The sequence below is a fragment of the Coenobita brevimanus genome, chromosome 31, assembly GCF_032717465.1.
Source record: "Coenobita brevimanus isolate Jiangsu-jjx chromosome 31, ASM3271746v2, whole genome shotgun sequence".
Taxonomy (NCBI): Eukaryota; Metazoa; Arthropoda; class Malacostraca; order Decapoda; family Coenobitidae; genus Coenobita; species Coenobita brevimanus.
This window is the reverse complement of record NC_136984.1, coordinates 7,334,755-7,478,933: the sequence shown is the minus strand read 5'-3', so window position 1 is coordinate 7,478,933 and position 144,179 is coordinate 7,334,755.

Here is a 144,179-nt window from a genome sequence, read left to right as displayed (position 1 = left end):
AGGGGTCGACACAAGGGTTGACAACAGAGACCTTAGGTGGTCGGTCCTCTGTCTCAGAGGACTCTGACGAACAACGTTGGCGTTTGCTAGGTACGGATGGAGCCTCGGTCACACTGGGTAAGACAGGAGAAGGAGTTCGGTCGGTGTGGACATCTGCCACTACAACAGAATTGTGTAAGGCATCAGCCACGGAAATGTGAGGAGAAACTGCAAGTTTAGAAGGTGGGCGAGGTTCAGTCTCACAAATAGTACTACCCTTGGGGACATCAATCTGCAAATCACTAGTCGAAGCAGAGGGCACTGGAATGGGTTGAGGCTTCCTCTGAGATACAGGGCGCCGCACCGACACTCCAGAAAGGACAGCAGCGTAAGTAACTCCCGTCTGGAAAAAGCGAGTCTGGGCTCTCTTCTTAGCTTCAGGAAATGAAACCCTCTCAGTTGTTCTAATATACAAAATCTCCTTTTCCAGGCAGTAGCGAGGACAGTTTTTAGAATTTACAGCATGAGGACCCCCACAGTGATAGCATTTAAGGGGTCCTGGACAGTCATTGGTATGACTTAGTCCACCACAGGAGACACATACACCAGGAATGCCAGCCTGTGCAAGGCGGCAAAAGCGGCTGACATGTCCATATCCCTGGCAGTGGAAACAGCGCTTTGGGGTTGGTATGTATGGTTTCACCGGAAGTGATAGCCAAGCCAACTTCACAGAAGCAGGCAAAGTCAACCTGTCAAATGTTAGGAACAAAGTCGGTGTAGGGGTCAAGACACCATCTACCTTCTTCTGCAAGCGCTCTACATTTACCACACCAGCAGATCGCAGCTCCTCCAACAGTCGCACCTCCGAGTACCGGAGGAGGTCATGACAAAATATTACACCCTTACTTCTGTTAAATGTAGCGTGTGGAGTGCACGTAACCTCTGTACCAGAAACTGAGGTCAAAGACATCAGCCGGGAACTCTCTTCCGGTGAGGAGACCTCAATAAGGATGCTTCCATCCCCCTGAGATGAAATTTTTGGCTCTCTCTTACAGGCTGCTAAAATTGCATGGTATAACTCAAAAATATCTATCTCTTTCACTGATCCACCTACAGAGGATTTTAAGACTAGATATTTTGTGAAAGACTGTGGCACCGTGGTTTCTGGGGAGAGCTCCATAGCTAGACCAATCTGTTGGAACTTCCTCCTACTCCCAGCAGAACTCTGGGGTTTTAGAGGAACGTCCCCAGGGGCCTGGAAAGGCTCCAGGGTGGCAATAAGTGAGGAGTCCGAAGAATGTCCGGGGACAGAGCCAGCGTCATCAACAGAGTTATAAATATTCTTTGCCATATTTTGACACAAAATAACTTCATTCCCCCACCCCTCCACCCTCCACGGAGCCCAACAAGGGGAGGTCATATGCCATGGATAACACCACTGGCGACCCCAGAGGTAGCGGGAGAGTATACGTGGGTAACCACTGGGGGACCTGGGCAAGGGTGACACCAGGACGATAGGAGCCACCAGGCCCCCCAGTGCCCACTTGACCCTAGCCAACGCATGACCAGCCGATTGACCTGGTCGGGCCCAACCAGGCCGCCCGTCTAGCCAGAATAAGGGACCAAAGAGGTGTATTGCTAGCTGCAGGGCGCATCGTGCAGCATCGCTCAACCTCCAGGACTCCCGTCTCCTAGCATTACGGGACGCCACGCACGGCAAACACGTGGGGAGGCAGCAGTCCTGCCCTAGATGGCAAGTGGGCAGGAACTAACATCACCAGCAGGCCTCCTCCACCAGTGATGTAGGGGGTGCTTGGTCCACGACACTGACAAATGCCGAACCCTACTAAGGTAGGCATGCCTCCAAAGTAGGTGGCACTGCCAGCCACGCTTCAAGCCCCGCCACCACGTCAAGGTGACCACCCCTCAGCGGGGTACAGTGAGACTGGATGGGGAAGAAATGGACAATGTGAGTGCGTTTAAGTACTTGGGTAGTGTGATGAGTAAGGATGGAAGTTTAGAGGATGAAATGCTTGAAAGGGTTCAGCAGGGAAGAAAGGTTGCTGGTTCCTTGAAAACAGTGACAAGAAACAGAGAAGTGAGCATGGAAGTGAAAAAGCTACTACATGACAGTATTGTGATACCATCTTTAACGTATGGCAGTGAAACTTGAACCTTGTTGGAGGGACAGAAGTCAAGAGTGAGAGCAGTGGAAATGAGTTATTTGAGAGGAGCATGTGAAGTCACATGGAGAGACAGGCTGACAAATGCGGAAGTGAAGGAATGTTGTGATGTGGATATGGATGTAATAGGAAGCGTTAGGAGAAACATATTAAGATGATTTGGCCGTGTGGAGGGGATGGAGAGTAAGAAACTGACGAGAAGAGTGTATGTGAGTGAGGTGGAGAGGGGGAGAGGGAGGGGAAGACCAAGGATGAGATGGAGGGATGGAGTGGAGAGGTATATGAGAGAAGGGTGTGTGAGCTGGAAGCAGGGCAGTGAAATGCCGGGGGACGGAGCGACATGGAGGCAATTTGTTTGTGACCATCCCTTATGGGATTAAGGCGTCTGGCAATACACACACACACACACACACACACACACACATATATATATATATATATATATATATATATATATATATATATATATATATATATATATATATATATATATATACAGTGCTCCCACCTGTAACGTGATATCCTATAACATGGATTTGTACTTACACAGTCACCTACAGCGTGAAAAATATATATACCGGTATATATCGCAGTCACAAACAGATATACAGCGGCAACTTGTCTGGCATCGGAGCTCAGACGGCCCGCCAAAATGTCAAACGTCGCACTTAATGACGTCAGGTGAGCGGTGCACTGTGATTGCTTGCATGACGTCACATCCATATGAACATTGGCTGCTGGGGGTGTCCTCCATTGTTTTTGGGTGGTCTCCCTCCTCATGCCCACGTCTGAGGTTGCTAATACCATGGTACAGAGCACTGTGATCTCAGTCAGAGCCAGTTACCAGATATACAAATACAGAAAAAGAAATACAGGAGGAGTTAAATAAATTAGATGATGGAAAAGCAAATGGTCCTGATGAAATTTCATGTTGGGTGCTACATGAATGTGCAAAGGAGTTAAGTCAACCATTATCTTTAATTTTCAAGGAATCCTTGGGAGAAGGTAAACTACCTGATATTTGGAAGAACGCAAACATTGTTCCCTTATTCAAGAAAGGGCAAAGACAAAATCCACTCAACTACCGACCAGTATCACTAACCAGTGTTGTAAGCAAGGTATTTGACAAGCTTATAAGAAAAGCTTGGGTAAATCATCTAGAAGAACACTATATGATAACAGAAAGATAGTTTGATTTCAGAAAAGGAAAATCATGTGTTACTAATCTGCTGAGCTACTATGACAGAGTAACTGACACATTAGAGAAAAGAGAAGGATGGGTGGACAGTATCTAATAAGATTTCAAGAAAGCATTTGACAGAGTACCGCACCAAAGACTTTTATGGAAACTGTACCATCAAGGAGGAATCCGAGGCAAGCTGTATCGTTGGATGCAAGATATTCTCAGAAAAAAGAGAAATGAGAACAGTACTAAGGGGAAATTACTCATCATGGAGAGAAGTGACTAGTGGAGTTCCACAGGGGGTCAGTGCTGGCACCAATCATGTTCTTACTGTATACAGATGATATAGACAGTAACACTGGAAATGAAAGCTATCTAAATATGTTTGCTGATTATGCAAAAATACAAAGGAGAATTACTAACAGACTCTCGTAAAGAGCTACAAGAAGAATTAAATAAACTTCATGAATGGAGCAATAGATGGCAAATGGAATTCAATGTGGACAAGTGTCATGTAATCAAGTTCGGTAAAAGTGGAAAAAGACCTGATTGGGATTATAAGTTAGGAAATACAACCCTACGCACATCAGAAAGAGAGAAGGACCTAGGTGTGATTATCAATAACAGACTATCTCCGGCTGACCACATCAGTGAGAAGGTACGGAACATGTATACACTGTTTGCAAATATGAGAATAGCTTTCACATACATAAATGAAGACATGATAAGAAAGATAATAACATCGTTCATCAGACCAACCCTGGAGTATGCATCAGTAGTCTGGAGTCCTCATCTCAAAAAACACAGACAAGATTGAAAAAAGTACAAAGGGCTGCTACAAGATGGGTACCAAGCTTAAGGAATCTGAGCTACGAAGAAAGACTAAAAAAACTGAATCTACCAACACTACAGGAGAGAAGGAAAAGAGGTGACATGATTGTGCTATTTAAATGCATATCAGGGAAGGAGAAAATAGACATAAATTATTACATAACCTATGCGGATGCATCAGCAAGAGAACACTGCAAAAAACTGCATAAAAGAGAGGCGATAAAAAACATAAGGAAATTTAGTTTCCCAAATAGACAAATTCATTAGTGGAATGCACTACCGAATGAAATAGTGTGTGCCAAAAAATTCACAAATTTAAGGATATGTACGATAAAAATTGTTTAAGACTCGGGACAGTACGAGTTTGACTCATTCCTGTAAAGATACAATTAGGTAAGAACAATTAGGTAAGAACAGGCTGTGATCGTTCCTCTCCTCCTCTCTGCAACTTCATCTCTTCTCAAGAAACACTAAAACACTGCTAGAGGACGTGAGTAACTAGCTTATTTGTCTAGTTTTTATACTATTGTATTGTAAAGTAAAAATGTGTGTTTACTATATATTTCTCACAGTGAAAATGTGGTGGATTTCATTGCTATTCTCTCAGTCATTATACTTGTAAACTATACTGTAGGTCACATCAAAATTCTGAAGAAAGCATACTCCTTTTGTAAAGCAAAGTAACCTGTGTGTGAAAATAATTGGGGAAAAGATACGAAAGACGAACATAGCATACGGGCCAGAGCGTAGGTGCTGTCACAGCACGCAACCCAACGTAACTTTTCAAAAATCATTTTCTCCATAACAAGGATTATAACACTATGAATTATGTCATGGGCTTCCTTAACCATTAGGCTACAAAACTGGATAGAATTTACATATACGTTTGTTACAGTGTCACTAACAACATACGAAATAATAAATCTGACTTTTTTAGGCGATTTTCATAGTTTTTTTTCGATTTACTCGAAAACTATTGCACGTATCAACTTCAAACTTTCATATATGAAAGATTGTGAAGTTCTGCATATTGGCATGTCCTTTGCACCTGCGTGTCACGGGAAAAATTTTTCACGGTGATGTTGGGAAGTTATGAGAAGCTAGTTTTCACGTAAATAAGGTTTACTCTGGCTTCATTTGTGTACTTTTATTCATCTGGTTTTTTTTTTATTTGATAGTATAAACATCAACGAAGGTGATGGGAAGCGATTTATAACAATATAAGCACTTCCTGGGGGTCAATTGGGCCATAGAATTTTTTTCCTTGCCGCATGAGCAAAGCCTGCCTGAGCGAGGTTTCGGTCCTGTGCATGGAACCAAAACTTATTGAAAACTTATGGTGTGCGAGAGGGTTAATCAGTGTCAAGTACAGTATAAGAGAAACGTGCTCATAAATGTATGGTGCATAACTGTACATGTAATCATGATTGTAATCATGATTACTTCTTATGTAATCATAATGGTATCGATTCCTCTTACTTTTACGTAATCATTATTGGAATCGAAATCTGAAGTTTGCAAAGTAATCGTGATAGTAATCGATTACAATACACCTGTAATCGCTTCATGCCTGCATATATATATATATATAGATAGATAGATAGATAGATAGATATAGATATATATAGATATATACTGTATATATATATATATATATATGTATATATATATATATATATATATATATATATATATATATATATATATATATATATATAGATAGATAGATAGATAGATAGATAGATAGATAGATATACATACATATATACATAGATAGATAGATAGATAGATATACAGTACTGTGGATATATATATATATATATATATATATATATATATATATATATATGTATGTATATATATATATATATATATATATATATATATATATATATATATATATATATATATATGTATATATATATATATATATATATATATATATATATATATATATATATATATATATATATATATATATATATATATATATATAGGGTGTCCCAATTTTTTTTTTTCCAAAAGTTTGTCATGCACACCCCCCTATTTTGTTCCACTCGTCAAAACATGCCACCAAGATGAATTTTACTAATGTTCTTTAATTTTAAGGGTCCCCTCAAACCATGTGTTACTTTTGTTGAACGGCTACTCTCTACCTTATACTAATTATCCAGGACCAATTGGACCGCCGTGTTTTTTTCCTGGCATCCAGGCATCACATGATGGAAAGGGTAATCACCTCAGACTCTGACCTGTTCTTCAGGTCTTCTGGCCCTGAAATGGCGCTGTTCACTCGCTTCAAATCCCAATGGGAGTTCGTCGACCAGAAGCAGACTTCTCCGTTCGATGGCAATGGCCCAAACAACATCGTTTTGGAATGGCTGGCGTTGAAAAAAGAGCAGATTGTCCACATCATTGAAGAACAGCTTGAAATTGGCCACCCAAGAGACGATTACCGGGAGTTCCCGATCCTCACTCTGGTCTTCCTCGATGGTCATGGCAAACGAAATCTCCAGTACAATCATCCTGGAGCATACCACCGGGCCAGGTGGATGGCCAAAAGCATTTACTGTCTTAAGATTTCATCTTCCGAAGCAATTCCACCTGACCACTCACGAGGTATGGTCGCTACGCAGAATAAACGTCTTTGCCATCACCATCTACCTGCAGAGTTGGTTCGAAGCTCCATTGACGTCAATGACCTGGAGCTGTTGGAGGACCTAGAGTGGCACAAGGCGGTGGATCATGATTTAGGTACCGCATCATTGACGAAATTCCGGGGTCACCTCTGGTACCTAAGCGAAGATTTAGCCAGACTCACTATGTTCTCCTCCATAACCACCGAAGCAGAGATGACGGCCATGCTCCAAAACCTGGAGAAGAAGACGAAAACCCAAAAAATCTGCATCGACTGAAGGGAAAGAGAGCCTTGATCATGAGACGGTCGGATATGAGCACCTTGATCACGAAAAGGACTCAGAACCTTTTTCATTGCCTGAAGCTTCCAGTTTCAAAAAACCCCAAAGATCTCGAAGGATGTACACCATTGCTGAAGTCTGTGAATGATGCGGCAGAACGGGTGGTGAAACTGGCAGAAGATTTCAACAAGGGCCTGATAAAAAAGGAGGGGGAACGGCAGCTTGTGTACCAAGTCATCGAATAGAACCGCCAGCAGTTCCCCTCAACAGACAAAAAGGTCCTCTGTCCCTCGAAATTAAATGTGCCATTAGGAAGACTTTCCATTTCATTTAATAAATTTGCTATTAGAAAGAATTTCCACATCCTTTAATTTAATCATTAGAAAAAATTTACATTTCATTCTTTCATTTCAGAATGATTAATGCTGAGCATTTCCGTTTGTTCATATAGGGTCGAATAAATACCTGTAATGTCGATGAGGGGACCCTTCCCCTCCTAATAGGTCAATGAAATTTCGCCCATTTTCTTCTTCCTTCAAGTGTAATTAATAAAGGGGTGTGCGACTTGACTGTTGCAAATTTTTATTTTCACATTGTGAGGCTGGGACACCCTACAACATATATATATATATATATATATATATATATATTTATATATATATATATATATATATATATATATATACACACACACATACACACCAACTAAATTCTCAGTTTTCCAATTTTCTTTTTATGTAACTATATTCGTATGATGATGATGATGGTAAATGATTTCTTCAGAGTGATTTTGTTTCCCCATTGTTTTTATCTGTTTTCCCTTCCTAACAAGGTTATTTTTCCGACATAACGAGACACTTTCTAAGATTTACTTATATCTACCCAAATTCATTTACTTTCACACTTTGGCAGGTTAGGTTAGGCTAGGTTAGATTGTTAACACTGTGTAGATTAGTTTATGTTATACCGTTTCATTTGGTTAGATTAACATACAGGCTATGGTGGGTTGGGTCTGATTAATTTACGTTGTTTGTTTAAGGTAGGTAGGGTCCAGTTATGGTTATATAGGGCTGGGCTACTTACAATAATTTTGATACATCTAAGTAGGTTTTAGTAAGTAGATCCAGTACCTGATAAGTCTCCACCATTGTGTTTCAGAGTACCACAAGTTGGGAAATAGTAACAAACATGGATAAAAACAACAGCAAAATAAAATCAACAGGAAACAAAATTTACCATCATCAAAATAAGTACAGTATTATAGAAAACATCCAAGACGAGGAAGTAAAGTGATAAGTACTTCTTGCTGTTCAGACTAATCTGTTACTTTACCACTATTTTTTGCTCTTCCAACTAAACTCTTACTTTACCAAACACTTTTCAAATTTAAAAGCTAGAACAAATAAGTTTGAATATATTATATTTAGATTTAACTTATGCCTAGTTTAACTAGGTCGAGTTAAGTTTTGCACCGAATCCTGTGTATATGGATGGAAACTTATATAATTAACCTGTAGTATATTTTTAAAAATATTTGCCGTAAGAATTGCAATGAATTTTTTCGGCATATCTACGTTCCTCCAATATATGGAAAGCTACGGTAGGCCAATACCTACTGTTCCAGGGAAAATGTGGGTTCTTTAATGACACAGATTCAATTACATAAACTGTTATGCTGGATGTTTTTAGGTCGATTTCTCGTCCTAGAAACACTAGCTGTTAAATAGTTAAGCTAGTGTATTCTAGTTCCGGTCTTTCGAGATCGAAACTAGAATACACTACGAGAGAAGCAACAGCCTTACATGTGCATTATCTCAAGTTCATGAACGAACAGATACAATGCAACTATGATAAAGACACAATACACTGTCTGGATACAAAGTCAGTCACAGGACAGGACTGTTTATACATTGACAGGGGTACAATACACTGTCCCACAATACACTGTCCTACAATACACTGTCACACAATACACTGTCCCAAAGTACACTGTCACAAGTTAATATCGGGACAGGAGAGTTTACACAGGGCTGCCGAAATCCTGGGCTTTTACAGGTGCCGGACAGGTGTGGGAGGGGTCCCATCAGCTGTGCCCTCTCTCAGAGGGCACAGGACCATCCTGAGGGTGTACTTTGTCAGGAGCGGGCTGCTGGGCGGTGTGGAAAGAGGCCCTTCTCATTAAGGCCTCGGTGGGGCGTTCGGTCTCTAGGGCTTGGACCAAAGAGGAAGACCAGTCGCGCTTGCTGGTGCCTGCCCTGGAGAGCGGGTTGTAGTCCTTTGGGGCTGGGGAGGTCATGCCCTGGGGTTCGAGGGGCATCTCAGGGAGCCTGAGGGCTTCGGTCTCCCTTGGGTTGGGCTGCAATCAGGTGTGGGCTGTGGCCTCCTTGCCTCCGGGAATCCGTCAGTGTGTGGTCTCACCTCAGCATTGGCTGGACTGCTCTCACTCCTGGGGTCATGATGGGACCTTGCCAGACCTCCTCCAGACAGGGTAGTTCCTCCTCGGGGCTGCTACTGTGGGGAGTACAGGAGGGATGTCCCATTCGGCCACAGGAAGGGTGGGCTGAGCAAGGGAGGTCCTCCAAGGGTGAAGTCACAGGATGTGAGAGACGGGTGGTGGGTGATCTCTCCCTGACGCGCCTAGTGGACCTCGTTGAGGTCCCAAGGGCAACAGGGTACGGCAGTTAGTGGCCATCCCTCTCCTGGTGGTGTGGCTAATGGCCATCACCAGGGCCCAACTTCTTGGCAGGACAAGGGCGAGGTGCAGCTAATGGCTGTCATCTGTCCACAGGTGCGGCTAATGCCATCACCGAGGTCCTGTGAGGGGAGGCGCAGCTAGTGGGAGTCGCCTATCCTCCAGCACGGCTAGTAGCTGTCGCCAGGGCACTGTTCTCCTGGTGGTTGACGGTGAACTGAGTGCAGCTTATGGCATTATCTGTTCACGGGTGCAGCTTTTGGCTGTCATGAAGGTCCTGGGAGGAGAGGAGATGGCAGGTGCAGTTGGCTAATGGCTCTCACCTTCCTGCTGGTGCGGCTAATGGCCATCACTGAGGTCTCACTCCCTGTAGCAGCAGGGGGGGGGGATGCAGCTAGCGAGCAGCTAGTGGCCATCTCTACACAGGTGCGGATAATGGCCATCACGTGGGTGCTGTCTGGGACTGAAGAATCAGTCCCATCCCTAACCTGGCGAGGGCTGGTTCGGCTGGAGCGTAATGCCCTCGCTCTGCATACTCCTGGTTGGGCCTATTGCGGGGAATAAGGGCGCAGGTAGTCGAGGACATAGGCCCTTACCTCCTGGGGAGTGTGCGCGCATTCGGAGCCCCTTTGTGGTCCGTATGTTGTTGTGGGTTGTATTTCACCACCGTCTTGGGGGAGGAAATCACGCCCACATGGCTGGAGGTAGTAGGTGTCCGTGGTGGTGGTACTGTGGGCCAGTGTGAGGTGATGGTGGAGAGCAGTCCAGTGGGGGGTGGCTGTGTCTGGATCCCAGTGGTAGGTGTACATGATGTACAAGGTGGAGGTCTGGGCTGTTTCCTGAAGGAGCTGGAGGAGGTGGAACGTCCCATGGATGCACCATTTCTTCCCATGGGCTGGGGCCCAGGTGATTCACTGCACTTCCATAGCTGGTGGTGGTGGGCGATCGGTGCTTCCTAGCTGAATGCTGGCAAGTAGTGAGATGGTCGGGATTTTATGCAGCTCTCCAGGATAGGTGCAGCTTTTCTCCCTAGCGAGTGGGGCTGGTGGGAGTTTCCACTGGATCTGATGTAGAGATAGTGTTATGGGGAATGTGTTGGGTGAGTGGGAGGTAGGAGTAGGTCGTCCTGATGTTGTGGGTGAAATGGGGGAAGTGGGTGAGGGTGTGGTGGAATATCTGGCCATTGGGCATCAGAGGCGGCCAGATCGTGTGATGGTGGTTGTGAGGGTGGGCATAGTTGGTGAGAGGGGAGTGTGGCCTCGTGGTGTGGGGGCGGGGAATGTTGAGGTGGTCCAGGTGCATGGTGGTGGGGTGGCAGGGGTGGTGGTTAGGGGGTGGGGGCTGGTTTGGCATGGGTGGAGGGATGAGGGAGAAGAGAAGGGGGAGAGGGAGCAGGTGGCCATGGGTAGTGTGCGGTGTGGGAGATGCAGTGGGGTGGCCAGGGGTGGGCTGGGAGTCCTGGGGTCTGTTGGGAGAATTTGCGGTGGAGGTGTAGTGGTGGGGTCTGAGGCATGTGGTGTGGTGGGGGAGGTGACTGGAAGGGAGGGAGTGGGAAAGGATGGTAGGGAGGAGGAGGGTGTGAAACAGGAGGGGTATGTGTCCAATGGGGAGCTTGGAGCGGCAGTTGGTGGTGAGGCGGCGTGGCGGGTGGGGGTTGGGGGATGGTGCCTTGGGGAGGTGTTTGTGGGGAAGGAGCAGATGTGGCGGTTCCGGTACATGCGCAGTGTGTTGTGGTAATCAATGGTGACTTGATAGGGGTTGGGGATGTGGGTGATGGTGGGGCGAGACTTGGTTGGGTGTTGGTAGTTTGGCCACTACTACCGAATCACCTGGTTTGTAGGAGTTGGAGGGGGCCATGTCTGGTTGCAGGTCCTAATTCTTCTGCAAGTGATGTAGTCACCTCTTGAGGTGGTGAAGGGGATCGGACATAGGGGATGTGGTAGGGGGCTGTAGGTGTTGTCGCAACTGTAGGAGGAGAGATGCCTCCCCGAATACTCGTTTGTGAGGATAGATACCATCTCTCCCTGCACAATCGTGATGTGGACTGGCCAGTCCTCATTCTTTGTCTCCTCTATCCGAGCCTGCATCTGGTTAAGAAGGGTGTGATGACTCCTTTCACATTTTCCGTTCCCCTGGGGCCAGTTGGGGGAGGAGTGTGAGATGTGGTAGCCGAAGATGGTGGCGATTCTTGCCATATTGTGCCGGTGAACTCGGGGGCGTTGTCTGAGTGCACGGCTTGGGGAATGCCAAAGTATGGGAAGATGTGGCAGACAAGGGAGTCAGCCACGGCGAAGGCATGGTGTTCCTTGGCCGGGCAGATGATGAGGAACTTTGAGTATTTGTCCTCAAAGGTGATGATATATTTATTGCTGGCTTTAGGTGGAAGGGGGCCCACAACGTCCATGGACAATAGTTGCTATGGCTTGTGGGCAATGATGCTTCCCAACGGGCCAGGGGTGCGGGTGATGTCCTTGCCTAGTGCACAGGCTCGGCAGGCTTGGGTGACCTGCTTGGCCAGATTGGATGGGCAGGGGGTCCAATAGGCATCACTGAATACTTGGAGCAGTTTCTTGGTGCCGAGATGGATTCCATTGTGGGAGTGGAAGTGGGTCATCGTGTCAAGGGCGGTTTTGGGGTCGAGCACTACAGTATATGCCCCAACTGGGTGTATAGGTGATCTCCGTGTTGGTGAAACTCGGAGAATACCTGGTGTGGTATCCAGTAAGGGTGATCCTTGTTGTGCCATTGTTGTATGAGGGTGGGGTCTACATGGATGGAGTTAATCGGTAGTCATGACAGGGCACTGGCATTGATGTGTAGCTTGCCGGGGCAGTAGAAGATCTCATAGTTGAACTCCTCGAGGAGTTCTCTCCATCTGATGAGTTGGGTGTTGTGGGTGCTGGACAGATGGTTGGTGATGATGGTAATGTGTGTACCTGAGAGGCAGGCATGAAAATGCTCCACTGCCCATACGATACCTAGGCATTCTAGTTTGGTGGCAGTGTAGTTTTTCTCGGCCTGGTGGAGGGTGCAGCTGGAAAAGGCATTGATATGCTCCCGCCCTTCTTGTACTTGGGTGAGGATGGCGCTGATTGCTATTAGGGCAGGGCTTAGTCGGGGAATGCGATGATTGGGGCGGAGATGAGTTTGGCTTTCAGGTCATGGAATGCCATCCTTCGCTCGTTGGTCCAGGTGGAAGGTTCGCCTTTCTTGGTCATGTTGTGGAGGGGCTTGGCGATGTTTGCAAATCCTTTCACAAAATGCCGGTAGTAACAGTCGAGCCCTAGGAAGGTGCGGACTTTGTGGACATCTTGGGGTATGGGGAGATCTGCAGTGGTGTGCAGCTTGTCAGGGTCAGGTGATATTCCTTACTTTGAGATGATGTCCCTAAGAAAGAGATGGTTTGGGCAGCCAGGATGCATTTTTAGGGTAAGTTTGAGGCCAGCCTGGTGGATGTGCTGGAAGACCCTCTTTAGGTGCTGTAGGTGGTCGGCCCATGTCTGGCTGTAAATAATTATGTTGTCTAAGTATGCCAGACAGATTTCCCAGGTTAGGCCGATGAGGACTGACTCCATTAACCTGGAAAATGTGGTGAGGGCATTACAGAGTCTGAAGGGTAGTACTTTGAACTTATAATGTTTCCCGTTGCTGATGGAGAAGGCCGTCTTACCCCTGTCCTCGGGGTGTATGGGGACTTGTCAGTATACCAATTGGAGGTCCAGGGTGGAGAACCAGGATGCTCCATGCAGGGAGTCAAAGGAGTCGTCTATCCTGGGAAGGGGGGTGGCATCCTTGGTGGTCACATGTTCATTCATCTGTAATTCACACAGGAACACATGGTGCTGTCTTTCTTTTCGACCAGAACGATGGGGGAGGACCACGGGCTGGTGGAATGTGATATGACACCAGCATCAAGCATTTCTTGGACCTGCCGGTCTTCCTCAGCTCATTGTTTGGGGTTCTTCTGCCCTGATGGTTGGCAAATTGAGGGTCCTGTGGTAAGGATTTTGTGCGCCAGGTACGTGCTGTGGCTGATATCAGCGAGTCCTGACGTGAAGAGGTCTTAGAAGTCCAGGAGAAGGCAGTAGAGACTGTCTGCTTGGGGAGATAAGAGGTGTTCAGGTAGTCGGGGTAGGGTAGCGGGCACAATGTTCGGCTTCTTCCATTTCGCCCACCACTAATCCTTTTAGGCAGGGTAAGGGGAGTGGTGGAGATATTTGCGATGCATACTGTCCTGAAGTGGGGGGGGAGGAAGGTGGGGGACAGTAGGCAGGCCGAGAGGGTTCTGGGCAGCAGGTTGGGGGAGAACAGGATGGAGGTCTGGGTGGGCCTGTTCAGGGGTAACCAGGCCTTGTGCTGGGGTGGGGGGGGATTGTCAGCGCAGAGGCAGTCATTGCTGGGAAGGTGAGGTGAGGAGGGGTGGTGGGGGGGGGGCAGAGGACACGAGGGGATGTAGGGAGGGAGAGAAGGGAGGGGGGAGGGGGGTGCGTGCATTTGCAGAGTGACTTGGGGAGAGGGTCCAGTGGCTTCTGGAACTGGAGGAATCATTTGTGACAAACAATGCTTGCTTGTAGCTTCTGCAGGAGGTCCAGCCCCAGATAACCATCATATGCACGGCAGGTAGAATCAAACACAAGGAATTTATGTTAGGCAGAGACTTGCTGGTGGGTGTTGGCACGCAGGGCCCAGGTTTCCCCATGGACAGGCAGGGGGCCATCCCCTGCATCTACGAGGTGAGCTGAAGTAGGGAAAAGTGGGCCAAAAACTGATTTGTGACGGGAGTAAAAATGGCTGTAGAGGCAAGACCTGGCCAGTCCCGTATCGACCAGCAGCCTCGCCTTCACCCCATTCAGTCTCATTTTGTTATAGACTGGGGCGTGGCATTTCTGTTAGGTGGCCTCTGCCACCGTGGGGAGGTGCGGGGGTGGGCCTAAAAAAATCCAGCTGCTGTGGCATTCCATATTCCTCTGGCTCTACTTCCCCGGGGTCAGTGCATTCAGTCGGTGGAGAGTCATCCTCGATGCCCTCGTTGTCCAGGGAGGAGAGTTTTTGGCACCCCTGTGTGGTTGTCCTGCACCAGGCGGCTTTCAGCTGCTCCTGGATGTTGTGGAGGGTACATCTGTGACTGCAGGTGAAGAATTCCCAAGAATTGATTAATATGAGGTTGGTGTTTTCCTTGGAGTTGAGTTGCCTGTTGGTGGGGTGTACCCTGGGTAAGTTGGATGTTGGTATGGAACTTGCATGGGCTGGGGGCAGCCGGGGTTTGTTGGAAGGTGCCATCTTCCGAGTAGGGAATTTACTCATGGTGCTGATGTGCTGTGGGGTGGAGCAGGCGACTAGGAGACGTCACACCAACTGGATGTCTTGGTCCAGGTCTACTGTCGGGTCATGTATTGTGAAGCATTCTCTGATGACACTGGGGAGAATCTTTTGGAGTGTGTTAAACATGTGTTGCTCCTGGGTAGCTGCATCAGTCTTTGGGTATGCGGTGGTGACGAGTCGCCTTGTCTGGATAAGTGTATCATCTAAGTTGCCATCGTAGGTTAGAGCGTCAAGCTGAGACAATGCTACAACTTTTCCCAGGGATGGCGTGATGGCCTTGGTCACTATTTGGGTGAAATTAGCCCAAGTCAGCTCTGGGACAATCTCAGGTGCAATACTGGCCACTGCTTTGCCCAGGTGGGGCAGGGTAACTGCTATTTTCTGTCTGTCATCTTCAAACCCTATGTCCAGGAGTGGTTTGACACTATCACATTGCTAGGGGTCGAATTTGGGTAATTGCACACGAGGTTTTAGTCACCATTTTGTTAGTTTTGTTAATTTACCTGTTCTGATCCCTGTATTCTGCTCAGGTCAAGAACCACCGATGCCCACCAGTGTTATGCTAGGTGTTCTTAGGTCAACTTATCCTAGAAACACTAGCTGTTGAGCTGGGGTTCTCTTTCAAGACCGGGACTAGAATACACTACGAGAGGAGCAGGGCATAAAAACTCTTGGGCAACAACCTCACAAGTGTTTTATCTCAAATTCAGGAATGAACAGATACAATGCAACTATGATAAAGACACAATACACTGTCTGGGTACAAAAGTCAGTCACAGGACAGGACGGTTTATACAGTGACAGGGGCACAATACACTGTCCCACAATACACTGTCCCAAAGTACACTGTCACAAGTTAATATCAGGACAGGAGAGTTTACACAGGGCTGCTGAAATCCTGGGCTCTTACAGGTGCCAGCCAGGTGTGGGAGGGGTCCCATCAGGTGTGCCCTCTCTCAGAGGGGACGGGACCATCCTCAGGGTGTGCGTCATCTGGAGTGGACTGCTGGGCGGCGTAGAGAGTGGCCCTTCTCTAGTAAGGCCCCGGTGGGGTGTTTGGTCCCTAAGGCTGGGACCAAAGAGAGAGAGCAGATGTGCTTGTTGGCGCCTGCCCTAGAGAGCGGATTGTCATCCGTTGGGGCTGGGAAGGTTAGGCCCAGGGGTTCGAGGGGCGTCTCTAGGAGCCTGAAGGCTGCGGTCTCCCCCGGGTCGGGCTGCCATCAGGTGTGGGCTGCGGCCTCCTTGCCTCCGGGAATCCATCAGTGGGTGGTCTCACCTGGGCGCCGGCTGGACTGCTCTCAGTCCCGACGTCAGGATGGGACCTTGCCAGACCTCCTCCAGACAGGGTAGTTCCTCCTGGGGGCTGCTGCTGTGGGGAGAACAGGAGGGGCATCCCACTCGGCCACAGGAAGGGTGGGCAAGGGACATCCTCCAAGGGTAAAGTCACAGGGGGTGAGAGACTGGTGGTGGGTGATCTATCCCTGATGTGGCTAGCGGCTGTTGTTGAGGTCCCAAGGGCAACAGGGGTATGGCAGCTGGTGACTGTCCCTCTCCTGTCGGTGTGGCTAATGGCCGTCACTGGGGCCCAACTTCTTGGCAGGACTGAGGGCGAGGTGTGGCTAATGGCATTGCCGGGGCACTGTTCTCCTGGTGGTGGACAGTGAATTGAGTGCGGCTTATGGCCGTCACCTTTTTATAGGTGCGGCTTATGGCCGTCACCTTTTTATAGGTGCGGCTTATGGCCGTCACCTTTTTATAGGTGCGGCTTATGGCCGTCACCTTTTTATAGGTGCGGCTTATGGCAGTCACCTTTTTATAGGTGCGGCTTATGGCCGTCACCTTTTTATAGGTGCGGCTTATGGCCGTCACCATTTGATAGGTGCGGCTTATGGCCGTCACCTTTTTATAGGTGCGGCTTATGGCCGTCACCTTTTTATAGGTGCGGCTTATGGCCGTCACCTTTTTATAGGTGCGGCTTATGGCCGTCACCTTTTTATAGGTGCGGCTTATGGCCGTCACCTTTTTATAGGTGCGGCTTATGGCCGTCACCTTTTTATAGGTGCGGCTTATGGCCGTCACCTTTTTATAGGTGCGGCTTATGGCCGTCAACTTTTTATAGGTGCGGCTTATGGCCGTCACCGAGGTCCTGGGAGGAGAGGAGATGGCAGGTGCAGTGTGGCTAATGACAGTCACTGAGGTCTCACTCCCTGTAGCAGCTGCAGGAGGGGAGTGGCTAGTGGCCGTCTCTCCACAGGTGCAGCCAGGGGCCATCACTTGTCCCTGCAGAGGGGGGGGGATGCAGCTAGTGAGTGGCTAGTGGCCATCTCTACACAGGTGTGCCCAATGGCCATCACATGGATGCTGTCCAGGACTGAAGAATCAGTCCCACCCGTAACCTGGGGAGGGCTGGTTCTGCTGGAGAGTAATGCCCTCGCACTGTGTACTCCCGGTTGAGCCCATTGTGGGGAATAAGGGTGCAAGGTAGTCGGGGACATAGGCCCATAACTGCCAAGTGTACGCACCTTAAGAGCCACTCCGATGTCTCCCCCTGGAGTGGGGGTCTCGACATTCCGGTGGTATGTTGTCATGGGTGGTGTTTCAAAAACATCTATAAAGGTTTTGGTTGTTTTATGATGCTGGTGCTGCGCCAATAAATGCACCTCTTATTTCACTTAGGAGCACTTCTCATCTTATGCTGTACCAATTTCAAATGCCCAACAGGTATTTGAATAACCCGGTAACAAAGAAGATCACCAACCTTATTTATTTATTGAATGTACTGGTAAAAACTCGATGCTTAAGAGTCACTGTATCATAGGCTGGCTGCCGTCCAACCTAAACAAACTTGTGTATTAATACATGGCGGGAAACCTTCAAACTATGCAGAACTTATTGACCCAAATATGCATAATATTAAAATTTGAGATGAAAATTTTAAAGTTAATATCGTATAGGAGCACCAGATTCCATTGATGCAGTAAGTGGTTGATAACAGCTGACTTTCATAGTGCATGGGCCCGAGAGGAACTAGTTGGTACAGCGGAGAAGGGTGGAGGAATGTAGTTAAGCAGTCAAGCTCATTGAAGGGATTTGACATGCTTTTAGATCACACACTAATAAATCAGTGTTTCTTTGTTAAAGGAAGATGGCTAGTTTATTAGATACATTTATTCGGATTCTGTAGTTAAAATACAGGCATTAATAACTCACGAACTTCAACATGCCTGAAAGAAACATTTGTTGAACATCACAAACGTCCTTGTGCCTTCTACAAACATGGTGCAAATGTTTGCCGAAGGCTCACAAACGTTCGTTTCTGGGGTGGAAGACAGTTACCTCAGACTCCTGTGACGATTCCGGAAGAACCGGAGACTGCACAGGGAATCTGAATTGCCCTGGTGATGTGGCCTGGCATGGGCCTTTGCTGATAGAAATGAAAATTCAAATCCTTTTTGCACAGTGAAAGGGCATGTCAGGAAGAGTCATATAAGAAATACATTGTGAACAAGATGAGTTTGTCATGTCTACTGGAGATTTCCGTGGGACCTGAGCAAGGAATCTGAATTGCTCAAGATTTTTTGTCTTGGTATGGACCATTGCTGATAGAAAAAAATCCAAATCTCTCTAATGGGGTCAAGGTCATTATAAGAAACAGTAGATGGAGACTACTGACTGTCTGCAGGACAGTTACATAGTTCTAGTTATTATTCTGGCCACAGAGTCTTGCAAGAAATTCAGGAGTACCGGAGACTGCAAAAGGAATCTGAAGGGCCCAGGTTATGTATGCTGGCATAGGCCATTTCTCAGAGAAAAAATCCAAATCCTTTATCCTCAGTGGAAGGGCATGGCAGAAAAAGTCATACCAGTATTATGAATGACCAATATAAGTTGGCTGTGTCTAATGGAGATTTCAATCCGACCTGCACAAGGAATCTGAAGGGTGAACTTGGACCAATTTACACAAAATTACTACAGAGTGTACCTTCCCATGACCTATGAACACTACTAAGGTGTCCTGTTCATGCCTTAGTGACCGTTAGTCAAGGACCTCCATCCAGAACAGTAATGAAACCTGGTGGCTGTCCACAGGACGATTACAGAGTTCTAGTCATTATTATTATTAGTCTCCACCTACTACATAGGTGGAGACTATTGTTTCTGCTGGTATTATTAGTCTCCACTTACTACATAGGTGGAGACTTTTGTTTTCACTGGTATTATTATTATTCCCACCTCAGAGTTTCGCAACGAATCCAGAAGACACAAGGAAACTGAAAGGCACAGGTTATGTGTCCTGGCGTTGGCCACTGTTGATAAAAAAGAAATCGAAATCCTTTATGCATAATGGAAGGGCATGCCAGAAAGTGTCATATTAGTACTGTGTTGTAAACAAGATAAGTTGGTAGTGTCTACTGGATATTTCAAGGCAGCCTGTACAAGGAATCTGAAAGGCCCAGGTTATGTGTCCTGATATGGGCCATTGCTGATGGAAAAAATTCCAAATCTCCCCAGTGTGGCCATGGTAACTGTAAGAAACAATAGGTGAACACTAGTGATTGGCCACAGGACAGATAAAGTGTTCTAGTTGTTGTTGTTATTATTATTATTATTATTATTATTATTAATTATTATTATTATTATTATTATTATTATTATTATTATCATCCAGACAATCTTCGTCTCTATTTTTTGTCACCCTTATTGAGTATGTGCAGCATCTTGACCCTATTACACTGAGGAAGTTGCAGTGACCTACACCTACTTTTCTAGGTCACAGCACCAAAAATGTCTCAAAAATCATAAATTTTCATCACCAGTTCACTCCAAAACTATTATACATTCATGAAAATGGAGTTAAATCCAGTGACATTATTTTCCAAATTTTTGAATGGAAAAAACCTGAAGGTCACTCACGAGTGACATTACGATATTTCAGACGTCCCAGTTTTCAGCATTGTTCAGTTTTCAATACAGGAAAAAAAAAAAACATAAATAAGGCGCTTCTTGGCCCTACATGTTATGTCTGGTCTTGGACTGGATCTATATACATTGTGGATGCAGTTTCCCAAACGGTGTTTGAGTTAGGCTATTACAGAAAAACGAATGTCGTGCCCCTCAGTAATATACCCATAGGTGGAAATCAATAAACTTCTCTGACAGTTACAGTCTTCTAGTTACTATTATCGGTAAAGTGCGCTTTGTGAGCGCGTGAGAAGTGAGTGAGCGACAAGTTATCACTCTGTAAATTCCCTTTGATATATATATATATATATATATATATATATATATATATATATATATATATATATATATATATATATATATATATATATATATATTTTCTTCATGATGGTAGCTGAGCACAGAAAATTTTTTTGGGATGAAAGACATTCTCCCACTCTCTCTCTCTCTCTCTCTCTCTCTCTCTCTCTCTCTCTCTCTCACACACACACACACACACACACACACACACACACACACACACACACACACACACACTTTAAAGCTGTCCTTCTACTACAGAAGATGACGGCTGCTATACTCAATGTGTTGGAGTGCTCCTCAGTCTTTGGTGCCATCATGTGTGATTGTGCAGACCATTTCTGGATCCGCATATTTTGCCACACAATTGGCATGTCAAGTCCGGATTTGCTGGTAGAACACTATTTCGGTTATGCCTCCATTGTCTACGCACTTCTCTGGCCTGTTTCTGGGCATCTTCAAGATAAATGGTTCCTTTGCTGCAGAGAGTTCGCCACTGTTTTCTGTCAGAGGCATTGATTTCAAAATCTTTTGGTATGATGTTGCTTTTCTTCAGGGTTGTCCTTAAATGATTTTTATATCTCTTCTGTCCCCCTGGGTTGCGATGTGCTGCAGGGAGTAGCCTATACAGAACCTGGCGGGGAAGGTGGTGCTTAGGTATGCGGAACTCGTGTCCGATCCGTCTGAGCTGCTTTGTAGCAAGAATGGTTCCTATGCTGGTTGACTTTGCCCAGTGAAGAATTTGTGACTGAGGGACTTTATCCTCCCATGCGAGTCCTAGGATACCCTGTAGGCATCGGATGTGAAAAGATTCAAGCTGTTTGATATGATGCTGGTAAGTAGTTAATTATTCAGCACCGTATAAGAGGGTGGAGAGGCATACAGCTGTATAAACTGATACCTTTGTCTCAAAGACTCAGGATCTGACACACCCAGAAGAGGCTGAGGCGTGGCTGATGCGTGCAAGGACTTCTAGATCAATGTTATTTTTGTCAGTGAGCACAGTTCCAAGGTAGGTAAAATCCTCCACCTGTTTTATATTTTCGCCATTTTCTAGAAAGCAAGAGGCTCTGCTGCGTTGTTTCTCTGAGATATTATTTCTGTTTTACTTACATTTATTCGGATCCCCATTGCATGATAAACGTTGGAAATGATAGAGAGACTGTTGTAGGGCTTAATGGGGTATATGCAAGGACTGCACAGTCATCAGCATTTTGCGGCTTTAGGAAATGAGCTATTTCAGTCTTTGTGCTTGAAGACGCCTGAGATTAAGGATTTTGTTTTTTTATTGTGCAAGGAAGAAGGAACCAAAGGCCAGAAGCCCGCAAACCGTTCCTCCCAAGAAAAAAACAACAACACAAAAGAGGGCCAACAGGATGGAACAGGATTTTTATTCCATCATCAGGGTTCATTTCTTGGTGAGTTAACAGGATGACTACTGAGAAATAGATGTTTAAAATGACAAAGGCCAGGACACATCCTTGCTCTACGCCCACATTCACACTGAATGGTTCCGATTTCCTCCCACCTATGGACACAAGAGCATTCATGCTGTCATTCAGGCTCTTTAGGATGGTAAGATTTTTGTTTGGAACTCCAAATTTTAAAAGAGCATTCCATAAAAGTTCTATGTTCACAACGTCAAATGCTTTTGCAATATCAGTGAATGCAATATAGAAGTCAAGGTTCTACTCGTGGTATTTCTTTCACATCTGTTGGGCAACAAAGATTATATCACAGGTACTTCGTTCCTTCCAAAATCCACATTGTGTTTCAAGGAGTCTTGACTCCGTCAAATATTTTGTCAATCTGGATATTATCGTAGCTAGTACTTTACCAGAATTCACAAGGAGGGAGATGCCTCTGCTGTTATTACAATTTGAGTGGTCCCCTTTTTTCTTGTAGATAGTTACACTATCAGAAGGAATTTGTTCTTGGTCCCATATAGTTAGTATGATATTTTGGAGGTGCCGGTGAAGTAACTGGCCACCCTCTTTGATCAGTTCGGATGGTATGCCATCAGGGGTAGGGCTTTTGTTATTTTTAGGGATCGGATGGCCTGAACAGTTTCTGTAAGTGTAGTTGCGATGTCGAGATCTGCCACTTGAGGGGTATTTGGGATGTTATCAAAGATATTGTGCTCCATCAGGTTTCTTTCATTTAGTATGGTGTTGAAACATTGTGCCCATCCTTCTAGGATTGTTTGCTTGTCTTTCAGGAGCTCTCCTTCGGGTGGTAGAACAGAGTTTATGTTGTTTCATTTGCCCATAGATGGTTTTAATGAACTTGTAGAACCCAAGTTGGTGGCTAATAGCAGTCAGTTTTTGCAGCTCTTTTGCTTGTTCAGTCCATTTGTTTTCCATATCACACAGTTTTCTCTGGGTTTCACTTTTGAGAGTCTGGAATTCAGTTTTGGGGTTAAGGAGCAGGGATGAGCCAACAAGTTGTTATGTGCTCTATTCTTCATTGCAAGAAGGCCATGTATACCTTTAGCGTTTTCATCAAGTTAGTCTTTATGGCGGCGAGCAGAGAAGCCTCATGTTTCTTCTGCAGTACCTTGGAGCAATGTCTTAATGTTTAGACACTCCAGATTTAGACCTGATGCATTGTTGTTTGGATCAAGTGGTGGGCATTGACAGAGTTTGTAATTGTGCTGCGGAAGGTGTTACAAGATGCCACATCCTTTAAGCTACAACAATTTTGTTTCCTGATGGATGGTCTGTGTTGCATATGTTGGCATATAACTAACTGAAGTTTGGTGACTATTAGGTTATGGTCTGTTGAGCACTCAGCACCTCTCATGGTCCGGGTTATAGGAACTTCTCTTTGATCTCGCTGCCTTACAATGACATGGTCAGTTAGGTACCAGTGTCTAGATCGTGGGTACATCCATGTGGTCTTGTGTTTATTCTTATGTTGAAAGATGGTGTTGGTGATGACCAGAGTGTGTTCTGAGCATACAGAATGTAGTCTAAGGTCATTGTTGTTCATGTTACCAACACCATGGCAGCCTATAATGCTATGCCAGAGATTATTATCTTTTCCTACTCTGGCAATAAAATCTCCAAGCAGGATCCGTTTGTCATCAGGTAGTACTGTATGAATGGTGGCATCCAAAGAGTCAAAAAAGAAATCTTTGATGGTGCCCTTAGTATCAGATGTTGGGGCATAGGCACTCATGACTGTTGCATATTGGCCTTCAGAGAGTGGTATACACCAAGATATCAGCCACTCTGATATACCTTGTTACATGTTATAGAACCTATATATACATTTTTGTGTATATTGTGCATGTACCGTATGTATAATGTGTGCATGTCACCAGGGAGTGTGTGTGTGTACATGTTGTTGCTTGTTTGGTGTGTACTCATTCATAAAGCCTTACTTAATTATGTTTGCTCTCTCGATGTGGGTGTGACAAAATTGTTTTTAATATCAATGACTTTTGGTGGAGTTTAAACTGGCAACAAAAAGATTTGTATTCACCAGCAATATTTAAAAGTTTGGAGTATGGGAGAGAGATTAATTTGCCTAGCTCTTTTCTGTACATTTCTTGTCTGGCCTCCAGCTGCGTTGACGCGTGCACGCATGCGGAGAGCATGTAAGGAGAATTTTGAATGCAGATTGAGTTTTTATGGCATTGGCGTCGAGAGAGGGTGTGTTTGGACTGGAGATCAGAGAGGGAGGAGAAGCAGTATTTTTGTGTGTTGTACATATTTCTGAACATCTTTTCACTTTGTATTAGCATCCAATTGCAAGTATTATTATTACTGTATTATTATTATTTGTGGCAATTGAGTGCAGTTTAGTTATGTTTTTTTTTTTGTATCATTTTATTTCTCTTGTTCGGCAAGTTTGTTCCCAGACTTGTGTGATTATTCAGGGTATTATAAGGTTACTTACTTTTCTCATTCTTTTGTGTTTCAGTATCTCTTTGTAAATATTGTAAATATTATTAGCTTGTATTATGATAGGTATTTTTCATTGTGTTTATTTTGCACTTGCTAACATCAGCTAATTTTATTTATTTTCAGACCTGTGTTGTGAGATTAGAGTTTGTGTTTTTTTTTATAGTCTTTCACCACTTAACTCTTTGTTCAGTTCCATTTTCACTTTGTTTTTCTCAGTTTTTATGCAGTCAGATTTAATTATCTTGTGATGCCTACTCCCATCTCGTAACATATAAATTGGCGACCTCGCCAGGGTAATACACTGATATTCTGGTTATTGTTGTGTCATTGCGGTTGTCATTATGGCAGGTAAAATTAGTGATGTTACTGTGGTGCCCCTACACATCGTGAGTCAGCAAGATGCAGTTGACTTCATCAACTCAGGACCAACGGAGGATAAGGTTAGGAGGTTGCAGAGGCAGAAGTTAACCTTAGCTGCCCAAGCTCTTGAAATTCGGAGTGAGCCAGATATTGCCTTCCCATTAACTATCTTACTCTGCCACCAACTGTTTGGCACAGACCCATATGAACTCCCAGGATCCTTGCCAGGCCTTGAATTAGTTTCTAGATCAGTTCATTCATCCCATGATAGTTTAGCTAAAGTCAATGTCATCCAGAAGAAACACTCTATTGATGCAGAGCAGGCTAAGCCCGATCATGAGTATAGGATGTCACAGCTTAAGCTACAGGAAGAGAAACTAAAACTGGAGCAGATGAAGCTTAACTATGTAATGCGTATGAATTGCCCAAGTGCCCCAACCAATTTTCCCCATTCTTTTTCAGACTTTAGAGCCGTTGAACCCACTAAATTAGTTCCCCCATTCGATGAGTGCTTAATTCTGGAGTTCTTAGACCAATCTGAGATTATTGCTACAGGTAACAAGTGGCCCAGAGACGGCTGGTCAACTCTAGTTCAGACAGTAATAAAAGGTAAAGCGTTGAAGGCCTATGACAGTCTTAGCCACCAAGAATCACAGGATTACGAGGTACTAAAGAATGCCATACTACGCACATACAAGATGAGACCTGAAGCTTACAGGCAAATATTTAGGAATTGTAGGAAGCGCCTTCATGACACTTTTGTAGATTTCAACAGGCAGATGACTGATGCATTTAATCAATGGATGCGAAGTGAGGATGTCTCAGAGTCTTATGTGAAGCTTAAGGAACTTGTTATCCTCGAGAACTTCCTTGATAAGATTGATACAGATTTAAGGACTTGCCTTGCTGATAAGAAAGTTAAGAATGCTGCTGAAGCTGCAGTTTATGTAGACGATTATTTATTGTTTAAGAATTTGAATAAGGGTAAGGAAGTTCCTAGGAGTGTTCCTCGGAAGTGTTACCCCTCTTGGCTCCCCAAACAACCATCTCAGAAGCCCAACTCCACAAATTATTCCACATGCAAACCTGATACACCTCACATTTCCCTAAAACCTACAGACTGCCTAGTTACTTTGTCATGTTGCAAGAAGCCAGGTCACACTGTAGATAGATGTTGGCAAAAGTCAGGTGTCGTGAAGCCAGTGAGCTTTGTGTCTCATGGAGCTCCCGTGGTTACCCCTTCAGTTGGTTCCCCAGTTGTTAGTCAGGGAAACTCTGATGGTTTACTCCCTTCTAGGGTTGATGTTGTTGCAGAAGGTGGGAAGAAGGAGGCCACAGTTGTGTCGGAGCCTGCTGTTTCAGGAGGTGTGGTACAGGCAGTGATGAGCATTGTTGCCCCTGCCTCTTCATATGCCCCCTACCTGTATTCTGGTTCAGTGAAGGTGAACGGTGTGCAGCATCCTGTTTGCATTCTTCGTGACACTGGTTCTTCAATTTCTTTGTGGGTAAGGCCAAATAATGAAGTTTTTGATGTTGCAGGAGGAGAGTTTTTTGTGATTAGGGGAGTAACAGGTGCAAAGACTGTGCCGCTAGTTTCTTGTGAGGTTAAATGTCAGTTGTTTGATGGATCGGCACGATTGGGTGTTGTAGATTATTTATGAGAGAGTAGTGTAGATTTGATACTTGGCAATGACCTAGTGAGTGGTGAGGAGATTACCACTCCAGTTTTGTCAGAGGTGCCAGTGCCCGAAGTTCCCTCGCAGGTTGACACCAATGATGCAGAGGTATTTCCCAGTTTGTGCAGTGACTAGGTCCATGTCACGTGCAGAGTGGAGTCAACAGGAGAAGGTTACTTGTAGTGTGCCCTGCATTATTGTACCAGAGGCAACAGTTAGTCATATGTCTGAGGACACAAAACAATCGGACAATGAGACATCTTTGGCAGATACGTTTGTGGGTTCTTTGGAAGATATTCCACATGTTCTGTTGGAGAAGGTGAACATTGAGAAGTTATAGGAGTTGCAGTCTGGAGACCAGGAGATTCAGAGGTTGAAGTTGTGTGCAGTGGATGATTTTGTGAAGGAGAAGGGTGGATGTTTTTAAGTGAAAGATGAGATTTTGTGGAGACAGTGGAGACCCCCCACATGTGAATGTAGATGATGGGATGTGGGACTACCATCAGATCATAGTACCTAATGTGTACAGGCAGGAGTTAATTCAACTGGCCCATTCTACTCCAATTGCAGGTCACATGGGTGTAAGGAAGACCATGGAGAGGCTGCATGAGGAATTCTACTGGCCCCACATGGCAGCAGATGTGGCTAAGTTTGTCAAACATTGTCATACCTGTCAAGTAGTGGGTAGGCCTAATCAGTCTGTCCCTAAGGCCCCTCTTGTTCCCATTCCTGCCATTGATCCCCCTTTTTCCAGGTTAATTATTGATGTGGTGGGACCCTTGTCCCAAACTTCTAGTGGTAACTCATATATGCTCACTATCAATGACCCCTCCACGAGAATTCCTTTACGTTCTATCAAAGCTAAGGCAGTGGTTAGAGTTTTGCTAGATCTCTTTACAAAGTTTGGTTTGTCCCGGGAGGTTCAGTCAGATAGAGGGTCTATTTTCCTTTCCAACATCTTCCAGCAGTCATTAGCACAACTTGGCATCACACACATCAAGAGTAGTGCCTACCATCCGGAGACGCAAGGTGCATTGGAGTGTTACTACCAGACTGTCAAGGATATGCTTCGCAAGTACCATCTGGAGCACTCTAAGGACTGGGATCGTGTGTGCCGTTCCTCCTGTTTGCTACGAGAGAAGTACCCCAGGAGAATTTGGGTTTCTCTCCTACTGAGCTCATGTTTGCCCATCGAGTCCGGGGTCCCCTGAGCTTAGTTAAGGAGACTTGGAGCAGTAACCTCGCCGAGAGCAAGAGCTTATTCCGTTATGTGCAGGACTTCAAAACCCATATGAATGAGACTCTGGAACTGGCCACGGAAAATCTCAAGCAGGCACAGGAAAACATGAAAGTGTGGTACGATCAAAAGGCCAGGCTGAGGGAGTTTAAGGTCTGCGACGAGATTTTGGTGTTGCTGCCACTGCAAGGTCAGCCACTGGCTGCTAAGTTTGGTGGTCCTTACCCTGTAGTGCAGCGTATTGGAGACACTACCTGGTGGAGACTTCCGACAGAAGGAAGAAGCACCAACTGTGCCATGTGAACATGCTGAAGCCGTACCATCGTGCACCAGATTCTCCAGCTCTCATACACTTTGTCTCCACCACTGCTGCTGCTGAGGAGGAGGGTGTTGATAGCAACCTGTTTGAGGTGGACTGCGAGTTCCCAGATTGTAGCTGGGTGAGGAATGATGAGGGGGAGTCCACTCTCAACTCCAAGTTAGCACATCTGCCTCAGGATCAAGCATCTCAGTTGATTGCCCTCTTGTCAACTTACAAGGAAGTATTCAGCAGTACCCCTTGGAAGACTAATTGGATTCAGCACGACGTGGATGTGGGTGTTACCGTCCCTGTGAAGTTGCCCCCTTATCGAGTCAGTCCTCAGCACGTTGGTGTGCTGCGCCAGGAGCTCAATTATGCATTGGACCTTGGGGTTATTTCCCCCTGTGTTAGTCCCTGGAGTTCCGTGGTGACATTGCAGCCTAAACCAGATGGCACTGCAAGATTTTGGATAGACTACAGACAGGTGAATGTGGTAAACAAGACTGATACATACCCACTGCTCTGGCTTAAGTATTGCATTGATCGCATCAGCTCGTCTAATTATATCACCAAGTTAGACCTCAAGAAAGGCCTTTGACTGAACGGGCTAAGGAAGTCTCATGTTTTGTGGCAGACGGACAAACATATCAGTGTAATGTGATGCTGTATGGTATGAAAAACGCTCTGGCAAAGTTCCAGCGATTAATGAACATCGTTGTCAGTGGTATGAAGCACTGTGTGGTATACTTGGATGATGTAGTAGTCTTTATTGATGATGAGAAAGCCACTTAAGAGAACTAGGTGTTTTGCTGTCCAGGCTTTCCGATGCTCATCTTGTAGTAAATTTAAAGAAGTGTGAGTTGGTTTGTGCACAAGTTCAATACCTTGGTTATGTGGTTGGTCATGGTTGTGTATGCCCCCCTGAATCTAACAAGTTCAATATCTTGGTTATGTGGTTGGTCATGGTTGTGCACGCTCTCCAGACTCTAAGGTGAAGCCAATAAAGACTTTTCAGGCACCACAAAACAGGTGGAAGCTTCGGAGATTTCTCTGCAGTATTGGTTACTACCATCGTTTTTTGAAGAACTTTGCAACAACAGTGGCCCCTCTCACTGAATTGCTTAAGAAAGATAGAGAATATGTCTGGACTGATGTGTGTCAGAATAGTTTTGATGCAGCCAGGGAGGTCTTATGTAATTATCCAGTTATGGCTGCACCTAACTTTAATAAGACTTTAACTTGCTGTAGATGCTAGTAATGTGGGTGCAGGAGCTGTGTTGATGCAGGACGGCGATCATGGCGTAGAGCATCCTGTTTATTATTTCAGTAAGAAGTTTTCTGTTCCTCAACATAATTATTCTGTTATCGAAAAGGAACTACTGGCCCTGATCCTCGCCCCGTAGCACTGTTCTGTGTATGTCTCTGCATTTGGACCTACTGGCATTGTATATACTGATCATCACCCACTCAAATTTCTGAATAATTTGAAGATGAAGAATCAGCAATTGACACATTGGAGTTTGTTCCTTCAACAGTTTCATTTGGATGTTAGACACATTAAGGGAGTTAACAATATCATCGCTGATTGTTTGTCACGTTCTTAAGACCGAATTTTGCCTTAGCAAAATTCTTTCTTAGATGTAGGCATGTTACATGTGTAAGAATATACATATATTTTTGTGTATATTGTGCATGTATGTATAATGCGTGTGGGTCACCAGGATGTGAATGTGTACATGTTGTTGCCTGTTCAGTGTGTACACATTTAAAAAGTCTTAACCCCTTAAGTCCTAATCGCATCAATTGATGTGATTTGAGTTTTATGCCAAAATGCCTAATTGCATCAATTGAACGCAGCCTGTAAAAAACTGCGGAGTGCTTGCTCCACCCTCTACTCCACTCCCTCACGTCCTTCTTGACCCCCATCATTCTCCCACCCCTCCATGCAACTGCCTCTCTCCTCCCACAACAACCTGCATCCCTTCCCACCCTCTCTTGCCCCTCCTCCCCCCCTGTTAGCCTCGTCCCCCCCCAAACCCCACCCCATCTCTCCCTCCTTGTCCCTCACTACCCTTCCAACCCCCAACAGGCCTCCGAGTGTCAGGCCTGATGTACGGACCTGTTTCATATTATTTCTACTTCTCAAATTTTTACACCTTGCTCTGTTCATTTCTCACTTCGTATCTACCACTTTCTGTACGTACGTAGTTGGAGAATGCAGTATGTTGTACTACATACGACGCATCTTATTATTATTATTATTATTATTATTTTTTCGTTCTCCCTACCTGCCCAGATTAGCACCTCTGAGTAGTGTCCGGCTCTGTTAGTTTTCAAAAGACTATGAGGCTTTGTAGGGCTACTCCCCGCACCTGTTTCATTTCCCCACACATACAAACACATCTGTTTTCATGGCTGGTGTGATAAATTCCAATGAAATGGAGAGTTTCCACAAGAGAATATGGTTATTGCCGAAATTGTAATCAGTGTGATGAAGTATAATGATAATGTGATAATTGAAATGGTGTGATAAATGTGTAACGAGAAGTTGAGATAGTAAAAAGTGAAATCGGAAAGAAATTATTGTTTTTTTTTTTCCATGCATGAATTTATAGCATTATTCAACTTTATTTTGATATCCTTGATGGTTATATATATTTATATGCGTCTGTTAGTTTTGGAATGACTATGAGGCCTTGTAGGGCTACTCCTCACACCTGTTTTACCTCCCCACACCTACATACACACCTGTTTTTATGGCTGGTATGACAAATCCCATTGAAATCGAGGGTTTCCACAAGAGAATTTGGTTGTTGCCAAAATTTTTCTCTCCAATTACCACCACGGCCTTGTAGGCCTACTCCCCGCACTAATTATCTCCCCACACCTACATACACACATATTTTCATGGTAGGTGTTACAGAACACAATGAAGTGCTTTCTTTTCATGCGAAAAGCTGGTTATTTCCACCCCCCGTACCTATAGGCCTACTCTCCAATGCGTACTTTATCTCCCCACAGTCTAGTAATCTCCCCACACCTACATACACCTGTTTTCATGATTGGTGTGACAAAACACATTGAAATGACCTGTTTCAGTAAGAAAAATAGTTATCAAAATTTTCATGTTTTCGATTGTTTTCGAGGGGTAACTATCATAAACTTTGTTTTGGACTTTGATGCGTGATTGTGCGGTAACCATTAGGCCTACGGGGATACGGATTGCGTTGTCAGGTATGTAAATTCTTCCTCTTTAGCCAGAACACAGTCAATTTGCCCTTGGTGAAAGTCACCAACACACCCTCGAATTGCGGTTGTGGGAGGTACCCTGTCTGAAACAATTGCGGTCATAACGGGTTAATTCTGTTTGCTCTCTTGATGCTTGTGTGACTAAAATTGTTTTTAATATCAGTGATTTTTGGTGGAGCTTAAACTGGCGACATAAAGATTTGTATTCACCAGCGATACTTAGAACACTTGGAGTATGGGGGAGAGATTAATTTGCCTAGCTCTTTTTTGTATATTGCTAGTCTGGCCTCCAGCTGCGTGTTGACGCGTGCACACAGCCGGAGGATATATAAGGCGGAGAATTTTGAATGGAGATAGAGTTTTTGTGGCATTGGCGTCGAGAGAGGGTGTGTTTGGACTGGAGATCAGAGAGGGAGGAGAAGCAGTATTTTTGTGTGTTGTACAGTCGTGGTCATAAATAATCACCTATCCGCCAGCACCCCGTGCCTCAAGCTGCCTCATTTATGCGCGGCAAGGCACAGTGGCGCAAGAGGGGCTGAGAGGGAGGGCTAGAGAGAGAAGGGAAGGTGGGGGAGGGGGGGACGAGTGACGGTGTGGGGGTGGACTGAGGGAGGGGAGGGAGGGTGAGAGAATGAATGCGAGGTGGTGGTCATATTATTTGTCTATTTTCTTTCATTCAGGGCATGATATATGTGAACTAATATTTGGTAGATAATGATGCACTTCATCTTATTACCGGCGTTAGATAACAAGTTTTAGACAGGTGGTGATATCAAGGGCTGGCTCGTGTGGGAAATATACTAACGTGACAGATCAAATATATATTAGTGCTGAGCCAGATATTTCTGTTTATCACTATATTTTGACTTCGGAGGCAGAATGGAATCTGGATGGCTTTGACTTCCTTGATGTTTAAGAAACGTCCTTTACCCTTACATGTAATTAATTTTGAAACTAAATATGTGCAACCTGTGACATGGCTGTGTCCACAGTAAATATGATCATCCTCTTCGTATACACTCCCTCTACACAGCCACCATCATGTCAACTATTTTATGGCATCTCTATATGAAAAGGCTGTTTAAAATGAATCCCGGAAAGAAAGTATCAGGAAAAAAAGTACCAGTAAAAAACGTAAGGGAAAGAGCTAATCTAACCTAACCTAACCTAATCTAACCTAACCTAACCTGACCTAATCTAACCTAACCTAACCTAACCTGACCTAATCTAACCTGACCTAACCTAGGAAAAGTTGTTACTTTTTGACTGTTACTTTTTTTCCTGATACTTTCTTTCCGATTCCCGTTTAAAATAACTGTGCACAAAATGTAAATAAATTTGATGTCTGTGCACATGGGTGGATATATTATCGATAGCTCTCATAAAATGTTAGAAAGAAAATGAAACAACATCCTACTCAGACTCCCAAAATATATCTGTGGCAATGTTTACCTGCACTGGTAAAGCCAAAGCAACCAGGAAGGGAAGGTGGGTGGGGAGATGAGTGATGGTGCGAGGGTGGAGCGAAGGAGGGGAGGTAGGGAAGGAAGGGATGGGAGAACGAAATGCGAAGTGGTGGTCACATTATTTGTCTGTTATTAATATTCGGTAGATAATGCTGCGTAACATCTTGTATAACGGAGTCAGATAATAATTTTTAGATAGGTTGTCATATCAAGAGCTGGCTCGTGAGAGAAATATACTGACGTGACAGATCACACATCAGTGCGTAGCCATTGAGACTGGCCCAGATTGTCAACGCCTGGGGGCCAAAGAACGAGAGGACACTGGCCCGCCTCCTTCAGCACACCAAGAACGAGTGGGAGCTGTTCAGACGAAACCAGCAAACCATCGACAACATTGTTTCCTCGGTGCCGCGAAGATTGCAAGAAGTTATTGAGGTAGGAGACCACTGGACTACTTACTCAGGCTTTCCTGGTTGCTTTGGCTTTACCAATGTCGGTAAACATTGCCATAGATATATTTTGGGAGTCTCAGTAGGATTTTGTTTCATTTTATTTCTAACATTTTATGAGAGCTATCGTTATTATATCCACCCATGTGCACAGACATCAAATTTATTTACCTTTTGTGTACAATTATTTTAAACAGCCTTTTCATATAGAGATGCCATAAAATAGTTGACATGATGGTGGCTGTATAGAAGGAGTGTATACGAAGAGGATAATCATATTTACTGTGGACACAGCCATGTCACAGGTTGCACATATTTAGTTTCAAAATTAATTACATGTAAGGGTAAAGGACGTTTCTTAAACATCAAGGAAGTCAAAGCCATCCAGATTCCATTCTGCCTCCGAAGTCAAAATATAGTGATAAACAGAAATATCTGGCTCAGCACTAATATATATTTGATCTGTCACGTTAGTATATTTCCCACACGAGCCAGCCCTTGATATCACCACCTATCTGAAGCTTTTTATCTGACGCCGGTAATAAGATGAAGTGCATCATTACCTACCAAATATTAGTTCACATATATCATGCCCTGAATGAAAGAAAATAGACATATAATATGACCACCACCTCGCATTCATTCTCCCTCCCCTACCCACCCTCCCTCCCTCCCTCCCTCAGTCCATCCCCACACCATCACTCGTCCCCCCCCCCCCACCTTCCCTTCTCTCTCTGGCCCCTCCCTCTCAGCCCCTCTTACTCCACTGTGACTTGCCGCGCATAAATGAGGCAGCCTGAGGCACGGGGTACTGGCGGGTAGGTGATTATTTATGGCCACGACTGTACATATTTCTGAACATCTTTTCACTTTGTATTAGCATCCAGTCGCAAGTATTATAATTACTGTATTATTACTATTTGTGGCAATTGAGTGCAATTTAGTTATCTCTTTTTTGTATGATTTTATTTGTTTTGTTTGGCAAGTTTGTTCCCAGACTTGTGTGATTATTCAGGGCATTATCGGGTTAATTGTTTTTCTCATTCTTTTGTGTTTCATTATCTCATTGTAAATATTATTAGCTTGTATTATATTAGGTATTTTTCATTGTGTTTATTTTGTCCTTGCTAACGTCAGCTAATTTTATTTACTTTCTGACCTGTGTTGCGAGATTGGAGTTAGTGTTTTTTTTTTTCATTGTTTTTCATCAATTAACACTTTGTTCATTTCCTTTTTCACTTTGTTTTTCTCAGTTTTTATGCAGTCAGATTTAATTATCTTGGGTTGCCTACTCCCATCTCGTAACAACCCACAGGTGTTTCTTGGATATTCTGTAGAAGGTTGGTTCGGACTGCAAAGCCAATACCATGGTTTCTTCTTACATTATCTGGGTATCCCTTCCAGAAACATGCATAACCTTCTCCTGTTTCCATAAGGTTGCCCTTTCCTGATAGGCGACTTTCAAACAAGACAACAATGTCCGTTTTATAACTTTTCAGTTTATGGGCTGTTCTGGCAGTTCTACAGCATGGTCATGTGTTTTGGTAGGTACCCAGTAACGTTCATATATTCCAGGTAGCAAGAGTCAAAGGGATTCTTTCGTTTTTTTGACCACAGTGTGGGATGCCTTTACAGATGTCGTTATCTGCCCAAATGGTGCAGAGCAGCAAATGTTAAGGTTACCTTTTCCAAACCCTTCCCCATCAGGGGTAAGCAGCTGGGCATCCGTTTCCGGCTGCTTAGTCGCACTGGATGCTCCTGAAAGCATGACCTGCTCCTATGCTATCATGCCAGCAACTACTGAGCCAATGCTGCCTATGTGCGAGTCTTGAGCTAGCAATATCCAGCCACATCCATGACCTGTAACTGTCACCCTTTCGTGTCACCATAGGTCTTTTGTTTTGGTGGAAGATGAGATGGGAGCTGAGTCTAGCAGTGGGTTTGCACAATGAATGGATTTGGTGTGATGGTGAGGGTGCACAGTCCTTACCACCACGTGACTTGGCCTTTCCCAGCCTGTAATAGGGGCATGAAGATTCATGACAACCATCTACTGAACAGGGTTACAGGAGTCTGCCGAGAACTGTCTGCCGAGTCCTGTCCTCCGTGGAAACTCATAGATTTTTTGTTCGGGGTTTACTCCCGTAGCCTTGACCAAACCAAGAGTAATCCACAAAGCAGTGGGACTTGGGAAAACTTAGTCTGACCCCCTCATTGATGGTCCCTCCAGCATGGGTAACTCTGCCCTCCTGCTGAGTCCCGGGGGGAGGGGTCTTCCCCAGCTAGTATGCCCCATCAGATTTACAGGATATGCAAGCCCTCCCTCATCACACACACACACACACACACACACACACACACACACACACACACACACACACAGTAACAAACACAAATGACAGAGTAACAGACACAATACAGGAAAAGGAAGGATGGGTGGACAGCATCTATTTAGATTTCAAGAAAACTTTTGACACAGTACCACACCAAAGACTTTTATGGAAACTGTACCATCAAGGAGGAATTGGAGGCAAACTGTTTTGTTGGATGCAAGACTTTCTCATAAAAAGAGAAATGAGGACAGTACTAAGAGGAAACTATTCATCATGGAAAGAAGTGACTAGTGGAGTACCACAGGGTTCAGTGCTGGCACCAATCATGTTTTTAGTGTATATAAATGATATAAACAGTAACACTGGAAATGAGAGCTATTTGAATATGTTTGCAGATGATGCAAAAATACAAAGGAGAATTACTAGCACAGACTCTTGTAGGGAGCTACAAGAAGAATTAAATAAACTTCATGAATGGAGTAGTACATGGCAAATGGAATTCAATGTGGACAAGTGTCATGTAATCAAGTTTGGTAAAAGTGGAAAAAGACCTGATTGGGATTATAAGTTAGGAAATAAAACCCTATATACATCAGAAAGAAAGAAAGACCCAGGTGTGATTATCAATAACAGAGTATTTCCGGCTGACCACATCAGTGAGAAGGTACGGAACATGTATACACTGCTTGCAAATATGAGAATAGCATTCACATACATAAATGAAGACATGCTAAGAAGGATAATAACATCATTCATTAGACCAACCCTGGAATATGCATCAGTAGTCTGGAGTCCTCATCTCAAAAAGCATATAGACAAGATTGAAAAAGTTCAAAGGGCCGCTACAAGATGGATACCAAGCTTAAAGGACCTAAGCTACGAAGAAAGACTAAATAAACTGAATCTACCAACGCTACAGGAGAGAAGGAAAAGAGGTGACATGATAATGCTATATAAGTGCATATCAGGGAAGGAGAAAATAGACATAAATGATTACCTAACATATGGAGAAGCATCAGCAAGAGGACACTGCAAAAAACTGCGTAAGAGGAGAGGTGATAAAGACGTAAGGAAATTCAGTTTCCCAAACAGAGCAATTGATCAATGGAATGCACTACCGAATGAAATAGCGTGTGCCAAAACAATTCACAAATTTAAGGATATGTACGATAAATATGTTTTACGAGACGGGACAGTACGAGCTTGACTCATTCCTGTAAAGATACAATTAGGTAAGAACAATTAGGTAAGAACACACACACACACACACACACACACACACACACACACACACACACACACACACACACACACATGCACTCAGAGAGATAAGTTCATAATATAACTCAGGGTTTGTTTGAGCAACATTGGTTCCAGTAGTAGGCAAGTGCTGGTGTAAAGCGAGGCGGCATAGCATTCTTAACATGCGGAGTGTGAAATTCTACCATCTCTGCTGCCAACCTGCCATGTCAATGAAAGTGAAAAGATAAAGAGTTGATTACTGATGAGATGATTAGGGCCAGAAATAGGGTGTTTTCCCTTGGTGATTTCACCATCAAAACATAACAAGAACGTTAATGTAAAATTGTAAGTGGAATCTCCTATACTTATTTCTAAGAGCCGATGCCAAAAAACACTATGTTACAATGGCAAATCTGTTCTAATTTGATTTCGTAATTGAGGCATTCACCAATTAGAACCAAACACTCGTTTGAAAAATTCGAGATTTCAAGGGGTTCCTCTACCTTTATGGGTAAGTTTTTAGTTGATAAAAAAAAAAATAATAATGAATGTATCATGTGCAAAAAGAATTTCAACTCAGCTTCACATAACATCAAAGTTATTAACTTCTGCTTCGTGTGACAGTTGTGTTGGATCACACCACACGTTTCCAAACTGAAATGAGAATAAACATCACCCACTTGCTCGTAATTGTTATTGCATTAGTTTTCCTCTCTGATTTTCATAGTTATTGAAGATGTACAGCACCATGACCCTGTTTCACTGACCGAGTTTCAGTGACTTTGACCTAATTTCAAGGTTGCATGCAAAAATAGTTCCAAAAATCATGAATTTACAACCTGAATTTACTCCAGACCTAATACAGTTGCATGAAAAAACTATTTTCCAGACATTATGGAAGTAGAGTGTAGCACCAGTCGAGCAAGGCAGTACTCTCAAGGTAGATGGAAAGCTGATGAAAAGGAGAGCTGGAGCTTCCGTTTCATCAGCCTTTGGTACTAGCTTCTGACCATCCCCATTTGCTGAACTCTTTCAGTGTTTCAGTACCACAGGGGGTAGGCTAGTATGCTCTCCAAAGAAAAGTTCCTCTAACTGTCATCACCAAACCACATGCATATTACACACTATATTTCATATTCAAAATTTAAACTAAAAATGGCTCCCCAACACGAAGTCTCGGAGTCCCCAAGACAAGGGATCATCAAAGACCCCACCATCCGCCTCTCTCCTGCTGATGATAAAAGCAAGATACCTGGAACCACTCTCTGATTCACTTCTTCTTCATTTCTGCAACATTCACAGCTTTTCCTGTAACGTTCCTTCTGCTGAACACAACCTCTCCTCTAAACCTCACCTTCCCTTCCTCATCGAGATTCAGTTGTCTGGGGTGACTGCTAGCAAAGCCAGGTGTGGCTGTTGTGAAAATGTACACAACAACATATCTTCCTCTCGTGTTCCTGAACATGAATCTTCTTAACCCTCTCACGCACGCATAAGTTTCAGGGAGTTTTCCAGCACACGATTTTACTTGACTTGCCACCCACCCAGCCCGCCTGCGTGCCATTGAAAACACGTATTCTCGCCTTATTTTCGCAACCCAAACCGCGATATACTGCTATGAAACCTATATGATCTTATTCGTCGATGTTTGTTCTACCTGATAAGCACAAAAAAAAAAAAAAAAAAAAAAAGGAAACTACGAATAAAACAACATTAGACGCCCCTGAATAAACATTTTGCAACATCAATTTCACTTCCCAACATCACCATTCGAATGCTTTCCATCATACCGGAAAATGTTATAAGAAGTTTTGATAGAGAGTTTCATCAGCTTTCAAATTAGTAATATCCGGTTGTGATACGATTTGTAGTTTTCGAGAAAATTGCCAAAAAACTGAAAGTCATTAAAAAAAAAAAATTGTTCAGGGAGCTTTCCTGGAGAAGTTTTCTCGCACACCTTATGTTTTTATTTCATAATATTGTGTAGAATTTCATGAGCTCTCTCCTCGGCAAAACAGATTTTCGATACGCTTCATAGTTTCCGAGTAAATTGCAATAAAAAGACTGGGTACTCACGGCCGTGCGTCACTTTCGTCATGCGCGCACAGCAAATGCTATATTCCCGCCTACATAACAACGACTTTTTATCAGAGATATTACATTGTTATGTCCTTATACATACGTAGAATTTACTGCCCATTACCATGGTTCTTACAGGAAGTCGATACGTCCAATAGTTTTCGAGTAATTGACTGACACAGTGAGATTACTCCGCAGATCGTTTTCGACTATTACCCTCAGTGAGAATAACACACTTCATTCCCCTGCCTTTTCCTAAAAAATATGCTAACAAAGGCTTACATTTTCGATGTGAACATATGTAGAATTTACTGCTCTTTATCATGGTTCTTACAGGAAGTCGATACGTCCAATAGTTTTCGAGTAATTGAACGGCACAATGAGATTACTCCACCGATCATTTTGGACTATTACCGCCAGTGAGAATAAAACACACTCCGTTCCCCTCCCTTTTCCTTAAAGATATGCTACCAAAGGCTTATATTTTCGTAATGAACATATGTAGAATTTACTGCTCTTTACCATGGTTCTTACAGGAAGTCGATTCGTCCAATAGTTCCGAGTAATTGGGCGACAAAGCTAGATTACTCTTCCCATCACTACCCAGGTTTACCGCACGCGAAAAAAAAAAAAAAAAAAAAAAAACAGTCTTCCCCCCCCCATTTGCCTGAAGACTATTCTCCCAAAGCCTTTTTCCTTTTTTTCCCTTTTATGTCTGTCTATCTATTGCCAGACACCATAATCCCGCAAAGGGTGGCCAGTTGACACTGAGTTAGTTGTGTTACAGGGAGGGGCACCAACCCTCCACCAACCCACTTGTTAACACGTAGGGAGCACGTATGGTTTGGTTATATGGTTACCACCCAGCTTTGTAAATGGTTTCTTGGCTTACAGGAAACCATTTGGCTTGTCACTCAATGTAGAGCCAATAAGAAGTGACAGGAAAGATAGGTACAGACTGCAAAATCTCCAAGGGTTATTTTTTTAGTGTTATAACCTACTAGACATGAACACTACTTTGTTCTAGTTACTGCTAATGAAGCTGTACTTTCTGTCATATGTGTAATATGTAGGAGAAAATGAATATTTGTGTGAAAAATATAGGGGTATTGATAATAGGTCAATATACATATCAACAAAATTCAGAAAAATCCTGAAGGATCTTGTGGGACTTGAAGATGAAGAGTTATGTAGTGTGTGTGTGTGTGTATGTGTGTGTGTGTGTGTGTCTGCATGTATGCTCCACTAGGGAATACTTCACTTGGTATGGAACCGTTCGAAACAATCACCCAGGCAAAGCGGCACATCACAAACAGGACACATGTGACTTGTGTCCCTCTTCATCTTCGCCAGGGCACACAGGGCACACTGGAGCCTCCTCCAGTTGGGGATGCTCTCCTGTCAATGGCCCAGTGTGTGATCCAACAGCACTCTGTCGTTGATGACTCTACGATGCTTGGTTGGATGTCCTCCTGGTCTTCCCCAGTCCTGTTGTCCTGGAGGTGCAGCTGCAGGGCCGGGAATGGCAGCGGCAGCAGGTTCTCCCAACGGACCAGGAACTACTGCTGGTCGTCTCAGCACCCATGCTGGTCCTGCAGGCGATGGTGACGCTGGCCTCTGTGCTGGTCCTCCTCCTGGAGATGGTGGTGTTGGCACCTGTGCTGCTGCTGGTCCAGGAGACGGTGCTGGCCCAGGAGACTGTGGTGATGGCACCTGTGCTGGTGCTGCTGAAGATGCCATAAGTGCTGGAGGTCCTACTGGCCATCGGGTTGGAAGGTCAGGGGCATGGTGGATGATGTGCCCTGATCCAGACCACTCTGCTTCATGAAAGTGGAGGAGCTTGTCTACTATCTCCTCCATAAAGTCCAGCAGACTGACTGACTCACATGAGCACTTCTTGTACAGGGCAAAAGCTTTGAACATGGTGATCTGGATGAAGTAGAATATCTTCTTGGTCCATTTCATGGTCTGCCACTGGATGGGGTAGTATTGAACCATCTGGTCTAAGTGGTCCACCTCACCCTTGTATTGGTTATAGTCCTCCACCATGACGGGCTTGTCCATGGTCTTCCAGACATAGGTTGTCCTCCTGTCAGGAGCCCTGGTCTTACCTCGACCCTGCTTCTGGACGGTGCTTGTGCTGTGGAAGGTGGAAACCACATTGATGATGCGCTTGTCCTTCCACAGCAACACCATCACGTTAACCTTATGCATCACTGCCATGCCCCCCTCTGGCAGGTTCTTGGTCCTGGCGATGTCCTGCAGCCACTTTGGTGCTCCTCTGGCCAGGCGTAGGTTCCCACACACATAGGTTCTTGCACTGAAGAGGCATTCACACGGGGATACAGAGTTATAGTAGTTGTCCATGTAAACTTTGTATCCCTGATCCTTCAGTGGCTCTCTGGGGCTCCAAGCGGTGGTCTCCACCACCTCCTTCTGCCTCGTATACACCTTAACCCTCCCAGACACACTCACTCGATTCGCGTGACGTCGCCTTCTTTTAGATCTGGCACAGTCACTCGAATTGCGTGGTTTAAGCACCAAAATATTCGTCAGAAAAAAACTTATAGGCCGATTTGCGTGATTTTTGGGCGCGTCATAGGGTCGCCAAAGCTCTCTCGAAGTAAGTCACTGGCAACACTGTGTCGCTTCATCTCCCTCACCCCGCTCCCTCCAACCTCAGTGTTTGTCGAGCAGTCAGGCGGTGGTGTTTGACAGCTCGTGGTTCCCTTTAAATCGTCCATAATTCTCCCCCTCTCGCCCGAGGCAAAGGCCCTATTGACTCAGTGAGATAATACATTGTATGTGAACATATAGTGACGTGATATTGTCGATGGAACATACATATATGTATTGAAAAGCAATTCTGGCCATTAGCAATCGTTGGGCCTTGGAGCCAGACGCATGGTCAGTGTAGCGGGGTTTCACCACTCCGCCCCCCCCCGTAGGCCGTATGGCGTGAGTGGAAATACGTATATAAATGAAGCCAAGGCATAAATATATATATTGTGTGAAACATACTGTGGATGGCTTGGTGAAATTATGGAGCCAGCAAGCGTTACGTACGGCATGAAACAGAGTGTTGTGAAGGGGCAAACCTGAAGTCGGGAGGGGAGAATTACCGGTGTTTTAGGGCTGGAATTATTGTGATTCTGATAGTGTAAATGCGTATGGAATTGTATGAAATATACGTCAAACAAGCTGCGAGTTTCCGTGAACGAGTGTGGTGTGTGCTAAAAATAGCGTCGCCTCATACTCTCAGGGAGAAGCTGACTCACACACACACTACATAACTCCTCATCTTCAAATTCCTGGTCTAACTGGATCAACACCCCTGGAGGAAGTGAGTTCTGCAAATTTTGTTGATATATATAATAATCTATTACCATTACCTCTCCAACTTTCAGACAAATAACCATTTTCTCCTACAGATTACACATATGAAAGAAAGTAAATCTCCACAGCAGTAACTATAGAAGAGTTATGTTAATGTGTAGTAGGTTATAACAATAGAAAAACATCCATGGAAGATGTAACAGTCTGTACAGATAGGGGGAAAAAAAGTTGGTAGCATAGTCTTCAGGCAGGTGTGCAAGGAAAAAACAGTGTGTGTAAAAGTTGATAGCGATCGGAAGAGTAACCTCACTTTGTCAGCCAATTGCTCGAAAACTATTAGACTTATCGATTTCCTGTTACAACCATCATCAATACCACTATATTCTACGTAAGATCGATTCCAGAATGTAAGCCTTTGGTAGCGTTTTGGGGGGTAAAAGGCGAGAGAAATGTTTTTGTTCCTAGCGGTTGTTGTGTGACAAGCGCTCGGAGTAATAACATCATTTTGTCGGCCAGTTACTCGAAACTATTAGACTTATCGATTTTCTGTTACAACCATCATCAATACCACTAAATTCTACGTATGATCAATACCAAAACGTAAGCCTTTGGTAGCGTTTTGGGGGATAAAAGACGGGGGAAATGTTTTTTTTCCCTCGCGTTTGTTATCAGTGACATTCGCTCGGAGTAATAACCTCAATTTGTCGGCCAGTTACTCGAAAACTATTAAGACATCGATTTTCTGTTACAACCATCATCAATACCACTAAATTCTACGTGTAATCAATACCAGAATGTAAGCCTTTGGTAGCATTTTGGGGGGTAAAAGGCGAGGGAAATGTTTTTCCTCGCGTTTGTTATCAGTGACATTCGCTCGGATTAATAACCTCACTTTGTCGGCCAATTACTCGAAAACTATTAGACTTATCGATTTTCTGTTATAACCATCATCAATACCACTAAATTCTACGTATAATCAATACCAGAATGCAAGCCTTTGGTAGCGTTTTGGGGGGTAAAAGGCGAGGGTTTTTTTCTTTTTCCTCGCGTTTGTTATCAGTGACAAGCGCTCGGAGTACTAACCTCACTTTGTCAGCCAATTACTCGAAAACTATTAGACTTATCGATTTTCTGTAACAACCATGATCTATACCACTAAATTCTACGTATGATCAATACCAAAATGTAAGCATTATGTTACGTTTTGTGCGAGAAAAGGCGGTGGAAATGAGTGTCTCCGCGGCTGTTACCATTGATTAACGCTCGTAGTAATACTCTCACTTTGTCGGCCAATTACTCGAAAACTATTGGACGTATCGATTTCACGTTTGAACCATGATAAAGAGCAGTAAATTCTACGTATGTACAATACATAACTATGTAATATTTATGATAAGAATTCGTTGTTACGTAGGCGGGAACATTGCGTACGCCGTGCGAGCATCACGAAAGTCAATCACGGACGGAGTGCCTAGTACTTTCTTTCGATTTACTCGAGAACTATGAGGCGTATGGGGTTCATATTTGAGATGGGGAAAGCTGGTGAATTTGGGCATATTACTATGTAATAAAAACATAAGGTGTTTGGGAAAATTTAGCTATCAGAGGTCAGTGAATTTTTTCCGAAAATGGCTTTCAGTTTTTGGCCATTTTCTCGAAAAGTATACATCATATCTCAACCGGATTTGTTTCGTTAGAAAGCTGATGAAATTCTCTATAAAAATTATTAGATCATTTTCCTGTATGATGGAAAACATTCAAACGGCGATGTTGGGAAGTGAAAACAGTTTACTCGACCATGCTTCCAGGGCTAATAACTTTTTTTGCTGGTGTTTTCCTGTGTTTTGGTCCTGTTTATCAGATAGAACAAACATCGATGCCTACCTTGAGGAGGTTTCATGGGAATACATGGATTTTTGGGTGGCAAAAATAAGGCAAGAATGTGTTTCATTCGCTCAAATTTGCTCAAATTTGCCGCGCTCGCGCTCCCCGGCCGGGCGGCTTCGTAGTGAAAAATCGTGAGCCAGAAAACTTACTGAAACTTATCCTGCGCGAGAGAGTTAAAATTCCAGATGTACCCCAAACAAACTGAAGCCAGGATATAAAACTTGATGGAATACTTCAAGGGCTTCATGGGGTTGTAGACGCAAAATCTGAGGCGCTCCTTCCACGTCAGCGAGCCCTCGTCCAGGTTGAGGTGCTCCTTGGGTAAGTAGGTGTCCTGGAACCGCTGATGGAGGTACTCAATCACCGTGTGAACCCTGATGAGCCTGTCGTGATTGTCCTGGGGTATAGCAAGTGAGATGTAAGAGTGGAAGTGTTTCAGGATGGCCATGAAAGGCCTCCCACTCATCACTTGTTGGAAAAGGGGGTAGTTATGGAGACGAGATCTCCTCCAGTAATGCCTGATGGTCGGCATATTCACCACCCCCATGAAAAGTACAGCCTCAGGAACTTGGCCATCTCCTCTTCATTGCAGATGAACCATGCATCCAACACAGTCCCTGGCAATGATGAATAGTTGTTGGTCTTGTGGGTGAAATACGTCAACAACTCCCTGGTGTAAAACAGTGGAAGAACTGAAAAGGGTTGTTGGCGGATCCACTCTCATTCCTGGGGATCCTGTGAAGGGCCTATTAGCTTGGGTGAATGAGCCACTGCTCCACTCTGGATCCTCTGCGGCAACACCTTCCTCAGTGGTGTCAGAGGGTCGATGTAGCAACACCCTTTGGACTCCTCAGACACCCCTTGGCCGCCCCCCATAGCCGAGCCATGGATCACGCCGGCCTCGTCAAGGTGGTGATGGCTCCAGCAATGACGAGACTGTCTCCTCCTGCTGCTGTAAAACGTCGGGGGGGATGAATGCTGTTGGAGACAGCACCCTTGTCAACTCGGTAGGGGGCGACGACACAGTCGCATCCTGCATCAGTTGTGCTGCAGACACTGCACCACATGCAGGTGCCAGTGTCATGCAACTAGGCCCTGCTACCGGTGACAATGGCTCGGCCAAGGGGGAACTGGAGGCTTGAGGTGGAGAGACTGCGATGGCTACTGGAGCGAGAGGTCCAAGCAAATGCGATGCCTGTCGTCCAAGTGAAGACGATGGCTGGGCTGATAGACCTGACACTGGTGGTGGTGGTGTCTGCTCCTGTCGTGATAGGGGTGAGGGCAAAGCCGCCTGAGGGGAGTGGCGTTGGACATCGTCCCAGTCCTCTTCACTTCAAGCATCGCTCAGCTCCTCATCCTCCTCACTCTCAGTCTCCTCCTTGAAGAGAACCTTTTGCCACTCATCAGACGACAAACCGCTCTTCTCCATGTTGGCAAGCACTGACACATTAAGTCCAGTATGAGCATTTTAGGTTCTCAGCTGAAAAACAAGAGATATTATTGACTGTCACACAACACCTTCAATTGAGAGTAGCACTACACAAGTGATGTTATGTCTTTCTGTACATCCAATTGCTGCACCATTTACAAAAACTGTTCACATAAACGATAACTTTTCAGTGTCTTTGCACGGTGTAATACCAGTTCACTTTTATCTGTGGGTGCCAAACATATCTATCTATCTATCTATCTATATATATATATACTTTACCTTCTTCCCCCAGGTTCCCCTAACACATGAAAATATCTCTGGATGAGCACTCATGACACATATCACAAACATTTTATATAAATCATAAATAATCAGCAAATATCTTAGCATGTTACAGTACCTGTCCACTGACGTCTGTCGTTGCCAAGCGTCCTTACATCACCTGCACAGCTGCCGTTAAGGTATCGTTGACATACGCTATGCACCCACATCGCACAACGAACACTCGTGACACATATCACAAACATTTTATATAAATCATTAATAATCAACATATGTCTTTGCATGTTACAGTACCTGTCCACTGACATCCGTCATTGCCTGGTGTCCTTACATCACCTGGACACCTGCTGCTAAGGTATCGCTGACATACGTTACGCACCCACATCCCACAATAAACACTCGTGACACATATCACGGACATTTTATACAGTATAAATCATAAATAATCAACAAATATCTTAGCATGTTACGGTACCTGTCCACTGATGTCAGTCATTGTCCAGCATCCTTACATCACCTGCACACCTGCCCCTAAGGTATTGCTAACCTATGCTATGTATGCACAGAATTCCTTCACGGACACTCACAGCACATTTCACGTTCATTGTACATAAAGTATAACTTGTCACTAAATGTCTTAGCAAGTTACAGTACCTGTTCAGTGACAAACATTGTTGCCCAGTGTCCTGACATCACCTGCACACCTGCCACTAAAGTATCACTAACCTATGCTAGGTACCCTAAAATTATCCCTTCACGAACACTCATGGCTCAATTCACGTACACTTTTCACTAAATCAGATGCAAATACTTGACTACCACAATTATTCTACCCCTACCTCCACAATTATTTACGTTCCTTACTACAGTACAACGTGACCGTGATGCAGCACTTTCACCTCAAAATTTATGACGCATCGCTATGTTGGCACACACCACACTCCTTCATGAACACTCGCAGCATGTTGGCCTTATATTTCACACAGATTCATATGCATATACAGCATGACAATCACAATAGCCATCCCTAAACACCTCTAATAATCCCTTCCTGACTACAGCATATAGGTAATGCCTGCCCCATTCCACACCCTGGCTATGGGGTACATATCACATGCTAGTTCCAATATATAACAAAGCAAACCAAAATAGCTTTCATACACTATACAGTTTAGGCATTGGCTTTTCTGTATACGTATGTGTAGTCACAGCATAGGGCCCAGGGGATGCGGAGTGGTGAAACCCCACTACAGTGAGCACGCGTCTTGACCCTAGGCCTAACGGCTGATAATGGGCCCCATTTCTTCTCAAGATATATAACTATGTTCCATCGACAAAATCACCTAAAATTATGCTCAGAATAATATAATTATATTATCACACTCAGTCCATTGGGGCTTCAACTCGGTTGGGAGGGGGAGAATCAGTGGCATTTAAAGGGACAGCACACATGAGACAGCCTCACAGCCTGGCTCCTTGGAATTGATTGAGGTTTCTCACTATGGGCAGCCTCCTGGGAGGCTGTACAGCGTTGCCAATTCTTTTCCTCAGAAGAGGAACGCGCCTACTAGAACGCTTCCGAATTTTATGCAAATCGGCCAAAAACTTTTCTTTCTACAGCGTTTTATTCTGCTTTTTTCACGCGATTTGCGTCAACATGCATTTATCTGCCAAACCACAAGCAACGCAATTTACGTCGAAGTGCCTGGGATGGTTAATTCTTTACTCTCTGGCTTGGCTATCCTGCATTCTCTAAGTATATCTGTGCTGTTTACTTATCCCCTAATTCAACAGATTGAATAATTTTTTTGACTAGCTTATTTCTAAGGTAGAACATGTCTTAGCAATTTCTCCTTTCTCTGAAATCTCTAATCCTGGTGATTTCAAAGTTCACCAACATCTATGGCTCTACTCTCCTTTCACTGATCCACCTGGTGAACAAGCCTATATCTTTTCTGTCCTTAACCCGTCACGTCCCGATTGATTTTCCACCACTGACTCCCCCCAGTCCTGACCAATTTTGGAATTTTTTTTTTTGGCTCGAACCTCCATTTTTGGTGAGAAATATCAAAAATTCATAAAGAAATCGCTCACCTGAGGTTTGAAATACTCGATACAGGTAGCAGTACCTCCTTACCTTACTGGGTTTTCTGTCAGGCTGACTCCAAAGGAAATGAGTTTTATGGGAGGGGAACTACTCCACGCCACCCATAAACGGTATTTATTTATTTATTTGGTACGAATTTATATGTAGTAAGAGAGTATATTGGTTTTCAAACAGTAATATAGGCATCATAAGCATTGTTTCACTCACTAACTCATCAACATACCTGACCTTTTTTTGGCGACATTACCTGATCATCATTTCTGATTGTTTCTTCCCCTAATGCTATGTAAACTTTGTCCTCCACATTGTCATCGATTGGGGAATTACTCTGGCCCTGAATGTCTTTATTTGCTAGGTTACTGGTAACAGGTGAATTGCTGAGACAATGGCGTGCCAGGGGGGGAAAATGTCATGTGGGATACGGCATTGCTCCCACCTGGCATCTTGTAGAGGAATAGAAGAAAGTGTCCTGTGTATGTGTACCAAAAATCACCCGCAAAAATTGAAAATTTTGCAAATTATGAACCTTGCAATTGTGCGACATACCAGCACATTGACGGGTCTAGCTGTGACAAAACATTGTGATGTACCCATACGTCGATGGGTTGCCTCAGGTTAATGACCTCGAGCAGCTAATACAGCACCATACCCATATCCCTGACTAACTAGGAGAGAGTTCCAACATAGTTGACCTCTTCCTTACAGCTAATCCTTCTGCTCATGCTGTTACTCCTTTCTCTTCGTTGGGGTTCTTCAATGACAACCTTATCATCTTAACCTGTCCTATTGCTCCAGTGAGGCCTGTGTACTCTCCCAAGAAATGGCGGCTGTGGAACTTTGGAGCTGCTGATTTGGTGGCCTGCAGGTAGTACGTCTTTAATATTCTTTGGTTTGATTATTGCTTCCAAGACAGAGCACCATCTGAGTATGCCTTGCGCAGTATGGAGGTTTTTCTCTCAGGCATAGAAGCATCCATTCCTTTCTCTTATCCTGTGACTAATGTAAAGAAAAATAAATGGTTTATTCATGCTTGTTCTAATACTGTCCACAACAAGGAGAAGGCCTAAAAAAGGCACTGGAGCCAACCCTGCCCTGAATCTCACATCTATTATGTTTCTGCCTGGAATCGTGCAAAGTCTGCTTTTTGTTCTTCCAGAAATAATTTGATTCATACTAAATGCTCTGTACTCTCCAACTCAGATTTTTCCTGCACATTCTCAAACCTTGCCAAAAACATTTCTAACAACTCTACTTCATTATCCACCCCTTCTCTTTTCCCGTTGGATGACTCTGTAGTTGTTTCAGCTACTGATAAAGACCTCTTCGTTCAGAGTTTTTCCTCCAGGTCCACCTTAGATCCTGTTGCTGTATTCCATCATCTTCCCCCTTCTAACTTCCTCATGGCTGACATTAGAATATCTTCAGTTGATATACTTTCTGTCATTGCTAGCCTTAGTATTAACAAGGCATATAGGCATGATGGGGTACTTCTAGTTGTCCTCAAGAACTGTACTTCTGTGTTTACTCCCTGCCTAGGTACACTTTTTCCCCTTTGTCTGTCAACTTGTATCTTTTCTTCTTGCTGGGAGTTTTCTCGCAGTCAGCCTGTTCCAAAGAAATGTGACCATTTCCAGGCCTCTAAGTATCGCCTAATTGCTTTAACATCCTGTATTTCCGAAGATGTTGAGGCTGTTTTTAACTAGAGGCTATTATAAACTAGAGAGGCTATTCTTAACTAGAAAAAATTAGAATTTTAGCACAACTTTCATTCTGATCGTCTGTATGAGTTCCGCCAGGGACGCTCCACTGGCGATCTTCACACCTACCTTTCATACTCCTGGTCATCCTGTCTTCAGGACTTCGGAGAAAGCTTTGCCATTGCACTTGACATCATAAAGGCATTCGATCGAGTCTGGCATAAATCTTTATTTTCAAACTGTCCTCTTACGGTTTCTATGTGTCTGTCTGCCTTAATCTCTAGCTTCCTTCTTCGTCGTCCTATACCTGCTGCTGTAGCTGGCCACTATTCTTCTCCAGCGGCTGTCAATAGTGATTTTCCTCATAGCACTGTCATCTCACTGGCTCTATTCATTCTAATCATTAGTGTTTATGAAACATCAAAAACTCAGTTCTTACAACTGTCAGCCTGACAAAGTCTTCTGCAAGTGCATCCTTCTAACCTTTAACAATACCCAACTTAATCCTGCATCATCTTTAAACATGCCTGAGGTTTCATTCTTTGGGGATTTTTCTTGGGAAGATCATATTACCTCTCCTGTAACATCAGCCTCCAAGAGATTAGGTGTGCTAAGCCGACTCCATGCCTTCTTTACTCTTTCACAGTTTTTGACTTTATACACGGATTTTATTACACCCCTGTGTAGAGAACAACTTTCACATGCAGTTCTTCTCAACAAGGTGGAGTCAAAGGTTTTATGTCTCTTTAAGTCTCCTCTGCTTACTGGCTCCATTCAATCTCTATATCTTTTCCACAGTGTTGTATCTTTATCTCTTTTCTTTTGCTACTTCAGTGGTCGCTGCTCCTCTGAACTGTCAGCTTTCATTCCTCCCATCACTATGGCGGGCATATAGCACATGTCTAGCAACAAACTCTTATCCTTTTTCTGTCCAGCTTTCTACTGCTATAATTAAACATTAACCCCAGTCCTTCATGAATGCAACAGATCGACTCTGGAACAGTCTCCTCCTGTCTGCATTTCCTACTGTCTATGATCTCAAGTCTTTTACACACATTATGTCCAGGCATCTCGAAATGAAAGGATGTTTAACTCCGGTTTTCTTGTTTTTCTTTTGCTGGAGGGAACAATTTAGTGGGCTCCTGGTCTGTGGTTCCTTCTTCCTTGCATAAAAAGTATAAAATGTAAATTTGTATGGAAACTTGTATGGAAAGAATTTGAACATTATTGATGTGTGACATTAAGATACCTCGGACACTCCATATTTTAACTTTTTTCAATTTCTTTTTCATCCTCCGAAAAAAAAAAAAAAAAACATAAATAAGCCACATTTTTGCTTAAGAAATTTTTTCAAGCCCTGGACCAGATATATATATATATATATATATATATATATATATATATATATATATATATATATATATATATATATTTATATATATATATATATCTGGTCCAGAATTAGGATTCAAGTAAGATGGAAATATAGAAGGGAAAGACGAGAGGAAGGAGTAGTTGCAAGGAGAGTGGAAAGGTTACAAGAGAATGAGAAAAAGGCAGAGTATAAGAGAGAAGTGGAGGAACGATTGGGCAAATATGAATTGGAGCAGATGGGAGACGTGGAAGGTGTGTGTAGGATATTTACAGAAGAAACATGTGCGGCATGTGATGTGGTGTGTGGAAGGAAGAGAAGACGGAGGGGGGTGCAAGGAACAGCGTGGTGGACTGAAGAGGTGAGACAGGCTGTGGCACAAAAGAAGAAAGCATACAATGAATGGATAAGAAATAGGGACGTGGAAGAAGCTCAGAGGCAGAAGAGAGAGTTATATGTAGAAAGAAAGAGAGAGGTGAAAAGATTAGTAAGAGAGAGTAAGAAGAGAGTGGATGAGGAATTTGGAAGGAATTTGAGTGTAAAGAGGAGGGACTGTAAGAAAATGTTCTGGAAAGAGGTGAAAAGAGTAAGACATGGTGGAAGTGAAGTTAGCAGCGGAGTGAAAGATAAATATGGTAGATTACTAGTGGAGAAGGGAGAAAAAGTAAGCAGATGGAGAGAACACTTTAAGAAATTGTTGAACATAGAGGATGGAAGTAATGCCAGTATAAGTGGCTGGGGAATGGCTGGGAGAAGGAGGGAGGTGAGAAGACAGGAAGAAATCAGTAGGATTGAAGTTGTGGAAGCAATGAAGAAAGTTACATCGTGGAAAGCCTCAGGAATTGATGGAGTGTGTGGTGAAATGCTGAAGCATGGGGTAGAGATAGTAGTAGAATGGATGTGGAAGATGTGCAGATTGGCCTGGGAGGAAGGTAGAGTCCCGGAGGATTGGAAGTCAGGTATAATTATTCCCTTGTACAAAGGAAAAAGGGGAAAGAGAAGTGTGCGGTAATCATAGGGGTATTTGTCTCCTTAGTATAATAGGAAAACTGTATGGTAGGATACTTATTGACAGAGTTAGAGAAAGAACAGAGATTTAGTTGGAGAAGAACAGGGAGGCTTTAGGAAGGGAAGAGGTTGTGTAGATCAGATATTCATTCTCAGATCTTTAGTGGAAAAGTTTCTAGAGAAGGGAAAGAAGTTGTATGCGGCTTTCATGGATTTGGAGAAAGCATATGACAGGGTGGATAGACAGGGATTGTGGAAAGTTTTAAGAATATATGGAGTAGATGGGAAGTTGTTGAATGCTGTGAAGAGTATGCACGATGGTGCTAAGGCTGCAGTGCGTGTGGATGGTGAACTAAGTGAATTTTTCTCTTTGAAAGTTGGATTGAAACAGGGATGTGTCATGTCGCAATGGTTGTTCAATCAGTACATGGATGGGGTAATAAAAGAGGTATAAGGTAGGGTAGTGGATGTTGGAGTGGCCCTGGTGAGAGACGATAGTGTTTGGAAACTCCCTGTACTGTTGTTTGCAGATGATACTGTGTTGTTGAGTGAAGACGAAGGGGAACTGCAAGACTTGGTGGATGAGTTTGGGAGAGTGTGAAAGAAACGGAATCTAAAGGTGAATGCAGGGAAGAGTAAAGTGATGGTCTTTGATAGAGGTGAAGTCAGTGAATGTACAGCGAGGTTGGATGGTGAGGAACTGGAAAATGTGAGTACATTAAAGTACTTGGGTAGTGTGATCAGTAAGGATGGAGGTTTGGAGGGTGAAGTGCTTGAAAGGGTACAGCAGGGAAGAAAGGTTGCTGGTTCTTTGAAAGCAGTGATAAGAAACAGGGAAGTGAGCATGGAAGTGAAAAAGTTACTACATGACAGTGTTGTGATACCAACTCTAACGTATGGAAGTGAAGCTTGGACGTTGCTGGAAGGACACAAGTCAAGAGTGAGAGCAGTGGAAATGAGTTATTTAAGAGGAGCCTGTGGAGTCACATGGAGAGACAGGCTGACGAATGAGGATATAAAGGAGCGTTGTGATGTGGATGTGGATGTGATAGGAAGTGTTATGAGGAACACACTGAGGTGGTTTGGCCATGTGGAGAGGATGGAGGATGAGAGACTGACGAAGAGAGTGTATGTGAGTGATGTAACTTGCAATACTTTGGTGATAGAAACTCCGTGTACAAACAGCTAGATAAGGAGTTTATTACAAGCTCACAGTAAAATAGTCTGCCTGTGTCGGCTGTCTGCTAAGAACTGATGCAATAACGCCGTCTTCAGGCGTGGGAAAGGGTGCTGACCTAGCAAGATTAGTGGGGGCATGTATGCATTTGGGGGGGACATATATACATCGGGGGTAGACATATTGTGGAGGGGATACACTACTCCCCCGGGTAGCTGAGACGGTGTCTCCTGACACCGGGAGTTAAATGGTGTTTGATTATAGGAGTAAGGCAGGACCGGGAGGTTTGTACAAGGGATAAGTATGATACAGGGGCAGTAAGGGAGACATGACCATGTTCAGGGGAGGGAATTTGAAGGATATATACATATAAGATATACAAGGAATAATAGGTACAAATCCAGTAAGGGTCGAAGGGATATATAAACATAATGGGAAGTACACAATAATAGTTTGATACATGATAAACAAGGAGTAGATATGAGAGTTCTATTGTTGTTCTTCCTTCATTTTTTTTTTTGTTGTTGTTGTATTTTCTGTAGGATACACTGTCACTCAGTAATGCGTGAAAGAAATACCATCATTTTCTAGTAGGCAGAGTGCTAGTCACAGTGTGGTTAAATGTTAGATGGCAATGGTAGTCACGGAATGAGAGGGCACTAAGTACGGGGAGTTTCTACGTCGTGTGTAGGGCTTACTATGCCTGTAGCGACTCTGATTTCCTGGAGTCGATGTTCCATTTTTCTGACACAACAATGCACTGCACAGATGATGAGTAGAAAACCTATGAAAGCGATAACCACAGGGGGATACACAACTGTTGGATGAACCCATGAACGGCTGAAGGCCAGAGAAAATTGATCCATAATGAAATCACTGTCATTGAGGAAGGTGAGCATGCGCAAGTGAGGGGAGGTGATGGTAATGTTGGCAGATGGTAGGGTTGAAGGCATGTCGATTGGTTGAAAGATGTCATAGGAGTGTTTACAAACAGCTTGGTGATAGCGAGTGGCGTAAGTGATGACGGACTCTGATTTGACGGTACAACAGTCAGGTGCTTTGTAGAGACCACTAGCGGGGACGGAGCGAACGGAAGAACCAGGACACATGATTGTGACAGAGATGGGAACAGCAAAGAAGAAGTACTGGACATGGTTGAGGTGAGCATGGTGGACCGGGAGGTCAGGAGCTGGGACAAAAGAACAGGCCGAGTAGATGGAATGGTTGCGAACTAAAGCAGACCCACAGGGTGTAGCACGGCTAGGGAAGATAGCGAAGGTGGGCAGCACAGAGACGAGAGGTCGGAGTAAGGGAGGAACATTGCTGGAGGTCTGTGGAAGAAAGGAAGGCAACAGAAAGATGATCATGGGAGAGGAGGAAATATTCTGAAGGAACAGATACCTGTAACAAGGAGTTGTTGAGGCGGAAAGGGAAGGGAATGATGTGGAAAAGGTTAAAGGATATGGCAGAACGGAGAGGAATATGGACGACGACGTATGTAGTGAGAAGAGTGGCTTCGAGAACAGGATAATAATATTCAAGGGAGGAGTAAGGAAGGACTGGGGAGAGACCGAAGGTGGAGTGAGCCCATTCCAAGACAGAACGGAGAGCTGAGACAGGTACTAAGTCGGCAGTGACACGTCCATTGATAGCATCGACCAGGATACGAACCAAGGCAGAGACTTGAGACAAGAGAGAGTCAATGGCTAGTTGGAGATTATCCATGTTGAGTTTGAGGTAGAAGAAGAAAATGTGTCAATGAGCTCAGTGAATCTGGTACTTAGGTATTGCAATTGCCAGGAGAGTGGGAGGAAAAGGTTATAGAGATACTCATTCGGGTTGTGTGTCCCCATGAGGGCCGTGAGATGGTTCCTGAGTCCATGGAGCTGGTGTGCGTAGGCAGGTAGGGCAATGGCTACGTCGGCCAGGGGCGCAAGATCGTAGCGCAAGGAGACCTCGCCTCCTGAGCCGACCAAGGCCCCGGGACGTACTCCACCATCGTCCTGACCTGACCCAGACCCCAGGAGGGTCAGCACTGCCAGCAGGGAGATCGCTAACATCGTACCTAGAAAATCAGGGTAGAGTTAATGGGGGAGGTCGTGAAGAGGTTGATGGGCAGAGCGCAGTTTGGACCGATATTGATTAAATGATGAATGAGCAGGTGGAGGTGGAGAGGAAGGAGACTGAGGGATAGGTGGAGACAAGGTAGACTGAGGGATGGGAGGAGGGGAAGAGGGGGCAGGAGGTTGTGTAAGTGACTCTTCCAACACGAGGCCACGGGGTGCTCGCTTTAAGTCATCGACGTGGACCCATCTGGTGTCCCTAGTGGACAGGTCCTGGAGGTGAAATTTGTTGCCTTGTTGAGTGAGGACGCGGTGGGGCCCTGTAAATTTGTCATCCAACTTGGAGGAACGCGTATGGGAATGAGCAAAGACAAGATCGCCTACATCGATAGTGATAGGAGAGGCGGACTTATGTTGGCGCTGCAGCATGTCCTCCTGAGAGGAAGCCAAAGTGGATTGGACATACTGGTGGATTGTCTGGAAGTTGGCCAATTTTAGTTTAACACAATCATCCTTGTTGTAGATGGGTTCTGGCCTTGAGGATAAGAGAGAGTATGGGAGGTCCTTGTCAAAGCCAAAGAGGACGAAGAAGGGAGATTCAGCAATGGATGCATTGATGGAACTATTGATGGAGGATGCCACTTGGGGAATCCAGTCATCCCAAGACGAACTATGGGAGCCTAGATGTCTGAGGCACTCTAAGATTTTTCGGTTGTGGCGTTCTACAAGGCCATTGGAAGCCGGATGGTTAGGCACGACATTGCACTTACTGATATGAAAGTGGTGACAGATCTCATCTAGAAGGCTATTGTTGAATTCTGTACCGTTGTCAGTAAGAATGGTATGAGGGGTACTGAATGGGCAAATTACGTGATCTACAAAGGCACGTGCAACGCTCTTCGCGGTCTTGTCGGAGAGGGGTACGAGGACACAGTAGCGGGAGAAGTGGTCGACTGCTATGAACAAGTACTCAGCGCCAGATTCTGTGAGAGGTAGTTTTAAGAGATCGATTGAGACAGTTTCCCATGGTCGTGATGGGATTGGGTATTGTAAGAGAGGTGCTGGTAAGCCGGTTGATCCTTTGTGGCGGTGGCAGGAGAGGCAAGAGTCACAGTGGGCATTGATATCACGGTGCATGGTTGGCCAATAGTATTTGAGACGTGCTTGGCGCAAGCATCGGTCTTTACCTGGATGGGAAGCTTGGGGAGTATTATGAACAATATGAAGAACCTTTGGTATCAGGGCAGTGGGGACAACAAGTTGGCGTACTTCGCGATTGGGCATATCTTTGCCTGTTAGCAGTGTTTTCCTGTACAAGAGATCATCATCTAGCATGAACTCATCTAGTGATACTGGCAGAGTAGGTAAGGTCGAGGCATTGCCAGATTCTAGGAAATAAATGACTTTGGACCACATGGGGTCTTGGCGCTGAAAGTTTCGAACAACTTCTGACGTTAGTGTAGTGTTTTCAGTTACTTCAGGCTGCAGTGATGTTATAGCTGCTGCTACGTGACGTGAGAGTGCATCTGCGACTACATTCAACTTGCCTGGTACATATTGAAAAGTGGGATTAAAGTCCTGGATGATGACAGACCATCTAGCTAGTCTACCTGTTAGGTTGCGATTCTTGAACAAATCACATAGTGGAAGGTGGTCTGTTTGGATATGCACTGGATAACCATAGACTATATCTCTGAAATGTTTCAAGGACCAGATTACCGCTAGCGCTTCGAGATCTGTGACACTGTAGTTACGTTCAGCGGTTGTAAGGGTGCGACTAGCATACGCTATTACGCGCTGCCTTGATGCTTCATCGAGTTGCATCAAAACGGCACCAAGTCCAGTGCCTGAGGCATCTGTGCAGAGAAGGAAGGGTGTGGTATAATCAGGGAACGCTAGAACAGGGGCATTTACAAGAGCTGTCTTTAGCTTTTGGAAAGCCTGTGACTGGCCGTTAGTCCAAACAAAGGGCACATTCTGCTTGAGTAAGTGGGTCAGAGGAGCGGCGATCTGTGCATAATTCCTGATAAAGCGACGATAATAGCCACTGAGGCCCAGGAACTTCGTACAGCGTCGGTAGTGGTAGGTTCTGGGAAGTTAATGATCGCCTTAGTTTTATCCTCATTAGTATGAATGCCTTGTGCATCTACGACATGGCCTAGGAATTTGATTTTCTTTTGCAGGAAGTCACATTTACTGAGATTGATTTTCAGGCCTGCGAGCTGGAGGCGTTCAAAGACTTGCTGGAGTTTGGTAAAATGATCAGGGATGAATGTACTCACAACAATATCATCTAGGTAAGCAAAAAGAGAGTGTCCCATCATACCGCTGAAGACTGAATGGATAAGTCGCATGAACACGGAGGGAGCATTTCTCAGACCAATAGGGAGTCTCTTAAACTGAAAATGTCCGGAAGGGGTGCTAAAGGCTGTAACTGGGCGAGAGGACTCTTCCATTTCGACCTGCCAGTACCCGCTGAGGAGGTCTAAAGATGAAAAGACTACGTTATTGTCACCAAGGGATTCTAGCAAATCAGTGAGGACAGGTAACGGGAAACGGTCTGGAACGGTGACAGAATTGACCTTACGATAGTCGACTACTGGTCTAAGGTTGCCGTCCTTCTTTGGTACTAAGAAAAGTGGGCTATTCCATGGACTGACGGAGGGTTCAATAATGTCCTGGTCTAACATGTTCTGTACCATTTGATCTGTTTGCTTTCTCTGGCTGTGAGGCAATCGATACGCTGGCATGTAAATCTGCTGAGTTCCTGGGAGTAGTTCAATCGTATGTTTGACAAGGTCTGTTCTACCCATCGGTTCACCGGGTAAGGCAACCACGTTTCTGTACGAGGTCAGAAGGTCGAGGAGTTGAGGCGTATTTTCTGGGAAATCTGTGCAAGTGAGATGTGAGAGCATATCGGGTGAATATGTCGGCGCAGATCCCGTAGAGTTAATAGTACATACACCGATTGGCATATCATCAGTTTGAATAGTAGGAATTGAGGAATCCTGGCACACCTTTACGGCCGCTGGGTATACTAGGAAGTCTCCAATCTTTACACCACTTTTAAGTTTTAGTGGAGCATTTGTGACATTGAGCAAGTACAGGTAGCATAAACTGTCCTCTAAGACTGTACACCACGCTGACTCATAAGTCAAGCCATTCACACAACACGTCTCAGGTAGGGTTAGTACATCCACTCCTTCTTTCACACCGGCAACACAAACAGAGACTTTGGTGAACTCATGCGGTAACAAAATTGTGCACGTATTCGTTACTGCACGTTCCGTCTCTGCGTGTTGGAGAAGATCATTCAGACTGTGTGAGGTAGGTAACTGAGACATGTCTGAGTCAGCGATAGTGTTGTCGGGAGAGGATGTAAGAGCCCTGTTCAAGGGCTGAGATGATGTATCAGGAGACATTGAGGAATTTATGTCCTTGCTCGCAGTCAGTAAAGGAATGATCTCTGTATTCTCACATGATGATAGTGGTGGTTTGGGCTGGGTTGGACTTTTTGGTAGTGATAGGGACAGAGGTAACTGAAGGACTGATTTGATCGTAGGAACAGGACGAGGACATTCCATAGTGTAAACCGGGAATCCAGAAATGTCTATACTACCACAAGCAGGTAATAATGCAATGGAATGTTGTGCCATGGTGGAGAAACCAATAAGGGTATCTGCGGGATACTGCAAGTCATTAGTGACATGAAATTCAATGAGGATAGGGGGCAAATCTCTGTGGAGTTTGACTTCAAGGGTGACTCTTCCCTTAACCTTAAACTCTGAGCTGTTAACACCACATAGGCGAATGTCTGGTGGTTCTAGGAAACTGACGTGGCTGTGATGGCGATGAATAATTTGTAAGGAATTTTCGGAGATGAGATTTACTATAGATCCTGTGTCCAAGAAGAATGACGTTGGTATGTCATGACTGCTGCCGAGAATGACTAAACCCGAGGATGTTATGGGACCTACATGGCGGATGGGGAGTTGGGTTTCTGGTTCTACGTGATATTGGTCCGATACGGGTGCGGCGCTTCCCCCGATTGTGGGCAGTTGAGGTAACGACATTCCTCAGTGGTGTGAGTCGTGCTTGATTTGTGGTATTTGCAGTGTGGACGACGTGAGCGGGAAGGCGTACGCTGTCTGGTTTGGGAGTGAGGACGTCTGTATGTACGGTTGCAACTGGATGCTCGATGTCCAGGATGACCACAGTACCAGCAAAGAATCGAAGATTGTCTGTTCCTTCGGGCGCTAGATTGATCACGACCTGTGGTAGGAGAGCGATGTGTGGCAGGTCTGCCGTGTGTGGTGGGACGGGAGCGAGATTGGTTTGGGGTAGTGGAGGTGTGACAGACTGAGGTGGCCAAGGGTTGGGTGGTGCCCTGACGCGTGTAGTTCGAACCTGTTCTTTCATGAATGGCTTTAGTGACCTGAATAATTTTATCTCCTGGATTGAAACCGATTTCCAAGGCTAGCTCTCGCTGTTTAGGAGTAAGCCAGTGAAGGAATCTGAGGTAACCAATTAAGTCAGCAAAGTTGGTGAGTGAAAGCATCGGAACGCCATTCTTGTCTTCTAACCATTTCGTGCCTACCAGTAATTGGAGCATCTCGCTACTAGTTGCTTTCATGGCGGCGGCAGCTTCGCGGAGCTTGGCATATTGCTCTGGGACGTGCAAGTCCTCATCTAGTTGGTTTAGGAGATTAATGAATCCCATGAGAGACGCGGTATTTGAATGCTGGCAACAAAGGCTGATGAGTTCCGTACGAAAATCAGCAAAGGTACGAATGCTATCGAAATGTCCTGCACGGATCGCGGATCCGATGTCTGATTTACCGTGGTGCAAGCGACCCAGGAGGTAAGCTACTTTGAGCGATTCCTCGGTAATTTGTCTAATGTTTATTTCTGTTTCGACTTCTCTGAGGAAATCATAGACAGACCAAGTTGGGTCCTGGCCGGTAAATTTGGGACGATTGGCATCGTTGAGATAGATAGACTGTGGAGGGTTGGCCATGGCTGGAAGTGTAGACGTGGCGGCAGGAGAGGTGTGGGAGAGAGAGAAGTTAGTGGCAGTTAAGGGCGAGCAAGACGGGGTATGAAGGTTCAGGAGAGGGAACGACAGGGGAAGGAGTAGAGGAAGAAGAAGGGAGTTTAGAGGCAGGAGTAGAGGAGGAGGTATCTGGATTTACGAGGGTAGGATGGGTAGTAAGTGATTCTGCGGGAAGTGAAACGGGAGTCTCAGGTACAGGGCGGTGGTACTCTTTGCCACTTCGTAAATGAGTGATTGTGTTAGAGTCGGCAGACGGGGTATGAGCAGGTGATGTTTCCAGGTCGAGAGGGCTGGTGGTAAGTGGTTGACGTGGAAAGTATGACATTTAATGTGGCAATGGAAGATGAAAGGATGAAGATGGATACGTAGGTGGAAATGTATAAATAACAATGAGAGAATGGAATACACTAGGTGTGAAAATGAATGAAGGTGCGGGCATGGATGGTTTAAATAAAATGCGAAGGATGAGATGGAATATAAATAACGTAGGTGAAGATGAAAACGGGGTAATGGAAATGAGATGGAATATGTACAATAACCAATCAGTAGAGAAAATCGAGGATAATCTCTAGAGAAAGGAAAGATATACTATAGTTACACAGAAGAAACGGGAGTGTCGAGATGTATGACGTGCAGGGTGGCTGGGCGTAGCTGGGCTGGGGCGGGGCGGGGCGACGGGGCTGGGCGGGGCTGGGCGGGGCGGGGCGGCGGTGGAGAGACAGCTGGGCGGAGAGGAGAAGAGACGTTGTGATGAATCACCGGCAGGGAGTGGCGGTCTTAGGAGGCTCCGTAATGCAGAGCAGATGCGGGCGACGGCGGAGGCCGGTGGTGGGTGGTGAGGCAGATGTCGGCGCAAGGCAGGTGTAGAGCTGGTGAGTTGCAAATGCAGAGAATGGTGGTGGGCAGGCAGCGGGCAGACAGTGATAAGTGGCACCGTGGGTGCAGGAGCTATGATGAGTTCGGAACAGGTGCTGGGAACAGGTGCAACAGGTGCGTAGGTCGGCGACGGCGACACATGCGGTCAGGAACAAGACGTATGGGTGCGGTTGTTGGAGAAGTGAGCACTGGTGAGAAAAATGGTACACTCGAAAAGCACAGCCAAGGTAAAGAGGCACGGAGGAGGGGCGAGGCTGGCAGATGCGAGTCGTCGTGTATCTTGTTGTATCACTAAAAATCCAAGGAGGCGGTCAGAATGTGATGGTTCGAAACACCGCTGCTACCAAATGTAACTTGCAATACTTTGGTGATAGAAACTCCGTGTACAAACAGCTAGATAAGGAGTTTATTACAAGCTCACAGTAAAACAGTCTGCCCGTGTCAGCTGTCTGCTAAGAACTGATGCAATAACGCCGTCTTCAGGCGTGGGAAAGGGTGCTGACCTAGCAAGATTAGTGGGGGCATGTATGCATTGGGGGGGGGGGACATATATACATCGGGGGTAGACATATTGTGGAGGGGGTACAGTGAGGTGGAGGGGGGAAGGGGGAGGGGGAGGCCGAGGATGAGGTGGAGGGGTGGGGTGGAGAGGTATATGAGAGCGGGGTGTGAGTTGGAGCAGGGCAGTGAAATGGCGGGGGACAGGGCGACTTGGAGGCGATTTGTTTGTGGCCACCCCAAACGGGATTAAGGCGTCTGGCAATAATATATATATATATATATATATATATATATATATATATATATATATATATATATATATATATATATATATATATATAATGTATATATGTATGTGTGTGTGTGTGTGTGTGTGTGTGTGTGTGTATTTTTATGGCAGTTTGGCCATTTATTGTTTTTTTAGCTTTTACAGAAAAACTTAAATTCAGAGGTTACAGTCTTCTGATCTGAAATAATGAATTTTCTACCTCAATTTACTCCAAAACTATTATAGATATTTGAACATGGAAGGAAATCCCATGTTAAAATTATTTTCTAATCATATGTGAGGAAGAAATTGAAGGTCATCCATGCGTAACATTACGATGCTTCGGACATCCCTCTCTTCAACAATTCTCTGATGATCTTTTATATAGGATAACCCCAAATATAAATGACGCTCTTCTTGGCCCTAGAAGTTTTGCTTGGTTCTGGATCAATTCTGCATACTTTTTGGTGGCAGTTTTACCAACAGTTTCTGAGTTATTACAAAAACATAATTTCAGCCATATTCTCATTGGTGGCGGTCACTGTCTCTTACAGTTACAATCCTTTAGTTGATATCCACCAGTTAAAATAGGTGGAGATCTGTGTATCAGTCATAATTTTTATTATTGTAATTGTGTCCACTTTTCCCCCGATTTTAATAATACATCTTAAGGATGTACAGCACAATAACCCTACTACACTGACCCAGCTTCTGTGACCTTGACCTACTTTTCAAGATCACAAGTTAAAAAATGTCCAAAAATCATGAAGTTTCAACCTCAGTTTTCTCCAGAACTACTATATATACATGAACATGGATGGCGATCTCGTGATAAAATTATTTTCCAGATATGTGTATAAAAAAAAGCTCATTCATGCTTGACATTACATTATTTAGGATACCCCACTTTTCAACAGTTTTCAATTACTCCTCTGTACAGGAGAAACCAAATTATAAATGAGGCACTTCTTGGCCCTAGAAGTTTTGTCTGATCCTGCACCAGGTCTGTATACTTTTTGGTGCAATCTAACTACGGGTTTTTGAGTTATTACAAAAAGACATTATTCTCATAGGTCGAGATCAGTAAATGCCTCTGAGAGTTACACACTTCTAGTTATTATTATTATTATTATTATTATTATTATTATTACTACTACTACTACTACTACTACTATTACTACTACTGCTAAAACCGCCACCACTCACTTCACCACCACCACTATCTACACACCACCAAATCCCCCACATGGCTCCCACCAAACACACTCAGAATTACCACTACTCCATACAAGTTAATCTCCACATTTCTCTCAGTTCCTCACCAACCCCTTCTCATTGTCCCGCCCCCACTTTACACCACGACGACTCCTCTGTTCACCACCGTAATCTCCCCCTGCATCCCTATTACCATCACCATCTCCCCCTACATCACTGTCACAACCACGTTCTGGCATCCACCTTGCACCATCATCCTTCCCCCTCTCGTCACCACCATCACCTCCTTCTACATCACTTATCACCACCATCTCGCCCTCGACCACTAACACCGCCACCACCATCTCCCCCTCCATCTTTTATATAGGATAACTCCAGTTATAAATGAGGCTCTTCTTGGCCCCTACAAGTTTTGCCTGGTCCTGGATCTGGCCTGCATACTTTTTGGTGGCAGTTTTACCAACAGTTTTTGAGTTATTACAGAAACATAAGTGCGTCACTGTCGTTACCATCTCTCCCTTTACATCACTGTCACGACCACCATCTCCCCCTTCATCATTATAAACACCATCTCCCTTTACATCACTGTCACCACCACCATCTCCCCCTTCATCATTATAAACACCATCTCCCCTTCCATCACTATCACCATCACCATCTCCCTCTTCATCACTGTCACCACCACAATCTCTCCCTTCATCACTGTCACCACCTCCTCCCCCACACGACCTTCCTTTAAAAACTCTAAGACACCACCCACCACTCCACCACTAACTTCCACCACCTCTTACGTCCACCACCTCTAACGTCCACTACCTCCAACTTCCACCACCACTGACTTTCACCACCACTAACTTCCACCACCACCACTAACTTTAAAACCACAAACTTCCACCACCACCTACTACAACCATCAGCATCCTCACCACTATATACCATTATTACTAGTTCTCCCGATTAAACTCCATCACTCTGCACCATCCACTACCACCACCACCACCTATCATCACGATCACTAACTTCCATCACAACCACAAACCATCAGCGCCACTACTGCACCACCACCACCACAACCACTACAAGCTCCCTCCATTATCCTCCACAGCCTCTCAGGTCTCTTTAAAGTTCAGCCAAATAATGTTCAGTAATGCCCCTTAACCAGATTACCAGGGACGGTGCTTCACTCTGGACGAGTACTCCAATATGGGCTTTACTGTGATGAACCTCTTTCCTCTGTACAGATGTTTTGCCTACAAACTGGACTGGGTAAGTCCTCATGGTTTTGTCTGTCTCTGCTGGATTGCCGCCTTTTATTCACAGTTATATATCCTAAAATTATTATGCCTTTCATTTATTTTTTTAACAAGTGACTATTTTTTATTTATTCATGACTATTTCTTTTAACCCCAGAATTAATTAACTTTTTTGTCGTTGCCTAACTTTTTACCACATAACGCTATAACTGTATGTTAACCCAATTACTTTTTTTTTTACCTCATGAGAATTTTTTTACCCCATGACTTTTTTTACATCATTATTTATTTATTTATTTATTTATTTTTTTTACCACAGGACCACTTTTTCCCCATGGCTATTTTTTTCACTTATGAGTGTTTCAGTGTTCATCCCATGATTTTTTTGTTTTATCGATTTAGGAAAGAGTTCTGTCACCATTAAACTGGATATCGTGATTTAAATTAACTTTTCCTGTATAATTATTTATATACCTTTGTGCAGTGCAGTAATCTGTTATTTAATCCCGTCACGTTAATTATAATATCACTGTACTGTATACAACGTCATCATATTCACCGTAACGTGTTTTCACCCCTTCAGTAAAAAAAGATATATTTTTTTTTGTCAGGTAACTATATTTTACCTCTATACTCTTTTTGCATAAGTTTGGCCAAAAATTACCATCTCATCAGCGTGAGTATTGACTTAAAACTATCTATCTATCTATATACCTAGGCTGCTTCCTCCAAGGAAAGGGAGGTAGCCGAGACAGGACGACACACTCCCCAATTACTCATCCATTCAAACACATTCATTCGCATCTTTGCCCCAAGGGAAGAACGGACAGATTCTCACCGCACCACACCGCACAAGGGTCAATGCGCAATGCAATCAGTGACATCCGCAGCAGGGCCCGAAAGCAGAACTGGTTTACCCCTGCCACATCATAACAGACCCATCCCCTTACCCGTACCTGACCTGACTAGCTGATCAGACCAAATGCGGGAGAATATCCCCTCAGGGCTGCGTCATCACTTATTCATTCACAATTTCTCTCCATTTATTTCTGTCACGCACAGCCACTCTTCCTTGCTCAACAGACATCCCTCTCGCATCCAGTGCTCTCTTCACACTGTCCATCCATCCTATTCGTGGTCTTCCTCTCAGCCTTACACCTCTCACATCAGACCTAGTTATCTTTTTCACCAATCGCTCATTATCCATTCTCTCCATATGCCCAAACCATCGCAACACCCTCTGCTCAACTCTACCAGCCATCTCCCAAACAACTCCAGTTCTCCTTCGCACTTCATCATTTCGCACTCGATCCATGCGCGTCACTCCACACATACTCCTCAGACACCTCATCTCCATTACATTCAAACTTTTCCTCTCTGCTACACCCATATTCCATGTTTCAGCCCCATATAACGCAGTCGGTACCACAACACTCTCATAAAACCTTCTCTTTACCTAAAACAATCGATTACTTATCGACAGAATATGATGCTAGCCATGAAGTGCTCTGGAAAGAATGCCTAGCCATAGCACTTGTTTTCTGCGATTGAGCTACGTGAAATAAGCTGCAAAAGTGTCAGAATCTGAGCCAAGTTTTGGTGGAAGAACTGTAGTGGTGATGAAGTTAATGAAGGTTATATCTAACCCTTAATAGTTCGGAAATCCTCCCAATATGCAAAATATCGTCTAAATTAAAGGAATGCGAAATTTATTGAGACATTTATAGTAACGAAGATGTTAATGATGATGTCTAAGATCCAGATACTTAATATATCCAGCCAAACATACTAACCTAATTATTTCAGTCCAATAACATATATCATATGCACTTCTTGCCAGGTCTACACGGCTCCATACACCTCAAAATGGATTTTTCGAACAGCAAGGTGTCAGAAATGGGTTTCATCCATCACTATGGATTTGTTTTTATTTAATTTTCATTTATTTTAATTTCTCTGACGGTTAAGTATTGCATCCAAGCTGAAAAAGTGTTTACTACTTAAAAAAAACAACAACACTATTCATTGTAGCTCATGACGGGGGAGGACTGCACCCACGTTGATGTATCGTTTTTACTCAAAATTAGCCAAAGAAATTTATTATCCCCCCCCTTCCTATAGCTGTACTGTAATACTGATAATTGTCAAACCTGTCTAGCGGCATAGTCCAGCCTGATAATGCATTAGTCTCTGAGCCATTCATTGTAAGCAGGAGAGAACTGGGCCAGACTGGAGCTCACAGGACAGCTCCAACAATCTTCCCAGTGTCTAACTGGATGCTAGGCGATGTGTTCAAGGGCTTTGAATCATATTCAGATATCATCTTCAGTTATTTTTTTTATAAATATAATATCCTTTGTGAATACGAAGTCAAATTCTTCAAGTAATCTCCATTGGATCGTCTTAAGGTATTCTTGTTCCTTTCAAGGCCAAGAGTGTCAAAGGGTCAGGGAATACACAATGAAGCTTACAGTACACTGTGGTTGTTTCTCTCATTTATGGAACTAGAAAAGCCATTTTGGTTATATACAGTATATGAGAGAAACAACCACAGTATATGGTTAGCTTCATTATTAACCACATTATTTATGGCATACATTTTTTTATCATTATTTTTCCAGGAACAGATGGATCGTTTCACAGCCTGCATCAATGGACTGGAATAATTAAGGACAAGAGTAACCCCTTCAGTCCGATGACGTATTTAGCTGTGTATTCTCGTTGCCTTCAGACGATTTTATTCAGCTGAGGTTGACTTAGGTTGTGACGGGGTTTATGGAGTATATGTTTAACCCTGACATAAGTGATGGTTTATTATGAGTTGAGGTGATTGTTTGAAGGTGCCAAGGACACACACACACACACACACACACACACACACACACACACACACACACACACACACACACACAATACGTTCGGATACAAGGTGTTGAAAATCGTCTCTCCCTGGAAGTCCTTCGACTGGATTCAACATAGTCCCCTGCACATCCACCCCTTCCCCTTCACTACCACCAGGTCATATTTTATTCTTGACACCTCCGGACGATTTTACTTAATTTAGGAAGGACGTGTCTTAAGGAAGGAGTTAGAGAAAGCTAAGATATAACTATCCTTCCGTTTAAACAGTCTCTCCAAAAAGAATATAAAATCATTTGGAGATAGCAAGAGGAAATATGGATGACCTCATCTTTTGTGAAGTGGGTAAGGTAATAGGATAGTTGTTAGGTATATACAGTTCTTTAATATTATAACTAAGTTTTTTCTTTTTTGTTTGTAAGTCTTATTGTCTATTTGGACTAGGTAATTTTCCTACTTGAGTGCTTCCTCTTTCCTTATTTCTAGATACTAATTCCTCCTTCCTTAAGCCGGAAGAAGAGAGTTGCTGTGATGATGATGATTTGCCAGAATTTGTTGTATATTTGCCGACTGAAGTGGAGGAAAGAAGGGAGGTTCCATCATCATCATCATCATCATCATCATCATCATAATAATAATAATAATAATAAAAATAATAATGATAATGATATTTAGAAAGCGCTCAGTGAGTGCATACCTCCGCCAATGCCATTACCATTAGAATGGATCCGGATCCGCCCCAAATTTAATTAATTCTTTCTTGGTCCATGTCCCACCTATTCACAAAACTTCATTGAAATTAATTGAGAACTTTTGGAGATATTGTACGGGATACTCCGGATCCGCCCCAGAATTCAATCATTTCTTCCTTGGCCTGTGGCCCACCCTTCAACAAAATTTGATCAAAATCCGTTCATAACTTTTTGAGTAAAGTTGCTAACAGACACAACAAACAAACAAACAAACCAACGTCGGCAAAAACATAACTTCCTTCGAGGAGGTAATAGCAGTAGTAGTAGTAGTAGTAATAGTTGTTTTCGTTTTTAAAGGCTCCAACATGCTTGCATGTGTCGGCCTTGGTCACCTAATGGCGGCTCTCCATGCTGCACGATCCATTGCAGCCTCCCTGTTCAGTCCCTTAACCCTAAGGTCACACTTAATGACCTCGTCCCATGTCTTTCTCGGTCTACCCCTCATAACCCCACCCCCAATATTAACACTTCTCACCTTCCTCACCCAACTATCATCCCCCATCCTCTCCACATGTCCAAACCACCTCAATCTACCTCTCCTCATCACAACACCAATACACTCCAGTCCCATCCTACCTCTCAACTCTTCCATTGTAAACCCAGCCCCTCCAGGCCTTGGACGCAGGGACGCACTGCACATCCACCTAATCATTGTCATTTCTGTACGTCTGAGCCGGCGAATGTCTTCCTCCTTCACTGCCCAGGTCTCACTGCCATACAGCATTACACTCCTAACACACGCTGCATACAAAGACCCCTTAGCACGTAGGGAGAGCCCCCTCAATGTCAGGAGAGGCAAGAGCTCCCTGAACTTCTTCCAACCACTTCTCACCCTAGCCACAGAGCTAGCTCCAGCCCCACCTCCAGCACACAACATGTCTCCTAAATAACAAAACTCTTCCACACACTCAAGAGATTCACCAGCAAGTTCAATTCTTTCACGTCTGACGATCTCCACCTGCTCACCCCGGCACGCCGTACACATAAAATCAGCATTATCTCGCAGTCTACCTCTGATACCACTACATCTCTTATGCACCCATTTATCACACACACCGCACAAGATGGAATTACTTCCCACGCCCTTGTGGCAAACTGCACATGGCCACTCTCCCTCGTCTTTGACAGTACCGCCACCAACCCTAGATATCATCACTTTTGTTTTATCTGCATTTACCCTTAAACCCTTTTGCCCCATACCATCTCTCCACTTCCTAAACCTTTCCTCCGCCTCCCTTTCATTCTCTGCAATCAACACCAAATCATCAGCATACAACAACTCCCACGGGAGTCCGTTTCTAAAGTCACGTGAAAGGGCTTCAAGTACCATGATAAACAACATGGGACTCAAGACTGACCCCTGATGCACACCAACATTCACGGAAAACTCATCACTCAAATCTCCATTCACTCTCACCTGGGTGTGAGCACCCACATACATGGCCATAACCACCCTAACCAGCCACTCCTCCAAGCCAAGCTTTCTCATTGCCCACTTCACCACCTCTCTAGGGACTCTGTCAAAGGCCTTTTCCAAATCAACAAAAACAAAATAAAGATCCCTTCTCCTACCAATATATTTTTCCTGAAGCTGTCGAACAATGAATATAGCATCAGTGGTCCCCCTACCTGGCATAAACCCAAACTGCATCTCATCAATATTCACTCTTTCTCTAATCATACCTTCTAAAACTCTCTCCATTACCTTCATTATCTGATCTAAAAGCTTTATACCTCTATAATTCCCTCTTTCCAGGGCATCGCCCTTCCCTTTATACACATTTACAATTACACTCTTCAGCCAATCATCTGGGACAACACACTCATAAATAATCCTATTTATCAGGTCAGTGACTAAACTCACCCCTATATCGCCTGAGGCCTTCAACATTTCGGCAGTCAACCCAGACACACCTGCTGCCTTCCCCACCCTCATCCTGCCTATTGCCTCACTCACAGTAGCAGTATCAATCAAAGGCCAAGGGCCAGACACTGGATCTGCTGGCTCCAAACCTTCCCCTGTCCCAGTCAAACTCCTCATTCAACAACCGGTTATAATGCTCTCTCCATGCATCTTTAATATCCTCACTGTTCACCACTACCCTTCCTTCATCATTCTTCACACACTGCTCACCTATGATATCCCGATTATCCCTCTTCACCTGACCTGCCACCCTAAATATATTTTTCCTTTCCCCATGATTTAGGTTATCAAGTAATTGTCTCTGTGACTCAGACTTTGCCCTGTATACCTCTCTCCTAGCCCTACGCTTGGCAGCCAAATATTCCTCTTTGCTACCACCCTTCTTCCATTCCCGGAAAAGCCTTCTTTTCTCCTTAATTGCAGCTTCTACACCCTCATCCCACCATGAAGTTACTTTATGTCTTGGTGGTCCTCTTGTCCAGCCGCATGTTACATCAGTAACTCTCAAGAAATTGTTCTTGAGGGCTCTGTACTGTTCATTAACGCCTCTGTCTACAGCTCCCTGTTCAGCCACCACTCTCCTCAACTCGCTATAGAAGGCATCCCTTACTACTTGGTTTTTCAGCTTCCATATTTTCCTCCTAGGTACATAAGTCCTCTTTTTCATCATTTGTTCTTTAAGCACCATATCACAAATCAGTAGTTTGTGCTGCTGCACACACTCCTCACTTCCTATAACTTTAACATCCCTCACTAACCTCCTATCGGCCCTCCTAACCAGAAAATAATCTATCTGACTGCTATTTCCCCCAGACTCATACGTAATTAACCTACTGTCTCTTTTCCTAAAATATGTGTTGCACACAATCATGTCCGTTGCCTCCCCAAACTCGAGTATCCTTTCCCCTTCTGCATTCCTTAGACCATATGCACAGCCCCCATGCACTCCTTCATAACCTTGGGCTGCTTCACCTACATGACCATTTAAGTCCCCTCCCAAAATCACTATCTCATCATCCCGCATACCACCCACTACACGTATTAAATCATCCCAAAATCTATCTTTCTCTGATTCATCCAATCCTGCCTGTGGAGCATATGCCGATATAATCACAGCTATCTTTCTTCCCAACAGAATTTTCACAACCAATATCCTATCGCTTACTCTCAAAACATTCATAACATATTCCACCCATTTCTCCGCAACCATCACACCAACACCTCCATATCCATCTATCCTCCCCTGCCAAAACAACTTATAGCAACAGTCCTTCCCAACAATCTTTCTGGCTGATCCACCCCTGTACCGGACTTCCTGCAAACACGCCACGTCCACCCACCTCCTACTGAATGCCTCAACGACTTCCCCTGCTCTTCCCCTCAAACTTCCCACATTCCATGAACCCACCCTCATCCCCATGGGTGATTTACTGTCCTCAGGCTTGCTTTGAAACCTGTTTTGTTTTGTCATCTTCAGTATTAATAAATGGGGACAGACACAGCACAGGTCCCACTCACCGCACAATCCCACGTCCAGGCAATGGATCTGGGACCCCTAGCCCACCAGCTTACCAGTGGCTGTGGTAGTGGCCTCGGGGCACCCTGCCAGGACAGCTGCAGGGACACCCTCCAAGCGCGTCTTGGCACTGCAACTATCCCGCCATTATACACCCACTGATAGGGCAGCCTCCTGGGACGCTACTCCCAGGTTCGGGCCCCTCTCTATTGGGCGGAAGCGGCAGCCTGGGAACCGCAATGCCCTGTACCCTCTAGCACAGGCCCGAGCCCCATCTCGCCCTGGACCCATGATGTATGCCGGCGGAACCCCCGCCACGCCTCCCCCCAGAAGTCTGCCACTAGGTAGCGGGGGCAAAGTTTTCTGGCCGCATGCCCTTGCTGGCGCCAACCCCTGTAACGTAGTGGGATACGTTGTGTGAAATGTAAAGTGCATGTGGTGTAGTGCATAGATAGTTAGAGGTAATGTTTGGGAGACTATGCTGGTCTACTCTCCATGTTACTGTCACACTGAAAAGGTCAGCAAAGGGGGATGGTTAGATAGCTAGTGAAACAGGAGCTCCAGCTCTCCCTATCACCAGCATTCCCATTCCCCTCGGGAGTACTACCCTGTTCGGCCCGTGCTACGGCCTCCTCCTACAAGGAGGATAATAATAGTAATAAGATGAGGATGAAGAATCCCCTGCACACACTCCACAAATCTGTGCATTTCTTCATCTGCTCCTCTGTGTTACATTCCAGCCAGAACTAAACCAATCAGGTCCCTCAGTCTAATGACTTCCTTATTTCTAAATTTATTTTCGCTACTTTTATACGATTTAATTCAGCTTAGAGGGAGAAATAAGATTGGGAAGGGGTTAAGAAGAGTGTTTACAATCCCTTCACTATGAATGGTTTCTCCAGAGATAAAAAAAAATCGCTTAGATGTTAACAGGAACCAAGTAAAAAGATTAGAGCTTACATTGAAGGATAAATGAACTAAATCTATGATAAATCTCTGGCCAAGGACACAGATAAGGTAAAAGTTAATGGTTTGTCAATTATCACCTCAAATTTGTGTGTGGCTGCTGCATTCTTAATGTTGCTTTGCTTGGGAGGGTCCCTGTGTTGTTTAACAAATATTATCTTATTGCAGTGCTCATGTACGTATTATTTCCCTCATTGACTGAAGCTTTTATAAAAATTATTGTGTGTGTATAATTATTCACCGGGTGAAGTGTGTGTGTGTGTATACAAACCAGAGAAGCTTTGAAGAGTCTATGTGATAAGACCTACCAGTAAATAAATATTTTCAATCGAAAATTTCTTTGACTCGCGAGAATTAAGGCTGATTACAATGAATAAAGGAATGAAATGTGTATCTGCTGTGATGATTATCCTTTGCTCTGGTATTAATTCTGATGCTAAGAAAGTTGGTAGGATAAAAGGTTGGATAAGGGGAAGAGGTGGGAGGTCCTATGTGTGCGCTTGACATTAGAGAGCAGGCTGGGGCAGGGGAGAGGAGGTGTAGGGTAGGGATGTGGATGTGTAGGGAAGGAAAGAGAGGAGAAAACACCAACAGCGGGCTCTTGTGTGGCTGTGGAAGTATGAAACTGATTCAGTGTTTACTATCATAGCTACGTTTTCCTTCTTGAAGATTCAGTGGTCATGACAGAGAATGGAGTTTTGGAGAAAACACACTCGCCCGTATCATCCCTGAATTATTTATATGAGTACCTCTATTTGTCCAAACTTTTCTACCCACCTGAAGTACTGACGAAAATTGTATCTCACTGGAATGCTATTGTATTATAAACTATGCACATTTGTTATAAACTAGAGAACTCTTTACTAAATACCTAGAGCCGGAACAAATCAGGACATGCTTACAACACAAACATTTGGTAATAAATCTCAGCTCCTTCCAATTTCCTCTCATGCACCATCGTCAGACATTGCAAAGTATATATTTAATCTTCACTGTAGTCTACACGTTTTTTAGCTGTGATTTTTTTTTCTTTGTGCCTATCGACCATTGGGGCCGAAGCCCCTGGTCATTAAGGCATATATATATATATATATATATATATATATATATATATATATATATATATATATATATATATATATATATATATATATATATATATAGGTGTGTTGCTGTGATGGTGGCTTTACTATCAAATTAATGGTCACAGGAGAAAAAAAGCATCCTGACAACACACATTCTATTAACACCCTGAATCATGTGTAGCAGAGAGGAAAAGTTTGAATGTAATGGAGATGAGATGTCTGAGTATGTGTGGAGTGACGCGTATGGATGGGTGACCGCCAGGGAACACTAGATGCTGTTGGACATGGCTGGCAGAGTTGAGCAGAGGGTGTTTCAATGGTTTGGGCATATGGAGAGAATGGATAATGCCCCTCCCTGTAAAACAATTAACTCTAAGCCCTTGGCCACCCCGTGTGGGATACATGGTGTCTGGCAATGAATGAATGAATATATATCGGTGTGTTGCTGTGATGGTGGCTTTACTACCAAATTAATGGTCACAGGAGAAAAAAGCATCCTGACAACACACATTCTATTAACACCCTGAATCGGATGATATATATATATATCATCCAATTCTATCTTGCCCCATGAGGAGCGTAGGAACCCTGGGCTAGGCAAGTTGGGCTTGACATTTAAGATGAGAGTGACGAGCCTCACTCATGCCTGGGTGGCATTACGTGAGCAATTAATCCCAACCAGTCCTTGGATATAAACCTGCACCGGCTCCATCCGATTGGAGCGCTTTAATTACCCACTAAACCACCAGAAGCCAGAGAGAGAGAGAGAGATTATTGTGCCATTTATAGACAGGAAAATTAGTTTAGGAGAAATTTCTTGAGGTAAATAGATTGAGCCTTCAGTACTTCATTTATTACTCCAGCAATCTCCTAATGAGACTGAAATATCTGGTAGTTGCAAGACTTTAATTTATCCATCTAATGTCTATCTGTCTCTGTTTATGAGACGTCACCGTACTGAAAGGTTAAACAAAGGCAAAACATCTGGTGTATAATCACAGAATCAGATTGAAAACCATTATTTTTTCTAATTTTTACGAGCGAGCCAATGAAGCAGCGAACGATGTTTGCTCGCAGTTATGTTTGGAAATGAGCAGTCCAGCCCGGCCCACCGTCACTTAAGCAGAAGCTAATAACTTTACTCCTATGTGAAGAAGAGTTGAAATTCTTTCTGCTGTGATTCATTCATTCAGTTAATTTAACCAACTGAAAACTCTTCCATACAACCGTACGAACCCCTTGGAATATCGAGTTTTCCAAGGGAGCGCTTGTGTGTGTGTGCCTATGTGTGCGTGTTCTTACCTAATTGTTCTTACATAATTGTATCTTTACAGGAATGAGTCAAGCTCGTACTGTCCCTTGTCTTAAACCATTTATTATCGTACATATCCTTAAATTTATGATTTGCTTTCACACACACTGTTGCATTCGGTAGTGCATTCCACTGATCAATTGCCCTATTTCGGAAACTAAATTTCCTTTCGTCTTTATCGCCTCTCTTTTTATGCAGTTTTTTTTTTTTTTTTTTTTTTCAGTGTCCTCTTGCTGGTGCTTCCCCATAGGTTATATATTCATTTATGTCTATTTTCTCCTTCCTTGATATGCATTTATATAGCATAATCATGTCTCCTCTTTTCCTTCTGTCCTGTAGTGTAAGTAGATTTTGTTTTTCTAGTCTTTCGTCGTAGCTTAGATCCCTTAAGCTTCGTACCCATCATGTAGCGGTCCTTTGAACTTTTTCAATCTTATCTATGTGTTTTTTGAGATGAGGATTCCAGACTTCTGATGCATACTCCAGGGTTGGTCTGATGAATGATGTTATTATCTTTCTTAGCACGTCTTCATTTATGTATGTGAATGTTATTCTCATTTTGCAAGCAGTGTATACATGTTCCGTACTTTTTCACTGATGTGGTCAGCCGGAGACAGTCTGTTACTGATAATCACACCTAGGTCCTTCTTTCTTTCTGATATGCGTAGGGTTTTACTTCCTAACTTATAATCCCAGTCAGGTCTTTTTCCACTTTTTACAAACTTGATTACAAGACACTTGTCCACAATGAATTCCCCCCCCCCCCTTTTTTTTTATGTGTCCGACTCTGGACAAAGGCTTCACAACCTGTTCCCAAGGCCCAGTAGTCCTCCTACATACCATACTCGTCTACATGTCACCACTTTGGCTCTATCACCCACCGTCCATATTGAATACATGCTAGGGCTGTCTCATACAGGACTGGTGTAGTGGTATTAGCGGGGGTATTTTTACGACATGTCGGCGGGTCTTCTGGTAGATCGGTAAAGTCTGGTTTTCATGAAATTCAAATCCATAAACTGTTCCCTGCCCCAGTGGGGATTTGAACCTGTGTCCGTTGCCATGTATTGCTCCATTCATGAAGTTTATTTAATTCTTCTTGTAGCTCTTTACAAGAATCTGTGTTAGTAATTCTTCTTTGTATTTTTGCATGATCAGCAAACATATTTAGATAGCTTTCATTTCCAATGTTGCTATCTATGTCATTCATATACACTAAAAACATAAATGGTTCCAGCACTGAGCTCTGTGGAACTCCGTTAGTCACTTCCTTCCATGATGAGTAATTACCCCATAGTACTGTTCTCATTTCCCTTTTTCTGAGAAAATCTTGCATCCAACAGTACAGGCTGCCTTGGATACCTGCTTGATGGTACAGTTTCCATAAAAGTCTTTGGTGTGGTACTCTGTCAATTGCTTTCTTGAAATCTAGATAGATACTGTCCACCCATCCTTCTCTTTTCTGTAATGTTTCTGTTACTCTGTCATAGTAGCTCAACGGATTAATATCACATGATTTTCCCTTTCTGAAACCAAACTGTCTTTCTGTTATCATATTGTGTTCTTCTAGATGATTTACCCAAACTTTTCTTATCAGCTTTTCTAATACCTTGCTTACAACACTGGTTAGTGAAATTGGTCGGCAGCAGAGTGGATTTTGTCTACTCCTTTTCTTGAATAAGGGAATAAATGTTTGCTTTCTTCCAAATATCAAGTAGTTTATCTTGACCCAAGGATTCCTTGAATATTAAAGATAATGGTCTACTTAAACTCCTTTGCACACTCATGCAGCACGCAACATGAAATTTCATCAGGACCATTTGCTTTTCCATTGACTAATTTACTTAACTCCTCCTGTATTTCTTTTTCTGATATTTGTATTTCTGGTAATATGTATGGGCATGCATGTTCCATATCATCTCTCTCAAAATTATGTTGTTCTGTAAAAACTATTGGATATTCTGATTTAGTGCTTCATAAATATCTTTTTCCTGTGTATAGCTGATCCCCTCATCCGTAATGGATTGTAGTTTATCTTTTATTTTCTTTTTTGCTTCAGATGTAGCTGTAAAATAGTTTTGGTTGATCTCTACTTTTATTTATGATGACTTCCTCAAACTGTCTTTGGGCTTCTCTCCTTATCCTTGTATAATCGTTTCTTGCCTGTTTATAGTTATATGTCCTCTCACTGTTGTGTCTTCTGTCTCTATTCCACAAGTCTTTATTCTGTTGATTTTTTTACATTCTGTATTAAACCATTTCTTTACACTCTTTTCTGCTTCTTTATGCTATGGGATGTATTTTTGGACACCTATTTCATAAAGTTCACATAATATTTTATATATAACATTTAAATCTTGTCCTCTAAGTTCCTTTTCCCAATCTATTTCTGAGAAGTATTTCTTTAGGTCATGGTAGTTTCCCTTTTTATAGCTTAGGCTCTTTTTGTAACTTTCATTACCATTAACTATGTCATATGCGATCCTGAAGTTGCAATTAAGTACTGCATGGTCGCCTTTCCCGAATGGAGGGTGATATATTATATTGCCAATATTGTTTTCTTGCCTAGTAAATATAAAATCTAGTGCTGATGGTACACCAAGTCCTCTTTTTCTGGTGCTTTCCATTACATGTTGCGTTAAGAAAAACTCCTGCACGAGATCCAAGAGTTTTTGGTCCCTACAGCTTTCCTGGTTTTTATATCTAGAGTATTCCAGTTTATATTTATATTAAAATTTCCTGTTAATATAATTCTTTCAGATTTCTCCTCCACTCTATGTAGTAATGCTATGAACTCTGAACTGTACTCTCTCCCAAGTCTTCATATTCTCCTTTTTCCCAAATGCTTGATCTGGGCGGCATGTATAAATTTGCCACAGTTACTTTCCTTTCAGACGTACTAATCTCTACTGCGATCAGTTCTACCTGTAATGGTACATCTAGTTCTATTTCCTTGACTTGCAGATTTTTCTTTGTTAATATTATAATTCCTCCTCCTTTTTTTAAAGTTCCTATCTCTTCTCCATATATTGTATTCTTCTAGGTTTAGTGTATCGTTTGAAATCCTTGGTGTTAATTTTGTTCCAGTTAGGCAAACAATATGTGGTTCCTTTTCTTTGATATAATTATTCATCTCTAGTAATTTAGATACCATGCCATCTACAATACAGTACATCAACTTAATCATCTTGTTTACATACTTGTCATGACTTAGGTCTACTACCTTTCTCCTTTTTATTCCCATCTGCTTATATACCATATTCGAACCTGCAGTCCAATTACTCTGTAAAAAAATGTGTTCTCTTCCTTTGATCTTCCCTCATTCTTTGTTCTTGCCTCCTCCCTCTTCTTTTTTAGTAATCCAAGTTCCTCTTGAGTTAAGTATCTTTTTATCCATACATTTTTGAAGTCCTCTTTTTCCATAAGTTTGTTTGCATTTTTCAGTATTTCCTCCACAGTGTTAACACTCTGGAAGGTTACTCTCACCGGCCTTGATTTATTTCTCTCATATTTCCCTAGCTTTTTGTGTTCCTTTGTGTTTTTACTACAGATTTCCTCTGACACTTCCTTCAATATGTTCATTGCATTTGCCATTTCCTTTTTGTCTCTCGAAATCTTTTTTTTTTTTCCTTCTCTATACCAGTGATTAATATAGATTTGTTTATGTGTGCTGAATCTTTGACCAATTTTGGATTGTTTTGGATTATTTTCTTCACTTCCTTTTCAATGCTCTTTTCTACAACTCTTGTTTTTAAGTCTTTCTTTACTTTCACCATTTCAGCATATGTGGTTTCCACATCATTTTTGTAGCTTTGCATCGCTCATTTACCTGGGTTATCTTATCCTCAGTATCACTGCTATGATCTATAAGAGTGCTTGCCTACCTTATTGTCTCTGTATCATTTCCGAACTCTTCCATAATACTTTCATGGTTGACAGCTGTGCTTGCCATTTCACTAATCTTCCTTCTAGGTGTACCCACGTCAACTGATAATTCATCTATTGTTGTGTCTTTCTTATTATTATGTGTGTGTGTGTGTGTGTGTGTGTGTGTGTGTGTGTGTGTGTGTGTGTGTGTGTAAACCAGAGAAGAAGCTTTGAAGAGTTTGTATGTGATGAAGACCTTCCACTAAATAAATAGTTTCAATAGAAAATCCCTTTGACTCACGAGAATTAAGTCTGATTACAATGAATAAAAGAATGAAATGTGTATTTGCTGTGTTGATTATATTTTGTTCTGGCATTAATTCTGATGCTAAGAAAGTTGGTAGGATAAAGAGGTGGATGAAGGGAAGAGGTGGGGAGTCCTATGTGTGCACTTGACGTGAGAGAGGCAGGCTTGGGTAGTAGGGAGGAGGTGTAGGGTAGGGATGGAAGGAGAGGAGAAACACCAACAGCGGGCTCTTGTGTGGCTGTGGAAGTATGAAACTGAGTCAGTGTTTACTTACACAGCTACGTTATCTTTCTTGAAGCTTCAGAGGTCATGACAGAGAATGGGGTTTTGGAAATAACACACTCGCCTGTATCATCCCTGAATTATTTATACGAGAACATCTATTTGTCCTAACTCTACCCACATGAAGCACTGACGAAAATTATATCTCACTGGAATGCTATTGTATTATAAAATATGCATATTTGTTATAGAGAACTCTTTACTAAATACCTAGAGCGGGACAAATCAGGACATGCTTACACCACAAAGATTTGGTAATAAATCTTAGTTTCTTCCAATTTCTTCTTAGATTGGGATAATACATTTCATGCACCAATGTCAGACACTGCAATGTATATATTTAATCTTCACTGTCGTCTACGTTTTTAGCCGTGGAGATTTTTTTTTTTTGCGTCTATCGACCATAGGGGCCGAAGCCCCTGGTCATTAAGGCAAATATATATATATATATATATATATATATATATATATATATATATATATGTACAGTAGGTTCACACAGTGCGCGTCATCACAGTGCGCGATTCGCATTGTGCGCGAGTGACCAAAAATCATAACCAAAAACCCTTGAATGTGCGAGTTTACCGCACAGAATGCGAGGCAGAGGCAAGGAGTGGCTCCAAAATGTTATTTTCTATTAGTGTGCGACCACTCCTCACACAGCGCATCACGTGTCGTCATGTTGATGCGCAGAAATTCCTGGGCATTCTACTGTTGAGGATGAAGAGGATGCAATGTCAGAAGTGTCAGCATTGGACTTTGAAGGGTTTATGGCCGAAGTGAGTGACTTTGATGCTCCTGGGGAAGGTGCTCAAGAGGAGTCTGTGGAGGGAAGTGTTGGTGCAGTGGGAGGTGTGGTGGGGAGTGTGGCGCTGTAAGTGTTGCCGTGCCTCGGAACCCCTGTTATTTAAGGTCATCAGACCTGTTGTCTACTGTTGTTAAGGTAACTACCCATATTTTTGATATTGTAGCTATAGCTTTAGTACAATGTCTGAAAAATATGACCTTTATTTTGCCTCTAAGGGCCAAAAAATGTCCAGGTATGAGGGGGTACGACCAATATGTAATTATTCCCATAAGGTTATGTATTCCCAGTACGCGAATTCCCAGTGCACGAGCTAAGAGGAAGGGATGACTTGATCAAACAGTTCTCTGTGCAAAATCCTTCTGCACCAAATATGTATGGCTTGATTAAAACTCACAAACCAAACAACCCCATCAGGCTAATTGTAAGCTCTGTAGGCTCTATGACATACAAGCTCTCCAAGTGGCTTGTAACACTGTTGTCACCTGTTGTAGGCACTATCTCTGATTCAATTGCACAAAACAATGAGGATTTGGTAAGAAACTTAAAATCTTTAAATGTCATGTACCCCTACAAATTAGTCAGCTTTGATGTTAAATCATTATTTACAAATGTCCCTGTTGATGATGTTTTAACTTTCGTGCTAAGCATTCTGGATAGTAACACTGATGGTATTCTCTCTGAAAACATTATCAAGCTAATTAAATTGTGCATTGTGAACTCTTCTTTTACCTTTGAAGGTAAATTTTACACACAAAAATTTGATATGGCCATGGGTAATCCCCTCTCCCCAGTTCTGGCAAATATTTACATGGAATACTTTTAGAAACACTTACTGACCTCCATAAAGGAGCAAAACATAGTTTGGCTCCGATACGTTGATGATATCCTGTCCTTCTGGCCTAACAGTCTTCCCATTGATGAATTTCTCCTGCAATTAAATTCGTTAGTTCCATCGATTAAGTTTACTCATGAGATGGAAATGGATAATGAATTGCCATTTTTGGATGTAAAAGTTATCAGGGACCAAAATGTTTTGAAGACTAAGGCATACAGAAAACCTACAAATATTATGTCATATGTTCATTACTATTCAAACCATCATATTAATGTAAAAAGATCTGTGTTCATATCCATGTTCCTAAGAGCATATAGAATTTCAGACCCAGAATTTTTAGATGATGAACTAAAAATGATTCAGAGTATTGGAAAGAAGCTAAAATATCCACAAAGCATACTAACTCAGTGCCACAATACAGCCAAGAAACGATTCCTTGAAGGGAAAACTAATAAGCCAGATCGCCAGAACATTCAAAGAACCCTTGTCCTCCGCTTCCGTGAAAACTTTCTTGATGTAGTTCACATACTGAGGAAACTCAATGTACAAGTAGTATTCAAATATGAGAACACCATTAAAAAAACCCTCATCAAGAACAGCCCTTTCAGTAATTCAGGCGTTGTTTACAAAATCCCGTGTAAAAGCTATAACAAATTTTACATAGAACAATCTGGAAAAGATCTGGAAACTAGAATCTCAACAACATAAATACAGTGTAAGGACAGCCACGGCTGGATTAAACATGTGGGAGGCCCGGGGCCCGCTTGGAAGGGAGGCCCCCTTTCCAACTCCCCCAATGGCATACACCACAGACTGGTAACCTAAATCCTAATATATAAATAGGACACTTTTAGTTAGGAAATACTGAACGGGGACTATTCATCCAGTGCTGTAATATGTAATACATAAACACGAAATGAAATGAACACAAGTTGCTCCGGTGGGAGGCCCCCTCTTGGTGGGTGGCCCAGGGCCCGGGCCCCTTGGGCCCCCCCCTTAATCCGGCGGTGAGGACAGCCCAACAGAGTAGTGGCTTATTTCAGCACAAAACATCTAGTGATCACCATATTGACTGGACAGGCTCCAAGATTCTAGCAAGATCAAAAAGCTTAGATGAAAGAAATGTAATAGAATCTTGTCTAATTTCTGGCACATATGAAAAGAATGTAAACATGAGCTATGGTCATTTTAAGTGCGATAAATTGTTAACTGAATTAATTTTAAAGCAGTATCCCTCAGACTAACACGTAATTGTTCCCTGTCATCTTCTGGTGGTGTAGTCACACCTGTGTGGGACACACCAAGCATTAATCCTCAAGGTCTTAAGTTAAGCAGCAGTATTTATCCCCTCCTCCCTCCCCCCTCTCCCCTTCCCCCTATCCCTCCTCCCCTCCCCCTTCCCCCTCCCTCCCACTCCCCTTTCCTCCCCTCCTACTCCCTCCTCCTTTGTCACGTGCATTTTTAGATTCAGGTCATCCTTTGTTGTCTTCCACTCCCTGCTGCAGGTGACCATAAGTATAGCCGCAGGTAAAAATTCAGGTCATCCATTGTTCTGTGTGCCATTACCTGCTGCGGGTGTGCATAAAAGACCTCAACCCTTTACGTTTCTGTCTCACTCTGTCTGAAGATGTAATATACGAAAGTACTCACTGTCGCTCCTTTCATTTCTCCTGTGGTTAGTTTGCATATATATATATATATATATATATATATATATATATATATATATATATATATATATATATATATATACAATATCTATCTATCTATCTATTGCCAGACGCCTCAATCCCGTTTGGGGTGGCCACAAACAAATCGCCTCCAAGTCGCCCTGTCCCCCGCCATTTCACTGCCCTGTTCCCAACTTACACCCCCCTCTCTCATATACCTCTCCACCCCATCCCTCCATCTCATCCTTGGCCTCCCCCACCCTCTTCCCCCCTCCACCTCACTCACATACACTCTCTTCGTCAGTCTTTCACCCTCCATCCTCTCCACATGGCCAAACCACCTCAGTGTGTTCCTCATAACGCTTCCTATCACATCCACATCCACACCACAACGCTCCTTTATATCCTCATTCGTTAGCCCGTCTCTCCACGTGACTCCACAGGCTCCTCTTAAATAACTCATTTCCACTGCTCTCACTCTTGACTTGTGTCCTTCCAACAATGTCCAAGCTTCACTTCCGTACGTTAGAGTTGGTATCACAATACTGTCATGTAGTAACTTTTTCACTTCCATGCTCACTTCCCTGTTTCTTATCACTGCTTTCAAAGAACCAGCAACTTTTCTTCCCTGCTGTACCCTTTCAAGCACTTCACCCTCCAAACCTCCATCCTTACTCATCACACTACCCAAGTACTTAAACGTACTCACATTTTCCAATTCCTCACCATCCAACCTCGCTGTACATTCACTAACTTCACCTCTCTCAAAGACCATCACTTTACTCTTCCCTACATTCACCTTTAGATTCCGTTTCTTACACACTCTCTCAAACTCATCCACCAAGCCTTGCAGCTCCCCCTCGTCTTCACTCAACAACACAGTGTCATCTGCAAACAACAGTACAGGGAGTTTCCAAACACTATCCTCTCTCACCAGGGCCACTCCAACATCCACTACCCTACCTTGTACCTCTTTTATTACCCCATCCATGTATAGATTGAACAACCATGGAGACATGACACATCCCTGTTTGAAACCAACTTTCAAAGAGAAAAATTCACTTAGTTCACCATCCACACGCACTGCAGCCTTCACACCATCGTACATACTCTTCACAGCATTCAACAATTTCCCACCTACTCCATATATTCTTAACACTTTCCACAATCCTTGTCTATCCACCCTGTCATATGCTTTCTCCAAATCCATGAAAGCCGCATACAACTTCTTTCCCTTCTCTAGAAACTTTTCCACTAAAGATCTGAGAATGAATATCTGATCTACACAACCTCTTCCCTTCCTAAAGCCTCCCTGTTCTTCTCCAACTAATTTCTCTGTTCTTTCTCTAACTCTGTCTATAAGTATCCTACCATACACTTTTCCTATTATACTAAGAAGACAAATGCCCCTATGATTACCACACACTTCTTTTTCCCCCTTTCCTTTGTACAAGGGAATAATTATACCTGACTTCCAATCCTCCGGGACTCTACCTTCCTCCCAGGCCAATCTGCACATCTTCCACATCCATTCTACTACTATCTCTCCCCCATGCTTCAGCATTTCACCACACACTCCATCAATTCCTGGGGCTTTACCCGATTTAACTTTCTTCATTGCTTCCACAACTTCTATCCTACTGATTTCTTCCTGTCTTCTCAACTCCCTCCTTCTCCCAGCCATTCCCCAGCCACTTATACTCGCATTACTTCCATCCTCTACGTTCAACAATTCCTTAAAGTGTTCTCTCCATCTGCTCACTTTTTCTCCCTTCTCCACTAGTAATCTACCATTTTTATCTTTCACTCCCCTGCTAACTTCACTTCTACCCTGTCTTACTCTTTTCACTTCTCTCCAGAACATTTTCTTATATATATATATATATATATATATATATATATATATATATATACAGTAAATCCTCTTTTATCGCAGCTTCGATGTTCCGCCAAAACCGAGCGAAACACGAAATGTCAAAGTGTGAATAAAGAATCAATGGGAAAAATAGAGGAGCGTTCCGGTGGGACATGTACCTATCCTATGAGAAAGTACTATAACACCAAAGAAGCTCTACCCAAAATTAAATGAAGAGTGTTTACTAGTGCTAAAACAGCATAACACAATAAACATGTACCTGTGAAGACATTAAAACTGTTATAGAGAGTTGCAGCACCAAAAATCCTTACCAGAAATTAAGTGAACACTGGCTTGAGTGGCAAGTGAAGGTGTGTTGAGGGTGGATGCTTGTTCCCGGTGTCACTAACCAAGGAAAAACTGCCACTTTTCACCAGATTATTTAATTTTCGACATCAAAGTCAGTTAACTAAACCCCGGTCATTTTATGTGTCCTTTTTGTCACTAGAAGGAAGGGAGAAATTATAACATTATTTTACTCACTGCTACAAGAAAGAGCGGCTGTAATATAATCAAACAGAATAATAAATTGGTGGACTGAGTCCACCATCTCTGTATTGGGACTGTTATGTTTAAGGGTCGGCTTCCCGTCCCTTGAACACCTATTCTGCAGCTGGGTTCCTTTTCTAGACCAGAGCTTAGGAGACTAAGAGAGACACAGGACACACAAATTCAGGGCAACAACCTTACACGTATATTGGTAAATTCTAAATGTGGAACAGATAGATGTCACAAACAGGAATCTGGACAATTATATAACATGTACTAAGATGGGAGTAATAGTATCTCGCAATATACTGTTGGGACAATAGTTCTGGATAAAAGTGATTAGTACAATGAACAGCACTTAAGATGCTGGGCAGGGGAATCGGTCACTGTCACTTTGAGGGAATTTACTGGTTAGAATAGGCAGCTTGTCCATAGGTCTTATGTCGCGGAAGAATTATATTACAAGAGCCGAGGTACACATTCACTCAGGTCACTGTAATCACTGCTCAGCTTCTCTTGCTCTGTCACGGTTTCACTGTTTGTCTATACTTCCGGCACTATAGCACTGATAGAACTTGGTCTTAATTTCCCTCTAATATCTTAACACACTCCCTGGTGTCTGGGTCACTGTTTCACTGTCACTGCATTTCCACTGTCATTCACTGTCAGGACTGGGTAGGGTGGCGGCGGGAGAGCTCACAGCCCGGCGCTCCTGATGGGGGCTGAGCTCCGCCAGGGACCTCCGTGTCCTGCGGCCACGGGATCACTCATAGTGGTGTCCTGTCTCATCCGGGGCTGCGTGCGGCGAAGGGCCCCGCACTGTCGAGGCTGGGAACTGGGGTCCGGCCCTCAGGACTGGGGGCATAGAGTTTCCTGAAGCTTTCACTCAGGCACCTGATGGAGGAAGAGTTTAGTCTGCATCGAGGTGGGGAGAGGTCTCACCCGGGGATCCTGGGGGTAGCCTTGGGCCCGTCTGCTGCAGTCTCCTGCCAGGGACGCCGTCTGGGGTGGGCTGCAGCATCAGCCTCCGTAGGAGTCTGTCAGGTAGGGTCCCTTTGGAGCTGGCTGTGTGGAGAATAACCCTGGGGATAGTACAGGGCCTCTCCACGGATTCTCGAGGCTGAGGCCGTCTTCCTGAAGGTTGCTTCATTGGTGTTGGACAGTAGGGTCGTCTGCACCCCCGCCGGTCAGCAGATCTGATGGCAGAACGCCCTCTCGTAGTGGAGTCACTGGGGCGAGGGGCTTTGGTGCCCCTCCCCGGGCGGCTGCCAGTCATCGCTGGGTTCCCATGGGCAACCAAACGAGGGCAGCTACTGGGTGTCACCCGACTCCCTAAGGGGGGTGCAGGCAAAGTGAGGCTACCGGTCTCATTAACTCTCCTCCTCTTACTGACTCCCTTCAACCTCTGTCTCTTCGCCGCACTGTTGCATCTTTATCTCTTTTCTATCGCTACTTTAATGGTCACTGCTCCTCTGAACTGTCTGCTTGCATTCCTCCATCTCTACGGCGGGCGCGTAGCACCCGCCTGGCAGGAAACTCTCATACCTTTTCTGTCCAACTCTCTAATGCAAGAGTTAACCGTGACTCCCAGTCTTTCATTTATGCAACAGGTCAGCTCTGGAACTGTCTCCCTCTGTCTGTATTTCCTGCTGCCTATGATCTCCAGTCTTTCAAACGCAGTGTGTCCAGGCATCTCAAAATGATCGGATCTTGAATTTGGCTCTCTATTGTATTTCGTTTTTCTCTTGGAGGGAACTGTTACTGCGGGCTCATGGCCTTTGGTTCCTTCTTCCTCGCATAAATATATATATATTTTATATATTTTTCCTTTCTTGAATATGACATTATATGTGAGAAAAAAACCCTAATCTAGAAACCCTAAAACTAATAACGTAACAGACAAATCGCTAACCTGTGCTAAAGCCTAAAGATACAAATAGCTAAACCTACACTAATGGTACAAATACCCTGACCAAGAGAACACCATCGACTGCAGATATGGAATGTCATTCAGCCATGGAGACAATGGCTACAGTTATAACTGCAGTCTGTACACTGGCAAGTTATGGACTTAGGCAGTTGACACACCTACTTTTGCCACGACGCAAAGAAATACTGAATCGGCACCAAATCAGAACCCAATTGACACTTCTAATAGTAATATATTATATATATATTTTTTCACCATATAGGTTTATACACATCTAATTATCTGGAATGCAGTTGAAAAATTGGGCTTAACCATTAATATAAATCAGGAATACGAGGGAAAACGTTCTAAAGTTAGCAGGTATTTCCCATTTGGATCGCTAGCACCCGTAGACAGACCTCTGTTCTGCATAAACATTGATTACCAATGCAAATATACGTATTAGCAAGTTAAATGAATCTTTATACAAACTACAACTCTGTGAAGGTGAGTTCCTGAGCTACAGACGAGACACTTTTGTTAAGTTTGGACAGTTTTCGCTCTGAATCCTGCTTTTTTATTGACAGTTAAATAAAATTTTGACCGGATTTAAGATAATTAGGTGTGTATGAACCTATATGGTGATAAAAATTGCAATATTTTCCAATTAAAGGTGTCGATTCGGTAACTAACTGCCGATTCGGTACTTCGTCGCACCCTTTCCGCCACCAAGCTTTGAGACTGAAACCATAATAGAGGAAACTGTATTCTGATTTTTTTTTTTTTTTATAAAAGAACGGAGGAAGGAAAAACAAATGGGTAAAAAAAAATAATCCATACACCATATACACCATATACTACGTTATTCTTTAATTTCTCAGAATTATACATGTTGGATGTGGTAATCCAGCTGTATAATCCAAACCTTCATCTTATGAGAAATCTCCCTCTCTCTCTAGCTCTCACTCAGAGAGAGAGAGAGAGAGAGAGAGAGAGAGAGAATTCGTTGGTAAAGTTGCCAGTGTTGTTATATTCTCTGACTAAATATATCTGTGCTGTTTACATATCCCCCAATTCTACTATGAAAACTTCTTCGACTAGGCTATCTTTCCTCTACTATGGAACACATTCTATCCATTTCACCTTACTTTGAAATCTCCATTCTATGAGATTTTAATGTTCACGACCACCATTGGTTCTCCTCTCCTTTAACTGATCCAACTGGTGAACAAGCCTACATCTTTTCTATTATAATGACCTAGAGCAGCTTGTACAGCACCCTACCCGTATCCCTGACCACCTTCGAGAGAGCTCCAACATACCTGACCTCTTCCTTAAAACTAATTCTTCGGCTTATACTGTTAATCTTTCCTCTCCGTTGGGCTCCTCCTATCACAACCTTATTACCTTAACCTGTCCTATCCCTCCGGTGCGGCCTATGGACCCTCCAAAGAAACGTCATCTGTGGCACTTTGGAGCTGCGGATTGGGAGGCCCTCAGGCAGTACTTCTTTGATTTCCCTGGAATGATTATTGTTTCTGTGGCCGAGAGCCATCTGAGTGTGCCTTGCGCATTACAGAGGTTATTCTCTCAGGCATGGAAGTATACATTCCTTTCTCATATCCTTTGACTAATGCAAGAAAGCCTTGGTTTAATCACGCTTGTTTTAATGCTGTCCGCAACAAGGAGAGGGCCTACAAAAGGTACCAGAGCCAACCCACTCCTGAATCACATCCGTTTTATGTTTCTGCCCGGAATCGTGCTAAGTCAGTTCTTCTCTCTACTAAAAATAATTTCGTCTATATTACATGCTCTCAACTCTCCAACTCGAATTCTTCCCGCTCCTTCTGGTACCTTGCCAAAAACCTTTCTAACAACTTTACCTCATCATCCTTCCTTCCTCTTTTCTACTCTGATGTCTCTGTAGCTATTTCTTCTACTGATAAAACAGATCTTTTTGCTCAGACTTTCTTCTCCAGTTCCACCTTAGATGATTCCGGTGCTGTTCCTCCATCACTTCCCCCCTCTGACTTCCTCATGGCCGACATTAAAATTTCTTCAGCTGATGTATTTTCTGCCATCACTGGTCTCAATACTAACAAGGCATTTGGGCCTGATGGAGTCCCTCCTGTTGTCCTCAAGAACTGTGCTTCTGTGCTTGCACCCCGCCAAGGTAAACTCTTTTGCCTTTGTCTGTCAACCTGTACCTTTCCTTCTTGGTGGAAGTTTGCTCTTTTTCAGTCAGTCCCAAAGAAGGGTAACCATTCCCAACCTTCTAACTATTGCCTAATGCTTTAACATCCTGTGTCCCAAAAGTTTTTAAATCAATTCTTAACAGAACAATATTAAAGCATCTTTCCTATCACAACCTACTTTCTGATCGTCAGTATGGATTCTGTCAGGGACGCTTCACTGGCGATCTTCTCACCTACCATTTAGACTCCTGGTCATCCTCCTTTCGAGACTTTGGCGAAAGCTTTGCCATTGCACCTGACATCTCAAAGGTTTTCGATCGAATCTGGCATAAATCTTTTATTTCCAAACTACCGTAATGGTTTCTGTCCCTCTATCTGTGCCTATATCTATAGTTTCCTTTCTGGTGGTTCTATAGCCTCTGTTGTAGACGGGCATCGTTCTTCTCCTAGGTCTGTCAACAGTGGTGTTCCTCAGGGCTCTGTCCTTTCATCAGCTCTCTTCGTTTTGTTCATCAATGACCTAAGCTGTACATCTGATCATCTCCACTCGTATGCTGATGATTCCACCCTTCACCTTTCCATTCGGTTCCTGCAACGTCCATCTCAGCAGTTACTTCAACAACCAAGGGATGAGGCTAAGGCCACCTAATGTATGATTTGGCTCGTATCTCTGACTGGGGTAAAAATAATCATGTTTTAGATGCATCAAAAACTCAGTTTTTACACCTATCAACCCGACAAAATTTTCTTCAGGAGTACCCACCGATGTTTGACAATAATCAGTTTAATCCTGCATCATCTCTAAACATACTTGGGATTTCATTCACTCGGAAGTTATCTTGGAAAGATCACGTTGCATCTCTTGTCAAATCTGCTCCCAAGAGATTGGATATGCTAAGCTGACTCCGTAACTTCTTTACCCCTGCACAATTGTTGACTTTATACACGGGTTTTATTCGCCCCTGTGTAGAGTACAACTCTCATGTGTGGGGAGGCTCCCCACATACAGCTGTTCTCAACAGAGTGGAGTCAAAGGCTTTTCATCTCATTAACTCTCCACCTCTTACTGGCTCCCTTCAACCTCTGTCTCTTCGCCGCATTATTGCCTCTTTATCTCTTTTCTATCTTAACTTCAGTGGTCACTGCTCCTCTGAACTGTCTGCTTGCATCCCTCCACCTCTACGACGGGCGCGTAGCACCCATCTAGCAACAAATTCTCATCCCTTTTCTGTTCAACTCTCTAATGCAAGAGTTAACAGATACTTCCAGTCCTTCATTTATGCAACAGGTCAACTTTGGAACTGTCTCCCTCTGTCTGTATTTCCTACTTCCTATGATCTCCAGTCTTTCAAACGCAGTGTTCCCAGGCATCTCAAAATGAACGGATCTTGAATTTGGCTCTCTTTTATATTGTTTTTGTTTTTTTCTTGGAAGGAACGGTTTGCGGGCTCCTGGGCTCTGGTTCATTCTTTCTTGCATTAAAAAAAAATAATAACTCTCTGGCTCCAGAATGTTCAACTTGTATAACATACCGGTTAACATCACACGATTTTTCGCATCTGACAGCAACATAATTACAAACTCTTTGGCGTGACATCCTCTTCAGGATTTTATGAACTTCGCAGCCTATTCGAACCAACGCCAAGAGATTTTTTCTAGCTCAAAGAGACGTAACGCGCCACCATTAGTTTGAACAACAGTATAATCACAGTGGTTTATTTCTTCCTCTGGCACGACACCATTCAGGTAAGCTGTGTGACATATTTCCCGTAAACCTTTTGTTGCATCCCGCCATAGATAATTTCAACATCATCGTATCAACTTTGTTGCCCTCCCTTCCATCTACTTCTTATAATTATTTTTCACTCTGAGCACTGCCATTTTACTATTTTCACCATCAGTATCAGCAGCACTAAGGACTACTACTCCTGTGTCATTCCCTATCAGCATTTATTCCTAAATATTTCCATATAATCTTTCCATCTGTCCCTTATTTCCCTGTCATTTCTAAACCTTCCTCCATTTCCTTCCCCTTATATTTATCCATATTTTCCTAGATTCATCCCCACAAACTCAGATATCTCTGGAAGTACACATGTGTTTATCGTGAGTGTATATATTTGATTTAACACTACGCATAGGTGTGCTGCTGATACATTTTGTGCGGCAGGTGTGATGGCGTGGCAGGTGTGGTGGTGTGGAGCTGGTGAGGCTTTGGGGACACTCATCAAGAGGTTGTATTGGCTTTGGCTTCGGAAACTTTGTAGTACGTTTATTTACCGAATTACTACTCTCGTACTCACTGCAAATTTAAATTCCTACATTATATATATATATATATATATATATATATATATATATATATATATATATATATATATATATATATATATATATATATATATATATATATATATATATATATATATATATACATATATATATATATATATATATATATATATATATATATATATATATATATATATATATATATATATATATCAGGAGCGCCCCCAGGCAGACGCACCGGACGCAAGTGCGTCCACTGTATGGCCCCCAGGCAAGAAGGGTCCCCTGGGGCCCTGTTAGGGAAATCTCCTCAACTTTACTTAAGTAAACCTCATATTGAACAACAGTAAATAGTATGATATAGTCAAATATATCACCTAAACATATACTCAATCATCATTAAAAGAATTTGATAACTTTATCATTATGTAGGTAATAAAAGAACACACAATATATTACAGTATTTTATAGCAAATTGAAAAGTTACCCCCGTCCTTACGTTCGGGATGGTATCCCTTTGATATTTTGGATAATTGGTCACCCGAATGATTAGTTGATAAAACAATGGTTTTATTACTGGTTAATTTCCTATATAAGACTCACAAGACAATCGATTATTATTATCGTAATTTTATGCCTTTCAAATGCTGGAGAACGTTCACTGTTTACAACTGGAGAAGCAGCGAAGAAGGCGGTAATTTATTTCTTTGTTTTATAACATGTTATACATCTCTTAGGATTTATTTTATGCCTGCAGCCTCCATAAGAATCCATAGTTACATTTTTAGGTATTGAGGAACTGCAGCAACCGTCAATTCAACCAGTTCATTTGGCTAAGAGATTGATAGCCGGGTACTTAAAGGTAGGAAAACAAATTCTTAGTGAAATACCACAGTAACAGAAGATATGAATATTCTTTGAACAGGGATAACTGCTATTCGGATTTTCGGTGCTACGCTCTGTAGGCTCCACACTTAGGCTTAATATGATCTAGACTACCAAAGCCTAGCGGATGGCGGTGATGGTTCGGACAGTGGGATGGTTCGGACAGTGCATTCCCTGAGAAAAGTATGGCACACACAGATTCACACAATCGCCCACATTTGTATTCCAACTTTCAATCTTACCCACACAATCCTTGACCCAACCGATCCATACTCTCTTATGTTGTTCTTCCATCTTTTACCCACAACAATACACACTCTTTCTTTTGCCCTCTCATTCTCATCTACTCCTGCACATATACCCCATCCATACTCCCATTCTCTCACACTCTCTCCTCTCCATTTAGTTTCAGTTACTCCACATACATACACTTTCGCACCCTCAGACACCTGGACAATCTCTCTCTCTTTCACCTCATCATTTGCACCCCTTACATTTCGTGATGCAATCCATACCATGTCCATTGTCTGGTCCTTGGTCATCTTTTGGTCAGTCCTTGTCCGAGGCTTCTTGTTCGTCTTTTTAGTTAGCTGTTTTCTGGGGAGGAGCACTAACCCTCAGCCAACCCTTTTAGTTGGCTCGTACGACAAGCAGGGGTACTGGGGAGTACTCTTGAAAAAAACCCTACCCCCAGGGGTACAGTCCCTCCTGCATCACATTCAATATAAATTGTATGAAGACAAATTCATTTACAGATGATTTGCCAGTTATAGTTGTTTTGTTACTTATAAATCTACTTTGCCATTTCTCCTGAATTATAGTACTGTCTGCAGTTGTGATAGTTTGAAACACAACCCTGACCCTGACTTACTAAGACTGTATCTGATTTATTCCAAGTGTGGTGGTACTCGTGACGGGGGTTAGAGATACAAGGTGTGGTTGATTGATTGATTTGATTAATTTATTACGCCCGAAGGCGACAAACCATGTAGAGTGCCATGCAGCCATATGTGAGGTGAGTACAAGGGAACTCGTGCCACGCAGGACATGCTGTCAAGCTATAACAAATAACACCCACCAAAGTGTGGATGACGCATGAAAATAACATCTAGGTTAGCATCTTCCAACAAATGTTTACAAGTGTCCACTAATGTGAGTCCGTGTGGTATTAAATCAGAGACAAGTGGACATTGCAGGCAATAATGGTCAAGGGTGTTGGCACTGGGTGCATCACACAGCTTACAGGAGGAGAAATGAGGTGCATTGCCCACCCCAGTCACCTGCCACACAGGGCTGTAGCCCAGTCTGAGGCAGTCACACACCATGTTATGTCAATGAACCATAAGACCACTGAGACGATATCTATGGGGACAAGAGAGAAAGTGGTCATAATGTTGGATGGACGCACTGTGAGCCCTCTCAGCATTTCTATGGTGGAGAATAGGGGAGTGGGCTGCTTTGTGTATTATATGCTTGTAGCAAATGGGGGAGGCATTAAGTTGTATCCACAGCAGGCAGATCCAGTCCACAGGCAGTCCTTGCAAGGAGGTCAGCGGTGTTGTTGGTAGTGAGACCAATATGAGAGAGAATCCACAGAAAGTGCAACACCAGCGAACGATTGTGGGCAGTGACCAATTGACGGAGTATCTTTGTAACGAGGTGTTGATATGCAGGCCTGGGAGAGGAGAAGGCATGGAGGGCTGGCTGTGAGTCACAGATGATCAAGCCACTGTTGTTCGTCCATATTAGTAAAGTAACTGCATCCAGGAGTCCATGTAGTTCACAATACGTAGAGCTTGATGAGGTTGGCAGTCGACGGCCCAACCAGCCCCCTTGAGGTGGGTCCAGACTTGGGGAAAATACAGCACAGCCAGCACTGCCATCCTCCTGCAGGGAGCCATCAGTGTAGATATGGTGGGTCGTAGGGAGGGAAGATGACAGCCTGGAGATGGTCTCCAAAGCTAGCTGTTTCTGAAGCTGAGGCAGATCAGTCTTGGAGGCCGAAGTGTATGAGATAGCAGGCACAGGAGTCCTCCAAGGTGGAACGCCATAGTCTGCCTCCTCAGCAAGCACTGGTAAGTTGATGTTTAGCCGTTGGACGTTTGAACAAACAGTATTAACTAGTGTGCGGCCACCACTGCGAAGCAGAGGCCTTGATGCAGTGGGATCAAGGGATGTCCAAATGATGTGAGAGTAGTTGGGAGAAAGGTGAGGATAATGCAGGAGGCATTTGAGAGGTTTTAGGCGCCACTGTAGCCGGGACGTGTTGTCTTGCAGGAATGGAGGGAGAAATCCGCACAGGCGCCCCCAGGTAAAGGTATTGTGTGCACAGAGGGATAACACAATCCCCGACAGAGAATACAGGCAGTGTTCTTGCTGGACGGGAGGTGAAGATTCTACTCTTTTCTGGAGAGATAATGAGACCGCATTTGGAAGCCAACTCGTGAAACAAGTGAAGGAAACATTGCAAATCTGCAGGGGAATTTCAATGAATGCAGATGTCATCAGCATAGCAGGTAATCGTGGTTCCAGGGATGTCAGGAAGGAGGGTGAGTAGATGATGTACGAGAATATTTAACAAAAAAAGACTAAGGACATCACCTTGTGGAGTACTAAGCTCAAAAACCTTAGGAGTGCTGTAGGCACCCTTAAAAAGAACACGAGAGGACCTATTAGACAGGTAACCACGTATCCACTGCAGCAGGTTTCCCCTAACTCCAAAATCCACTAGCTGGTCGTGGATGATTATCCATCGCAGCAGGTTTCCCCTAACTCCAAAATCCACTAGCTGGTTGTGGATGATGTCTCTGTTGGCGACATCGAATGCACTCTTTAAATGAATGAAGGCCACTACACTGGTGGAGGATAGGAGGGTGTATAGCTCCATGAGGCAGTGATGTGTTCCTCGCTGTGGTAAAAAGTCGTACAGTCGGGACGAGAGCTTGTCCTGCAGCCTAAACAAGAGTCTTGTAAGAAGGATGCAATCCAGTACTTTACTGAAGCAAGAGGTGAGGGAAACAGGTCGAAATTTACTAGTGCCAGGTTTAGGAATAGGCACGATTGTATTGCGGGTCCAGGCTTGTGGCACGTATCCCAGATGGATGCAAAGGTTGAACAGCTGGAGAAGAGGATTACCAGGAACTTTCAGGAGGACATGGAGGACAGAAAAAATGGTACCACCATCACCTGGAGCCATTACCCAACCCCTGGCGAGGGCCTGTCGCAATTCATCGTCAGTTATAGCCACACCATCCTCATCATCTGTCCTCAGTAAAGCCGCAGTGAGACGGAGTGCACAAAAGTTTCTCTGGGTGGAGAAGCGCGTCCTGTATGTGTGCGGGAAGGGCGCAAGCCCGTGACTGTGCAGACCAGGCATCTGCAAGATCCTGCGCATACTGTGGTGGACTGTGGTGGAGGACACTAGGGGGCTTCTTTTTGACAACCTTATTGATAAGACGCCACATGGAACCAACAGTCGTTTGATGGTTGATGCTATTGGTAAGTTTATGCCACGAATCGGTATAAACGCAGTGCTGGAGAGCAACTAGATCATCCCTCGACAATTGATACCGATGTAGACTCTCGGGGGAAGGTCGTCTTTGAAAGGCAAAACCGTCTTCCATCGCCTTCCTCTCTGCCTGGGTGATGCGATTATCCAGTGTCCAAGTATGGGTATCATGATGGCGCGTAATGTGTGGCCTGCTGACATAATGGGTGTACAAGTCATGTGTGGAGCTGACACGTGATGAATACAACTTTTCGGGACAATGATGGTCGAACTTGGGAGGAAGGTTGGTCATATAGGAGATGTAGGGCAGTACTTGGGTGGCATTGCAATGCGAGTGCATCTGCGTATAGGAGAAGGTGTTGCTGGGAGGGAATAATGAAGGCTGAGAGCAATGTGATCAGAGAAGAGTGCAGGGATAGATGAACACCTGACCTGGGATGCCACGAGACCAGATGTAAGGATATGATCTAGTGTGCCTCCTTGAGAGTGTATGGCCCCACCGGTGTCCCAACGAGTGAGCTGAACGAATATACAGTACTCAAGAAGTTTAGTCCTGTTATGGTTAACGGTGGCAGAAAGGTCCCCCAAAGCAGGGTGTCGGGCATTATAATCCCCCATGTATATCATGTCATGGACGGTGGGAGCTGGTAGAGCAGCTGTATTCAACCTGCCTGGCACAGAGTACACGTTGCACAACCGAATTGTGCTGCTTCCAATGGTGACGTCAAGAAGCTGGAAGGTTGTCTCATCGTTTACAGAGCTTTGGAGGAAACGGTGCTGGATGGAAGAGTGAACATACAAGACAAGTCCATTCCTAACTCGATGGACATAAGAAACATAACCACTGTGAGTGGGAGCCTCTACCAACAAAGGATTCCTGAATGAAAATGATATCCAGGTGGCGACTGTATACATATCTTTTGAGTGCAGTAAGTTTAGACTGGTTAGTAATACCACAGGCGTTCCAAAAGATGACATGCAGTTGTGCCATGTTACCGAAATTTGTCGTGACGTTTGCGAGGGCCAGATGAGGAAGTGTTGGTGGCATGAGAAGTGCTACGCAGTGTGCCACGAGGGGAAGACTCCCTGGGGGGAGCATTCAGTCGTCCAATGGGAGTGACAATGGAGTCCAGCTTCTCCATAAGGGTGGTGACAGTCGTAATGATGACTTGTGATTCAACCAGTGAATTTAATGTTGTCTCAAGTGTGGCTTACTTGCTAACCAAGCCATCAATGCGGGCTTCTATTGCATCAAATCGTGCCACAAGTGAGCTAATCCGAGTCCTGAGAGTGGTAACAGCATCGCAATGTTCAGTGACTGCAGCTGAGTCCAAACCAACAGTGGAGACAGGGGAAGTGGCAGCGGGGACAGGGTTAGCCCGGCATCTAGTGCAGCCATGCCAAACGTTAACCCCTTCTTGATAACATCGGGGACATTTCCAGTGCAAGGTATCTGGAGGTGGAGGGTTGGGTTGCATCGAGGCTGTATCAGAAGCAGGTGAAGGGGGTCGGTGTGGACAAGTCCGAGAGTTGTGTTGACCAGAGCACCATGCAAACCGTTCTGGCGCAGAACAATACCGGGAGATGTGACCAATGCCCCAGCATCGAAAGCATCATGGTTGCTCGTCCTTCATCTTGCGAAACTCACAAGATGGGAGGCAGGGAAGCTGAAAGTGACAATTGGTGGTGGCAGGTGAGGAAGATTCCAGGTGACTACCAGCTGGTCGATAGGAATGCTATTCTGGCAGAAACGTCGGGCTGAGTAGATCTCTGGCAGCTCCTTGGCCAAGTTGGGATCAATGCAGACAGGATAACGTGTAAGGAGGTAAGCAGGAAACTTGTGGGGCCTCTCAGGTGAGTCTTGAATTTCCAAAGAAAGGGATAGGAACTCACCTTTAGTTACTCCATCTACAAATGTCCCTGCGACGTCTGGAGAAGTAGACAAAACGGGAAGTGATTGCAAACATCTTGACCTCCACTTGGGTGCGGTCAAGGTGAAAAGCATGGTTGACCTCAGACAACCATCGAAGTTTGATGTCCACAGTTGGGTTGTCTTTGAATAGAAGCTTGATGTAGTCAGCCCTGGGCATGAACCCCAGAGGCATAGAGGCAGGAAGCAATGGCGAAACTTGGGGGGGATTGATCAAGTTGCACGAGGCGAGGAGTGTCGGATCCAAGGGCGGTTGCCCTCTGCAGAGGATCAGAAGTCTCCTGCCGCTTGGAGGCTTTGGTAGTAGGGGATGAAGGCTCACTGATGCTGTACGAGGTGTTAAGCACGGGGCACTTGGCAGAGGAAGATGTCTGGCTGACGAGGTGACGTGCGGTACAGATAGTGCTGGTTTCGTAGCTACTGCCCCAGGTAGCGAGACATTGATACTATTTTGTGGTAGCTGTGGCCAGTCACTCTGAGTCATTTCATCCTCATCACTCAGCGCCAGGTCACCTTCAAGGTCCTCGAGGGTGGCAGGGCCCAAGTACTCCATGCTGCACACCGAGGCAGGTAGCAGGGTGAGCGGGTCGTCAGCTTCACCAGCACGACAGAACAGACCAATGGTAGCAAGGGAAATGGAGTGACTCGTCCATGACGTCACACAGGTCGTACTGCGCATGCTCAGAAATGAGTAAACCCGGCCAGGGGGGCCCCGTCTGCCGTACTGAATTTTCTCCCCAAACTACAGGCTAAGTCCAAACACCAGAAAAACACAACCAACGGTGAAGTAAGCACTTGATCTTTATGTTGCTCCCTGCAACGACAGACGGATATTGGAAGGCATGGCCAAGCAGAAAAAACAGAAATATGAGCCGCACACAGCAATGATTTGTTTAAGTCCGGCCCTCTGGTGGCGAAATCCACGGGATGTGGTGGGTGGAAAGGGAGGAGGGGGAAAGTTGGAGGCGATGGTTATAGGCTATTCATTTGCATCAGAGAAGAGATGAGCCTCATGCTATTGAAGGCTGGCAGCTAATTGGTTGTCCGGGAGCATTCATTAGTAATATATATATATATATATATATATATATATATATATATATATATATATATATATATATATATATATATGCATAGGTTAAAACCCTAGGCCTTACAAAGTTTATCAGATGGCCTAGATATGCGTGAAGTTTTCAGTTCTGCAAAACCAACACTTTCTCACAAACTTTTAGGAGTTCCTTGATTTTTTCCAGTGTTCAGGCAAATTAAGGTAAATTATACGTCAGTACAGCGACATTATGTAAAATCTAATCTAGTAAGATATCAGGATCCCAATGAAATGTGACATATTCCCTAAATTTAGATGAATGACGTAGATACGAGTGAAGACGAGGCTGTCACCCGGCACATTTAAATATCCCGCATCCCATATATTGTCGCAGCTGTTGTAACTGTATATATTCGAAACTTTTAGGCAGAAAACTTACCTATGAAAAGCATAATGTAAACTACTGTAACAGTAAAATCCATTACGTAAGCTGACAGAATAGCAGAACGGTCTCTGGTTATCTTGAAAATTCACCTGCAATCAAGTACGACATACCACTTCCCGCCTTTCTTGAGTGGTTGCTATTCCCACCTGCAGCCTACTCCCCAACACCCCGTGTCTACCAGTATAACTTACCTGAACTTGCCTGAACACGAAGGAAAAAAATAAAAAAAACTTAAAAGTTAGAAAGTCTTGATTTGGCAGAACTGAAAATTTCACAATTATCAGGCCACCTGATGCACTTTGTAAGGTCTCGTTTTTAAATTAGTCGATGCATATAACTTCATATATATTTTATCCAAGCAATCTTATAGTCAAATGGTTAATGTACCCTTTATAATAAAAAAAATAAATAAAATACATCGTTGCTAATGGATCCACTCGGACAGCCTATCACCTGCCAGCATTCAGAAGCTTAAGGTTCTCTTTTCAGGTGAGATCGAGTTGGCTATAGTTGATATACTGGCAGTCTCACTTCGTCTCGTAAATTAAGATCATTCATTTCATATTTTCCTGGCGTATTTACCATGTCAGTCTCTCGCCACCAATGGACTTCGTGGAAGTTGAGTCAGAGGGTAGAGAGTGAGGGGTGAGTGGGAGGGGTTGAATGGGGGAGATGGAGTGAAAAGAAGGGAGGGAGTGAGAGGGTGGGAGGGGGAAAGGAGAGAGAGGGGAAGACGGTACTATGAGTGGATGAGGAGGAGGAATGTAGAAGTGAGAGAGAAGGATGGAGGATGACAGAAAGGAGGAGAGGCGGACGTGAGGGGGTGAGGAGGGTTAAACTGTGAAAGGGAGAAAGGGGGTGAGAGGGGAAGAGAAGGTGTGAATACTGGGGAATGAATGATACAGGAGACGTGGGCGAGAGGTGATTTACATGCGGTGGCGCCATCTGTTAGGCGTGTTGGGCACTATTGTCCCGTTACTCAGAGCACACGAACTTTTGCCATCAGGTGCTCATCTTTTGAGGAAATTATGTTATTAGGCATGAAGAACATAGAGGGAGAGGAAATGGAGGATAAGCACCAGAGTATTTCAAAGTAATATTAGAGTGAGAGGTTTGACCAACGATTTCATCTCACACAGAGAAGAACACATCAACCCTTCGCATATATCAGAATAAGTACTGTTGGAAAGGTGCCCTGAAGGGGAGCACTGACGATGACTGGAAGGTTCATTGCACCTGTTTGGATGAAGTTCGTTTTGACAATAACATGTGATGCCAAAAACACTGTTCGAGTAATGTGTATGTACCCACGGTGGTTTTTACATGATGATCTATTAATTCTTGAGTATATATGTTGTGGTGCTTATTGGCAATATATTTCACGTGTTTCTTCATTCTTTTTACAATGCCGCTCGTAAAGAAGCAATTGGTAATGATTGGATTGGTTACCATTTGGGACATTACTAAGAGAGAGAGAGAGAGAGAGAGAGAGAGAGATTGTGGATAGTGTGGAAATGGTCAGAAGTATGAGTAGAGAGAGGGAGAGGAAGGTAAGCAAAGCGGAGGAAGGAAGGGGGGGGATGAGAGAGAGCATGGGAGGACTCTGCCTGATACATATCCACAACGCCTGCCTACGCCACCTCATACACACACTCACCTCTTCTCTCTCGACTAGTAAGTATCAGGCACCACAGTCTCGTCAGAAGTAAGTACTACAGACAGAGAGATTGTTCAGCTCTTGTGCGTCGTGGTCCGGTAAATGAGTGGGACTTAATAATATTAATCATCCGTCTAAGTGACCCTTGTGTAGTTAATCAGCATTATTTTACGTCTTATCTTTTTGTAGAAGTTTATTTCTGCTTGTGGCTCGTCAGTGTTCATAGATCGGTAAGTAGAAAGATAGATAAATAAATAGATTGATAGATAAATACACAGATAGACAGATATTCCTCATTCTTCCTCCCTTCACTCGAAGCACCGCTCCCTCATGTATTTATGGATATTTTATACCCAGGTATTGTAACTCTTTTCCAGGGTTGATTTTTTTTCTAGTCTGTTTCCCCTCCCCCCCTCTCTCTCTTTCTCTCTCGAAAATTTTTCTTTCCAGGACAGGTTTGTCTCCATGACAACTTTCTCCCCGCCACGTTTCTCTCCTGGATAATTTTGTACGATAATTATCTTACCACGACGCCCTTCTCGCAGTGACGATATTCTCTCAATATTTTTTTCCCCTGCAAGACTCTTTTCTCCTCATTTTTGCTGCATTCATAGTGGCAGCCAAATGCAACGGGTTTCCCTGCGTCTCTTGGTGTATCTTCTTGAAGGGAATATTCAGGCATGTTGCAACCATAAAGCTATATAAACGTGTATCTTGGAGGAATAATTAGGCAAGTGTCAACCACAGAGCTTTATAAACTTGCATCTTGAAGGAATAATCTGGTAAGTTACAACCATAAAGCTTTATAAATTTATATCTTGAAGGAATAATCAGGCAAGTGTCAACCAAAGAGCTTTATAAACCTGCATCTGGGTGTATAGTCGGCATCAAAAGTTCTGTAATTTCCCCTGCTTTTCTCTCCACGGGCTTTTAAAATGATTAAGTTAACGTCCACAGCAACCTACACTGACCATTATATTTAGCCACAGATCAGTGTTAATATACTTTTTTTTTTTTTTGTTATGAAAGAACAGGGGAAAGGAAAACAAATAGATAAATAAATAATCTACCCTGATTTACTCTAACTTGGCCAAAATTTTCCACTTCTCCATCTTGAATGCTGAGTTATGATAATACATTAGCAACGAAATGCCCTGCAACTGACCTACATGAAATAAGCTACAAAAGAACAAAAGTCTGGGCCAAGTTAGAGTAAAATCAGGATAGTGTCGTTGCTATGGATTCACCACAGTAATTTTCGTAGACCATGGATGAAAAAGTAGGAGAGGTGACAGGCTTTTTGATGCTGATTGTACAACTGGGGTGTGTCTGAGGGATGTGTTCGATACAAAGGAGACTTTTGGGATGTGCTGGCGGGAAGGTGATGGATACGGTTAGTCTGGGTGCGGCTATCAGAGGTATCCTTAGTTTTACTTTCTCTCGGTGACGATTCTCTCCAAGATGCTTTTCTCTGTATGAAACTTTCTTTTCTATTATTTTCTCTCAAACATGTTTTTTTTTTTCTAGGACATTTTCCTCTCGGCCCCTTTCTCTCCCCGACACTTTTCTCTCCACGACAATTCTCTCTTAGGGACACGTTACTCACAATGTACCTTATTTCCTGGACTCCTTTTCTCCAGTCTCTTTTTCAACACGACTAGGTTCCAAAAGGGCAGTTTTCTTGCATATCATTTTTCCCCACTCTGGTCTAGCTTCTGTTTGCACATTTGTTTTTTTAACAATGAGTTTTGTTTCAGGGATATGTGCGTCCATAACTGTTCTCCACCAAGACTATTTATTCAAGACCTATTTTCTTCCAGGACAGTCTTCTCTAATCACAGCTTTCCCCCCAGCAATTTTTTTCCGCTTCAGTTTTCTCCCTGGACGATTTCTTTCATGACAGTGTTTATTCTTGACGATAAACATTTTCTTCGATTTGTTGTTGTTGCTGACCGAGGATGAGGTGAAGGGATGGAGTTGAGAGGTATATGAGGGAGGGGGGAGTGAGTTGGGGGGAGGGCAGTGAAATGGCGGGGGACAGAGCGACTTGGAGGCCTTTTGTCTGCGGCCACCCTTTGCGGGATTAGGGCGTCGGGCTATAGATAGATAGAGAGATAGATTTTCAAATAGGATGGTTTTCTTCTTGGGCAGTAATCTTGCAGGATTTGGTTTCTCCTAATCTGCTTTCTTTCTGGCGCTTTTTTCTTCCAGTAAAGTCAATTTTTCTTCTAAACAGTTTTTCTTGCAACCTGTTTTTCTTTCATCGCCATTACTTATTGGTTATTTTTCTTTCACGCAATATCTGTAGGCTTGAGGTGGTTTGGCTATGTTGAGAGGATGGAGAGTAAGAGACTGACGAGGAGAGTGTATGTGAGTGAGGTGGAGGGGGGTAGAAGGAGGGGGAGGCCAAGGATGAGATGGAGGGATGGAGTGGAGAGGTATATGAGAGGGGGGGGGTGAGCTGGGAGAGGGGCAGTGAAGTAGCGAAGGACAGGACGACATGAAGGCGATTTGTTTGTGGCCACCCTTTACGGGATTAAAGCGTTTGGCAATAGATAGACAGATAGATAGATCTTTTAGGAAAACTCTCATGTAGCAGGGTTTTCTTCTGGGACATTTTGCTTGAAGGACTTTTTTTTTCTTAGGCGTTATGAGAGCAGTTCAGCCGCTGTGCCTGGTGGTGGCGGTGGTGGTGGTGGTGTGCGTGGGTCCGGTGGCGGGCTGGGCAGGAGCTGGTTCGAATCGAGCCTCCAAGATCACTCCCCTATCCTGTGGCACCAAGACCAACATGACGGTGGGAGAGCAAGTTGCCATCGAGTCTCCTAACTTCCCTCTGAACTACCCAGTCGACTACAGGTGAGTTATATAGACATACAGACCACACACACCTTATGGTTCTTTCTTGGCTCAAATGTTGAAGTATTACCTGCTGCTGCTGATGAAATATTAGATACAGATGATTAAAACATGATACCTTATCTACCTATCCCTCTAAATCAATCATCGTGGCAGGAAGGCAGCAGTACGATAATATTTATTACCTAGTCACAGAATTCCTGAATGATTTCTCTGACGCAAATTTTTTAGATGAACTGTTCCTTCGTCAACCTTCTCATAGACAGCCAACCAGGAGGCAGTGCAAAATAGTGCCTGAATTTTGGAAGCGATTCCTTTACTGTAAACGAATTAGATGAAGGTCTTGGTGGAGTTTTGGCTGAGGATTGTGTTCAAACTCTGTTATCAGCAAACATGCTAAGGGAGCGCATCTTTAAATATTGTCTACTTATCTTTGCCAAGCAGTTTTCCAAGGAGTTGAGCATCAAATCGTAACAGCGTGACGAGTTTCATGTTATGCATAAGACGGCTGCTGCGCCATTACAGCGACCCAACCATGGAGAATTACCGGTTGTAAGAAAGTAACTTATACTTTACCATGCACATGAATTAACACTAGTTGAGAGTGCAGTTATGTCAATGCACGCATCCTTTTTTTTTTTTTTTTCATTTTTCTTAGCCACCCGAGTGATTAAAATCTCATATCCAATATGGTAATTCGAGCAATGATCCGATCTTTACTTGTTTCTTCTTCAAACAATGATGTAGTTGGATAGATGGAGCCACAGTTGCTGTCGCATTTGTCCAGGAAGCCTCAGAACGGAAACCACTGTTGTAGATTCTCTGGCAATGAGCCGTACAGAAAATATTAGTATAAGGAACACCAAGTAGAACTGAACGCAGTACAGGCGATGCGGAACTCGTGCTAACGTAAGGCCACTTAAAATGTACAGGTTGGCCCGCACACTACTCTCTTTTATCTTGGGTGATGCAGTCATCATAATGTACTTTTGTGATACATTGTGGGTATGTAATGAAATGACTAATCAATCATGCAACCCTTGCAAGTAAATGGCTAATCAGTCATGCAACAGCTGCGAGTATAATACTGCAAATTAGACACTGGTAATGTTGATTGAGTCGTCCCGCCAACACACGAGGATTTGGGTGAGTAATAGACGCATCGCCCAGAATAACTGATGCTACTAACCATGTCCCCATTTTTACATTATTCCCGAAGTGAAGGAGGGTGCTGTGTGTGTGTGTGTGTGTGTGTGTGTGTGTGTGTGTGTGTGTGTGTGTGTGTGTGTGTGTGTGTGTGGTTTAAGTTGCACTCACACAAAGAAAAAAGTAAAAATGAATGTAAAGAGACATTGATCACGCAACATTTGCATGACAGACTGATCACAGATGATAAACAGTATTAAATACTAGATACTAATCACTACAATTGGTGATCACGCAAGCGTGAGGCGTCCCAGTCGCATATTACCCTTTTTCTCCAAATCGGACGACCAAAGCGCCTAGATCACTCGATCAGCCAAGACAGCCGAATAGATGAACTTTGGTGACCCACCTGGCAATGAGAGGTGAAACGGGGGGTCAGGGGGGCGGAGCTCCCCTTTTTGATTAGGGTAAGACGTACTGATTTGAATTTAATAAAAATGCAGACTTTACTGCTCTACCACAAGACCTGCTGACATTTCATAAAAATACTGTACCAATACACCAGTCCTGTATGAGACAGCCCTAGCATGTATTCAATATGGATAGTGGGTGTTAGCACCGAAGTGGTGACATGTAGAGGTGTATGGTATGTGGGAGGACTACTTCCCTGTTTCTTATCACTGCTTTCAAAGAACCAGCAACCTTTCTTCCCTGCTGTACCCTTTCAAGCACTTCACCCTCCAAACCTCCATCCTTACTCATCACACTACCCAAGTACTTAAACGTACTCACATTTTCCAATTCCTCATCATCCAACCTCGCTGTACATTCACTAACTACACCTCTCTCAAAAACCATCACTTTACTCTTCCCTACATTCACCTTTAGATTTCGTTTCTTACACACTCTCCCAAACTCATCCACCAAGCCTTGCAGCTCCCCTTCGTCTTCACTCAACAACACAGTATCATCTGCAAACAACAGTACAGGGAGTTTCCAAACACTATCCTCTCTCACCAGGGCCACTCCAACATCCACTACCCTACCTTGTACCTCTTTTATTACCCCATCCATGTACAGATTGAACAACCATGGAGACATGACACATCCCTGTTTCAAACCAACTTTCAAAGAGAAAAATTCACTTAGTTCACCATCCACACGCACTGCAGCCTTCGCACCATCGTACATACTCTTCACAGCATTCAACAACTTCCCATCTACTCCATATATTCTTAACACTTTCCACAATCCTTGTCTATCCACCCTGTCATATGCTTTCTCCAAATCCATGAAAGCCGTATACAACTTCTTTCCCTTCTCTAGAAACTTTTCCACTAAAGATCTAAGAATGAATATCTGATCTACACAACCTCTTCCCTTCCTAAAGCCTCCCTGTTCTTCTCCAACTAATTTCTCTGTTCTTTCTCTAACTCTGTCTATAAGTATCCTACCATGCACTTTTCCTATTATACTAAGAAGACAAATGCCTCTATGATTACCACACACTTCTTTTTCCCCTTTTCCTTTGTACAAGGGAATAATTATACCTGACTTCCAATCCTCCGGGACTCTACCTTCCTCCCAGGCCAATCTGCACATCTTCCACATCCATTCTATTACTATCTCTCCCCCATGCTTCAGCATTTCATCACACACTCCATCAATTCCTGGGGCTTTCCCCGATTTAACTTTCTTCATTGCTTCCACAACTTCTATCCTACTGATTTCTTCCTGTCTTCTCACCTCCCTCCTTCTCCCAGCCATTCCCCAGCCACTTATACTCGCATTACTTCCATCCTCTACGTTCAACAATTCTTTAAAGTGTTCTCTCCATCTGTTCACTTTTTCTCCCTTCTCCACTAGTAATCTCCCATTTTTATCTTTCACTCCCCTGCTAACTTCACTTCCACCCTGTCTTACTCTTTTCACTTCTCTCCAATACATATACATATATATATATATATATATATATATATATATATATATATATATATATATATATATATATATATATATATATGTGTGTGTGTGTTCTGAAGAATATATATATATATATATATATATATATATATATATATATATATATATATATATATATATATATATATATTATATATATATATATATATATATATATATATATATATATATATATATATATATATATATATATATGTATGTATTGAAATTCACCCCCCCCTGTCGAGACACCCCCCGTAGGAGGGAGCCATGGCCCCCCCCCCACCCCAGAAGTTACTCAGTCAGTAGAGAGGTGGCCTGCAGTCCTACCAGACCCAGGTTCAGATCACCGCTGGGGCACAGAGAACAGTTTAAGGATTTGAATTTAATAAAAATGTAGACTTTACTGCTCTACCACAAGACCTGCTGACATTTCATAAAAATACTGTACCAATACACCAGTCCTGTATGAGACAGCCCTAGCATGTATTCAATATGGATGGTGGGTGTTAGCACCGAAGTGGTGACATGTAGAGGTGTATGGTATGTGGGAGGACTACTGGGCCTTGGAAGCTGGCAGTGAAGCCTATGTCCAGAGTCGGACACATTTAAAAAAAAAAAAAAAAAACGCCAATCAGGACTCAAGCTCAAGCCCTCTAAGTGCATCCTGGCTCAGTGATCCGTTTCCTTTCTGGGTCACATAATCTAGGCAGAGGGCATTTCTCCTAACCCCGACAAACTGCGCGCCATTGTAGACTTTCCCCTACCCAAAGACATCCATGACATATGCCCTTTCCTTGTACTTACCTCCTACTATTTGCGTTTCATGAAGGGTTTCACCAACATCGATAAACCTCTCCATGATTTAACCAAGAAAGCTGAACCATTTCCTCTGGAGGGAGGCCTGAATCACCGCCTTCAACACATTGAAGACCAAGCTCATAACCACCCCAATTGTCGCTTTTGCAGACTAAACGCGGCCTTTCCGTCCATGCACAGACGTATCCCTAGTTGCCATAGGTGCCGTACTAGCCCAAGTACAGGACGGGTGAGAACATATCATTGCCTGTGCCAGCCGCACCCTCAACCAAGCTGAAAAAAACTATGCAGCTACAAAACGTGAATGCCTGGGCATTATATGGGCCTTAGAACACTTCCGAGCATACATATCAGGCACTCACATTACGATTGTCACAGATCATCAATCCCTTCAGTGGCTATGTCAATGTAACACAAACAATGCCCAATTAATCAAATGGAGAGAGTCACTGAAGGAATTTGACTTCAAAATCGTCTACCGACCCGGGAAATTGCACACCAACGCAGATGCCTTGTCACGACTCCCCATCAACTCCATCCACACTACCCCCGACCTTATTCAGCGATGGCAGAAAAAGGAACTACCACCCTGGATACCACCACAGACATTTGCCAAACTCTACCGGCATTGTGACCACGCGTTCGCCCAGGACGGACACATAGTCCTAGACCCTGACACCACCCACGACACCATGGTCCACCTCCACTCCCACGATGGCATCCACTCCTCCAAGTTTTTAACAACATCTATTAGACAACTGGCCCCTCTAACCTAGCAAAGAAAATCATTTAAACTTGCCAAGCCTGCTCCCTGGGAAAAGACATTACCCGGACACCAGGGCCATCGGGAAAAATCACCGCCCACAAGTCATGGCAACTGCTATCGGTCGACGAAGGAGGGCCCTTACCACCCAAAGCCGGCTACAAATATATCATCACTTTCGTCTACGTCTACCTGAAATTCCTCATCACCTGCCTCACCAAGGAACACCACGCCATGACCGTAGCCAAAGCACTAGTCCGCCACGTCTTCCCCTACTTTGGAATTCCTCAGGTCCTACTCTCAGACAATGTCCCAGATTTTATTGACAAGGTCTGGAGAGAACTAGCCACCCTGTTTGGCTACCAGATCTCTCACTCCTCCCTCTATTGGCCCAAAGGAAATGGAGTATGTGAGAGGAGCCATTGTACCCTTCTCAACCAGGTGCGACCACAGATACAAGAAACAGGCAACGAAGACTGGCTGGCGCATGTCAAAATAATACAATGGGACATGAACATCTGCCTGAGAGATGACAGGATCACCCCACATGAACAGGTGTTTGGAGAAGCTTCCCTCCTCCTACCCCTACGACACCACCTCCAGCCTCCCTCCCCACCCCAAACCTCCGACCCTCTCCATCACCTCAAACGGCGGTTACACCACCTACAACAGCAAAAAGATATCCAGCCAGACACCACAACACCCAACCCCTACAAGCCCAGAGATCCAGTAGTGGTAGCACGTCTGCCAGTCCTGAATTAATTATCACCACAGTTCAAGGGACCCTACACAATAGTCCCAACCCCTACCAGGTCACTATACAACACCACGGAAACACCTGCGCATATCGCAACCATCACGTGCGACTCTTCCACACAACACTCCACAACACTCTCCCAGGCTGCACACACTCCACCCCCTGCCCCGTCACCCTGCCATCTCCTGCTTTCTGAGAACCGTCCTCTGACTCATACCACTACTATTTCACTCCCTCCTCCGCCTCACCTTCCATGACCTTCTCACCCACCTCACCATCCTCCAGCCCCCCACCACTCCCGTGGGACCCTGATCCTTCTTCAGCAACCCCACCAGACACCTAACCTCACACCACCATGCCAGCACCCCCCAACATGCACGAAAATGTTCCAGAACCCGCCCACACCCCCCAGCAACCCTACATCACATCCCCGCACTACTCCCACACTTACCCATATACCTACTACCCCTACAGCAACCTCCAGCCACACCACACCACACCCTGGCCTGTCACCCTGCAGCCCCACCACCCCCGCCCGCGCTACGCCACCCACCAAACCTTCACCCACGTGCAACCAGTGCACCACTGGCATCCCCCACTACCACCTACACACCCTCGTGGCCACACCACATCCCCACCGAGCACTCCAGCCCCACCAGCACAAATCCACTGCACACACTGTTACATAGCCTATGATTTCATCATCCTTTGTGTAATTTTAACGCACAGTTGCTGCATGTTTGATCACGAGCGTGTTCTGCCTCAGTTCCCCCCTTCTACCGTTATAGTAGAGTAAGTCGTTCTCTCTGTTGTCCAGAGCGGGATTGTGAACTCTATGTCCCCATGGCTTTCATTTGCGCGTCCTTCTCACAAGTTTTATCAAGCTCTCCTGGCTCCTATATAATGAGCTCAGTCTCTGCATCATTGCCACTTAGATCTGCTCCTCATTTTGTTCACATCTCTGTCCTCCCCTGTACAGATATTATTATTGTGAGTGCTCAAGAAGTCTCCAACCATCTAGCAGCTGTGTGTAATTTGAGTATAACTGTTGTTGCATTTTTTCTTGTACTGTGTAGCATAAGGTTAATTCTTAGGCCTAGTGAGGTTTTGATTAATGTTGGGTTGTGTCAGTTATTTTTGATAATAGTTTGTATCTGTAATTATTTATCTGGCATTCACTGAGTATTATCTGGTATCTCATTTTATCAGGGCTGACTTAGATAAATTTACTCTTGCTAATTTCATGTTAATAGAGGCTATTGCAGTTAACCATATATTTAACCTGTTTTTGCCATTACATTATCCTTATGAGTCCTGAATGTTTAGTTGTTAGTTTGTGCATTAAACTTTAACTAGTAATTTTACCTAACTCTTTTGTTTTGAACCTGGAACTTTACGGGACAGTAGTGACTCTTCGTATTCTCACTTAAAGTGTACATTATCTTTCTCTGTTCCGTAACATAAATTTGGCGACCTCGCCAGGATATTCAGGATATTATCATAAGGATATTGTTTGATATTTTGTGACTGTGATATATTCATGATGGCTACTATTTCTACACTTGATGAAGCCAAAGATTTTTTGTCAAATGTGCAAACAGTGTGTGATATAGAAAACAGAACAATGAATGAACTTAAGCTTGTTGCTCAACAATTGGGAATTGCAGTTCACTCTCATCATTCTAAAGATCAAATTGTTGGCATGATTAATAAAAGCTTGTTTAATGTAACTCCTCCAAATGAGCAAACGCAGATTGAATTAGCTAAGTTACAGCTAGCTCTGCAGGAGGCTAAGGCTAAGGAGGCGGAGTCTCGTGTTAAGGAAGCAAATGCTCGTATTGAAGAGGCACAGGTACAGGCTCAGGCACAAATTGAACTTGCCAGGATTCAGGCAGACCATGAGTATCGCATGAAACAAGGTGGAACTGGATCATCTAGCTCTGATGATTTTGATGTGGCTAAAAATGTTAAACTTGTCCCTCCTTTTAATGAATCTGATTTAACAAAGTATTTTCAGTTGTTTGAGAGGGTAGCTACAGGTTTTAATTGGCCTAAGGAGTATTGGCCAGTACTCCTTCAAACTGTTCTCACCGGTAAAGCTCAAGTAACTTATGCATCTTTGCCTCAGGATCAGTCTGATAATTATGATGTAGTTAAGAGCTTGATTCTTAAGGCCTATGAGCTTGTTCCTGAAGCCTATAGAGTAAAATTTAGGACAACTTACAAGCAAGATAAGCAATCCCATGTTGAGTATGCAAAAATCAAAGAAGATTTGTTGGAGCAGTGGTTAAATTCTAAGAATGTGGATTCTGATTTTGGTAAATTTAAGCAGATGATTTTGCTGGAGGATTTCAAAAGGTGTATTAGTAAAGATGTAAGCCTATATCTTGGTGAGAAAAGAATAGATAATTTGTCTGATGCTGCAGTTTTAGCTGATGAGTATGTTCTCACTCACAAGAGATATTCTAGAGAAAAAGGGAAAGCTGAGAGTAAGTACGTTGCCTCTACTCAGAGTACAGGTAACAGGAAAGAAAATAAAGATGATGTTTCTCAGGAAGTAAATACCAGCTTCACCTCTAGATTTCAGAAAAGTAAATGTACTTATTGTAGTAAACTTGGTCATACTACGGAGAAATGTTTCAGGAGACAGCGTGATGTGAACAAAAAGGAGTCTTTAAATATTCAGTCAATTGGTCTAGTGTCCACTCTTGAGAGTTCCCAGAATTCTTTAACTGAGTTAACTGAACCTGCTTTGAGGGGTAACTTAAATTCTCATGATGGAGCTCCTCTTTTGAGCAGTAACGTGGGTGACACTCTCAAGAGTTCATGTGCTAATTTCCTGTCTGATGGTTTTGTTAGTCCTCTGGACAGTAATGACAGGAAATCAGTTCAAATATATCGTGATACAGGTGCTTGCCAATCCCTTATGCTGACCAGTGTTCTAGGCTCTAATGTTAATTCCTCTGATGAAACTGTAATCTTACAAGGTGTAGGGAATAATTACTTCTCTGTTCCTCTGTGCAGAGTGAATTTAGAGTCTGGTTTTGTTAATGGTTCTGTTATGGTTGGGTTGGTTGAGACACTCCCAATGTCAGGTGTAACTTTCTTACTTGGAAATGATATTGGTGGAAGTCAAGTGTGTCCAGCTCCTCAGTTGTCTAGTGAGCCAGTGGCTGTGTCCCGGGATTGTGATGTCCCTGATGTGTTCCCTGCATGTGCTGTCACTAGGGCTAAGTCTAAAGTTACTGGTGATTTAGAGGATAATGATGATGATGATGTTATCCTAGCTGACACTTTTCTTGCTAATTTGGACCACTCACCAGATGAGGCAGTACCCCGTAGTGTTGATAATTTGTCTCGTCAAGAGTTGGTTGAGTTGCAGGTTGCTGACCCTGAGTTGAAAGGTCTAGCTAACTCTGCTTACAGTGAAGAAGAGTCAGCCGGTGCTTCTACTTGTTATTATGTAAAGTCAGGAGTACTTATGAGGAAGTGGAGACCCCCAACAGCATCAGCCGACTGTGAATGGGAGGTTGTACATCAAATTGTCATCCCTCGTGTTTGTAGGCAGGATATCATTAGAGTGGCTCATGATACCAGTTTGGCAGGACACCTTGGAGTGAGGAAGACTGTGGCACGCATTTTGAAACACTTCTACTGGCCAGGTATCTTCAGGGATGTTTCCTGGTATTGTAAGTCTTGTCACACCTGTCAAGTTGTGGGGAAGTGTAATCAGACCGAAAAGGTTGCACCTCTAGTTTTCATTCCTCCTTTTGAGGTGCCTTTCACCCGTGTGTTGGTGGATATTGTGGGCCCTCTTCCTAAGACTTCTTCAGGATTTTCTTATGTGTTGACCATGATTGATATGGCTACTCGTTATCCTGAAGCCATTCCACTTAGAAATATCTCAGCAAAGAACGTGGTTAAGGAAATGCTGGGGTTCTTCACAAAGTTTGGTCTGCCTAAGGAGGTACAGTCAGACCGGGGAAGTAATTTCATGTCAAACGTTTTCAAGCAGTCTCTGAAAGAGTTGGGCATCACCCAGATCACGTCTTCAGCTTACCATCCCCAGACCCAAGGAGCGTTGGAGAGATACCATCAAACACTCAAATCGATGCTCAAGAAATACTGTTTGGAACATCAGAAAGACTGGGATAAAGGTCTTCCATTCGTTGTGTTTGCTGCAAGAGAATCTCCAAATGAATCACTGGGCTTCTCACCTTTTGAACTACTGTTTGGCCATGAAGTAAGAGGACCCCTTAAGCTACTCAAGGAATGCTGGCTGTCGGAGGAAGATTACGTCAACCTGCTGGAGTATGTGATGAATTTCAAAGAACGGCTGTCCACTGCTTTACAGCTGGCGAGAGAGAATTTAGGAGCTGCTCAGGAGAAGATGAAGACTTGGTATGACAAGAAGTCCAGGTTACGCCACTTTCAGCCAGGAGATCAGGTTTTGATTCTGCTACCAGTTCATGGGCAACCTCTTCAAGCCAAGTTTAGTGGTCCTTATTTCGTGGAGAAGAAACTCAGTGATGTCAGCTATGTCATCGCCACACCAGATCGTAGAAAGAGCAAGCAACTATGTCACATCAACATGCTAAAGTTATATCACAGGCGGGACGAAAATAATCCAGTCTGCACTGTAGCTGTTCCACCCGAGTCTGCAAGTGAAGCTCTCCCATGCAGTATGAGCCTGAGTGATAGTTTGGGGAAGAATCCTGATATCATGAATGATCTCCAGACTAAGCTTTCTCATCTACCTCCCAAGGAAAGGCAGGAGTTTTCGGCATTACTGCAGGAGTACCCGCAAGTGTTCCGTGCTACTCCAGGAAGAACCACTGTGTTGATGCATGATGTCGATGTTGGAGACGCAAAGCCAATTAAATTGCCTCCTTACCGTGTGAACCCAGTGAAAGTTCCTCTCATCGAGAAGGAGCTTGGCTACCTGTTGGACCACAAGATGATTGAGCCCTGTCAGAGCGAGTGGAGTTCTCCTGTCACTCTAGTCCCTAAGCCAGGTGGGTCACAGAGGCTTTGCATCGACTACAGACGTGTTAATCAGATAACTAAAACAGACACTTACCCTCTCCCTCGCGTGGAAGATTGCATAGACAAGATCGGAAAGGCTAGGTACATAAGTAAGTTTGATTTGTTAAAGGGATACTGGCAAGTACCTATGACTGAACGTGCTAGGGAGATCTCATATTTTGTAACATTAGGAAAGACATTTGCATGTTCTGTAATGCCATGTACAGATTGTTTTAGAGTAATAAGAAATTTCCTTTGTAAATTTCTTTTTTCTTTGTGGGGAGGTGTTACATAGCCTATGATTTCATCATCCTTTGTGTAATTTTAACGCACAGTTGCTGCATGTTTGATCACGAGCGTGTTCTGCCTCAGTTCCCCCCTTCTACCGTTATAGTAGAGTAAGTCGTTCTCTCTGTTGTCCAGAGCGGGATTGTGAACTCTATGTCCCCATGGCTTTCATTTGCGCGTCCTTCTCACAAGTTTTATCAAGCTCTCCTGGCTCCTATATAATGAGCTCAGTCTCTGCATCATTGCCACTTAGATCTGCTCCTCATTTTGTTCACATCTCTGTCCTCCCCTGTACAGATATTATTATTGTGAGTGCTCAAGAAGTCTCCAACCATCTAGCAGCTGTGTGTAATTTGAGTATAACTGTTGTTGCATTTTTTCTTGTACTGTGTAGCATAAGGTTAATTCTTAGGCCTAGTGAGGTTTTGATTAATGTTGGGTTGTGTCAGTTATTTTTGATAATAGTTTGTATCTGTAATTATTTATCTGGCATTCACTGAGTATTATCTGGTATCTCATTTTATCAGGGCTGACTTAGATAAATTTACTCTTGCTAATTTCATGTTAATAGAGGCTATTGCAGTTAACCATATATTTAACCTGTTTTTGCCATTACATTATCCTTATGAGTCCTGAATGTTTAGTTGTTAGTTTGTGCATTAAACTTTAACTAGTAATTTTACCTAACTCTTTTGTTTTGAACCTGGAACTTTACGGGACAGTAGTGACTCTTCGTATTCTCACTTAAAGTGTACATTATCTTTCTCTGTTCCGTAACAACACACACACCCAAACGCACCACCATGCACAGCTCACCCTCAAAACCATCACGTGACTCCACCACCTCACCACGAACGCCCATCTTCACCACCACCACAACCAGATCTGGACACCTCTCTTGCCCACCAGCCAGATACATTGCTACACCCTCACTCACACCCCCAACATCACCCCAAGCACCGGCAACTACACCCTACACCCCAACCACACACATCCCCAACACAACCCTCATCAGGCTGAGCCTACACCAGGCACAGTGGAAGCTTCCGTCTGCCCAATTCCCTAGGGAGAAGACCCACACCTACCCTAGACACCCTCATAAAACCTCACCTGCCTCAACTCTCACCAACATACAGCCAGGAGCCTCTCACCGCTCATCACCACCAGAGATGAGGATCCCCCACATCGTCTGGTACCCTGCACAATGGCCCAGCCAAAGGACACAGTGGACGCACCAGTTACTCTGCCACCTCCGCCAACCACCACACACCTCCACCCTCCACATCATCTATGCCCCACACCAGTTCACACGCCACTGGATCACCCTCCTCCGTCACCTCACACCGACACACCAGACCTCCACCTTCGACACATACCACCCCTGGCCATGAGGACGTGACTTTTTCCCCACCGACGGTGGTGAAATACACACCCCCACTGAGACACCCCCCCTAGGACAGAGCCATGGCCCCACCCCCATCCCCTGAGGAGACCACAGAGGGACAGGTAGAGAGTGCACCAGGTCCGAACGATACAGGCCCAGGTGCACCACGGCCCTACGCCCCTCTACCCCTCAACAAGGTCAACGATACCTAAACAGTCCCAGCCAACTACATCTCAGCTGGGCCAGCCCTCGCCAGGATTGGGATGGGACTTGTCTACAGGCAGTCCCAGGCAGCACTGCGGTATCGGCCACTGTCCATACCTGGGAAGGATCGGCCACTGTACGACAATCAGCTGTTGCCCCCTGCAGCACTGCGGTATCGGCCACTGTCCATACCAGGAAAGGAGCGGCCACTGTATGCCCTTCTGCTGCAGTCACCCTTGGAACCAGCCCAGCAGTGGTGGTCACTGTACGCACATCAGCTGGCAAGCCAGGGAAAGGCAGAACCACAACATCGGACACTGTCCACGTCAGGGAAGGGTTGGCCACTGTACGCCCTTCATCTACCTCCTCCTCCTTCGGAAGCAGCACCACGGTATCGGCCTCTGTCCATACCGGGGAACGGTCGGCCACTGTACGCCCTTCGAATGCCTCCTCCTCCTCCGGGAGCAGCACCACGGTATCAGTCACTGTCCATACCAGGGAAGGGAGGTCGGCCACTGTACGCCAGTCTGCTGCTGTCCTCAGAGCATGTGGAACCATAACGTTGGCCACTGTCCAAGTCGGGAGAGGGTCGGCCACTGTACGCCCTTCATCCACAGTCTCTAGGGTTTTCCTGTCGGAGGAAGTCCCTGGCTCAGTCCACTTGTCACCCAGAGGCTGAGCAGAATGCCTTTCTCACTCTCCCCACAGGTGTGGTCCCCAAGAGGAACTGCCCTTTGAGGAGTGGTGGCAGGGCCCAATCCTGGGAAAGGGAATCCACACCCTACGAGTCGCCCCTGGATGACGCCCGGCATTGACAGACATCACCCGGAAGGGTCACTGTAGGCAACTCCTGTCAGCGGTCCAGCCCAGTAGCGACCGCAGCCCCCAGCCACCCAGGGACGTGCCCAGGACCCTGTGGCGGGACCTCTTGAGCCCATCCCACCGACGACCCTCTGCCAGGAGCAGACAGCAGCAGGCACGACTCCTGGCCTTGTTTGGCCCCAGTCCCAAGGGCCACTTGTCAGGTCGAGGCCCCACCAAGGAAGGGCCTCTCTGCACCCCAGACCATGACCACACCCGGGCTACGTCACCTCCTGCAGTAGTCTCGTGTCCCCTACGGGAGGGTACGCCCGAGGACCTGCCCCTTACTACCGGGCACCACCTCTGATTAAGCCCGGGTTTCAGCAGCCCAAGAAGTCAACTAGTGAAATAACAGTGACTCCCTACATAACAAGGACTGACAGTGTCTGTATTATAAGGCTTGTTCACATCAGTGGTACAGTGAAGACTGATAATGTTCATACCTATCGCAGTGACACCTCTAATGTGCAATGAGAATTACCTAAGTCTGAAAGTAATGAATGGTGCAGTAGGACTGTACGGGAAGAACAATATAGACTGTGCCTATAACTCCAGTTTATTAATAGTGAATATCGTTGACTGATGGTGATTACCTTAGTATGTATTGTGTGTGGTAATTATTGTGTACCAAATGCCTGACATTGTCCATATAACCTGTATTGTATATACTTGCTGTATATTGTAAGGGAATCGGAATTAAGGCAATATATGTGCAAGGTTGGTCTGCTGAGTTTTTATGACCTGTTCCTCTTGTGTGTTCTAGTTCCGGTCTCGAAAGAGGACCCCGCTCAGTAGCTAGTGTTCTTAGGATGAGAAGTCAACCTAAAAACACCTAGCATAATATATATATATATATTTGTTGGGTGTGGGCGCCGGTGCGGTTATGCAGGAATGCGAACACTTAGAGGTGTGTGGAAGTGAGAGTGCAGACCTCCCATTTGGTGTGCAGTTGCCCAGCATTGGTGATAATAAGATAACTTAAACATAAAAAAAAAAAGGAAAAAGAAAAAACTTGCTGGAAGGATTAAAGGACACATAATGAGTAAAGTTTATTTGTAGAACAACAGGTCAAAGGTCATCACAGGGCCAGATCAAAGCTTGATCTAGCAAAAACAGCTTCACTTTTTTTTTTTTTTTTTTTTTTTAAATGAAATTTTAACCAAACTTGGAGGGAGAGTTGCCAGTAAGGTAAAAAACGAAGTGATTTAACTTTTTGAACAATCTGGGAAAGATCAAGATCACAAGGCAAGGTAAAATTTCGACTAGTTTTTATGCCCATGTTAACAAAATACCGGTAACTCAAAAAGTATCCATCCGTTTTAAAACAGGTTTGGTGGAAGGGATAAGGGTTAGCCAAGGAGTAAACTTACTGCTATGCAGAATAACAGATCATAGGCGAACATCATAGGGCGGGGTAAAAAAAGACCAGTTTTATCAGATTTAGACCAAACTTTGCAAAAGGGTTGACGGTAAGGCTCGAATTAAATTATTTAGTTTTGAGAACAATCAAAGGTCAAGGTGACAGGCCGAGATCAAAGTTCGATCCATGTGTGTACTTGCTAACAAAATAGCTCAGTTTTCATTAGCTTTTAACTAAACTTGATGGAATGGTTGAGGATCAGCCAAAGACCAAACTGTTGATTTTGAGAATGCTGGGGCAAAGGCCATGGTCACAGGGCAAGGTAATCTTAAGCCATTTTTTTATCTGATTTAGATCAAACTTTGTGGATGGGTTAAGGATAAGACAAGATTGACGGATTCGATTTAGAGAACAAGGTCATATGGGAAGGTCTCAGGCCGAAATCAAAGGGCAAGGTCAGCTCAGTGCAGTGACAAGCCCCATAATTCTGTTAAGTGTCTCTGTATTTCATCTTTAACCTCCGTAAGAACTTAAATGATGCCTGGACGTATTTGGGGCTGTTGTTTGTTTTCATCCTATTTAATCGCTGAAGTGCTACTGTATGGTTGCGAAGTTTATGATGGCAACTTATTTGTGGAGCACAGGAGGTATCTGCTTATGAACTAAACGCTGATTTGAGAAAAACGTCTAATTCACTGCTTTCAGATGTTAATTCTTTATTTTCACTGACTAAACACACACACACACACACACACACACACACACACACACAGAGTATTCATTGGTCTTGAAAGCGCTCATATAAAAACGACTCATAGGCCACAGTGTTGTTGCCTTTTCTAGCCTTTATATTAATGGGAATGATTACTTTTTAACAAAAGATGTATGACAATAGGATAGCAAATGAAATGGCTCTTCCCTAAACTCCAGTTGCGCAGTAATACAGGCAAGGATGAAATTCCTGTCCAGTAAAAACTATTAGTGAAATGGTTGAAAGTAGCACGAACTTTACATGGAACTGGAAATCATAACATAGTAAAATTAATACCAATATTTTTGATATGTTTTATTTATATTTCTGCATCTTGATCTTGAATTTGACTCCCTTTAATATTGTTTTTTTTTTTTTTTCTTGAATGGAACGTTTTCCGGGCTCCTGGCCTTTGGTTCCTTCTTCCTTGCATAAAAAAAAAAAACTTCCTACTGATCAGAGGAGTAGGATAATAATCTAATTTTGCAGGAAAGCCAGGGAGTAAGGCCACAAAATGCTTACGTCTGTGATACCCAGGTCCTTCTTCTTCCAGGGCATTAACAGTGAAATTTTCTTACAAATTCAGGTGCCAGTATGAAATAACGTGCAACGAGAGGAACGCCACACAGCTGACGTTTGTGTGTCCCTGGTTCAACCTTGAGAGCTCCACCAACTGCATCAATGACCGGTTCATCGTCAAATACCGCGTCCTGCCCAGAAAAACGTATGTGTTAACTTTTCACCCCCAAGACGTCATTTTTTTTGCAATCCTGCTGTATCCAGATGTTGTTATTCAGTATCATCATCATCATCATCCGGACCTCCTTTCCCACCCTAGGGTAGGGTGAGGAGTAGCAATGTCCAGACAACCTAAATTTGCCCACTCTAATGGGCCACGCTTCCATTCGCTCACGATTGAAGCCTTTGGAATCCTGGCTCCATCTGATACGCCAAGAACATTCACCACCTTCTGTAGCTTCACATAAACGTATCCAATAGAGTCAGTATCAACCTCTTGAATCCACTGACATTTTTTTTGCATTCAGTGTGTACCGATCACCAAGCAATTGGTGCTGGATCAGTACCGGTACCTGCCTTTTGTGTGCCACGGTACCCCTCTTTAAGTACGATATATACTGTTACCATCGGCATATTTCATACAGCAGCGGAGGCACTTTCTGATCTGGAGGGATTATTTATAGTCTTAATTTACCAGTTCCCATCAAGAGTTTAACTGAATTAGGTACATGTGCAGTTTCTTCCTGTGCATTCAGAGAAAACATAGAAACCACATACCCAATCCTGCAATACGCAGGCAGAGCTGAAAGAATTACAAAGTACACTGTAATAGTAGCAGTAGCAAAGGTAGTAGTAGTAGTAGTAGTAGTAGTAGTAGTAGTAGTAGTAGTAGTAGTAGTAGCAGCAGTAGTAGTGGCAGTAGTGATGTTGGTGGTAGTGGCAGTTAGTGGATGGAAGCCCACTGTACAATATTTATTAAGGTATCCAAGCAACCTCGTCCAACTATTTTGTATCCTTTAAAGTTTTGGAGGGGAGCTGACCCTTGTAAAAATATGTTGGAAACTCATGGTAGTGGAAGACATTGTCAAATAACCAGACGAGCTAACCTGAGAAGATTTGCTGAAATCCATGGCTTTACTTTATCCTATTTCTGATTGTTTTTTGGAAGGGGGGAACGGGAGGGGGAATGGGGCCGACACCCCCAAGATACATGGGGGCTGGAATCACGCTACCCAAATATCGAATTACAACTTGCACCGTGATATCAAAACCATAGCTGGGGTTCTTTCACTATTTTTTTTTTATTTGTTGAGGGGGCTTACCTCCCTAAAAGCCATGGACGGATTTTTTTTTTTTTTTTTTATAGTGGAAGACTTTTGGAGTACCCAGACGAACTCATCTGGGAAGTTTCATTTAAATCCATCAAATAGCCTAGGGAATTAAGGCACACACACACACACACACACACACACAAACACACACACACACAAACACACACACACACAGTCTGAATCTCTCGCAACGGTATAGGGCGAGTTGCGGAAAATGATACCATCTTGCTTCTCGGGACTGATAAAATAGTGTGGCGGTGGCAAAGGTAATCCCAAATAGAGTTCCTCGAGCTCATTATATTAAACCTTAGTACGTGACGGTATAGCCCAGCACCATTAAGTACGTGACGGTATAGCCCAGCACCATTAAGTACGTGACGGTATAGCCCAGCACCATTAAGTTAATATGTGACGGTATAGCCAGGCACTATTAAGTACGTGACGGTTCAGCCAAGGACCATTAAGTTAGTACGTGACGGTATAGCCCAGCACCATATTAGTTAGTAGGCTACATGACGGTATAGCCAGGCACCATTAAGTTAGTCCCTGACGGTATAGCCAAGCACTATTAAGTTAGTACGTGACGGTATAGCCAAGCACCATTAAGTTGGTTCGTGACGGTATAGCCCTGCACCATTAAGTTAGTACGTGACAGTACAGCCAAGCACCATTAAATACGTGACGGTATAGCCAAGCACCATTAAGTACGTGATGGTATAGCCAAGCACCATTAAGTACGTGATGGCTTAGGCAAGCACCATTAAGTACGTGACGGTATAGCCAAGCACCATTAAGTTAGTACGTGATGGTACAGCCAATCACCATTAAATACGTGACGGTATAGCCAAGCACCATTAAATACGTGACGGTATAGCCAAGCACCATTAAGTAACGAAGGTAACTTTTAAAACATCTTTAATGACAGGAAACAGATTGCTTTTCAGTATACAACTCAATTAGCGTCATCGGGTGTCTCAGTACTCATGTCCAAAACTGGGAGATAGTCTTCCCCTTGGCAATCAAAAGTTCGTGTGTCAGTTTCACAGCACTACAACTTGCTTAAAGATATGTTAGAGATGAAATTCTTGAGAGTGATGGAGGATCACATAATTTTTTTCCTTCTATCTTCGTCGTGCCAAGTAAAAACCAACTCTTCTTTTTCGAAGCCATGCACAATGAATGAACACAAAGTTACTACATGGCAATTCGTACTCGAAAAATAAAATCACATGTATGGCGTCAAATAAGCCATTCTGAAACGCTGACTTACCATGTCTAAAAACTAAAAAAAAATAAAAAAATAAAATAAATGCTGCAACACAGTACGCAATTTTGCCTCACTAAGCATTCTTGTTTCACTCCTGACGTAAAGTATATGCTTTAATACATAGCTACCCAAGAAAAAAAAATCGCGACGTCATATGAGCTATTACTTACAATAATTTGGGGGTACCAGACATTGCTTTTTGGATAAATTTGGCCTACTATTATGACGCTTTGTATTAATGTTGGAGTATTTTGCTTAGCTACATGGTATATAATAATGTACAGTGTAATTTGCTGCTGAACTAAGTATTCCATGCACTGATTCATCTCCTTCATTCACCTTTAAATAGAGGAGTACTATCCACATAATGAAACGAGTACATTGTAAGGATAAAACATTTTCAGTTCGTCATCGACATTTTCCACGTCGTTGTGTCTAAGTAGTTCATGCTTCAAGACGGCCCAAGCTGGGTCAAGATTGAAATAACGTTACGTTAAAAATAATATTAATATGTTGGTTTAATTCACTCTAGTAGGTTGGGAGGATAGGGCCAGGATCTTTATTCACTTATTTTTATGTGGAGTATAGACATTCATTGATAGGTGGTAAAAGCGAGTGAGCTTAGAAGGTATGGTAGCGTGGGAAGAATGAACAGGAAAACGATGGTAACAATGGTACACATGACGAGGTATAGGCCCATCATAGCCTACAAAAGGTACCGGAGCCAACCCACCCCTGAATCACATCATCTTTACTTTTCTGCCCGGAATCGTGCTAAGTCTGTTCTTCGCTCTACTAAAAATAATTTCATCCATACTAAATGCTCTCAACTCTCCAACTCAAATTCTTTCCGCTCCTTCTGGCTTCTTGCCAAAAATCTTTCTAACAACTTTACCTCATCATCCTTCCCTCCTCTTTTCTACTCTGATGGTTCTGTAGCTATTTCTTCTACTGATAAAGCAGATCTCTTCGCACAGACTTTCTCCTCCAATTCTACCTTAGACGATTCCGGTGCTGTTCCTCCATCACTTCCCCCCTCTGACTTCCTCATGGCTGACATTAAAATTTCTTCAGTTGATGTATTTTCTACCAACCCTTTCCTCAGTACTAACAAGGCATATGGGCCTGATGGGGTCCCTCCTGTTGTTCTCAAGAACTGTGCTTCTGTGCTTGCACCCTGCATAGGCAAACTCTTTCGTCTTTGTCTGTCAACTTGTACCTTTCCTTCTTGCTGGAAGTTTGCTCTCATTCAGCCAGTCCCAAAGAAGGGTGACCACTCCCAACCCTCCAACTATCGTCCAATTGCTTTAACGTCCTGTATTTCAAAAGTTTTCGAGTCAATTCTTGATAGAAAAATTTTAAGGCATCTTTCCTATCACAACCTTCTTTCCGATCGTCAGCATGGGTTCCGTCAGGGACTCTCCACTGGCGATCTTCTCACCTACCTGTCAGACTCCTGGTCATCCTCCTTTCGGGACTTTGGTGAAAGCTTTGCCATTGCACTTGACATCTCAAAGGCTTTCGATCGAGTCTGGCATAAATCTTTAATTTCCAAACTGCCCTCCTACGCTTTCTATCCTTCTATCTGTGCCTTCATCGCTAGCTTCCTTTCTGGTCGTTCTATAGCCGCTGTTGTAGACGGCCATTGTTCTTCTCCTAGATCTATCAACAGTGGTGTTCCTCAGGGCTCTGTCCTATCACCAACTCTCTTCCTTTTATTCATCAATGATCTTCTAAGCTGTACATCTAACCCTATCCACTCATACGCTGATGACTCCACCCTTCACCTTTCCATTCGGTTCCCGCAACGCCCATCTCAACAGTTACTTCAACAAACAAGGGATGAGGCTATGGCACACCTAATGTCTGACTTGGCTCGTATCTCTGACTGGGGTAAAAATAATATGGTTGTCTTTAATGCATCTAAGACTCAGTTCTTACACCTACCAACCAGACAAAATCTTCCACAGGTATACCCACTAATGTTTAATAATATTCAGCTTAATCCTGCATCATCCTTGAACATGCTTGGGGCTTCATTTACTCGGGACTTATCTTGGAAAGATCATATTACATCTCTTGTCAAAACTGCTTCCAAGAGATTGGGTGTGCTAAGCCGACTCCACTCTTTCTTTACCCCTGCGCAATTGTTGACTCTATACAGGGGTTTTATCCGCCCCTGTGTGGAGTACAACTCTCATGTGTGGGGAGGCTCCCCACATACAGCTCTTCTCAATTGGGTGGAGTCAAAGGCTTTTCGTCTCATTAACTCTGCTCCTCTTACTGACTCCCTTCAACCTCTGTCTCTTCGCCGCACTGTTGCATCTTTATCTCTTTTCTATCGCTACTTTAATGGTCACTGCTCCTCTGAACTCTCTGCTTGCATTCCTCCACCTCTACGACGGGCGCGTAGCACCCGTCTGGCAGCAAACTCTCATCCTTTTTCTGTCCAGCTCTCTAATGCAAGAGTTAACCGTTACTCCCAGTCTTTCATTTATGCAACAGGTCAGCTCTGGAACTGTCTCCCTCTGTCTGTATTTCCTGCTGCCTATGATCTCCAGTCTTTCAGACGCAGTGTGTCCAGGCATCTCAAAATGATCGGATCTTGAATTTGGCTCTATATTGTATTTTGTTTTTCTCTTGGAGGGAACTGTTACTGAGGGCTCATGGCCTTTGGTTCCTTCTTCCTCGCATAAAAAAAAAAAAAAAAAAACTCTTACCGGCTCCCTTCAACCTCAGCCTCTTCACCGCACTGTTGCATCTTTATCCTTTTTCTATCGCTACTTCAGTGGTCACGTCTCCTCTGAACTGTTTGCTTGCATCCCTCCTCCATTACGATGGTCGCGTACCACCCATCTAGTAGCAAATTCTCATCCCTTATCTGTTTTTCTTTCCATCTTCAGCTAACCGTTACTTCCAGTCCTTCACACATGCAACAGGTCAGCTCTGGAACTGTCTCCCTCTGTCTGTATTCCCTACTGCCTATGACCTCCAGTCTATTAAACACAGTGTGTCGAACTATCTCGAAATGAACGGGTCTTGGACTTGGCTCTCTCCTATCTTATTATTTTTTCTTGGAGGGAACAATCTTGGGAGCTTCTAGTCGATGGTTCCTTCATCCTTAAAAAAAAAAAAGAAAAGAAAAAGAAGGAAGATGAATCTGGGGAGTGAATGTGACAATATGTGAGGTATAAAGTTGAAGAGGGAAAAGGCTTAACAAAGAAGACAACTGAAATGGCACAGTATGTCTGAAGATGGTCAGGAAAAGACTGCACTCATTTTCACAATTTATATTTGAATGAGTAGTTCGTATTCTACAGGCATTCTGAAGCATTTTTTGTTTATTTATTTATCTATGTGTTTATTCTGACGAGGAGTAGATTGTCAGGCCTGTTGAGTGGGACCAAAAATGTCAAAACTTGAGTGTTGAGTGCATAAATGTATGGCCGTTTCAAGTGCCACTTTCTCTATTGTTTACCTACTTCTGTGGTTGCCTGTTCGTTTCTCTGGAGTCCTAGCTTCATAGTAGTAGAAGAAAATAGGATGATGATGATGATGATGATTATGATGATGATGGTGGTGGTGGTGGTGGTGGTGGGGAGGAGGAGATGAAGAGTAAGTGGTACATCACATTTTCTTGTCTCAGATGTATCAGTATGTTTATAGTGATAAATAATGTCTTCTATCATAAGCAGATTTCACACACACACACACACACACACACACACACACACACACACACAGACGTTCTCTCTCTCTCCCTCTCTCTCTCTCTCTCTTTCTCATTACTACAGCAATATACTGTAGCTCTATCCAGCGGCGGGTTAAGTTTTGTTTTATTATAGCTGCTACCTGCCTAAAATACTATTCCCTATGAACACTTCAGTATCTCCTGTACTAAAAGCAGTTTTGTGTCCACTTCCAAGAACTCTTCTGCCAGAAATCCCATTACATATATAAGCTGAAGATATCCTCTGCCCTCCCTAACTTCACACTGCTTATCACATTCCATCTCATCTGTGATTACATTCACCTTCTCAGTCAGTAACCTACTATACACATATCCCGCTACACTAAGGGCACACACACACCACAAAGCCAGCCAGGAGACAGGACGTGTGTGCTGGGCAATCCCCAGGTCCTGTCCTCCCCCCTTACTGTTTTTTAACCAGCCCATACCCCACTGACCGGGCTAATGTATGGCCCGGCCTGCACTATAGGTGCAGGGAATCTTTGAACGAACGAACGAACACTAAGGAATCACCTACCCCAGTATTTTTCCCATGTCCTGTTGTCATTCTTTATCTATTAAATGGCTTTATCAACCATTGGTTGTGCGAATTCATTTTCAAACAGATTTTATTATTGTTGTAATCCTGTAACAAATATTATTTTTTGTCCTCCATGAGATCACACGTCGTGCATTGTCTTACTTATGTCCCTATAGACTACTGTTGTTTATGACGATGAAAATGTTTTTGGAAGTGACCAAAGGATGGGAACAATCACACAGAAGCAGTGACCCTCCCTCCCATCTCCCCTTATCGTGAAGTTACACTGTATTTAATTATTACCGTATCTTTGTGTCAGGCACTGCGGGACCAACTCCCCCAGTGGAGTAGTAACCACGGACGGGTGGACGCGGGTCACCTTCTTCAGCAACCCACTGACACCCGTGGCCACAGGCTTTTCGTGTACTCTGATCTGCCACAACAGGACATAACCAACCCCTCCAGATGCAACCCTACAAACAACAAAGTTTTCATGGTATTACAGTAAAGTACTATCGTTAATTACGAATATTGTTTGTTGCCTGTAATATTAGATCTTCAGTTAGGATTTTCACTTAAGTAAAACCAAGCACAGCTTTCTTTTTGCTCATAGAAAACTGTTTAAATTATATATATATATATATATATATATATATATATATATATATATATATATATATATATCAGTCGTTTGAGTGTCCACTGCAGGACCGGCCTATCCCAATACATATCATCAGTCGTTTGAGTGTCCACTGCAGGACCGGCCTATCCCAGCCGAAGTGGGGACGATACAGCCAATGTATCTCTACCAAGTGGCTTAGGCTGTCTGATAGAGGTTGTATGTAGGGTAAGAAGTGCTTGAAAGTGTAATTGTAGTGTTGGAGTGGCTTTGGATGTGTGTGTAGTCTGTGAACCAAGTGTAATCGGCCAGCACAAGCCGACTGGGTACAAGGATACTTTATAGTAAGCGACACTGGTTCAACCACAGCACCCCTTGTGTCCGCCAATGCAGTATGTGGCCGGGTGAACACTCTCAAAGTTTATTACCCTGGCGGGGCGTGAACCAACCCCGGATCACCCGTGTACGAAACGCACACTCTACCACTGTACCACAGAGGCTCATATATATATATATATATATATATATATATATATATATATATATATATATATATATATATATATATATATATTGTTACATAGCCTATGATTTCATCATCCTTTGTGTAATTTTAATGCACAGTTGCTGCATGTTTGATCACGAGCGTGTTCTGCCTCAGTCCCCCCCTTCTACCGTTATAGTAGAGTAAGTAGTTCTCTCTGTTATTCAGAGCGGGATTTTCAGCTTTTTGTCCCCATGGCTTCATTTGCGCGTCCTTCTTACAAGTTGTATCAAGCTCTGCTGGTCCCTATATAATGAGCTCAGTCTCTGCATCATTGCCACTTAGATCTGCTCCTCATTTTGTTCACATCTCTGTCCTCCCCTGTACAGTTATTATTATTGTGAGCGCTCAAGAAATCTCCAAACATCTGGCAGCTGTGTGTAATTTGAGTATAACTGTTATTGCATTTTTTCTTGTACTGTATAGCATGGGGTGTTGATTTGTAGGCCTAGTGAGTTTTGCTGTAATTTATGTAAAGTTTTACTATCAGCCATCATTAATAATAATTTGTATCTGTAATAATATATCTCGCATTCACTGAGTATTATCCAGTACTGTCATTTATCAGGGCTGACTTAGATAAATTTACTCTTGCTAATTTCGTGTTAATAGAGGCTATTGCAGTTAACCATATATTTAACCTGTTTATTTGCCATTACATTATCCTTATGAGTCCTGAATGTTTTGTTGTTAGTTTGAGCATTAAACTTTAACTTGTAATTTTACCTAACTCTTTTGTTTTGAACCTGGAACTTTACGGGACAGTAGTGACTCTTAGTATTCTCACTTAAAGTGTACGTTATCTTTCTCTGTTCCGTAACATAAATTTGGCGACCTCTTATCAGGATATTCAGGATATAATCATAAGGATATTGCTTGATATTTTGTGACTGTGATATATTCATGATGGCTACTATTACTACACTTGATGAAGCCAAAGATTTTTTGTCAAATGTGCAAACAGTGTTGGATGTAGAAAACAGAACAAAGAATGAACTTAAGCTTGTTGCTCAACAATTGGGAATTGCAGCTCACTCTCATCATTCTAAAGATCAAATTGTTGACATGATTAATGAAAGCTTGTTTAATGTAACTCCTCCAAATGAGCAAACGCAGATTGAATTAGCTAAGTTACAGCTAGCCCTGCAGGAGGCAAAAGCTAAGGAGGCTGAATTTCAGGCAAATGCTCGTATTCAGGAGGCACAGATACAGGCACAAGTTGAACTTGCCAGGATTCAGGCAGACCATGAGTATCGCATGAAACAAGGTGGAACTGGATCATCTAGCTCTGATGATTTTGATGTGGCTAAAAATGTTAAACTTGTCCCTCCTTTTAATGAATCTGATTTAACAAAGTATTTTCAGTTGTTTGAGAGGGTAGCTACAGGTTTTAATTGGCCCAAAAAGTATTGGCCAGTACTCCTTCAAACTGTTCTCACCGGTAAAGCTCAAGTAACTTATGCATCTTTGCCTCAGGATCAGTCTGATAATTATGATGTAGTTAAGAGCTTGATTCTTAAGGCCTATGAGCTTGTTCCTGAAGCCTATAGAGTAAAATTTAGGACAACTTACAAGCAAGATAAGCAATCCCATGTTGAGTATGCAAAAATCAAAGAAGATCTGTTAGAGCAGTGGTTAAATTCTAAGAATGTGGATTCTGATTTTGACAAATTTAAGCAGATGATTTTGCTGGAGGACTTCAAAAGGTGTATTAGTAAAGATGTAAGCCTATATCTTGATGAGAAAAGAATAGATAATTTGTCTGATGCTGCAGTTTTAGCTGATGAGTATGTTCTCACTCACAAGAGATATTCTAGAGAAAAAGGGAAAGCTGAGAGTAAGTACGTTGCCTCTACTCAGAGTACAGGTAACAGGAAAGAGAATAAAGATGATGTTTCTCAGGAAGTAAATACCAGCTTCACCTCTAGATTTCAGAAAAGTAAATGTACTTATTGTAGTAAGCTTGGTCATACTACGGAGAGATGTTTCAGGAGACAGCGTGATGTGAACAAAAAGGAGTCTTTAAATATTCAGTCAATTGGTCTAGTGTCCACTCTTGAGAGTTCCCATAATTCTTTAACTGAGTTAACTGAACCTGCTTTGAGGGGTAACTTAAATTCTCATGATGGAGCTCCTCTTTTGAGCAGTAACGTGGGTGACACTCTCAAGAGTTCATGTGCTAATTTCCTGTCTGATGGTTTTGTCAGTCCTCTGGACAGTAATGACAGGAAATCAGTTAAAATATATCGTGATACAGGTGCTTGCCAATCCCTTATGCTGACCAGTGTTCTAGGCTCTAATGTTAATTCCTCTGATGAAACTGTAATCTTACAAGGTGTAGGGAATAATTACTTCTCTGTCCCTCTGTGCAGAGTGAATTTAGAGTCTGGTTTTGTTAATGGTTCCGTTATGGTTGGGTTGGTTGAGACACTCCCAATGTCAGGTGTAACTTTCTTACTTGGAAATGATATTGGTGGAAGTCAAGTGTGTCCAGCTCCTCAGTTGTCTAGTGAGCCAGTGGCTGCGTCCCAGGATTGTGATGTCCCTGATGTGTTCCCTGAATGTGCTGTCACTAGGGCTAAGTCTAAAGTTACTGGTGATTTAGAGGATAATGATGATGATGATGTTATCCTAGCTGACACTTTTCTTGCTAATTTGGACCACTCACCAGATGAGGCAGTACCCCGTAGTGTTGATAATTTGTCTCGTCAAGAGTTGGTTGAGTTGCAGGTTGCTGACCCTGAGTTGAAAGGTCTAGCTAACTCTGCTTACAGTGAAGAAGAGTCAGCCGGTGCTTCTACTTGTTATTATGTAAAGTCAGGAGTACTTATGAAGAAGTGGAGACCCCCAACAGCATCAGCCGACTGTGAATGGGAGGTTGTACATCAAGTTGTCATCCCTCGTGTTTGTAGGCAGGATATCATTCGAGTGGCTCATGATACCAGTTTGGCAGGACACCTTGGAGTGAGGAAGACTGTGGCACGCATTTTGAAACACTTCTACTGGCCAGGTATCTTCAGGGATGTTTCCTGGTATTGTAAGTCTTGTCACACCTGTCACGTTGTGGGGAAATGTAATCAGACCGAAAAGGTTGCACCTCTAGTTCCCATTCCTCCTTTTGAGGCGCCTTTCACCCGTGTCTTGGTGGATATTGTGGGCCCTCTTCCTAAGACTTCTTCAGGATTTTCTTATGTGTTGACCATGATTGATATGGCTACTCGTTATCCTGAAGCCATTCCACTTAGAAAAATCTCAGCAAAGAACGTGGTTAAGGAAATGCTAGGGTTCTTCACAAAGTTTGGTCTGCCCAAGGAGGTACAGTCAGACCGAGGAAGTAATTTCATGTCAAATGTTTTCAAGCAGTCTCTGAAAGAGTTGGGCATCACCCAGATCACCTCTTCAGCTTACCATCCCCAGACCCAAGGAGCATTGGAGAGATATCATCAAACACTCAAATCGATGCTCAAGAAATACTGTTTGGAACATCAGAAAGACTGGGATAAAGGTCTTCCATTCGTTGTGTTTGCCGCAAGAGAATCTCCAAATGAATCACTGGGTTTCTCACCTTTTGAACTACTGTTTGGCCATGAAGTAAGAGGACCCCTTAAGCTACTCAAGGAATGCTGGCTGTTGGAGGAAGATGACGTCAACCTGCTGGAGTATGTGATGAAGTTCAAAGAACGGCTGTCCACTGCTTTACAGCTGGCGAGAGAGAATTTAGGAGCTGCTCAGGAGAAGATGAAGACTTGGTATGATAAGAAGTCCAGGTTACGCCACTTTCAGCCAGGAGATCAGGTTTTGATTCTGCTACCAGTGCATGGGCAACCTCTTCAAGCCAAGTTTAGTGGTCCTTATTTCGTGGAGAAGAAACTCAGTGATGTCAACTATGTCATCGCCACACCAGATCGTAGAAAGAACAAGCAACTATGTCACATCAACATGCTAAAGTTATATCACAGGCTGGACGAAAATAATCCAGTCTGCACTGTAGCTGTTCCACCCGAGTCTGCAAGTGAAGCTCTCCCATGCAGTATGAGCCTGAGTGATAGTTTGGGGAAGAATCCTGATATCATGAATGATCTCCAGACTAAGCTTTCTCATCTACCTCCCGAGGAAAGGCAGGAGTTTTCGGCATTACTGCAGGAGTACCCGCAAGTGTTCCGTGCTACTCCAGGAAGAACCACTGTGTTGATGCATGATGTCGATGTTGGAGATGCAAAGCCAATTAAACTGCCTCCTTACCGTGTGAACCCAGTGAAAGTTCCTCTCATCGAGAAGGAGCTTGGCTACCTGTTGGACCACATGATGATTGAGCCCTGTCAGAGCGAGTGGAGTTCTCCTGTCACTCTAGTCCCTAAGCCAGGTGGGTCACAGTGGCTTTGCATCGACTACAGACGTGTTAATCAGATAACCAAAACAGACACTTACCCTCTCCCTCATGTGGAAGATTGCATAGACAAGATCGGAAAGGCTAGGTACATAAGTAAGTTTGATTTGTTAAAGGGATACTGGCAAGTACCTATGACTGAACGTGCTAGGGAGATCTCATTTTTTGTAACATTAGGAAAGACCTTTGCATGGTCTGTAATGCCATATACAGATTGTTTTAGAGTAATAAGAAATTTCCTTTGTAAATTTCTTTTTTCTTTGTGGGGAGGTGTTACATAGCCTATGATTTCATCATCCTTTGTGTAATTTTAACGCACAGTTGCTGCATGTTTGATCACGAGCGTGTTCTGCCTCAGTCCCCCCCTTCTACCGTTATAGTAGAGTAAGTAGTTCTCTCTGTTATTCAGAGCGGGATTTTCAGCTTTTTGTCCCCATGGCTTCATTTGCGCGTCCTTCTTACAAGTTGTATCAAGCTCTGCTGGTCCCTATATAATGAGCTCAGTCTCTGCATCATTGCCACTTAGATCTGCTCCTCATTTTATTCACATCTCTGTCCTCCCCTGTACAGTTATTATTATTGTGAGTGCTCAAGAAATCTCCAAACATCTGGCAGCTGTGTGTAATTTGAGTATAACTGTTATTGCATTTTTTCTTGTACTGTATAGCATGGGGTGTTGCTTTGTAGGCCTAGTGAGTTTTGCTGTAATTTATGTAAAGTTTTACTATCAGCCATCATTAATAATAATTTGTATCTGTAATAATATATCTCGCATTCACTGAGTATTATCCAGTATTGTCATTTATCAGGGCTGACTTAGATAAATTTACTCTTGCTAATTTCTTGTTAATAGAGGCTATTGCAGTTAACCATATATTTAACCTGTTTATTTGCCATTACATTATCCTTATGAGTCCTGAATGTTTTGTTGTTAGTTTGAGCATTAAACTTTAACTTGTAATTTTACCTAACTCTTTTGTTTTGAACCTGGAACTTTACGGGACAGTAGTGACTCTTAGTATTCTCACTTAAAGTGTACGTTATCTTTCTCTGTTCCGTAACAATATATATATATATATATATATATATATATATATATATATATATATATATATATATATATATATATATATGAAGGACCCAGTGGTGACCCCATCGCCACTCCATCTGTTTGAGTAAAAAGTTTTCCATTAAATGTAAACAGGGATTGGTGGGTTGCTATCTCCAACAGGTTGTAAAACTGATCAGAGGAACCAAAAATTTTGCTGTGTTATAATTGAAGGTACCAAAAGATGAAATGATGGGTCTTAAAGGTGTGTTAGGTTTATGAACTTTGGGGAGGCCATAGAGATAACCAGGAACTGAGCCAGAAGCATACAGACTATTAGTCGTACTATCACCTACTTTATCTTTAATACTTCCCAGTAATCTATTTAGTTTGTCTTCGTGTTTTAGGATGGTAGATGGAATATCAGAAGTGATGACCTGAAATTTAGAGGTGTCACAAAGAATATGATTAAGCTTTAATACATAATCATCCTTGTTCATGATAACTACGCCCTTTCCTTTGTCAGGACGAGTAATGATTATGCCGTCATCATTTTTGAGAGATTTCAAAATCTTACGATATCCACAGTCCTCTTTTTGTTCTTTGAGATGTGCAGTGCTGTCTAAAAGAATTTTTAGCTAAAGCAGATACATTATGCCACACGTAAGTCCAGACTTGTTTGTAAAGGTTGCGTTTCTTTAAAACTGAACATAATCTCTTAAAAGATAAAAAGAACTTAACATAGTTTAAACGAACAGGAGGGAGAGCAAAATCCATGCCTAACGACAAAACATCCTTCTCTTCCTTAGTCAAAGACCTTGAAGAGATGTTAAAAATGACTTTATCTATATCAACTGAACTATTGACGTCAATTCCTAACCCCCTAAGCTTACGTGAATGTGTAGCTACAATCTTATTATTATTTTTCTCCACAAAACATTCAATGATGACACTGGGACGTTTGAAATCAAAATATGAAACAAGTTTTTTTAGCTTATATTTTGATGCATCAATTTCTCTATTAAGTTTCAGCAGTTTGTTCTTCTGCTTCCTTATTTCAACATCCAAAAGGTGAAAGAGCCAAGATCTATATGTTGATGTGGCAAAAAACCTGAATCATGTAATTTAAATCTAATGAAATTAGGCACTTGGCCATAATCCCTACATGTCCTTTTAAAAAATGAGGTCCCTTTCCACCTTCTTGACCTTGAATGCTGTCTTCTCAGTGCTCCTATAGCATCGCAGTGTGGGTTGGCCATATCTTATTAATAAAATATCCGCAATAGATCTTCCTCTTGGGAACCTTAGTCTTGTCAGAAAAAGTAGTACCAACGTTGTGATGTACAGCATCTTTATTATTAATCCAAACGTTTCGGAGACACAATCTCCATCATCAGTGGATCTAAAAGTTTAAAAGACAACAATCATCGATAAATGTCAGGAGAAATAAAAAAACCTGTGTACAAAACATAAACTTACACAAAGGAAGGTTCCTCTCTAAACCCTCTTATTCTTCTATCAGAGATAGCAACCCACCAATCCCTGTTTACATTTAATGGAAAACTTTTACTCAAACAGATGGAGTGGCGATGGGGTCACCACTGGGTCCTTCATATGCTAATGCTTTACTTTGCCACCATGAACAAACTTGGCTTAATATATATATATATATATATATATATATATATATATATATATATATATATATATATATATATATATATATATATATATATATATATATATTCATAAACCCAGCTGCATATTTACTGCTTCCGTAGATTCAAGCTTCTTGCTGGCCTGCAATACCGCAGACCGCTGCCACATGCCTGCAGTGATATTTTTGTTAACAGCCCGAAACTTTACAACAGATACCATTCAGTGCAATTATTGTAATTTCAAAATTTATACGGTGAAGACACTTTTTTGGACAGTGTGTTGGAAGAAATACATAATAGCGAGCTGGTCGAGCATGTGACCTGAATCGCGGCATGGATAAGTCGTGTTTAGCTACAGAATGGCTGGGATGACCTACAAATTGGTAGGTAGTGAACTGAGGCAGAATAGTATACATTCAGAACATGGATGTTGTTGAATTAGTGACCTAAGTGCACTGAAGGTTACATAGTTATATCCTTCACGATTGAATGTGTATAGGGGAAAGGTGTAAGGAAATGCACGTGAGAAAAAGAATTAGGTGGGATGATTTAGAGTAGTGGTGCTGGGTGAGATTGTGCCTGAAAAGTATAGGCTACAGTGTAAATATTTTTGCTGTTTTATTGATAGTTTTGGGATAGTAAGGAGTTCCACCAACAAGGACAACAATACTCGTACTTTGATAATCTAGCGCTGCATATTACTGTATGTATGACAGATTAGGATAATATTAGAACTTATTTCATTCTTGTACCCCAAGCTCTCAATAATTTTAACGCAAATTATTCACTATGAAAAGTAAAAAAGTAACTCTCATTTCCATGATATTCACTTCGTTGAGCTGGATTTTAGTGTAGGCTACGCTGATGCAGAGCCATCAAGGGTAGGTGACTGACTGACGTTTCTGGCAGCATTGTGATCAACTTTCCGTTACCTTTACAAGCTCTGAAAACTTCCTTGTATAAAGTTATTTCTCCTTTAGGTAAATAATTCCCGTACAGAAAATCCTACAGAAATGAATCACGACAACACAAGGGCTTCAGAAAAATTTTATGTGGATATCGGAATTATCAAATATAATATAATCAAGTTCCAATGGCATTTAGTGGTGTGGAAGATGATCATAGTATACACTGGGATCAGGACAAAACCAGATAAGGGATGGCTAGGAAGAGCCTTGGTTATGCTTTCTCTAATCCCTGCACCAACTCGTTTCTTTCTCATCCTCTCTTCTGTTCAACTCCCTATACGCGTGAGGACATGCACGCACACATACACACGCAGATGCACATATTTAATGACACATACACACAAATAGTGACCTCGCTATGTAAAAATCTGTAGGCTGGAAATTGTTACTCGGAAATGAATAACATAATCTAGATGACAGAGCCAAATAGAACACATTTATAATAACAAAGGCGAGTGTTTGTATGTTTGTTACCTATAAACTCGGCTCCCATAGGGTTTACCCCCACATATGATACATATTCTGAATCAGCATCATCCAGAGACTGTTTTGGTATATAATTTATTAGGATTAATTGGATGCTGAAAAGTTACATTAGGTATATTGGCCGAAGGCCCAATCAGCCCTCCGCAGGAGTTAGACATTTTTGGCTAATTTTTCATAATTTCAAATTCACTCATAACTCAGACAGTTAATTTCCCTTTCTGTGCCTTGTTCACAGTAGAAATGATGAAAAATCTTTGCTGGTCTGGCAATACCAGCCAAATTCAAAATCATATTCCTCTCCCAAGGTGATATTTATAAGTTAGTATGTAGACCGACCGCAACACTGATCCTGCCGCACTCTACGCCCTCCCACCATTCACTTTCTCCTGTACCCGACACTTTTTACTCGTTTCTCCATCCCTTACATCCTTTCACTTTGACGTGTAGATAATAAGGTACTCTTAATTCCCGAAGATGGGGGAAAGACAAGAGATGTATTTGAAGTGACCATTTGATTTTCATGACAATAAAGATGTAAATAATTTTATGGTTATACTTCAAGTAGTGATTTTTTCTTTGGTTATTCAGTCCTTTAAGTAACATGTCTGGGAGGTCTGGCTTCATCCTTTTGTCTCTGTAAGACACCAGTGAAAATCAGGTCTAGTTATTACGGATAAGACTGCAAGTCATATTTCTAACAGGCAATACCGCACCGTACCATTTACATAACAGTTAAGAATGTTTCTACTCCTTGCATTCCAAATCTTTAATATATACAACAAAACCAATGTATAGTTTAATTTTGTGTAACCTTATCAACACATTTAAGCTTATTACCAATCCTTAGGTATTTTATCAAATACGTTTTTGTCTGGATGATTTTGTTGTAATCTTAATAAACAGTCGTGCATTTCTGGTGCAAATTTACTGCCAGTGAATTCCATGGAGTATTGTTGTTGAGGACTCGTGTTTTGATTATGACACTGAAACGATTCTTGATAAATCGCGACTAATGTTAGCTATTAATGGCAACAGTATATTGGTGCATCTAAGATCAGCGCTGAAAAATTTAACTCCGCCTAATAACATCCTAACCCCCTCCTGTTTCAAAGGCCTTATCTTCTTGCTACACCACCACTTTCCACTCTAAGCACACACACACACACACACACACACACACACACACACACACACACACACACACATCTGGTGGCACGGTTGGTTGAGCACTGGACTCTCAATCCACGTGATCTGAGTAGGAGCCCCGCTCGGCCGCGGTGCTTGGGTGGGTATATTGAGCGCTCACCTGTCAAGTGTAATTCATGGGGCACTGTGGTGGAAGACCAGGAAGGGTTCGAAACTGAGCAAGGTAAAGATTAGGTGGTCTGTCCCCTTCTGCCTACCTTTCACTCCTGCCTCGGTGATGCTTGGTAGTGTTCCAGTTCTCTACAGATGGAGCCAGTGTCAGTCTGATTTTTTTTTTTTTCCAGAAGATGAATAGAGGAAGGAAAAACAAATAAAAAAATCCATACACAAAATAGCAGACGTCCTCCTTTTATATAAAAAAATCTGTAACAGTTGGACTTGAACTGCTATAGGTTGAAGTTTAGGAGGAATCTGTTTTGGGAGAGCTAGTTTCAAGGAGATGCACTTCGGGGAATAAGGCAGAAGTTCTTAAAAATGGCAGTGTGACAGTCAAGTCATAAGCACTACCAGATACCCGTGCAGTATGGGGGAAGGCGTGGAGAGGTGAAACAATTGACGCAAGTTCATGTGAGCATTTACCATAAAAGTATCTGTAAAAGAATGCAAGGGGGGCAACATTCCTTTTTACCTATAGGGGAGGTAGTTCATTTGTAACTGCAGGGTTATGAATTTTTATAGGTTGGCTCTGCAGTTTGTCCATTTGTTTTAATGCAGCCTCTTCACATCCACTCCACAGAAGTGAGCAATATTCGCGCTGAGAGCCTACATGACTTGTAAAGTATAGCTAACTGCTCGTTAGTGGAGAAGTTACTTATTCTGTACAATAATAATCCAAGTTTCTCTAATGCGGTTTTAGCAAGTGAACTAACCGAGGGTATTAAGGTCAACACAGAGAATTTCAATACTTTTAGAGGTAAGAATATTGGTTCCACTTATAGTAATCTCTAAATTAGGAAATCTCCGTCTATTAGGAAATTGTATATATTTGGTTACCTTGCATTAAACGTAACAGTGTTACTTTCCCCCCATTTAATGAACTTAGATAGGTCTTGATTTAACGAGCTTGCTATTCTGATTTGAGAGTTGGAGATATCAAGCTTTGCGAAAGGGTGTTTAAATGTGAAGGAACTGTGAAATGCTGAGTCATCTGCATGAGTGACGATTTAGGAATAGGTTTGGGGCCAGGACTGATCCTTGTGGCATATGGCATTAATAAAGTGGAGATTGGAATATACATCATCTACTTTTACTCTTATCATTCACTCGCTTAGGTATGAGGAAATCATTGAAACAAAAGATGATAGGCCATGGAAAGGGAGTTCAGATGGCAGGGAACGGTGCCACACTGTCAAAAGCTTTAGAAAAGTCAAGTGTATACTACATGGATTTCTCCATGTTCGTCAGTTCATTGATGGATGGTATGAGTCAAAGAGATTGAGTATATCAACAGTGGATCTTTCGTGGCGAAAACCTTATTATCTGCCATTAATGAAGTTGTTGGAATCAAAATGCTCAACAATGTACTTAGTAATTTCAATCTCAAATGCTTTATCAAGAAAGGATGTGGTAGCTATTGATCTGTATAAAGAGGGGTCACAGAGGAACAGCCTTTCTTCGGAACTGGGAGGATATTGGCTTCTTTCCACGAATTACAGAATGAAGAAGTACATATGAATTCGTTAGAAAATGTACAGAGAAGAATGACAAAAATGATACATGACGTCCGGAACCTGTCATATGAAGACAGACTGAAAAGACTAAGTCTGCATTCGCTAGAGAGGCGTAGAGTAAGGGGAGACTTAATTGAGGTGTTTAAGTGGATGAAGGGTACAAATAAGGGAGATATTAGCAAGGTACTTAAAGTGAGCATACAGGATAGAACTAGAAATAATGGTTTCAAACTAGAAAAATTCCGTTTCAGTAAGGAAATTGGTAGAAATTGGTTTGGAAATAAAGTAGTAGACGAATGGAATAAGCTACCTAGTAAAGTAGTTGCTGCCTCTTCCATTGAGAGTTTCAAGCATAGGCTAGATAAGCATATGACTAATAAGGGGTGGATATAGAAAAAAGAAAATCTTATAACCAATACTAATTCATAATTTTTCCTTTTCAGGTTACACTATGATAGTCTCTATTCTCCTTTCACACTTTCCTGTAAAATGTCCACGCCAGTTTTTCTATACTACGTGGTGTTCTTTCTGACTTTTTCCTGCCGGCTTCGGCTGGAGGGTTTGGAGGGCAGGGGAGAGCCTTCTTCTTTGCTATCCTTATCTCATTCTAGTAGTTCAGTTACTCTTCTAGGAGCTGCCTAGCATGGGCCAACAGGCCTACTGCAGTTATCCTCTCTTCTTATGTTCTTATATGAATAACCTGAATAATTTACATAGAACAGGAGCAAGTTCTGGGGAACACTTTTCAGAACGACTGCAGGAATTCCATCTGCACCTGGAGCTTTGTTGGTTGGTAAATTGTCTAGGATGGATTTACGTAGCTAGTCTGTATCTTCAGTGGAGCAGTTCAAGGAGAGTCAAGTTCTAGTACATGGACGTTCTGACTAACTGGCAAGGATGTTTGCTTTTCCGTGTGGGTCATTTATAGTGTTTCCGTCTGAAGATTTTAGTGGGGGAATGGGTGATGACTTGTATTTTTTTTTTTTTTTTTTTTTTTAAGAACCGTGATTTGATCAGAATATTGCCATTAGGATTGTTAAACAGTCTGGATGTTTGGCTGTGAAGACTGTTTTATTTAGCAAGATTCATCACTGCTTTTGCTTGATTTCTAACAATTTTGAATAGATTGAAGGATTCATACTGTTTTAAAGGAAAAGTTATATGCTGAGGACTTTTGGGTCATTGCTCTGACACAACTGCCATCAAACCATTTTGGTGAGTTCGATCAAAACTTAGAAACAATGATTTTCGCATATTTATGCGTGTCGCAATTTCCAGTATTTTCCCGCGACATCGTCAGAATTTTTGTTTGGTATTTTTCAGACAACCCCTGAAGTTACCCCGACCTAATGCAAAAAGAAATAGGTCGATATCTGTTACCGTTCTCGTGAAAGGAATAAACAAATGCACGACAGAAATGTAGAAAGAAAGAGAGAGGTGAAAAGATTAGTAAGAGAAAGTAAGAAGAGAGTGGATGAGGAATTTGGAAGGAACTTGAGTGTAAAGTGGAGGGACTGTAAGAAAATTTTCTGGAAAGACTTGAAAAAAGTAAGACAGGGTGGAAGTGAAGTTAGCAGGGGAGTGAAAGATAAAAATGGTAGATTACTAGTGGAGAAGGGAGAAAACGTGAGCAGATGGAAAGAACACTTTAAGGAATTGTTGAACATAGAGGATGGAAATAATGCAAGTATAAGTGGCTGGGGAATGGCTGGGAGAAGGAGGGAGGTGAGAAGACAGGAAGAAATCAGTTGGATAGAAGTTGTGGAAGCAATGATGAAAGTTAAATTGGGGAAAGCCCCAGGAATTGATGGAGTGTGTGGTGAAATGCTGAAGTATGGGGGAGAGATAGTAGTAGAATGGATGTGGAAAATGTGCAGATTCGCCTGGGAGGAAGGTAGAATCCCGGAGGATTGGAAGTCAGGCATAGTTATTCCCTTGTACAAAGGAAAAGGGGAAAAAGAAGTGTGTGGTAATCATAGGGGCATTTGTCTTCTTAGTATAATAGGAAAAGTGTATGGTAGGATACTTATTGACAGAGAGAAAGAACAGAGGAATTAGTTGGAGAAGAACAGGGAGGCTTTAGGAAGGGAAGAGGTTGTGTAGATCAGATATTCATTCTTAGATCTTCAGTGGAAAAGTATCTAGAGAAGGGAAAGAAGTTGTATGCTGCTTTCATGGATTTGGAGAAAGCATATGACAGGGTGGATAGACAAGGATTGTGGAAAATATTAAGAATATATGGAGTAGATGGGAAGTTGTTGAATGGTGTGAAGAGTATGTATGATGGTGCTAAGGCTGCAGTGCGTGTGGATGGTGAACTGAGTGAATTATTCTCTTTCAAGGTTGGGTTGAAACACGGATGTGTCATGTCTCCATGGTTGTTCAATCTGTAAATGGATGGGGTAATAAAAGAGGTACAAGGTAGAGTAATGGATGTTGGAGTGGCCCTGGTGAGAGAGGGTAGTGTTTGGAAACTCTCTGTATTGTTGTTTGCAGATGATGCTGTGTTGTTGAGTGAAGACGAAGGAGAGCTGCAAGGCTTGGTGGATGAGTCTGGGAGAGTGTGTAAGAAACGGAATTCTAAAGGTGAATGTAGGGAAGAGTAAAGTGATGGTCTTTGAGAGAGGTGAAGTCAGTGAATGTACAGCGAGGTTGGATGGTGAGGAATTGGAAAATGTGAGTACGTTTAAGTACTTGGGTATTGTGTAGAGTAAGGATGGAGGTTTGGAGGGTGAAGTGCTTGAAAGGGTACAGCAGGGAAGAAATGTTGCTAGTTCCTTGAAAACAATGATAAGAAGCAGGGAAGTGAGCATGGAAGTGAAAAAGTTACTACATGACAGTATTGTGATACCAACTCTAGCGTATGGAAGTGAAGCTTGGACGTTGCTGGAAGGACACAAGTCAAGAGTGAGAGCAGAGGAAATGAGTTATTTAAGAGGAGCCTGTGGAGTCACATGGAGAGACAGGCTGACAAATGAGGATATAAAGGAGCCTTGTGGTGTGGATGTGGATGTGATAAGAAGCATTAGGAAGAATACACTGAGGTGGTTTGGCCATGTGGAGAGGATGGAGGGTGAAAGACTGACGAAGAGAGTGTATGTGAGTGAGGTGGAGGGAGGAAGAGGGAGGGGGAGGCCGAGGATAAGATGGAGGGGGGGTGGAGAGGTATATGAGAGAGGGGGGTGTGAGTTGGGAGCGGGGCAGTGAAATGGCGGGGGACGGCGACGTGGAGGCGATTTGTTTGTGGCCACCCAGAACGGGATTGAGGCGTCAGGCAATAGATAGATACGACAGAAATTTTTGTGTATCGTGGTTTTCGGCTATTTCGGCCGTCTCGTTGCGTGCTATCACATACACTTCCTCTACTTAGCATGATCTGATGCAAAAAGAATTACGTCGATATCTAATACCGTTCTCGTGGAAGAAACAAACAAATGCACAGACAGACTTATACACACATACACATCTTGATTGTTTGATATATATATATATATATATATATATATATATATATATATATATATATATATATATATATATATATATATATTGTTACGGAACAGAGAAAGATAATGTACACTTTAAGTGAGAATGCTAAAAATCACTACTGTCCCGTAAAGTTCCAGGTTCAAAACAAAAGAGTTAGGTAAAATTACAAGTTAAAGTTTAATGCACAAACTAACAATAAAACATTCAGGACTCATAAGGATAATGTAATGGCAAATAAACAGGTTAAATATATGGTTAACTGCAATAGCCTCTATTAACACGAAATCAGCAAGAGTAACTTCATCTAAGTCAGCCCTGATAAAATGAGATACCAGACAATACTCAGTGAATGCCAGATAAATTATTACAGATACAAACTATTATCAAAAATGACTGACAAAGAACCCTACATAAATTACAAAAACTTCACTAGGCCTACAAATTAAACTTATGCTATACAGTACAAGAACAAAATGCAACAACGGTTATACTCAAATTACACACAGCTGCTAGATGTTTGGAGACTTCTTGAGCACTCACAACAATAATATCTGTACAGGGGAGGACAGAGATGTGAACAAAATGAGGAGCAGATCTAAGTGGCCATGATGCAGAGACTGAGCTCATTATATAGGGGCCAGCAGAGCTTGATACAACTTGTAATAAGGACGCGCAAATGAAGCGATGGGGACAAACGGTCGACAATCCCGCACTGAATAACAGAAAGGACGACTTACTCTACTATAACGGTAGAAGGGGGGGACTGAGGCAGAACACGCTCGTGATCAAACATGCAGCATACTGTGCGTTAAAATTACACAAAGGATGATGAAATCATAGGCTATGTAACACCTCCCCACAAAGAAAAAAGAAATTTACAAAGGAAATTTCTTATTACTCTAAAACAATCTGTCTAAAGTCTAGATAAGCAATCTGCAATAACATTTTCTTTCCCCTTGACATGTTGTATGTCTAATGAATACTCCTGAAGAAGTAGACTCCATCTTGTCAATCTCTGATTTTTATCTTTAAACTTACTAAAGAATTTCAGTGGGTTGTGATCGGTATAAATGACTATGGGGTCAAAACCAGAACACAAATAAAATGAAAACTGCTGTAAACCCAGAATCAAGGCCAAAAGCTCTTTCTCAATAGTTGAGTAGTTCTTTTGAGGTGGAGTGAACTTCTTACTGTAATAAGATACAGGATGTTCAATACCCTGATCATCCTCTTGCAGCAAAACAGCCCCAGCTCCTGTATCACTTGCATCAACAGCCATCTTAAAAGGCTTAGCAAATTTTGGAGTAGCGAGCACTGGCTGACTTAATAGAATAGCTTTAAGTTTGTTGAAAGAGGATTCACAGTTATCGGTCCAGACAAATTCAACTCCCTTTTTCAGTAGGTCTGTAAGTGGTGATACAAGAATAGAAAAGTTAAGAACAAATCTCCTGTAATAACCTACCATTCCCAAAAATCTTTGTAGCTCTTTCCTACTTTTAGGTCTGGGAAGATCACTTATAACCTGAACCTTAGCTCCTGGTGGTGCAACATGTCCATCACCAATTACATACCGAAGGTACTGAACTTTAGCTTGACCAAACTCACACTTTGATAAATTAGCTACAAGATTAGCCTGAACCAAACGCTCAAGAAATTTACTGACATGGCATAGGTGATCTTTCCAGTTGTCACTGAAGATTAATACATCATCAATATAAACAACACACCCTGCCAAACCCTCTGTTACAACATTCATGAGCTTCTGAAATGTGGCTGGTGCATTCTTCATACCAAACGGCATTACAGAACATGGAAAAGCCTTTCCTAGTGTTACAAAACATGAGATCTCCCTAGCACGTTCAGTCATAGGTACTTGCCAGTATC